This window comes from Lithobates pipiens, unplaced genomic scaffold (assembly GCF_037356315.1).
Source record: "Lithobates pipiens isolate NorthernLeopardFrog02 unplaced genomic scaffold, aLitPip1_a1.2 Scaffold_30, whole genome shotgun sequence".
NCBI lineage: Eukaryota > Metazoa > Chordata > Amphibia > Anura > Ranidae > Lithobates > Lithobates pipiens.
Window position 1 is genome coordinate 21,120,054 of NW_027507791.1, and position 144,179 is coordinate 21,264,232.

The window sequence follows — 144,179 nt, forward strand, 5'->3', positions numbered from 1 at the left end:
TCCTAACACTGGCCCTCCCTGTAATCCTAACACTAACTTTCCCTGTAACCCCAACACTAGCTCTCCCCAAAACCCTAATACTACCATTCCCTGTAATCCTAACACTGATCCTCCCTATAATCATAATATTAACCCTTCCTGTATTCCTAACACTGACCCTTCCTGTAACCCTAATGCCGCGTGCACACGACCGGACTTACCGGCAGAAAGGGTCAGACGGTCTTCCTGAGTTACGATGGAACGGACTTGCCCACACACAAATGGACTAAAGTTCGTTCGAAAGTCCATTTGTTTTGAATGTGATGACGTACAATGGGACTAGAAAAGGAAGTTCAATAGCCAGTAGCCAATAGCTGCCCTTGTGTCGTATTTGGTCCGTTGGACCAGCATACAGACGAACGTTTTTTCCGATAGGAATTGAGTCTGTCAGACAGAATTGAATCATGTTCTATTTCTAGGTCCATCGGAATTATTTAAAGAAAAACGATCGGTGTATGCGGCATTACACTAACCTTCCTTGTGGCCATACAGTGTGAATGCTCTGTGATTGAAGTGTCTACGGATGAGTCCAACACCCACCTGTTCAGTTCGCATCCAGAACATGCGAACAGGCAAAAATTTGTTCCAACACGCGAACACCGTTAAAGTCTATGGGACACAAACATGAAAAATCAAAAGTGCTAATTTTAAAGGCTTATGTGCATGGTATTGTCATAAAAAGTGTTTGGGGACCCGGGTCCTGCCCCAGGGGACATGTATCAATGCAAAAAAAATGTTTTACAACAGACGTTTTTTCGGGAGCAGTGATTTTAATAATGATTAAAGTGAAACAGCCAATGTTCGAGTCAAACTCATGTTCGACTCGAACATAAAGCCCATCCCTAGAATTGTCCATGTAATGTGAATGCTCTGTGAGTGTAGTGTGCATGTAATGTGAATGCTCTGTGAGTGTAGTGTCCATGCAATGTGAATGCTCTGTGAGTGTAGTGTCCATGCAATGTGAATGCTCTGTGAGTGTAGTGTCCATGCAATGTGAATGCTCTGTGAGTGTAGTGTCCATGTAATGTGAATGCTCTGTGAGTGAAGTGTCCATGCAATGTGAATGCTCTGTGAGTAAAGTGCCCATGCAATGTTAATGCTCTGTGAGTGCAGTATCCATGCAATGCGAATGCTCTGTGAGTGCGGTATCCATGCAATGTGAATGCTCTGGGAGTGAAGTGTCCATGCAATGCGAATGCTCTGTGAGTGCAGTATCCATGCAATGCGAATGCTCTGTGAGTGCGGTATCCATGCAATGTGAATGCTCTGTGAGTGCAGTATCCATGCAATGTAAATGCTCTGTGAGGGAAGTGTCCATGTAATGTGAATGCAGTATCCATATAATGGGAATGCTCTGTGTGGGAAGTGTCCATCTAATGAGAATGCTCTGTGAGGGAAGTGTCCATGTAATGTGAATGCTCTGTGAGTGCAGTATCCATGTAATGGGAATGCTCTGTGAGGGAAGTGTCCATGTAATGTGAATGCTCTGTGAGTGAAGTGTCCATGTAATGTGAATGTGAATGTTCTGGGAGTGCAGTATCCATGTAATGTGAATGTGAATGTTCTGGGAGTGCAGTATCCATGTAATGTGAATGCTCTGTGAGTATATTGTCCATGTAATGTGAATGCTCTGTGAGTAAAGTGTCCATGCAATGTGAATGCTCTGTGAGGGAAGTGTCCATGTAATGTGAATGCTCTGTGAGTGAAGTGTCCATGAAATGTGAATGCTCTGTGAGGGAAGTGTCCATGAAATGTGAATGCTCTGTGAGGGAAGTGTCCATGAAATTTGAATGCTCTGTGAGGGAAGTGTCCATGAAATGTGAATGCTCTGTGAGTGAAGTGTCCATGAAATGTGAATGCTCTGTGAGGGAAGTGTCCATTAAATGTGAATGCTCTGTGAGGGAAGTGTCCATGTAATGTGAATGCTCTGTGAGGGAAGTGTCCATATAATGTGAATGCTCTGTGAGGGAAGTGTCCATGTAATGTGAATGTTCTTGGAGTGCCGAATCCATGTAATGTGAATGCTCTGTGAGTGAAGTGTCCATGCAATGTGAATGCTCTGGGAGTGAAGTGTCCATGAAATGTGAATGCTCTGTGAGTGAAGTGTCCATGAAATGTGAATGCTCTGTGAGGGAAGCGCCCATGCAATGTGAATGCTCTGGGAGTGAAGTGTCCATGCAATGTGAATGCTCTGTGAGTGAAGTGTCCATGCAATGTGAATGCTCTGTGAGTGAAGTGTCCATGAAATGTGAATGCTCTGTGAGGGAAGTGTCCATGCAATGTGAATGCTCTGGGAGTGTAGTGTCCATGCAATGTGAATGCTCTGTGAGTGCAGTGTCCATGCAATGTGAATGCTCTGTGAGTGCAGTGTCCATGCAATGTGAATGCTCTGTGAGTGCAGTGTCCATGCATTTATGCTCTGTGAAGTTAAGCAAGCTCTGGGAGGCAGTGGAGGACAGAAAAACCTGGTGCGCTGTGGTTCATGATGTCATGAAGAGTTGGACACGACTGAACAACATCAACAATGCATGCAGTGGTCATGAATGCCGATGTTGCTTGTGTTGCACCTGTACCGATTTGCATTCTCTACCAGAAGAAGTGCTCTTCCAGCTTGTCACACACAGTCAAGTGCCAAGAAGCTGCTTAATTTGGCCTCCAGTAATTGAAGCATAATGACAAAACGATGTCACCCTCACATTAAGATAACACTTTAATTAGTTAGCAAGCACGAGTCCAGGCACAAGACGGCTGACGCCGCTTATAGGGACAGGAAGCTGTGGGATCTGAGCGTTCTCCAGCAGCAGAAATAATTACAGGATTAGTCAGGATAGTTGTGTAAAGCTGAATGTTTAATACAACACATCTATCAAACAGATCTGAGCGCTCATTATAGGGCTCCTCTCTAGTCGGTGAAGATAGTAATACTGCACAGTGCAGGCTGACATACCCCGACAGTGCAGTATGAGGCCTCATCAGTGTGACTGTTCTGGAACACCTTACATGCAGGGGTGTAACTAGAAATCACAGGACCCCATAGCAAAATGTTGTATGGGGCCCTCTCACCCACACCCAGGGGCGGATCCAGAGTCTAGTCTCGGGAGGGGCACTGCCAGAAAATACGTTTTTTTTTGGGGTCAATTTATCAGGGCAATGGCTGATGTTGGCGCTTCAGTCATCACGGCACCATGGTTGTTATGGTGTCAGGATGATTGAAACACATTATTTCTATTATTACATTGTTATAGAAAATGAAATAGTTCAACTCACCACAATGCAGAATCAGTGGGAGCCCCGAGTGTGTCACTTGCCACTGTCGCCTGCCACCAGATGCAGATTATCACCTGCCACACGTTGCAAATTGTCCACTATCACCTGCCACACATTGCGGATTGTCCACTTGCCACGTCACCTGCCACAAGTTGCGGACTGTCACTTGCCAAATGTTGCAAATTGTCTACTTGCCACGTCACCTGCCACCCATTGCGGATTGTCCACTTGCCACGTCACCTGCCACCCGTTGCAGATTGTCCACTTGCTACATCACCTGTCACAAGTTGCGGATTGTCACTTTTCACAAGTTGCAAATTGTCCACTTGCCACATCACCTGTCACACAATGAGGATTGTCCACTTGCCACTTCACCTGCCACACGTTGCAAATTGTCCACTATCACCTGTCACACATTGCAGATTGTCCACTTGCCACGTCACCTGCCACACATTGCAAATTGTCCACTATCACCTGCCACATATTGTGGATTGTCCACTTGCCACGTCACCTGCCACAAGTTGCAGATTATCACTTGCCAGACATTGCAAATTGTCCACTTGCCATGTCACCTACCGCTCTGCGGATTGTCCACTTGCCACGTCACCTGCCACAAATTGCAGATTGTCCACTTGCCACGTCACCTGCCACAAGTTGCAGATTGTTCACTTGCCACATCACCTGCCACAAGTTGCAGATTGTCCACTTGCCACAAGTTGCAGATTGTCACTTGCCACGCATTGCAAATTGTCCACTTGCCACATCACCTGCCACCCGTTGTGGATTTCCACTTGCCACGTCACCTGCCACAAGTTGTGGATTGTCCACTTGCCACGTCACCTGCCACACATTGTGGATTGTCCACTTGCCACACATTTCGGATTGTCCACTTGCCACGTCACCTGCCACAAGTTGCAAACTGTCCACTTGCCACATCAACTGCCACACATTGCAGATTTTCCACTTGCCACAAGTTTCAGATTGTTACTTTCTTGCTAAGGGGAATGGGGATTGTCACTACTGTTTCCCAGTGTGACTGTACGAGCGCTGAGCGGATGGGCAGCTCGGCGGCTCACCCACCACACGCTCACTGGGCCCTCCTCGGCTACGGGTCCCATAGTGCCTGCATGGGTCGCTATGGCGGTAGTTCTGCCACTACTTACATGTCAGGGTGTCACTGTTCTTTCAACACCGGTGTCAGAGTTACATTTTGGTGCCATTGCTTTGTGGCATTTTTTTTAGGATGCCTTTGTGGGACCTCCAAGTGTCAGTGTATCATTGTTCTGGGACCTCCAAGTGTCAGTGTATCATTGTTTTAGGACCTTCAAGTGTCAGCGTGTCATTGTTTTGGGCCCTCAAAGTGTCAATGTATCTGTCATAAACTAGATGTGACCAGAGCTGTGTGACTGCGACAGAGTGAACCAGACATAAATAGGTGAAAGTAAGTTTATTAAAGTAAATGCATATAAATGTGAACACACCACCAATACAAACTGAGTGAACAAAACAAACAGTGATAATAAACTAACCAGCATATGTAGCAAAAGAGAGTACCAGAATCGTAGTCAAGCCAGGCTAGAGTCATAAACAGGAGATCAGTAGATGGGGGGCCAGGAGTACACAGACAGGGAACAAGGTGGAGGGATTAGGCTGCAGGGCATAGATCCAGGGATACAGGAGGGGTTCAGGTTCAGGATCAAGATCAGGCTAACAGATAAACAGGCTGCAGGTCAGGGCACAAGGACAATACCAGGGCAAGGTGTGTGTGCACCACACTGGTGACCCCACAATAGGCATAAAACTTTTTTGCAAAAGTGAAATTAACAAGACTCATGGCCACTCATTAAAATTAGAAGAAAAGAGGTTTAACCTTAAACTATGTAGAGGGTTCTTTACTGTAAGAGCGGCAAGATTGAGGAATTCCCTTCCACAGGCGGTGGTCTCAGCGGTGGGCATTGATAGTTTCAATAAACTATTCGATAACCACCTGAATTACCGCAACTTACAGAGATATAAAGTGTAATACTGACATATAATCACACACATAGGTTGGACTTGATGGACTTGTGTCTTTTTTTCAACCTCACCTACTATGTAACTATGGGTATTTATACTATGGCTGCTATCAGAGTCATGTTTGCAGAAGGTAATACCTGCTCCACACTGCCAGGATCCCTCCGCTGGTAAATGACAGTACTGCGGCCCAAACATGACATAATTCCAGCAGGGAAAAGCTCTTCTGACAGCTCCAAACTGCCAGGAGACACCTGCTGGTGGATCTCAGTACTGCATGCCAAATGATCGATATAACCAGCGGAGGGAACCTTTCCTGACAGTATCATTGTTCTGGGCCCTCCAAGTGTCAGCGTGTCATTGTTCTGGGCCCTCCAAGTGTCAGCGCGTCATTGTTCTGGGCCCCCCAAGTGTCAGCGTGTCATTGTTCTGGGCCCTCCAAGTGTCAGCGTGTCATTGTTCTGGGCCCTCCAAGTGTCAGCGTGTCATTGTTCTGGGCCCTCCAAGTGTCAGCGTGTCATTGTTCTGGGCCCTCCAAGTGTCAGCGTGTCATTGTTCTGGGCCCTCCAAGTGTCAGCGTGTCATTGTTCTTGGACCTCCAAGTGTCAGTGTGTCATTGTTCTAGGACCTTCAGATGCCAGTGTATCATTGTTCTAGGACCTTCAAGTGTCAGTGTATCATTGTTCTAGGACCTTCAAGTGTCAGTGTGTCATTGTTCTAGGACCTTCAGATGCCAGTGTATCATTGTTCTAGGACCTTCAAGTGTCAGTGTATCATTGTTCTAGGACCTTCAAGTGTCTGTGTATCATTGTTCTAGGACCTTCAGATGTGAGTGTGTCATTGTTCTGGACCCCCAAGAGTGAGTGGGGCATTGTTCTGGGCCCCCATGTGACAGTTTGTCATTGTTCTGGGACCTTCAAGTGTCACTGTGTCATTGTTCTTGGACCACCAAGTTTCCGTGTTTCATTGTTCTACAACCTACAAGTATCAGCGTGTCACTCTTTTGGACTCCGGCGTGTCAGTGTATCATTGTCCTTGAACCCAAAGTGTCATTGCTCTAAGCCTTCAAGCTCATATCAATATTTCATCCAGGTGGCTCAGTATGAAGTTGGCTGTCCAGCAATTCAATTTCAGTCTTTTTTGTTCTAGATAAAATCTTCACCAATCAAGGTTAAGGCTCATCCTGCTGACAATACACATCCGGCTTATTTTCCCCTAATATTCTGTACATGGCTCTCATCGAACACCTGCCTTTCATTTTCATTTGGAGTGATTCATGGATCGGTGCGTCAGAAGAAAAGATAATCTGCCATTACACAGCTAAGTGGGAACAGAGAATTACTCTTTGGGACAAATGTAATATTTTTGTGTATTTAATTAATAATTGGCTTAACTACAGTCTATCAGCTTAATGGGAGGTACAATTTGTTAGGAGAGTTTGCCTTGGCCACAGCAAGCAGTTTCCTTCTGTTATTTCTCCAGTGTTGGGGTGGCTTGAAACAGGCCTGGCTCTGTGGATGGGCAACACAGGCTAAGTCCTATGGTGGGACTATAGTTTCTGGGCAATAGATTGTCCCTTGTCTTTCCTAAAACATCTGCAAGATAATAAGGCCAAGGCCTAGGGTAAGACTATGGTTTCTGGGCAATAGATTGTCCCTTGTCTTTCCTAAAACATCAGCAAGATTATCAATAAATAAGGATCACTAGCTAGTCAGCCTATGCATTTATTAAAATAACCTACCTAGTACCTGGACCTGTCTTTATATCATCTTCCTTTATTCTCCTGCCAGGAGGAGACATACTGAAGTTGACGTGTTGAAAGCAGAAAATCATGCAAGTGTAAGGATCTGAGTGTCTTTAACAAGGGCCAAATTGTAATGGCTAGAAGACTGGGTCAGAGCAACTCCAAAACTGCAACTCGTGTGGGATATTCCCGGTCTGCAGTGGTCAGGACCGACCAAAAGTGGTCCAAGTAAGGAAAACTGGCCAACTGGCAAACAGGGTCATGGGTGGCCAAGGCTCATTGAAGTAGGTGGGGAGTGGAGGCTGGTTCATGTAGTCCGATCCAATAGAAGAAGTACTGTAGCTCAAATTCACCCAGTCAGTATTAGATGGATGGTCATATTTTATGGCTAATTGGTGTATATGTCACTTTTTCTACTGCCCAGAGTTCCACTTTAATTTACTGACTCTGCACATTTCAGAGACAACAAAGCCTCGTACACACGATCGGATTGTTGGTCAACAAAACCCTGGACTTTTGTCCAAAGGGTGTTGACCCAAACTTGTCTTGCATACACATGTCCACACAATTGTTGGCCAACAATCACAAACGTAGTGACGTACTACGTGGTTTTTCAGCTCTTTAGCCTTTGGGCTCCTCCTGCTAATTTTGTGTTAGTAGAAAATTGGTGAGTGTCGATTCGCCCTTTTCTTTTTGCGTTTTTCATTTAGCGCTTTTCAGTTCACTTTTTTCAGTTTGTTTCTGAACGGCCATTCGTCAACCAGACATGTTGCGCAATCAGAGGAGATAATGTGTTATTTATTATTGGCCTTGGAGTTATTGCTTTTACATAATTTTTCTGATTGAATAATGATTTGATTTGGTATATTTTCTATATTTTTGGATGCATAGAATGCACTTTTTGGTTAAGTTCTATTGGCAGATAGCATGTCTAATTTTATTTGTTTTTTTAATACACAATAAAAAAATTGTGTAGAATAATACTTGGCTATGTGTTTTACTTCAAATGACAGTTTGGGAGTAGGCAGTTACATTAAAAAAAAAAAAAAAAAATGGAAAATAAACAAGGGACACCAATGTAGTTGTATCTTTTGATCTTAAAAACTACGGGATAATGGTGTTGTGGTAACTTGCACAAATAAAAAATAAAAAAACAACAAGCATAATAATATTATTCTTGATATCTAGAAAAAAAAGCCTTTGAAAATTAGTTTGCAATAACTCCATCAGTATCACCAGCAAAGCAGCTTCATTATTATTCCATTAAAGAAGAAGAGAATTGTGCGCTGCATTTCCAGATTTCATAGTTTGCCGCGTCACAAATGTTAATTCTCCATTATGAACGCTAGTTTACAAGACCGACCGCTGCCGGCTCATCCTTGCTCATTAGCATGCGTGTTTGTACTTTGGACTTTTGTCCGACGGACTTGTGTACACGCACTCAGAAAGTTTCGACACCACACTTTTGTCCGCGGATAATTTGAAAAACCTGCTAGTCAACATTTGTTGGTGGAAAATCTGTCAACAATTTTCCAATGGAGCATACACACGGTCAGATTTTCCGCCAAGAGCCTGTTATCACACAATTCCAGTCGGAAAGTCAGATCGTGTGTACAGGGCTTAAGAGTTTTCTAGTTGGTGTACATGCCTCTATTAGCCTCTATTAGCCTATGGTGCAGATAGCTCACTGTAACATCTGCTATACCCCTTAACTCTAATACATATTCATTGCCCTCTCCTGCACACAATACGGGGAATATAAAGAGCTTACATCGCTATTCTCTCTTTCCAGAAACACAGCCTGTCCTGGATATATGAATGCAAATGATGTTCAGGAAACATGACTGTGTACAATAATGGGATTCAGGACTTTAGTGGAATCAAATTCAGTCTAAATAAAGAAGGAGGGCAGGAAAGGACAAGTTTCCTCCACCATGGGTCACTCGGGGTTCACTGCAACTGACGGTCATTGTAAATCCCTAAAATCATCTTTTAAAAGAAAAACAAGGCTCTCCCTCTGGGGTATATATCAGAAACATCAGTGGGGCAGATGAGCGTGAATGTAATGTATTATCACCTCTAACCTGCAGCATTTCTGAGCAGGGCTGGTGCAAGGAATTTTGACACCCTAGGCGAAACCTCATTTTGGCGCCCCCTGGCTCGACCTCCAACCCCACCCCTTTGCCCTACAGTGGCTATGGCTGGCGGCTGCAGATGGCTGTTCTGTGGGTAGGTACAACTGGTGGGTATCCCTGGTGGTTGCTCTCTCAGGAGAGGGAGGAGGAGGAGGAGAGGGGCAGGGTGGATAGGGGGAGGAGGAGAAGGAGAGGAGGAGAGGGAGGAAGAGGAGGAAACGGGAGAGGGGGGAGGAGGATGAAGAGAGGGGGGAGGAGGAGAAGATGGAGGAGGAGTGGGGAGAGGAGGAGAGGGATGAGGAGTGTGGGGGAGGAGGAGGGAAGAGGAGGAGGAGTGAGGGGTTTTAGGAGAGGAGGAGGGGAGAGAAGGAGGGGAGAGAAGAGGAGGAGGTGGAAGAGAGGGGGCAGAGGGGAGGAGAAGTGGGGGAAGACAGGAGGAGAGGGGGTAGGAGGAGAAGAGGAGGAAGGGGAATAGAGGGGAAGGGGAGAAGGAGGAGAGGGGGAGGATTGGGAGGGAGGATTGGGAGGGAGGAGGAGTGTGGGGGAGGAGAGGTGCTAGAAGAGGAAGGGGAGAGGGGGAGGAGGAGGAGAGGGGGGGGATTGGGAGGGAGGAGGAGAGGGATGAGAAGTGTGGGGGAGGAGAGGTGTTAGAAGAGGGAGGAGGAGTGAGGGGGTGGGTATTAGGAGAGGAGGAGGGGAGAGAAGAGAAGGAGGAGGAAGAGAGGGGGCAGAGGGGAGGAGAGGAGAGGGGGTGGGAGTGGAAGGGGAGGAGGAGGAGAGGGATGAGGAGTGTGGGGGAGAAGGAGGGGGAGGAGAGGTACTATGAGAGGAAGGGGAAAGGATTGGGAGGGAGAAGGAGAGGGGTGAGGAGTGTGGGGGAGGAGAGGTGTTAGGAGAAGGATGAGGAGTGTGGGGGAGAGGTGAGGTGAGGGAGGAGAGGAAGGAGGAGTGTGGGGGAGAAGGAGAGGAGGAGTGTGGGGGAGGAGGAGGAGGGGGATGAGGAGTGTGGAGGAGGAGGAGGAGGCAGGAGAGGTGTTATGAGAGGATGAGGGGTGTTAGGAGAGGATGGGGGGGGGAGAGGATGAGGGGGGGAGGAGGAGGAGATGGATGGGGAGTGTGGGGGAGAGGTGAGGGAGGAGGAGTGAGAGGGAGGAGGAGGAGAGGAATGAGAAGTGTGGGGGAGGAGGAGAGGGATGAGGAGTGTGGGGGAGAGGAAAGGGAGGAGGAATGGGAGGGAGGAGGAAGAGATGGATGAGGAGAGCGGGGTGGAGGAGTGAGAGGGAAGAAGGGTTGGTGGTGGAGGAGGAGAGGGATGAGGAGTGTGGGTGAGGAGGAGAGGGGGCAGGAGAGGTGTTAGGAGGAGGGGGAGGAGGAGGAGTGTGGGGGAGGAGGGGTGTTAGGAGAAGAAGAGGGAGAGAGGAGGAGAAAGAGAGGGATGAGGAGTGTGGGAGAGGGAGAGAGGGGGAAGGAGGAGGGGTGTTAGGAGAGGAAGAGGGGGAGGAGGAGAGGGATGAGGGGTGTGGGGGAGGGGGGGAGAGGTGTTAGGAGAGGAGGAGGAGGGGAGGGATGAGGAGTGTGAGGGAGGAGGAGAGGGGGGGAGGTGTGTGGAGAGGGGGGAAAGGATGAGGAGAGGAGGGGGAGAAGAGGTGTTAGGAGAGGAGGAGGAGGAGGAGGGGGATGAGGAGAGGAGGAGGAGGAGGGGGATGAGGATGAGGAGTGTGAGGGAGGAGGAGAGGGGGGAGGTGTGTGGAGAGGGGGGAAAGGATGAGGAGAGGAAGGGGAGAAGAGGTGTTAGGAGAGGAGGAGGAGGAGGAGGAGGGGGATGAGGAGAGGAGGAGGAGGAGGAGGGGGATGAGGATAAGGAGTGTGAGGGAGGAGGAGAGGGGGGAGGTGTGTGGAGAGGGGGGAAAGGATGAGGAGAGGAGGGGGAGAAGAGGTGTTAGGAGAGCAGGAGGAGGAGAGGGATGAGGAGTGTGAGGGAGGAGGAGATGGGGGAGGTGTGTGGAGAGGGGGAAAGGATGAGGAGAGGAGGGGGAGAAGAGGTGTTAGGAGAGGAGGAGGAGAGGGACGAGGAGTGTGAGGGGGGAGGTGTGTGGAGAGGGGGGAAAGCATGAGGAGAGGAGGGGGAGAAGAGGTGTTAGGAGAGGAGGTGTTAGGAGAGGAGGAGGAGGAGAGGGATGAGGAGTGTGAGGGGGGAGGAGAGGGGGGAGGTGTGTGGAGAGGGAGGAAAGGATGAGGAGAGAAGGGGGAGAAGAGGTGTTAGGAGAGGAGGAGGAGAGGGACGAGGAGTGTGAGGGGGGAGGTGTGTGGAGAGGGGGGAAAGGATGAGGAGAGGAGGGGGAGAAGAGGTGTTAGGAGAGGAGGTGTTAGGAGAGGAGGAGGAGGAGAGGGATAAGGAGTGTGAGGGAGGAGGAGATGGGGGAGGTGTGTGGAGAGGGGGGGAAAGGATGAGGAGAGGAGGGGGAGAAGAGGTGTTAGGAGAGCAGGAGGAGGAGAGGGATGAGGAGTGTGAGGGAGGAGGAGAGGGGGGAGGAGAGGGGGGAAAGGATGAGAAGAGGAGGGGGAGAAGAGGTGTTAGGAGAGCAGGAGGAGGAGAGGGATGAGGAGTGTGAGGGAGGAGGAGAGGGGGGAAAGGATGAGGAGAGGAGGGGGAGAAGAGGTGTTAGGAGAGCAGGAGGAGGAGAGGGATGAGGAGTGTGAGGGAGGAGGAGAGGGGGGAAAGGATGAGGAGAGGAGGGGGAGAAGAGGTGTTAGGAGAGCAGGAGGAGGAGAGGGATGAGGAGTGTGAGGGGGGAGGAGAGGGGGGAAAGGATGAGGAGAGGAGGGGGAGAAGAGGTGTTAGGAGAGCAGGAGGAGGAGAGGGATGAGGAGTGTGAGGGAGGAGGAGAGGGATGAGGAGTGTGAGGGAGGAGGAGAGGGGGGAAAGGATGAGGAGAGGAGGGGGAGAAGAGGTGTTAGGAGAGCAGGAGGAGGAGAGGGATGAGGAGTGTGAGGGAGGAGGAGAGGGGGGAGGTGTGTGGAGAGGGGGGAAAGGATGAGGAGAGAAGGGGGAGAAGAGGTGTTAGGAAAGGAGGAGGAGAGGGACTCTTACATTCAGGCCATGTGCTGGGACAATCATGACATCACACATGTGAGGAGTCTGAGGACAGATGCATACATACACACTATACAGTGTAGTTGAAGTTCACTCACTTGGGTTCTGCTCTGCAGACTGCCTCCGATGAATCTGTCCAGAACAAACCCCGCCTCCATGCCTCCAGATATCACCACTGACCAGGCACTGACTACTCCGATCGGCTGTAGTATGTCTGCATGTGAGTGACACCTTCCGCTGTATAGGAGAGGTGATAGAACATGGGGAGGGAGAGCTGGCCTCTGCAAGTGACACAGGGGTCAGGGGGTCACATGATTAGACTCGGATACAAATCTCAGTCACTGAAATTCAGTGACTGAATCATGTATAGGCAGAGCTGGCAGGACTGAAAGAGACCAGAGACACAGGTCACTGGTGTAACCATAGTGGCGCGCAGCAGCAGGGGAAATGTTTGTTTTCATTCTGTCGGCAGACTCAGGACATGTCCCCCAGTGCTGCGCTGCGCCTCTAATGATACTACAGGTGGACGGAGCGCATGCCTGAGTACATCTGACATTCTGCAGGGGCGCCGGGCAGCATCCCCTGCATTATACAGCACCGCACCTCCCCCGAACATCTACATAACACGGAGACTGGTGGGGAACAGGGATTAGAGAAACCAGCAGCCAGGCGCCCTAGGCAGCAGTGCGCCCTAGGCGATTGCCTAATTCGCCTAGTGGTAGCACCGGCCCTGTTTCTGAGTTACCTGTAAATTCCCACTGACCATATGCATGTAGCGACCTCTTGTGGCAAGTTGTCAAGTCAGTGGTGGGTCCAAAACTCCTGTATCATCGCTCCAGTTCTACACTCATGGGCCGCGCATTCACTTATGGGGCTTCTGAAATTACATCGGTTATAGGCCATGGTATATAAAGGATCGGACCAAACATCCGGACCCAAAAATCCCCATTGGACGCAGGATAAAGGTGCGTGGTGTAGCAAGACAACCCATCTCACCATCACCTGGCCATCAGTCAGGGCCTGGACCTGAATCCAGGACCTCTGCTGTGTCTGACAGTAACTTTTTTCAACAAGCCACCAGTGATGCTGGACAGCTCCCTGCCCGATTGCTTAGACACCCTTGCCTTATGTCTTGTTTCTCATGACCCTTGAACTCTATGCTACTCCCATGACTCTCCTGATTTGAGCCATGGCTCTGCATTTTGTTTTTGCCAGATTATTCACTTCAAATTTTCAGGCTTTTTCTGACACTTTTTTGTAATAATCAGTATTTTTTGCTATAAAATTACTTAGAGCCCCCAAACATTATATATAAGTTTTAAAGCAGAGGCCCTGGAGAATAAATTGTTGGGTTTTGCAATTGTTTGTCCCACGTTATTTGTGCAGCTTTTTGGGGGGAAAAAAGTAACTTTTTTTTTTAACCACTTAAAGTGGAACTTCAGTCATTTTTTCATCTTTCCATCTATTAAATCTTCTGCCCTTGTTTTTGTTTTAACTTTGGATAGTAAAACATTTTTTTTTCTGCCAATAAATCCCTTATACTTCCTCTTTCTTGTCTGGTCATTAGCCTAGGCATATGACATCATAAACAGCTCTCTCTCACTCTGGTGAGAGTTTGCCAGGAACGGAGGGGGGCATGAGTCATAAGAGGGCCAATGAGAAATGCAGAGCTGGAGGTGTGCCTCCTGTAGAGCTACACGATTCTGTCCAAAATCAAAATGAGAATCACAATTTTTTTGCTTAGAATAAAAAGATCATGATTCTCGCAGCGTAAAATCTTTAACATTATACGAAAAAAATTGGGCTAACTTTACTGGTTCGTTTTTCGTTAATTCATTAACCACTTCAGGCCCGGACCATTTGGCTGGCCAAAGACCAGAGCACTTTTTGTGGATTGGCACTGTGACGCTTTAACTGACAATTGTGCGGTTGTGCGACGTGGCTCCGTAACAAAATTGACGTCCTTTTTCCCCCACAAATAGAGCTTTCTTTTGGTGGTATTTGATCACCTCAGTTGTTTTTATTTTGCGCTATAAACAAAAAAGGGACAATTTTGAAAAAAAACGTATTATTTTTTACTTTTTGCCATAATAAATATCCCCAAAAAATAGATTAAAAATTTTTTTTTTTCCCTCAGTTTAGGCTGATACGTATGCTTCTACATATTTTTGGTAAAAAAAATAATAAGCATTTATTGATTGGTTTGCGCAAAAGTTATAGTGTCTACAAAATAGGGCATAGTTTTATGGCATTTTTCTTATTAATTTTTTTTTACTAGTAATGGCGGTGATCAGTGATTTTTATCGGGACTGCGACATTATGGCAGACACATCGAACAGTTTTGGCATGATTTTATATAATTTTTTTCCCAAAGACTGGAAACTGGAGCTCAAAATTGGTCACTTTGATCGCATTTTGCACCAAGCTGGCCAGAGATCTGTCTAGCGTGCCCGCCCCACCCTAGGGGGGGTGCCAGGGTGGGGGTCCACCCGCAACTCGACGATACACCAGTTTGGGTTTGGCGAGTTCCCCGATAATGGGAGCGCAAAGTTCCAAATTCGGTCAACCCTATCTCAAATGCTCTGGTAGCTTTCCAGGTCTGGTACCGACCAGCCATCGGTGCCCTGGGTCCCAGCTTTGGACCATAAGTAGCATAGATGTCCTCTACCATGAGCCAAAAGTTGGGACCCCTAGCCTAAATGGTTCCCGAGCTATTCGCTCCCACATTGGTCTTCTCCCCCCCATAGACTCCTATGTTAAGTCCGAATTGGTTTGGGAAGGGTCATGGCTAGGACCTGGTGACTTTGGGGACCCGGTACCGGCTGGCCATGGGTCCCCTGGACCCCGAACTTGGCACCTGAGTCCCTTGACACTAGCTGTACAACCTCCTGGTGTTGGTGTACTTTTAGGATCCATGGCACCGGAGAAATTGTTGACAGTTTTTACCAGGGTGTCAAAGATCAAATTTCTACAGTCTGGGAGGTACCCACATATGTCCTCTACAGAACCCTGAAGTTTGGTAATTTTGTGGTACATGGCCCAGGAGTACCGGTACCGTGAGGGAGGGCACCCCGTTGCTCCCGGTGGCCGCAACATGTGAGGGCTCGTCGTCCTGGATTTACCGTTACCTTGGAACAGAGGGTGAAGAATGTGTTTTTCAAACTGCGCCACAGAGGTCAGCGCCATTTTGGAAAAAATTTCACTGAGGTGCGTAAGCATGGGAGGAGTCTGTATCAAAAGCCTGCAAAAATCTACAGGAGCCAGCACCCAGTGGGAGGAGTCTGAGCTGATCTTTTCCCCGCACGAGGCACCGTTTATGTGTTTATGTGTTGCGGAAGGAAGTGGTGAGGTTGTTTCTCAGAGCTTGGAGAGAGAACCTGAAGATTTTTCAGCCTTTGCATGCACAATCAACGCCTGAACCCAGGATGCCTTCGGAGAAGAGTCCGGCGAGTGTGCAGACGCCGGGGATGGCGTATTGACGTCACCGCGTTCCACGTTGAACCCGGAAGCAACGGGCAGCGTTCACGAAGCCGGCCGGCAATATTGTTGTTTGTAACACAGCGAACTGTTTTCTCAGTTGGATGTAAGTGCAACCTTTTATTTATTTATTAAACGTAAGAATTTACTACACTATGGCGACCCTTCTTGTTTCTGTATGTGCCGGGCAATGAGTGGTGTGGCCGTAGGACCAGTCCAAACGTCTGAACAGAGCTTTATCCTCCTGGTGGTCCATGTGCAGAAGGAGTGCTTTCTTATTGTGGCCATATCTGGTCTCTGTGATGGGACCAGTCTAGCTGGTAAGCGGCAGTAATATTGGTGGTGGAGTTCTGTTTTCTGCATCTTTGAGGACACCTTTTTCCTTTACCGGTGTGGTGTGTTTCACGGTGGGAACTACAATCAAAGAGAATCTATTTTTCTATATGAAATGAACTTTTTTGTGTGTAGATGGTGATATGGAAAAAATTTTTTTGAATATTATTATTATTATTTTTTGAATATACACATTCTTTTAATTAGAGTTTGGTATATATTGTTTGATATTGTTTTTTAGTACTTTATTTTTCACAAATAATTTTTGGATCATATTTAGCGCAGCTTTCTTGAAAATTAACTGTGAAATGTTCAGCCTGGCCACAGGGGGGGCACTGTCTCTGGTGGCAGGCGTGGAACTATGGTCTAGTCAGGCGTTTGGTTACTCTCTTTCGGAGCCAGGTCAGTGGGAGTGGCCCTCCTGCTGTGCCTTCTGGGAGAGGGTATTTAAGACATGGATGTCACGTGATTCTGGGTTTCTGGTCCAGTATGAAGTGTTGAGTACTTGGTCCTGGTCCTCCTGACCAGCCCCCAGGAAGGCTATGGAGGATTTTGAGTTGGTTGGGTGCCCTCTCCGGTTCGGGAGAGACCCATTGAAATTCAAGCATTCCAGGGGAGGACTCTTTAGAAGATTACCACGAGTGAGTTTGGTTTTCTTAACGAGCCTGGAAGGGCTGAAGTAACCGAGAGAACCTGGACTTGTGGATATCGCCAAGCTGGTTGAAAGATCCAGGTATCCTACAAGTGTTCTACAGCTTAGTTTCCTATGTGTTCTGCAACAATGTCGGTGATAAGATTTTGTTCCTAAGCAAGCACCTTGTTGGCTGCTAGGCCTTGTGAGAGAGGGACTGTCCAACCTGAGTGTTCATCCAGCTGAGAATGGCTATTCTCTGGATGCAGTCAAAGTAAGCAAGTTCCTTAACGTTTTTGACTTTGACATTGAGAGTACCTGAACTTTCCTTTCCAACCCTCTGATCCCAAGTTGAAAGACTGTTCAATGGTTGAAGTTTGCAAATAAAATCCATTCAACTGGATCTATTGTCAGTCTCAAGTTAGTGGGTCATTTACCACGGGACATTCCCTAGACGTGCCATGAGAAGAAGCGGAAGGTAACGGTAAGCCCAAAGATAACCAGCAGCTCCTTCTGGGGTTAGTACTACAGTTATGTACCCTTTAACCGCATGCCGACCAGCATGGCTCGGCTGCGCGAATCGCCATTATGTTACGTTGGCTCCCGTGATCGCTCAGGGCACACAGTTTCCGGTTCTCTGAGCAGGGAACTGACAGATCGTCTGTCCATACAGAGTATGAACAGCAATCTGTTAGTTTCCCTGCACAGTCCCATCCCCCCTTCAGTTAGAACACAAAATAGGATACATATTAACCCCTACCCTGCCCTCTAGTGTTAACCCCTTCACTGCCAGTGACATTTTTACAGTAATCAATGCAATTTTAATCGCACTGATTGCTGTATTAATGCCAATGGTCCCAAAAATGTGTCAAAAGTGTCCGATGCGTCCGCCATAATGTCGTAGTCACGATAAAAATTGCTGATCGCCGCCATTACTAGTAAAAAAAATATATATTAATAAAAATGCCATATATCTATCCTCTATTTTGTAGACGCTATAACTTTTGAGCAAACCAATCAATAAACGGTTATTGTGATTTTTTATTATCAAAAATATGTAGAAGAATACTTATCAGCCTAACCTGAGGAAAAAAATATGTTTTTTATATATTTTTGGGGGATATTTATAATAGCAAAAAGTTAAAAATAATGCATTTTTTTTCAAATTTGCAAAAAATAAAAACCGCAGTTGATCAAATAACACCAAAAGAAAGCTCTATTTGTGGGGGGAAAAAAAAGACGTCAATTTTGTTTGGGAGCCACGCCGCACAACTGCGCAATTGTCAGTTAAAGCGACACACTGGCGAATCGCAAAAACTGGTCTGGTCTTTGGCCAGCCAAATGACCCGGGGCTTAAGTGGTTAAGGGGCGTGTCCTCTGCCTACATGCGTTTTCTAGTAGGTGTCCCTCATTCCCATCTCAAACTGTTGGGGGTATGCTTCTGTTACATATTCTGATGGGCAGTGGCTTTCTGACAGGACACCGGTGTTTCGTCAGATTAGGCGACCCGTCAGGATTTGTAACGGAAGTGATGTTCTCTCACCGCCATCTTGCTACACCCCGCACTCCTCCAAACTAAGGATACAGTGTGAAGGCAGCAAGCGGACATTTTGTTAAACCCACCGGAGTCTTGCATTTTACACTTATTTTTACCAGTAAACTGAGATTATATAGTGAAATACATATGTTGAATTTTAAAAGCAGTGGCAAACCTGCTGATCTCACAGACCGCTGCTTTTAAAATTAAACATCAAAACAGTCAGATGGATTTGAAAATACAGAATTTCACTATATAAACTCACTTTACTGTTAAAAATAAGTGTGAAATGCAAAACTCCAGCGGGTGTAACAGATGTCCGCTTGCCCCCTTCTCAGTATATCCTTACTGTGGATGAGTGTGGGGTGTAGCAAGATGGCAGCGACGGATCGTCACTTCCGTTACCAATGTTGATGGGTTGCCGAATCTGACGGCAGTGTTTTGTCAGAATTTGTAATCGAAGTGACGTTCCGTCGCCGCCATTTTGCTACACCCCGCACTCCTCCATAGTAAGGATAGAGTGGGAAGGGGGCAAGCAGACATCTTGTTACACCCACCGGAGTTTTGCATTTTACACTTACTTTAAACAATAATCTGAGTTTATATAGTGAAATACAGTATTTAGAACTCAGTCTGAAAGTTTATATGTTGGAATTTAAAAGTAGCAAACTTTTTGTCAGAGTAGCAGGCTTGTCGCTACTTTTAAAATTCAACATCAAACCAGTCAGACGGCGTTTTAAATGCTGTATTTCACTTTATAAACTCACTTTACTGTTAAAAATAAGTATACAATGCAAAACTCCGGTGGGTGTAACAAGATGTCCGTTTACCCCTTCCCACTCTATCCTTACAATGGAGGTATGCAGGTTGTAGCAAGATGGCGGCGACGGAACGTCACTTCCGTTACAAATTTGGTCGCCTAATCTGACGGAACAGCGGCCTCACTCATCTGCCAGAAAACTCTACAGACTGACAATGGTACCGTTCAGGCGGATATTTCCTTCCTTTTGAAGCGCGTGCCCTTTTTTTTTATTCTCCAGCTTCCCCAATCCCAACCGAATAGCCGAGTCCACGTCGTCCATCTTAGTTGAGGGCACACCAGCAGCTCAGAGCGTTAGACGGAGCAGGTACCGCTGCGGAATCTCTCTTTTTTTTAAGTTTGTTATCCCGGGCACCGGTCTTAATTTCGTTAAAGCGAGCCTAAATAGCGAATTTCCCCCAAGAGGCTGAAGCGGACTCTAACGGGGATTTTTTTTTCTCCCTAGAGCAAAATGGCGACTGCGCGATTCCCGTCGCCTTTTAGTGACATGGCTTGCTTCCGGGGGAGGATCAGGAAGAGGCGGGACTGGACGTGAGGTCACAGAAGGGGCGGGGCTGAATATGGAGTCACAGACGGGGGCGGTACTGGATGTGAGGTCACAGGCATGGGCGGCCAATCATACGAGAAGTTGGGAGGTTGAAATGGAAGGGATATGAAAACGGCGGGCGGAGCGCAGCTGGCGGGACCGGTGAGATCGGGGGGTGCGGGGTGTGTGTCGGGTACGGGGGAGGGGTGTATAGAGAGTATATATAACATTGGAGGACACGGGGCTGTGTGTTCTGTACACCTTTCTATAGGAACCCCCCATTAACCCCTTCAGGCCCATTCCTCTCATTTGTTGTTTACAAGTTACTTATTTATTTTTTATTTTAGTTTTTTTTGTAGCAGAGACCTCGGAAAATAAAATGGCGGTCGTTGCAATACTTTGTCACACCATATTTTCACAGCGGTCATACAAATGCAATTTTTAAGAAAAACATACTTTTTTTTGAGTAAAAGAATAAACTGACACGACTAAAGGAGAGCCAATCGTCTGCTCTCCTGGGGGGGTAATTAATCAGCGCAGACCCCTCCAGGAATGCCCACCCAGGACCGACAGGGAAGCCAAGCAATGCCCTATAGGGACGGCACTTGGTGCCCATCAGTGAGCGTGTATTGAAGTGGTTAAAGTGATGTGTAAAGGTTTTGATCGTCTTGCAAAACGCTCTCAAACCAAAGTTTTACCGTACCACCAAAAGAAAGCGCTATTTGTGCGAAATTATGATAAAAATGTCATATGTGTACAGTGTTGCATGACTGCGTAATTGTCATTCAAAGCGCAACAAGCTGAACATTGCCCTGGGCAGGAAGGGGGTGGCAGTGCCCGGTAGGCAAGGGATTATTCACAGCAGAAGCTGATCTGTGGGGGCGGTGAGCACTCGATGTCCGCCGACACTTGCCGAAGACTCAGAATGGAGCTGTGCCCTATGTGAGCAAGACAGATCGCCGTTCTGACAGAGAGGGAAGAAAAGGATTCTGTATTGCTGCGAAGCAGGGAATAGAATCCATGTCTTCTCCTAGTAAAAGCAGCACACAAAAACACTGGCTAGGCAGAGCTGCATGATTCTGGCTAAAATGAGACTCCCGATTTGTTTTTGTTTTTTTTCTTGAAATAAAGATGATTCTTGCAGAGTGGCATCGTTTTTCACATTGTACAAAAAAATTGGCCCAACTTTACTGTTTAGTTTTTTTTTTTTTTTTTTTTATTCATTAAAGTGTATTTTTTCCCAAAAAATTGTGCTTTGAAAGACTGCTGCGCAAATACAGTGTGACGTAAAATATTGCAACAACCAAAATTATATTCTCTAGGGTCTCTGCTTGGAAAAAAAATATATATATATATATATATATATATATATATATATATATATATATATATATATATATATATATATATATATATATATATATATATATATATATATATATATATATATATATTCTCAAATGTCAGAAAAAAGGTTTAGTCTTTAAGTGCCCTCATTTACAGACCTGAAGTTCATCCCTTTGATCTAAATGTTACAATGTTTATAGTTGTCTCCACCTAAGCAATGTTTTGATAAATTGTATATGGGCTGTACGGTATTCTACACAGCACAAGGCAGATACTGAATATGGGATGCACTGTGTTGTATCTCTTTGTTCTTTGAACATCGCACGTTTGTATCTCCTTGTTCTTTGCACTGCCGAAAGAAAAAAAAAATGCAGACAATCGTGCAGTAGAGGCAGCCGCACCGCCGGGTGCCACTCATTGCGGAGTGTGCTCCTGGTCAGGGTCCTGTCCTACCTCTTCCCTTCCCTCCTCTCATTGCAGAGCAGCGATCTCCCTGTTTCAGGGAGATGAATCGCCCAGGCCGCAGTAACAATGTGCCGCTTCCCTTGATAGACGCCACACTGATCCAATGGCAGGTCATTGAATCAGTGTGATGTGATCACAGGAGGAGGGTCATGGTTACTGCGGCCCTGGCAATTCAAATTCCATGGAGATCACTGCTCTGATCCGGACACAGGCAGGCTTCTGCATCTGATGGGCACAGGCACTGAGGAGGCTGCATGATGAGCACAGGCTGGCTGCTGCATCTGATGGGCACTGGTGAGGCTACATGATGGGCACTGGCAGGCTGCTGCATCTGATGGGCACTAGTGAGGCTGCATGACTGGCACCAGCAGGCTGCTGCATCTGATGGGCACAGGCACTGGTAAGGCTGCATGACAGGCTGCTGCATCTGATGGGCACAGGCAGGCTGCTGCATGACTGGTAGGCTGCATCTGATGGACAAGGCTGCATTGCTCTCTTGTATCATGTCTGCAGTCTCTGACAGTCTCCTGTATTATGTCTGTTAGAGGTGCACCGAGTCAAAATTTTGCAAATACTATTAGAAGTGTGTTTAAGTAAGCGATTGAAGACATGATGCAAGAGATGCTTAGAGACTGGGGACATGATACAAGAGATACTTAGAGACTGGGGACATGATACAAGAGATGCTTAGAGGGCTGGGGACATGATACAAGAGATGCTTAGAGACTGCAGACTAAATTCATATTCATTTAAACCAGGGCTTGACAAATTTGCTATCTAGGAGCCAGCTGAAAAAGTTTGGAGCCAGTTATTTAAATCCTCTGCCCAGCGCACAGAACTGCATGTCTGGGGCATCGGACAATAAGAATTGCTCATGCCTGATGCCAAGAGAAAAAGACAATATTAAACATTTTTAAAAAAAGCAACTTTTGTTTTTTTTATAAGATTTTGCAAACAAGTTTTTTTTCTCCTTCACTGATGTGCTTTGATAGGCTGCACTAATGGGCACTGATGGGGCGGCATTGAGATTGGAACTGATGGGCAGCACTGGCAGGCGGCACTAACTGGCAGGTGGCACTGGATTGCATTGGTAGGTGGCACTGCTTGGCACTGGCAGATGGCATTGGTAGGTGGCACTGGATTGCACTGACAGGTGGCACTGCCACTTGGCACTGCTTGGCACTGGCAGATGACATTGGCAGGTGGCACTAACTGGCATTGGTAGGTGGCACTGGATTGCACTGGCAGGTGGCAATGGGTGGCACAGATTGGCAGGTGGCACTGGATTGCATTAATAGGTGGCACTGGATTGAACTGGCAGGTGGCACTAACTAGCAGGTGGCACTAACTGGCATTGGCAGGTGGCACTGGATGGCAATGATTGGCACTGGCAGGTGGCACTAACTGGCAGGTAGCACTGGATTGCACTGACAGGTGGCACTGGCAGGTAGAAATGGTTGGCACTGGCAAGTGACACTGGATTGCACTGGTTGGCGCTGGCAGGTGGCACTAACTGGCACTGGCAGGTGGCACTGACAGATGTTATTGGCAGGTAGCACTGCTTGGCACGTGGCACAGGGTGGCACTGGATTGCACTAACTGGCATTGGCAGGTGGCACTGGATTGCATTGGCAGGTGGCACTGGATTGCATTGGCAGGTGGCACTGGATGGCACTGGCAGGTTTCACAGCCGATAGTGTAACTGTGAAACTGAATGCTCCCTGCAGTGCTGCACTGTGTGAAACTGTATGGAGAGAGAGAGAGAGAGGAGCTAACAAATTCAGCGTGATGTCAGAGGGGGGTGGGCGGGACCCGCAGCTATCCAGCCAATGATTGGGCTGCTTAAGAAAGAGGAAGGGCCACATACACGTATCGGCCCGCCCAGATCCCATCCCATTGGCTGGTGTTGGAAAGCTGGGTCACGCCCACCCCGACATTCAGCCTCAATTTTGACAGCTCCTCTCTACATACAGTTTCACACACTGTGGCGCTGCTCTGCCAACAGTGTGTGGAGAAGGGAGGAGGATGTTGGAGGCTGCTGAGCTACTCTCTTCCTGCTCCATCCCGACTACCAGACACAGAGCAACAGAGGCACCTGTCAGTGACAAAAACCCAGGCGCCAGTGCACAATTTCTAGTCGCAACGGCGGCCTGGCGCCTGGGATTTGTCGAGCCCTGATTTAAACTGATATTAATTAAAAAGTCAAATATAATGCAAATGTATATTATACATTTTTTTAAAAACTGTCATTTTTGGTATTGGTTTTTGGCCTAGTGCATCCTTAATTTTCGGTTTCGGCACCAAAATTTTCCTTTCGGTGCACTTCGTACCTTGTATCCCATTGTTCTTTGCACTTCGTACCTTGTATCCCGTTGTTCTTTGCACTTCGTACCCTGTATCTCATTGTTCTTTGGTACAGTTTTATTCAGAAAAGTAACCGCTTGGTGTTGTCTTGCTAGGAAGAACTGACACTGGCCCTATGAGGAGTTACAGTAAGAATTACCAAATGACAAAAGACATCGTTGTAAAAGCTTCAGGGAATAATACTGGGAAAGGCTTCAGGGAGAACCAGCATTGAGAATCTTACTGGAAAATGAATGTTATGAGAATTGTGGAAAAGCCGCACATAAAATCTCTCTCTGTCCTAGATCTTGAGACAAGTTCTGTTCCTCTGGACTCCATCCCTCAAAACACACACACTCCGCTGAAAGATCTAAGGGAACGATGGCGGCAGAGTCTATCCATTCGGGGACCCTCTAGAATAATTAGCAACACAAGCGCTCTTATCACAACTCTTCAATCAACATTGATTCCGGGCAGCGCTGGTCCACCAGACTTCTCCGATATTAGTGCCGTTTCCTTCAGGTTGGGGCAAAGTACAGAACCGGATGCAGCCAGGAAGGCCATGCCGCGTCGGAAGACCAGGAAGAGCCCCCTTAAACCTTGGAACCCCAATGGCTTTATGGGTGTCTTTTTTAAAAACCAAGAAAAAGGTGAGATGATCCATTATAGGAATAAAAAGAAGGGGGGTAGGTCGCGCTATGGAATAAAGGGATATGATATTGGTAAGAGCAGCCTCTATTAATTTCCACCCAATGGATGGAACAGTAAGACGGATAAGAGAAGGAAATAGATTTGGCGCTATACCATTTAAACAAAAAATACAAAAGAATGGAAAAGAATGTATAAATTTACCAGCGTGCTGGCAGATAATTTAAAGTAGAGATTTTTTTTTAAAAATTAATAAAAATAAAAATTTAAAGGTGAAAGAGTATAATACTCTAAAATGATATTGTTCAATCAATCTTAATAGTAAATACAAAATATAAAAAATGTATATATAGACAAATATGCTATTCCTTTACATGCAGATGCTAAAGTGCCAGTGACTGTGACAAAAACAGGTGTCTTTGTTTAAATGTACAAAACCAGAACAAATATCCAATAATGAAGTAAGTGTCCAACCATAAATTGAAAAAATGAAAAAATAAAAAAATAGTGAGACAAGTGAAGATTGGTGAAAAAATATATACGAATATAAAAAGTATAAAAATTAATGGAGATTGGGTACAAAATAAGTGAAAAATGTTGCTAAAAATTAGTAAAAAGTGAAAAAAATATGATGATAAAAAAAGACAGTGATAAAGATATGAGATATAAATATAAATATATATATATATATATATAATCAAGTGGTGAAAAAATCTTCTATGTATGAGGGAGGAGTGGAGGGGGTGACTTCAGTTTCTGTTCCCAGTGCCCGGTGACCACTTATGAATTTTGCTCTCACCAGAGGTATGACCCCATCCGGGGTGGATCAGCCTTCACAGTATGAGCCACTGTGTCGCTTCCTGGACTGCCTCTGTTGTGGTGCTGGGGGGGGTCCCTCGTTCCTCCGTGGGTATATTATACCTCATTTACATATGACAGGAAAGAGGACTATCCATAGTGTAGTATGTTTAAAAATGAATTTATTTCAATCAACATAAAACTACTCACATTTAGTAAGTTAAAAAACATGTTTTGTATTGCTGTGTGTTTAAAAGTCCCGTTTGGCTTCCTCGCCGTCTACGCTGAAGGTGTACGTTTTCTGGCCACGCCCTACGCGTTTCATCATACAGACGTCATCCGGAGCCAATATGCCAATATTTGCGCTGGGATGCCTCGGAGGGGGGTGGGACGAGCGCCACCAGATTACACAGAGCAAGGATCTCCTGTTTACTCGGCGACCTCTGTTATGAGGTCCCGCTTCCTGGACTGGCTCCCTATGATAGATGTCACATGTCCCGGCATTGGACCAGTGTTCTGTCTATCATAAGAGCCGGTCCAGATGGGCTTTATTACAGAGGCCGCTGAGTAAACGAAGAGATCCCTGCTCTGTGTAATCTGACATGGGGCTGCAGATGGCCACTAATCAAGCAGCACTGGCAAGGCTGTGTTGGGCACTGGTGAGGCTGCAATGGTGATACTGCAGATGGGCACTGAACAAGCGGCACTGTTGAGGCTGCGGATGGGCGCTGATCAAGTGGCACTAGTGAGGCTGCATCGATGGGCACTGGTAAGGCTGCAATGGTGATACTGCAGATGGGCACTGATAAGGCTGCAATGATGAGTACTGGTGAGGCTGCAGATGGGCACTGATCAAGCTGCACTGGTGAGGCTGCATTGATGGGCAGTGATGAGGCTGCAGATGGGCACTGATCAAGCTGCACTAGTGAGGCTGCATCGATGGGCACTGGTAAGGCTGCAATGGTGATACTGCAGATGGGCACTGATAAGGCTGCAATGATGAGTACTGGTGAGGCTGCAGATGGGCACTGATCAAGCTGCACTGGTGAGGCTGCGTTGATGGGCAGTGATGAGGCTGCAGATGGGCACTGATCAAGCTGCACTGGTGAGGCTGCATTGATGGGCAGTGATGAGGCTGCAGATGGGCACTGGCGAGTCTGCAATGGTGATACTGCAGATGGGCACTGATGAGGCTGCACTGGTGATACTGCAGATGGGCACTGATAAGGCTGCAATGATGAGGTTGCACTGGTGATACTGCAGATGGGCACTGATAAGGCTGCAGTGATGAGTACTGGTGAGGCTGCAGATGGGCACTGATAAAGCTGCACTGGTAAAGCTGCGTTGATGGGCAGTGATAAGGCTATTTTGATGGGCACTGCTGATACTGTACTGATGAGCCTGCAGATGGGCACTAATCAAGCTGCACTGGAGAGGATGCGTTGATGGGCACTGGTAGGGCTGTGTTGATGGGCACTGGTGATACTGCAGATGGACACTGATGAGGCTCCATTGATGAGTATTGGTGAGGCTGCAGATGGGCACTGATCAAGCTGCACTGTTGAGGCTGCGTTGATGGGCAGTGATAAGGCTATGTTGATGGGCTCTGGTGAGGCTGCGTTGATGGGCACTGACCCCTATTTTGCTTCTGAGTTCTTTATTTCAAATTTTCAAAATCCCCTCTTAAAATTAAGAAGCGTGTTATACGCCAATAAATACGGTAATTTATTTTGGTAATTCAATTCAAAAAGTGAAACTCCTATAATTCTAAATAGATGCGTTACACACAGAGTGATATATTTCAAGCATTTTTCTTTTAATTTTGATGATTAAGGCTTACAGATAGTGACACCTCAAAACTTAAAAAAATAAAAAATAAAAAATTGTAATCCAAAAATGTTGGCTTAGTAAGAAGTCTGTCCGTGTATAGTATACACTCAATGATCAGGGCTCCTTTTGCATGAATTACGGCATCAATGTGGTGTGGCATCTATCTTTAGATGCATTTTACTAAAATAAAGTTGATAGAAAAGTTTTTTTTTTTTTGTTTTTTGTTTTTTATTTTATTTATTTTTTAAACAATAGATTTTTATCCACCCTGCATTTCAGTAAGCCAACATTTATTTATTTATTTTTGTTTATTGGTCTTATGTACTATTCTCATTTTCTAACAAGGGACATGTTGATAGGAGGAGAGAGCCAAGTGACGGATATGAGCTCATTTAGTTTTCTTCTGTTCATTTCACTAGCAGCTCCAGTCTGCAGAAGGTACCAGACCTGTCATTTGTTACTGAACTGCAGCAGAGAGAAAAAATAAAATAAAATCTTAAGGACCAATTTTGCTGAAGTTGCCGGTCTCTGGGTCCATACTTCATAGAAAAGGTTCTCTGCAAGGAAGAGCTACTGATTGCTTCTGCCTCATTCAGACCTGCCCTTGGCCAAAGTTGGGGGTCTTGCAAAAACAGACGCTTGATGCAACTTGAGGTGGGCTGCTGTGTTAAACCCGTACTAAAGTAGTAAGTGTACAGCTTGTATAACAGTGTAAATTTGCTGTCCCCTCAAAATAACTCAACACACAGCCATTAATGTTTAAACCGCTGGCAACAAAAGTCAGTACACCCCTAAGTGAATTGCGAGGGCTGTACGTACTTTTGTGAGACACTGTGTGTGTATATTCACATCAGTCCCTACCCTCAAGGAGCTTTCAATCTAAGGTCCCTAACTCGCATTCATATACTAGGGCCAATTTAGACAAGATCCGATTAACCTCCCAGCACGTCTTTGGAGTGTGGGAGGAAACCGGAGTAGCTGGAGGAAACCCACGCAGGGAGAACATACAAACTCCAGGCAGGTAGTGCCGTGGTTGGGACTTGAACCAGCGACCCTTTTTACTGCTAGGTGAGAGTGCTACCCACTACCCACTACACACACACACACACTTTTTTTTTTTTGTATAATGTGAAAGATGTTACATCGAGTAAATGGATACCTACCATTTTTACACTGTCCCTTTTTAAAAAAAAAAATGTAATGTTTTATTCCTGTTACAAGAAATGTAAACATCCCTTGTAATAGGAAAAAAAAAGCATGACAGGACCTCTTTACTGTGAGATCTGGGGGTCCAAAAGACCTCACATATTTTACACATAAAAAAAAACAGAAAAACAAAAGGGCCCTTTAACCACTTGCCGACCGCCTCACGCCGATGTACGTCGGCAGAATGGCACGGGCAGGCATAAGCACGTACATGTACGTGATTTGCCTCCCGCGGGTCGGGGGCCCGATCGGGCCCCCGCCCGGTGCCTGCGGCGGTCGGTTTTCGTTCGGGAGCGATCCCGGACGAGGGGACGGCCATTCATTCATGGCCACCCCCTCGCGATCGCTCCCGACGAATGGAAATCCCCGGTGACATCACTTCCTCTCCTGTAATGTAAACACAGGAGAGGAAGTGATGTATTCTCTCCTCCGTGTCGGTATTTTTCGTTCCGACACGGAGGAGAGCGGATCAGTGAGTTGCACCAACACATCCCACACACAGTAGAACATGCCAGGCACACTCACACCCCCCCTTTACCCCCCGATCACCCCCCCAATTACCCCTGCCCCCCCAGTCACAGTGACACCAATGTCATTTTTTTTTTTTTTTTTTTTTTTTTTGCATTGGTGTCATTTGTGACTGTAATAACTGTTAGGGCAGTTAGGGTTAGCCCCCTTTAGTTCTAATGTACCCCCCTAACCCCCCCAATAAAGGTTTAACCCCGTGATCACCCCCCGTCGCCAGTGTCACTAAGGCTGGGTTCACATTGCAGCGGTTTATGAGAACGAATGTGATTCGCACCGCACTGCAGTGCAAATCACATCCGATCTCTGTGCGATTCGAGTTCAGCCATTCGCCGCACCCGCCGCACCCGCCACACCCGCCGCACCCGCCGCAAATTCGCACGGGACCCTTTTTTTGGCCCGCAGCAGAATCGGATCGCATGGGTGTTCACACCATGCGATCCGAGTTTGCAGATCGCACTGCGATATGCGAACTGATCTGGGGGTGTCAGTAACATTTCACTGACACTCCCAGCAGTTCGCATAGGGCAGTGTGAACTGCCGCCGGGAGGCATGCGATGCGGGAACCCGCCGCGGATTCGCGGCGTTTCCGCATCGCTCCAGTGTGAACCCAGCCTAATAAGCGATCATTTTTCTGATCGCCGTATTAGTGTCACAGGTGACGCTAGTTAGGCAGGTAGGTATTTAGGTTCGCCGCAGCTTTTTATAGCGCTAGGGACCCCCATATACTACCGCATAAAGCCCCCTGATTGCCCCCTAGTTAACCCTTTCACCAGTGATCACCATATAACTGTTACAGGTGACGCTGGTTGGTTAGTTATTTTTTTATAGTTTCAGGGCACCCGCCATTTATTACCTAATAAAGGTTTAACCCCCTGATCACCCGGCAGGTGTCATTTGTGACTAATAACTGTTAGGGCAGTTAGGGTTAGCCCCCTTTAGTTCTAAGGTACCCCCCTAACCCCCCCAATAAAGGTTTAACCCCGTGATCACCCCCCGTCGCCAGTGTCACTAAGGCTGGGTTCACATTGCAGCGGTTTATGAGAACGGATGTGATTCGCACCGCACTGCAGTGCAAATCACATCCGATCTCTGTGCGATTCGAGTTCAGCTATACAGATAGTATGGCTGAATTCGTGTCGCACCCGCCGCACCCGCCGCAAACTCGCACGGGACCCTTTTTTTGGTCCGCAGCAGAATCGGATCGCATGGGTGTTCACACCATGCGATCCAAGTTTGCAGATCGCACTGCGATATGCGAACTGATCTGGAGGTGTCATTAACATTTCACTGACACTCCCAGCAGTTCGCATAGGGCAGTGTGAACTGCCGCCGGGAGGCATGCGATGCGGGAACCCGCCGCGCATTCGTGGCGTTCCCGCATCGCTCCAGTGTGAACCCAGCCTAATAAGCGATCGTTTTTCTGATCGCTGTATTAGTGTCACAGGTGACGCTAGTTAGGCAGGTAGGTATTTAGGTTCGCCGCAGCTTTTTATAGCGCCAGGGACCCCCATATACTACCGCATAAAGCCCCCTGATTGCCCCCTAGTTAACCCTTTCACCAGTGATCACCATATAACTGTTACAGGTGACGCTGGTTGGTTAGTTATTTTTTTATAGTTTCAGGGCACCCGCCATTTATTACCTAGTCTCACTAGTGTACCCCTAAATTTAGGGGTGTCTACTTTCTAAAATGGGGTCATTTGGGGGGGGGGGTTTGTGCCATCTTGGCATTTTATGGCCTTCAAAACTGTAACGCCCTTAGAAAGCCTGAAGGCGGTGCTTGGTTTTTGGGGCCCCGTACGCGGCTAGGCTCCCAAAAAGTCCCACATATGTGGTATCCCCGTACTCAGGAGAAGCAGCAGAATTTATTTTGGGGTGTCATTTCACATATGCCCATGGCATGCGTGAGCAATATATCATTTAGTGACAACTTTGTGAAAAAAAAAAAAAGTTTGTAATTTTCCCGCAACTTGTGGCAAAATATAAAATATTCCATGGACTCAACATGCCTCTCAGCAAATAGCTTGGGGTGTCTACTTTCTAAAATGGGGTCATTTGTGGGGGTTTTGTGCCATCTTGGCATTTTATGGCCTTCAAAACTGTAATAGGTAGTGAGAAGTGAACTCAAAAAATTACGCCCTTAGAAAGCCTGAAGGCGGTGCTTGGTTTTCGGGGCCCCGTACGCGGCTAGGCTCCCAAAAAGTCCCACATATGTGGTATCCCCGTACTCAGGAGAAGCAGCAGAATTTATTTTGGGGTGTCATTTCACATATGCCCATGGCATGCATGAGCAATATATCATTTAGTGACAACTTTGTGAAAAAAAAAAAAAAAAAAAAAAAGTTTGTAATTTTCCCGCAACTTGTGGCAAAATATAAAATATTCCATGGACTCAACATGCCTCTCAGCAAATAGCTTGGGGTGTCTACTTTCTAAAATGGGGTCATTTGTGGGGGTTTTGTGCCATCTTGGCATTTTATGGCCTTCAAAACTGTAATAGGTAGTGAGGCGTGAAATCAAAAATTTACGCCCTTAGAAAGCCTGAAGGCGGTGCTTGGTTTTCGGGGCCCTGTACGCGGCTAGGCTCCCAAAAAGTCCCACATATGTGGTATCCCCGTACTCAGGAGAAGCAGCAGAATTTATTTTGGGGTGTCATTTCACATACGCCCATAGCATGTGTGAGCAATATATCATTTAGTGACAACTTTGTGTAAAAAAAAAAAAAAAATTTTTTTTTTGTCATTATTCAATCGCTTGAGGCAAAAAAATAAAATATTCAATGGGCTCAACATGCCTCTTATCAATTTCCTTAGGGGGTCTACTTTCCAAAATGGGGTCATTTGGGGGGGTTTTGTACTGCCCTGTCATTTTAGCACCTCAAGAAATGAGATAGGCAGTCGTAAACTAAAAGCTGCGTAAATTCCAGAAAACGTACCTTAGTTTGTAGATGTGACAACTTTTGCGCAAACCAATAAATATACAATTATTGACTTTTTTTTTACCAAAGACATGTGGCTGAATACATTTTGGCCTAAATGTATGACTAAAATTGAGTTTATTGGATTTTTCTAATAACAAAAAGTAGAAAATATCATTTTTTTTCAAAATTTGCGGTCTTTTTACGTTTATATCGCAAAAAATAAAAATCGCAGAGGCAATCAAATACCATCAAAAGAAAGCTCTATTTGTGGGAAGAAAAGGACGCAAATTTTGTTTGGGTACAACATTGCATGACCGCGCAATTACCAGTTAAAGCAGCGCAGTGCCAAAGTGTAAAAAGACCTCTGGTCATTTACCAGCAAAATGGTCCGGTCTGAAAGTGGTTAAGGCTGGAGGGCGGAAGTGTCGTATGACGTCGCTCTGGTCCTCCAAGGGCATAGAGTCGTGGTGGGTACACTCGACTTCCTGCCCATCGCTCCCACAATTTTATGTTTTTATTATTTTTTTTTTTCAAACTTTAATGAAATGTCACAAAATTAATGGCGCGTACACACGGTTGGAATTTCGGCCAGCAAAAGACAGATGACAGCTTTTCGTCGGGAAAATGCGACTGTGTGTAGGCTCCATCAGAAAATTTCGCTATCCGAATTTCCGCCAGCAAGAGATTGAAAGCATGTTCTAAATTTTTCAGACGGAAAAGGTTTCTTTCGGAAATTCCGATCATGTGTATGCAATTCCAACGCGCAAAAAACTCAAGCATGCTCAGATTCAACTACGAGACGGAAGCTATTGGCTACTGAGTATTGGACTTCCTCTTTCTAGTCCCGTGTTGTACATCGCCACGTTCTTTTGATGCTCGGAATTTGGTGTGACCGTGTGTGTGCGCAAGACTGCTTGAGCAAAATCCCATCAGAATTCTGTCAGGAAACCCATCAGAGCTTTTTCTGACCAAAATTCCAATCGTGTGTCCATTCATTAGTTTACCTCAATCCTAATGGCTGCAGTGGATGTTGCACCGCACTGTTGAAAAAGGTGCTGCATGCTGTTTTCTCAGCGCACACCACCGCAGCACAGTGGTCTTAACTGAGCTGATAGTAAACCAGGAAAATTGTCTTCCTTTGGGACCGTGCTGAGCAAGACGGCCCGGCACAGTCCTCTGATGTCCCCAGTGTGAACGGACTCTAATGCTCAAGAAAGAATTGTAAATGGTGGGACTCCTCTGGGATCAGCATTGCACAAAATATCTTTTATTCATTAAACTTGTTCATTTATAACCACAACATTATGGGGTCATCCACAGGTGTTCCTATTTCAAAACTTCTTAATTTCAAGCCACTGCCAAGCAGCGCCATCTTTAATGCCCCCCGTGGAGCGAGCGAACAAGGAACCAGTAAGTTATTTATGAAGGTGCCGACCTTCCAACACAGAGCGCTTCTGTGTGCTGACCTCCTCATTCCTCTCCATAATCCATTGCTTTTGTGTGTTTGCACGGACGCTTCCTTCCCTTCGTATGCCTATTGGTGGATTGTACCCTCCATTTACCTAGCGCATGCTTGACGTGGACCTGTCCTATAATGCCATTTGATATCACCACCTTTCTTGTAACCTAACGGTTTGTTTTTCTGCTTCAGCTGCATGCTCTGTAGTGAACAGTTATTAATGTGCATGAACTTCCTTCAGTGTGATGATGTTGTGTATGATGTGGCAGCTGCAGGTGTTTAACTAGACGTCCTCCCGGCAAAGTAGGTCCGCGCTGTAGCCATCATTCGGCTATAGCGTGGATCTGAAGAAGTTTAAGCACAATTTGGCAGTAAACTTAATGCTGTAATGGAGCGGTGGGGATGTAGGGGAGAAGTACAGGGGGTGGACAAATACCAGGAGCCAATTTGTGTGTGCAATGCAAATAGATCGCAGGTTTCCCCTGCCATGTTCTAGTGTGAACCCAACTTTAAAAGATGAGGTTGCATCGAGTAAATTGATGCTAAGCATGTTAAAGCGATTAGTGAACCTTATCATTTAACCACTTTAAGACGGGGCCTTTTTCTGACATTTGTTGCTTACAAGTTAAAATTGGTATTCTTGGCTAGAAAATTACTTAGAACCCCCCCCCCCAAAATAAAATATGTATGATTTTTTTTTTTTTTCTTTAATGAGTTTCACAAAACCACAACGTTAGCCCAGTTATTTTGCAAGGGCAAAAAAAACTGTGGTGCTTATAATTTTCCATAGGTGACACTTTAAAAGCCAGATTATCAATTTAGAGATGACCCTAGAATTATTTCTCTCACTCTGACATTTGCGGTGACACTTCACGTGTGGAGCAAATCGCTGCTTACCAACATGTGTGTAATGCAAATAGATCACAGGGTTCTCCTGCCATGTTCTAGTGTGAACCCAACTTAAAAGATGAGGTTGCATCGAGATCTTCTCCTTTCTCCTTCTTCTTCTTCTCCTCCTTCTCCTCCTCCTCCTTCTTCTCCTTCTTCTCCTCCTCCTTCTTCTCCTTCTTCTCCTCCTCCTTCTTCTTCTCCTCCTCCTTCTTCTCCTCCTCCTTCTTCTCCTCCTCCTTCTTCTCCTCCTCCTTCTCCTCCTTCTTCTTCTCCTTCTGCTCCTCCTCCTTCTGCTCCTCCTCCTCCTCCTCCTCCTTTCTCCTCCTCCTCCTTTCTCCTTCTTCTTCCTCTCCTCCTTTCTCCTTCTTCTTCCTCTTCTCCTTTCTCCTTCTTCTTCCTCTTCTCCTTTCTTCTTCCTCTTCCTCTTCTCCTTTCTTCTTCCTCTTCTCCTTTCTCCTTTCTTCTTCCTCTTCTCCTTTCTCCTTTCTTCTTCCTCTTCTCCTTTCTCCTTCTTCTTCCTCTTCGTACTGTAAAAGTGATCACTTTTATATGATGGCCATTGTGCTGGCTAAAGAAAAAGCAGCTGAACCTCTTGAATGCCAGGGTGGCTTCTAAAGCGATAAAAAAAAAAAAAAAACTCTTACAAAAGCTCTATTTGTGTGAATAAAATTATAAATGTCATTTGGGTACAGTGTTACATGACCGGGCCATTGTCCTTCAAAGTGCGACATCGCTGTAAGCTGAAAAGTGGCCTGGGCAGGAAAGGGGTGAATGTGCTGTGTGAAGTGGTTAAACTGCATTAAATTTTAAGAATTCCTGTGCTAAAACACGTTTTACTGGAAACGTAATTAATATTTGGATTCTTAGTGTTTCCTGCCAATACTTTCAAACTGTGGTTTCAATGCTCCTAGGTGGTTTGAAGATGATTGAACGTTTGTGTACACACCTCTGCTTGCCCGCTTGTTAGCAGTTTAGCAGAATTTACCAACTGACAGGTTTACTTTAGGATTATCTTCTTTTTTTTTTTTTTTTCCTTCTATGTTTTTAGCTTTAGGTCGAAAGCACATGCAGAACTTAAAGGACAAGTTATCTGCTGTTGATGACTCCTTGAGGCGCACCAGTAGTCTGAGTGTTTTTAAGGATGGTGTTCCTCATGTAAGGGAGGAAATACCCCAAGAGATTCAAAGAATTGCTTCAGATGCTCAAGTCACCGGTCCAAAGTTGGCCAAGCAGAGGGTTCCTGGAGCAGACCAGGCAAGGAGAAAAAGGAGAACCAGCCGTGATCCTCTTGATGATCTCTATGAACTTGCGCTTACTTCACCGAAAATACACATCCCCCGAAAAAAGAAAGCTTCTGAAGCAACCTTGAAGAAAGATGACCGCCCGAAAAAGGATAACCACCCTAAGAAGGATAACCACCTGAAGAAGGATAACCACTCGAAACAACCGGTACGGACTCTTTCGTTTATAATTACTGCTGTGCTACTTTGCATATAATAATTTTCACTATTGGTGCATCTTCTAATATGCAGAAGTATTGTGTTTGCCCAGCATGTTGCCACATTTCCATTTAACCTCTTTGCGCCCCGCGATATAGCTGAAAGGCGGCTCCAGCATAGGCCTATTTTGGCAGGAGGGCCTCCATGTACGTCCTCCCATGCATGTGCTGCCTGCAAGCAAACGGATTACCAGCTTGTGTAAATGAGACATTGGTCCCTCACATTCAACATTAACTGCTGCTAAGCAGTGCCACCTATCATTGTAGCCTCATCAGTGCCCACCAGAAAGAGAGAAAGGTTGGTCGGCAGGACTTTGTAGAAGCCAATCACTTTATAGCGTAAGCATGTGGGATATAAAACACAGTATTGCTTTTATGGGTTACAACAAAAAGGGGGGGGGGGGGGGGGGTTGGGGACTTTAAATGAGAGATGTATACCAAAGAGCAGTCTTGACGAAGAACATTTTATTATACCTTGTGAAATCATGTACAGCATACTGAAAGGCATACACAAGATTAGAGGTCGACCGATATGGGTTTTTCTCTGGCCGATGCCGATATTTAGAAATCATGGCGGCCGATAGCCGATATATGATGCCGATTTTTTTGGGCCGATATGTTAGGCCGATTTTTATTTTATTTATTTTTTCCTTTTTTATTTATTATTATTCTTTTTTAAATCCCCCTTGATCTAACACACCTTTCCCATTGGTGCGTTTTTCAGGCGCTTTTGGGCTAAAAATAGCGCCTGTAAAGTGCCTGCAAAATGGCTCCCCTGCAGTCTGTGTGAAAGACAGAGTGCTTTCACACTGAGGCGATGCGCTGGCAGGATCTTAAAAAAAAAAAAAGTCCTGCAAGCAGCACGTTTGGAGTGGTATATACCGCTCCTCCACCACTCCTGCCCGTTGATATGAATGGGCACCACTGCCGAAGCGCATGCAATGCGATGGGTGCATTTAACCTCTTCCTTGGCCGCTAGCTGGGTTATATATGTGCCCCACTAGCAGCCAAATAGCACCGCTAAAATGATAGTAAAGAGCCGCTAAAACTTGCGTTTTACCATCAACGCTCCAGTGTGAAAGCAGTCTTCATAAGTGATACAGAAAATTTCTTACATTTAAACATTTATTAAACAAAACAAACCTCCAATCAGTTTACTTGTATGTATGATTTAGATAAAAAAAAAAAAACCTATCTATTAAATAAAAACAGGTAGTCAAAACTTTTGGCCGAAAAAAAAAAATGGGCTAACTTTACTGTTTATATTTTATTTTTAAATAGTGTATTTTTTTTCCCCAAAAAAAATGCATTTGAAAGACCTCTGTGCAAATGCCGTGTGACATAAAATATTGCAACAACCGCTATTTTATTCCCTAGGATCTCTGCTAAAAATATATATATAATTTTTGGGGGGTCTAAGTGATTTTCTGGCAGAAAATACAGGATTTTTACTTGTAAGCAACAAGTGTCAGAAAAGATTTAGTCTTTAAATGGTTAAACTGAGAACTTCTACACACAGAGATGACTTCATTCATTCAAGTGTAAACATTGTATCATTTAGTTCTTTTCTTGGCAGTCTGCCCAGAGAGGAGGAAAGTGTTGCTATGACGACTCAGACAACTCACACTGACTTCTATACAGAAGTCATTTCAAAGTCCCTCTGTAGTTATAAATCGGCTTTTTATCAGCAAAATCGTCCAATGGCGATTATTAAAAAAACGGCAAATATCGGCCGATATATCGGTCGACCTCTACACAAGATCGCATAGACGCATGGCATGCTAAAAACCACACATAAACATTGATGCCATGGTACTTAGCATATCATGGGGTAAAGAGAAGTCTTGCACTACATGGGCCACTGGAAGGGCTGAATGGTGTTGGAAAATCTAGAGTAAAACAATATGAGACATAAAATAATCTGTATGGACATCATCCATCTATGTAAGCCCGACGCGTTTCCTTGGGGTATACCAACTCTTCAGGGGCGAATTCAATGGTGATCTATAAAGAAACATAACCATATGGTTTAATACTGTAGCTGAATTCTAGGAATAGGGCTCCTTTCACACTGGGGCGGTGGGTCTGTTGGCGGTAAAGCGTTGCTATTTTCAGCTGCGCTTTACCGTCGTATTTGCAGGGGTATTCGGCTGCTAGCGGGGCGCTTTTAACCCCTGCTAGTGGCCAAAAAAAGGGTTAAAACCACATGCAAAGCACTGCTACAGCAGCGCTATGCCAGTGCTATAGCCACGCTGCCCATTCATTTCAATAGGCAGGAGCGGTATACACACCGCTCCAAAGATGCTGCTAGCAGGACTTCTTCTTTTTTTTTTTTTTTTTTTCTGTCCTGCCAGCGCACCGCTCCAGTGTGAAAGCCCTCGGGGGTTTTCACACTGGAGACACAGAAGCCACTCCTTCAGGGTGCTTTGCAGACGCTATTTTTAGCGCTTTAGGACCTGCAAAGCACCCCAGTGTGAAAGGGGTGTAAGGGACAGGATGGACATCCCTATAAAAACTCACGTCATCTGCATAGATGTGAACAGGATCAGAGCTGTGAGAAAGCAGGGAGCACTGTAGATTCCCCAATGTCAATGTGCAAATGTAGGTGACCGTGAGCCAACGCTTCTGTGGATTGAGATCAGTAGGATATATTGAATGTATAATGGGTGGCTTTACCATCTGAGAAGATAAAGAGCCTCATCCACAAATACCACAAAAGACTTCAAGCTGTTTTTGATGGTAAAGGGGGCATTACATTAAGTATTAGGAACTAGGGTATGTAAACTTTTGATCAGGTTCATTTGGGTAGTTTCTGTTGTGATTCTGATTTAAAACGAGTAAACACAGTTGATTGATAATAAATGGCTTCAGCCAAACACTAACCATGGGTGAAAGAAAAGTTTTTCCTGTTATCATTCATATTCCCTGAAAAATGGCCAAGAAATCATAAATTCTGCCAGGGTATGTAAACTTATGAGCACAACTGTGTGTGTGTGTATATATGTGTATATATGTATATATATGTGTATATGTGTGTATATATATATATATATATATATATATATATATATATAATGCTTTGGGGGGGGGGGGGGTCTTAGTAATTTTCTAGCAAAAAAATACACAGATTTTTACATATATGAGAGAAATGTCAGAATTGGCCCGGTAAGTGGTGAAAATGGAAATTGGTGCATATGTCATCGATGGTGAAAAATTGTGTTAGTCTTCACAGGGTTGTAGTTATTCTGAAATGATTTATGATCATTTTTAGATAATAATCTTAGAGGATTTATGCTTAATTCCTGTTTCCAAATTGCAATCTACCTATACACCAATTCAGCGTTCTACATGAAATGTCCTTCTCTGGCTCAAACTATTTTTTTTTTTTTCCCCCCAGGATAAGTTTGTACTGAGTGAGTGGTTTGTGAAAGGCATTGAGAACAAAGGAGTATGTGTAGAAGGAAAGCGAGTGTAAGTATGATTTATTTTATTTTTTTCTGTATCGAATGTACTATCTTTGTCTCTTGGATTTGTCCCCTCCTTTCCCTACAGCCTATTGGGACACATCACAGGTCCCAAGAGACTGCAGGACCATTCAAAAGGCTTGTGCATGTGCAGAAGGCAAGCTGGCTGTAAAGGCACAAGCAGTCAGCTGCCCAAGGTTATGATGTCGGCGCAGAGGACCAAAGAGCAGTGATGAAACCTAGTCGAGTGAGCACCGCGCTGGATCCCTAGACAGCTGAGTAGCTGTTTTGTAACCACTTCCCACCTTTGATGTCCTCTGGGTAAAGTGGTTATACTGGGAGGAGAGCTGCACCAGCAGGCCGAAGTGCCCGCTTGTGCGGGTGGCGGACAGGGTTCCCATTGCAGAGACTGGGAGCGGTGCAACCAGAGAGAAGGGAACCAACTTTGTTCCTCCCTCACTCTATTACCCTGGAAACCAGAAGCTATGGCATTTATCACCAGTAACGGCCAGAGAAGCAGCCGATAAGACCGATCTGCGTCTTACAGTGCTGTGTTTTTCGCCTAGGCCCAAAAAAGCCACCCCCCACATGTGGGGGGAAAAAAGAAAGCACCCGCACCCTCCTCCTGCACGCAGGGCCACCATCAGAGTACAGCTGAATTCCAGGGCCACAACAGGTTCCAGCACTGAGCTCCGGTAACTGGCCAGACGGGGCTGCGCTAGCGTGGGCACCTGGGACATCTGCCACCTTTCCATAGCAGCCAACACCGCTCTCCTGACTGACAGCCGCACACACTCCTCGGCTCCAATGCAATGTTCTAGTGTACATAGCCAGGGGGAGGAGCCACAGAGGAGGGACACTGCTTCAGTGCAAGAGCCACGCTGCTGGTCTGAGGTCTGTGTATAGATTACAATGGAGGGGGACACCATAAACGTGAAGGGGGGTTGGGCAGATAACAGACACACATGGAGTGAGGGATGTAGGGGGTAAGGGGATATGTGCTGGGAGTGCTTTTGGAGAGGATATCTGCTAGTGAAGTCGACTGATTCCACCCCCCCCCCCCCCCCCCAGCACATGTCCTCTACCCTCCCAACGCACCCCCAGCACATATCCCCTTACCCCCCCTAGGATATGTGCTAGTGGAGTCATCTCCGCACATATCCTACGGGGGTAAGTGGGGTCAGGCGACTCCACTAGCACATATCCTCTCCCAAAGCACCCCCAGCACATATCCCCTTACCGCCCATCCCTCACTCCACGTGTGCATCTGTTATCTATAAAACCACCCCCCTCCCTTAACGGTTACTGTGTCCCCCTCCATTGTAAACTATACTCAGACCAGCAGCGCAGCTCTTGCTCTTAAGCAGTGTCCCTCCTCTGTGGCTCCTCCCCCTGGCTTTGTACACTAGTCATCTGATTTCCCCCCCCCCACTAGCACATGTCCTTTACCCTCCCAAAGCACCCCCAGCACATATCCCCTTACTCCCCCCAAATTATAGGATGCCTCCCCTCTCTGTGGCCCTCGTCCCGCGGCCTCCCCTCTCTGTGGCCCTCGTCCCGCGGCCTCCCCTCTCTGTGGCCCTCGTCCCGCGGCCTCCCCTCTCTGTGGCCCTCGTCCCGCGGCCTCCCCTCTCTGTGGCACTCGTCCCGCGGCCCCCCCTCTCTGTCCTCTTTCCCGCAGCATCGGGCAGCACAAAACCTAAATACACCACTGGTGTCTCATTGGAGTCCAGAGGAGAGATTTGTGAAAGTAATAAAGTTGATTTAAAAAAAAAAAAAAAAAATGTAAGAAAATAAATAATAAAAAAATAAATAATAAAAAACATTTTAGGTTCTGTAGTTTGGCGCTGTTCCATGGGCATACACCATTTTAAATTGTGACATGTTGGGTTTCTGTTTACTCAGCGTAACATCATATTTTATATTTAAACAAAAAAATGGGTATTATATAATATTTGTATGCAAAATTCACTGCAACATTCATTAAGTTTTCTAAAAACTGCTGCGCAAATGCAGTTTGACATTAACAAATTGCAGCACCCACCATTTTTATTCTCTAGGGTCTCTGCTAAAAAAAAAAAAAAAAAAAAAAGTTGGGGGTTCTGAGTAATTTTCTAGCATAAAAAATAATATATATATATTCTTTTTTTTTTTTTTTTACACGTTTCCGAGAAATGTCAGAATTGACTTGGGTGGGAACTGGTCAAGTCAGCAGCTACAAAAACTAGCTGCTGACTTTTAATTTTCTTGCAGGGGACTAAAGAACAACTTTTAATTTCCTATATATCATTGATCTTTTATTTAATTTTTTTTTATTACGCAGAGACTGTGAGGACCTGTACTGGCACAGCAATATTATTGTGCATCGCATTGAACCCTACAAGGTGAAGTCTCTGACGGGCCGGGTGTATGAGCTGCAGGGCCATCTAGACAAGGCCTGCATGTTGCAAGCTGGTAGGTTAGTCTAGCAATCAGTTTTTGAACCTCTGAGATATCCGAGACCTTCATATATGCTGTTTATCTTTTCAGGCTGTCCATCCTGGCTGGTAGGAAAGTTTAAACACGGTTTTCCCGACAACTGGAAAAGCTATGTCAACGCCTTCCTAAAAAGGTTACTTTACAAATTTGTGTATTTGTGTAGATGGTTTGGAAGTTTTGCCTCATGACAACACGTGTGCGATGCCCAGGAAGTGGACTTTAAACCTGGGTGGCACATCTATTTGTGTTTGTGCCAGGTGTGTGTTGAACAGCGCATTCCTAGCACAGAGACCTGGCTCTAACCAACCAATCAGGACCCTGGATGCCCGGTTCCTGGTCGCCGGATCATTGTGGTAGCCTCTAATTGGCTATCAAAGTGATCAGCCACTGTGCAGCCCACCCATGTGTTTTTCTTTCTCCCCTGCAAGGAGAGAGAGATACATTACATATGTCTCCCCATGCAAGGGGAGAGCGATACAATGTATCTTTCGCTCCTTTCAAGGGAGAAATATGTAAACAAAAAAAAGTGTTTAACCACTTCAGCCCCGGACGGATTTACCCCCTTCCTGACCGGAGCACTTTTTGCGATTCTGCACTGCGACGCTTTAACTGACAATTGCGCGGTCGTGCGGGGTTGTACCCAAACAAAATTGACGTCCTTTTTTTTCCCACAAATAGAGCTTTACTTTGGTATTTGATCACCTCTGCTGTTTTTTAGTTTTTGCGCTATGGATAAAAAAAGCATACTTTTTGCAATAATAAATATCCCCGGAAAATATATATACAAAAAAAATGTTTTCCCTCAGTTTAAGCCAATATGTAATCTCAATAAGCGCTTATTGATTTGTGCAAAAGTTAGTTTCTACAAAAGATAGTTTTATGGCATTTTTATTTTATTTTATTTTTTACTAATGGCGGCGATCAGTGATTTTTATCGTAACTGTGACCTTATGGCGGACACATCGGACAATTTTGACACATTTTTGGGACCATTGTCATTTATACTGCAATCAGTACTATAAAAATGCATTGATTACTGTAAAAATGTCACTGGCAGTGAAGGGGTTAACCACTAGGGGGCGGGGAGGGGTTAAGTGTGCCTGGGGAGTGTTTCTAACTGGGGGATGGGCTAGCAGTGACACGACATTGATCGCTGCTCCCGGTGACAGGGAGCAGACCATCAGTGTCCTATCACTAAGCAGAATGGGGAGATGCTGTGTTTACATCCGCATCTCCCCGTTCTTCTGCTCCGTGACACGATCGCGATTATCCCCCGCGGACATCGAGTCTGCGGGCACGGAGCTCACGGCAGGTGCGCGCATGCACGGTGGGAAATTCAAAGTAACATACGGGTACGTTACTTTGCCCAGCTGTGCCATACTTATATCTACAGGAGCCGGACGGCATGTGGTTAAAAAAAGAGAAAAAGCTAGATCAAGATTTGATTTGGGTGTTGGCATCAAAGGTAAAGATCAGTATATTTTAGGTAGGATTTAAAAAAAAAAAAAAAAAGGCATTCTTTTAACCACTTCAATATCGGGCACTTTCACCCCCCTGCCTTTTTGTAAGGGCCTGCCTGATTAGATACAAAGTGATTGACAGTGATCGATAGGTGTTTCCTGTTATTCTATAAATTTGGTAAATCTAAAGGAGATTGTACAATCAGATTGTATAGTGTAAGGCCATTTTTATACACCTAAATTACTAGTTGCGCTTTCAGTACCATTAATTAACGGCACACCAAAAACACAAAAGCAAACACACATTTTGCCATGAGAAAAAACAAGGGGCAAATGCTGCAAAACGCACCGTAAAAAAACACAACCCACAAAACGCCAAAATGTCCCATTAACCACATCTAGTGCAGCCAGTTGAAATCAACAGGTTGTCCTATGTGTGTCACAAGAAAAAAAGACAAACGTTCACTCCCACTATGCTAGATGTGAATGGGGCCTGAAAGTGGGATAACACAAGAACAATGCGGCTCCATTAACATCTCGTTTCCTCGCATTTCAGAAATGCGCTGCACCAAAAATTGCCGTAAAAAACGCACCAAAGGTGCACTAAATAAAAAGTTCTGAAGCTTCTTTGGGGCGATTTCTGTGGGTGGGCTGTCCTATGTGTGATGAGTGAAAATGCTCCAAAACACCCCCCCCCCCCCCCACACTAAAAAAAAAAAAAAAAAAAAAAAAAAAAAAAGGCATGTGGGAATGCGAGTTCCCGCTATGCAGAGATGTGAACGGGGCTTGACAGCTGAGTGTTTCTATCCACTCCCTCCTATGTACTTGTATAAAGATGGCCATACAATATGCAGTCTGATTGTATATTTAGTGTGAAGGGTGACTGATTGCATTGTATTTAAAAAATGTGCCCCTGGGAATGGGAGGGTGAATGGTGCAGGGTGTGTCCTAATGAGGTCAGCTGGTCAACTCCTTCCTGTGTCATGACCTCTAGTCTGATCAGGAAGTAAGACATTACTGATGGATACATCTGGAAACATGGATGGGGACAAGTAAATGAATGTCGAATTAATGGAAAGCGTTGATATTTTTGCAATCAGAAAATACATGAATGCTATATTGATACATAGGGGAGCTGGAGCTTTAGAAAAAAATAAATGAACAAAGGTGACCTTTTGCTTTTAAGTTTGTTAAAACTTTTAACCACTTCCATGCCATAGGACATCATATGACATCCTGGACTTGAAGTAGTGATACCTGAAACAGCTACATCATTCAGATATCTTTTTTATTTTTTATTTTTCTGCTGGTGTTTCCCTGCAATGTAAAAACAATCATAGCGGCTGATTGTTTGTTTGTATTTGCAGGTGGCGGAAGGGGAGTGCCCCCCCCCCCCCCCGCCCTCCAGTGCTTCTACCAGCTCACCTGTACAATCTGTGAGCAAGAGAATGAATCGGCCAGAGATAGCTGTTTACCATAGGGCCGACTGAGGACCAGATAGTTCCTGGCCATCTCTATGACCTGCGGAGGCGGGGTACAACGTTATGTCAACTTCCAGCACTAGGAAGTTGAGCTCGTGTGTGTGTGTGTGTGTGTGTGTGTGTGTGTGTGTGTGTGTGTGTGTGTGTGTGTGTTTGTTTTTTTTTTTTTTTTTTCCTTATCTCCAGCCTAGAGGAGAAATGTGGCGACTTATAGACTCCAGATCTTACTGTAAAGAGGATCTGTCATGCCATATTCAAAGGGATGTTTACATTCCGTGTAATGGGGATAAAAGTGATCAAAAAAATTTAAAGGGAAAGTGTAAAAATCGAACAATTTATTTTTTAAAGCGTCCTCTTGTGCTCGCACGCAGAAGCGAATGCATATGTAGGTCGCATCCACACACGTGAGGCATTGCTGCGAATGTTAGAGCGAGAGAGCAGTAATTCTAGCGCTAGACCTATTCTGGAACTCTAAACTGGTAACCTGTACAAATGTTTAGAGTGTCGTCTATGGAGATTTTTAAGTACCGAAGTTTAGCTCCATTCCACGAGTGTGCGCTATTTTAACTGCAGTCGGCCGCCACACATCGATGTACGTCGGGCAGAATGGCACATGCAGGCAAATGGGTGTTCCTGTACATCCCTTTAAATTTGCTGCCTGTCGGGCACCGCGGGAGCAGGTACCGGGAACGCGATGGTCATCGACGGCCCGCGATTGCAGCGAGGAGATGCAGAATGGGGAGATGTAAACAAGCCATTTCCCTGTTCTGCCTAGCAACATGACAGAGATCTACTGCTCCCTGTCATCGGGAACATGATCGCTGTCATGTCAGTGGTAGCCCCCCCCCCCCCCCCCCAGTTAGAATCACTCCCTAGGACACGCTTAACCCCTTCATTGCCCACTAGTGTTTAACCCCTTCCGTGCCATTTGTACAGTAATCAGAGCATTTTTATGGCACTGATCGCTGTATAACAATGGTCCCAAAATAGTGTCTGATGTTAACGCCATAATGTTGCAGTCACGATAAAATCGCAGATCGCTGCCATTACTAATGGAAAAATAATAAAAATGCCATAAATCTATGCCCTATTTTGTAGACGCTATAACGTTTGCGCAAACCAATCAATATACGCTTATTGCGTTATTTTTGGTTAAAAAAAAATGTAGAAGAATATATAGCGGCCTAAACTGAAACAGAAATGTGTTTTTTTTTATTTTTATATATATTTTTGGGGGATATTTATTATAGCAAACAGTAAAAAATATATTTTTTTTTTCTAAAATTTACAGTGTTTTTTTGTTTATAGCGCAAAAAAAACAAAATACACAGGGGCGATCAAATACCACCTAAAGAAAGCTCTATTTGTGGGGAAAAAGGAACGTCAATTTTGTTTGGGTACAACATCGCACGACCGCTCAATTTTCAGCTAAAGCGATGCAGTGCCAAATCGCAAAAAGTGCTCTGGTCATGAAGGGGGGTAAAATCTTCCGGGAATTGGCCCGTAATAGAAGCGGTTAATAAAAAAAAAAAAAAAGTGTTGAAAGTGAAAATAGAGAGATTTGTGTGTTAAGCATCTTTTTTTTTCTCCTCTTGGCTCTTCTCCTTTGCAGCTATAAGGTGATTGTGCGGGTGTATATTGTAGTTTTAATAATTTTTTTTATTTATTTTTTTTATTGATTTTAGTGTTGTAAAGCCTAACCAGCCCAAGGATCCTCCAAGCAAAGATAATGTAACAAAGAATGTAAAAAAGGCAACTTTGGCTTCCTGTCCAAATACAAAGAGCAAACAGCCCAGCAATTCCATCAAGAAGACACATAAGATTTCAAGTAGAGAATTGAAGCTCCTCGGAATGGAGGATCCTGAACATCCAGTTGCAGAGCATGGATCCGAGGACAGACCATCACGTGGCAGTAAGTGCTTCATGAGTGATTTGGTAATTAAAGGAGTATTGGTGTTTCTAGACCCACAACACAACAAGTAGAATCTGTATTTGCAATAAAGCATGCTTGTTATACTCACTGTGGAACTTAAGGGGTTAATCTTTTGCATTATGTAAAAGTGAGAGTCCATGTGTGATCAGCACAGGTCAAACAGCGGGTCAGGGGTCCTGCAGCCCTTATAGGTCAGTCAGAGGAGAATGAAAAACTCCTCCTACAAGCTTTAACCAGACACTGACAGAAGTCACAAGACTGCTATATACTGCTGATGAGAAAAGGTATTTGGCAGTTTTTAGATTTTGCTAAACTAATTGCATTTCCATGTTCTGTGGTAGAGCAGACCTGGTGAATGCAGAGTCCTGGGTCTCGAAACACTTTAACCAATTCCCGCCCAACGATGTCATATGGCGTTGTCGACTTTGAGTGTGGATATCTGAATGATGGGTGCAGCTACAGACATCATTCAAATATCTTCTCTTAGGCTGGGTTCACACCGCTGCGGGTGAGAGATCCGGATGTGATTCGCACTGCAGTGCAAATCACATCCAATCTGTCTGTGAGATGCGAGTTCAGCCATACAGATAGTATGGCTGAATTCGCATCGCACCCGCTGCAAACTCGCACAGGACCCTTTTTTTGGTCCGCAGCAGAATCGGATCGCATGGGTGTTCACACCATGCGATCCGATTCCTGTCCGAGTTTGCAGATCGCACTGCGATATGCGGACTGATCTGGGGGTGTCATTAAGATTTCATTGACACTCCCAGCAGTCCGCATAGGGCAGTGTGAACTGCCGGCGGGAGGCATGCGATGCGGGAAAACGCTGCGGATTCGCGGCGTTCCCGCATCGCTATGGTGTGAACCTAGCCTTAGAGCCGGCAATTCCCTGCACTGTAAGAACAGTCATAGTGGCTGACTGCCCCTCCACCCTCCGGTGCTTCTCCCGTCTCGCCCGTAACGATTGGTGAGAAGGTTGATTTGGTTAAATGATCTCCTCCTCTGACTCAGAGAAAAAAAAAGTCCTCCAAGCAGCATCTTTAGGGCAATGTAGGAGGGCTGTATACAGCGCCACAACACGGGTGGTTTTAACCCTTTATTCGGCCACTAGTGGAGGTTAAAATCACCCTGCTAGTGACCAAAAAGCACTGCTGAAACAACGGTAACGCTTTACCGCTAACGGCCCTGCCCGCCCCAGTGTCAAAGCAGCCCAAATCTTAATACTGTATTTCGAAGAAAAGTGTCTGCAGTAAGATTTCTATACGAAAAAGGTTTAACTCTTCTGTAATGTTTGACATTTTATAGCTCTTTCCACCCAGTGTGGTACTACTCGCAGTGGGCGCCTGGTCAAGCCTATTCTGAAGTATTGGTGTGGAGAGAGAATATCGGTCGACTTCGGGTTGAACACCAAGATTATCAGAGCAGACAGGGATACTCTAACAGATTCTATTGTGAGTATCTCATCTTTTTCAATGGTGCATTAGGGTATAGTAATGGTCCAACCTTCAAAGAGGAAGGGCCTTAAACCTTTGAACCCCCAAGGGTGCAAGGCTCCTGGCAAGGAGGGACTCCCTAAGAGGGACCCCTGCAGGTTGGGGGGGGGGATTTCCCTAAGAGGGACCCCTGCAGGTTGGGGGGAGGGTTCCCTAAGAGGGGCCCCTGCAGGTTGGGGGGGGGGGTTCCCTAAGAGGGACCCCTGCAGGTTGAGGGGGGAGGTTTCCCTAAGAGCGACCCCTGCAAGTTGGGGGGGGGGGGGGCCTTGGACTCCTTCAGGATAGGGGGGTTCCCTAAGAGGAGAGCCCCTGCAGGCTGGGCAGAGGAATGAATAAGGCCTGAAGGCTACATACAGCGAGTAAGATAAGTATTGAACACGTCACCATTTTTCTAGGTAAATGTATTTCTAAAGGTGTTGCTGACATGAAATTTTCACCACATGTCGGAAACAACCCAAGCAATCCATACATACAAAGACACCAAAACAAATATGCTCATAAATTAGGTTTAATTTATGAACCAAACAAAAAAGAAATGAAGTTCTGTGTAATAAATTGGCATTACACAGGGAAAAGGTATTGAACTTATGAAGAAAGGGAGGTGCAAAAAGGCATGAAAAGGTAAAACACCAACTGAAATCTATCAGTAATTAGAAATCAATCCTGCCCCTTGTCAGTGCAAATTAACCTCCCTGGTGGTCTGGCTCGGGGGTTAAATTTCAGTACCATTAGCGGTAACCCCGAGCCACAGTTGGGATTGCATTGCAGGATCCTGGTGCACCTTGCGTACCTTGTCCCCAGGATCCTGCGGTGTCCCCCCGCTGTGACCGTGGGCTCTGTCCTCCGCCCGAAGCCTCTGTGTGCCGGCTCCGTTCCCTGCGAGTCGCGAAGCATGGCGGCAAATTCGAAAAATTCATAATACATACAGTACACTGTAATCTTACATATTACATTACTGTATGAAATTATTTCACAAACCTTTTGTCCCTACTGGTTTGTCCAATGCGCTGCATGCAGATATATATATATATATATATATATATATATAATATAATTTATCTTTCTGCCTGGAAACAAAAATTTGTCCATAGCAACCAAAAAGTTTCCCTTTACATCAAAAGTGGTTTTAGACCAGCTAGAAAACAGCGATGATAAATTAGAACACATGCAGAATTGAGCAATGGTAAATTGTGGGGAAATTAATTTTTTTTTATATTTATTAAAGTTTGAAACACAAAATCATAAATTTATAATATAATAAATATTATTACACCCGGGATGTCTACTCTTGTATGGACAGATTTAAGTGTGTTATTGCTAAGAATTACAAGCCTTTGATATAAAACGCCAAATTTCTATACAAAACAATTGTACTGCTTTTGAGACACAAAAATCTGACATAATCATACCGCTAGGGAGGTTAATATCGGCTGGTTTAGTCTCACCTGATGACCTGTCTCATTACCAAGGTGTCACACAAGAAAGATCTCATGATGGGTAAAAGCAAAGAGCTCTCTCAAGACCTTTGCAACCTTGTTGTTGCAAAACATACTGATGGCGCTGGTTACAGAAGGATTTCTAAAATTCTGAGTGTTCCAGTGAACACTGTTAGGGCCATAACCTAGAAGTGCAAAAGAACATCATTTAACCATAAACCGACTACGACTAGGTGCTCCTCGCAAGATTTCTGACAGAGGAGTGAAAAGAATTATCAGAAGAGTTGTCCAAGGACCACTTGTGGAGAGCTTCAGAAAGACCTGGAATTAGCAGGTACACAATGAGTAATGCACTCACCCGCCATGGCCTGTATGCACGCTCTCCACACAACACTCCATTGCTGAAGAAAAAGCATGTTGAAGCTTGTTTAAAGTTTGCTGCACAACATTTAGACAAGCCTGTGATATAAGGGGGAGAATATAGTCTGGTCAGAGGAGACCAAAACTGATCTCTGGATGCCACAATACACACCATGTTTGGAGGTCAAATGGCACATCACCCCAAAAACACCCCCCCATACCAATAGTGAGGTTTGGAGGTGGGAACATCATGGTCTGGACGGGGCTGTTTTTCAGCAAACTTGAAATCATTGAAGGAAGGATGAATGGAAAAATGTACCAAGACATTCTTGATAAAAAAATCTGCTGCCATCTACCAGGATGATGGAGATGAAATGAGGGATGACATCTCAGGAGAAGGAGAAAAATTACCTTTTTGCAAAATTAACAAACTATAAATGTTTTTGTTGGTGAGCTGTTTATCTAGCCCTGGACAGCTAAAATCAGTGCACATACTTTATCTGAACAACAAAATGGTATCCCCTAAATAGACTTTTAAGGCACTGAAATGGTTTATAGAAGACATATTTTATTAAACATAATAATGATAAAATATTTTGGAATGGTTACTGTGTACAAAGTACAAAATCACCACTCTGACAGGAAGTTTCTCGTAATTCACCCAACGCGTCTCGGAGTATCTATGTCTCCTTCTTCAGCGCTATCTATAACAAGGTCCATCATATATCTACAATGTAGTGATAAAGCAGAGTTGAGCAGAAGATATATGGTGATTTATAGGAGTCTAAGCAGCATATATGTTACTATCAAGGGAATATTGTGTACACTCACATATTTTGTAGAGATGTCATAAATGGAGCATTCCGATAGACTTTAGTAAAAACAAGAAAAAGAAATAGCGTGTGTTCCCTATAGAGAGACCCCTTTGTTCGCTTGTTGAACGCTTTACGGATACCAGCAGAAAATCTCTCGGGTGTGTACCGGGCCTTGCACAGAAGTAGTATTGCTCCACCTAGAGACCTGCAGGACATCTTTTTATTGTGGCGACATGGCTTCTTTCTGATGTTTTGCTTTTTTGCTAATTTTTAAGGATCGTGTGCGCGGCTCGTTTTCAGGGAGGAGCAATGAAAAGGGAAGCTCACCAAAGTCGTCATCTTCTAAAACAAAAATGCTGAATAAAGAAGGTAAATGTATGCATATTCCTAACAGGGGCGATAAAAAGTGGAGGGTGAGTTTCCTGTAATATCCAGAGAACTTGCATTTCATGTGGAAGTAGGACAACTGAATGTTAGAAGGATTTTTTGCAGCTGGGATGACAGGTGTACGTGACCAGTGGTGGCTGTACAGCGTAATGACAGGCTAAGAGGAGCCATTGCGGTTTGCTAACTGGATGATAGAGCTGCACGATTACCGTATTTATCGGCATATAACACGCACCCCAAGTTTAGGAGGGAAATTTAAGGAAAACAAAATTGCATCAAAAAAATCCCCATCAATTCAGCCTTCCCCAGTGTCCATCTGCAGCCTTCCCCAAAGTTGCAGGTTTTAAATTTAGCTCCGCCGAGATATCCGGCTGCCTCCGACATACACTGAGCCAAGCACAGTGTGAGTACTGTGTACTCGGCTCCACTCGCAGTCACTCCCCCATCCCGCCCCTTGACCCGGTTCCTATGATGGACACAACACCGGTCCAGCAGTGGGATGTAAAAGCTAGGAGGCAGCACTGGGAGTGACTGCGAGTGGAGCCGAGTACACAGTACACTTGGCTCGGCTTGGTAAATGTCAGCGGCCCTCACAGACGGCGGAGATCGGCATATAACGCGCACTCACGATTTTCCACAGATTTTAAGGGGGAAAAAGTGCGTGTTATACGCCGATTAAATACAGTAGTCCTTAAGAATTGAGATTACGTTTCTTTCCCCCTCGCGGTCTTAACAAAGCAATTTCCTGATTCTATGCAGAGTACTCTGCTGAAGCCCACAGCTGTAAAAAAAAAAAAAAAAGTCTGCCAAGTTTCACAACATTCCTCAGCCTGCTGAGCTACCTATAAACATTGTAATGTTTCATTCTTTAGATCAAAGGAATGAACTTCGGTCTGAGGAAGTTTAACCACTTAAAGACTAAACCATTTCCTGACACTTGTTGGTTTCGAGTTAAAATCATACTTTTTTTTTTTTTTTTTTTTTTTGCTCGAAAGTTACTTAGAACTCCATTTTTTATTATTATTTTTTTTTTTTGCAGAGACCCTAGAGAGTAAAATGGTGATTGTTGCAATATTTTATGTCACGCTGTATTTGCGCAGTGGTCTTTCAAATGCAAATTTTTTGGAAAAAAAATACACTTGGTCAATAAAAAACAAAACAAAAACTAAACCGTAAAGTTGGCCCAATTATATAATGTGAAAGATATTACGCTGCGAGAATCGTGATCTTTATTATGAAAAATATAAAACAATAATGGCGCTCTGTGAGCATAAGAACATATAATAAACAGCTGCCCCTTTTAACAGTGAACAAATCACAAGACTGTAAATATTGAAATAAAGAATAAGGCGTTATAGGTGTTCAGTGAAAGGCTGTGGGGGGGCAGATATATGCAATAATAACATCCAACATAAATATGTGACACAGATGAAATAAATTGCAATTAAAGCAAGCTAAAAGTCCATGTATGATGAATCCCAACACCTGATCGAAATGCTCCGAGATATAACTTCTAGTTCTTCCACCACGAGTGCTCAATGGAAAGGTCAATGGAACTCGCCAGAGACTTTTTTGACCCCTTTTTACAGGCTGGTCAAAAAGCGCTTTCGGAATACCAGATTGATTCCACTAATGGCACAATTCCACTCCAGTGGCCGCTCGCGATGGAACTAGGATGTAAAAAATGACTCCGCAGGAGACACTGATAAGTCTCGTAGTGCAATAATTAGAGCTGCATGATTAACCGTTAAGAATTTTTATCACGATTCCCGCCCCCCTTGCGCAGTCTGCCAAGAATCACAACATTCTTTAGCAGTGAAACTTAAGTATAAACATTGCAACTATTTGTCCTTTAGAACAAAGGAATACACTTTGGTATGTAAATGAGGGAAGTTTAACCACTTAAACACAACCTTTTTATGACATTTGTTCGTTTCAAGTTAAAAATGAATTTTTCCAAAGCGTCTTTCAGGACAGCACCTGAGAGATCAGGGCTCCTCCTCCCACAGGAAATACCTCATCATTCAAGTCTTTAAAGGAAGGCCTCCGCGTAGTTTCCATCAGTTTTTTTGTGTTTCCTCCAGCTGGGAGCCATGATCTCTCAGGGCTATCCTGGGAGACACAGGTTCTCACCTCACCTTTTGAGTCTTTTAAGGAGATTGATCCTCCCACAGTCCTGTACGGTCCCTTGGGCTCCCCCTCCCTCTTCTGTGCTCGGGGAGAGCACATACGACTGGCAGTACCGTTTCTCACTTTTTTTGCGCAGACAGCGGAGTTTGTTTTTCCCACCGACGATGTATCGCCTGATCGAGCGATAGCAGCCGCCATTGTTCTGGTGGCCAATTATCATATGGCTAAAAACATGGCCAGGGGATGCTGCATCTAAGAATAGATTATGTAGTATTCCCTTTGCGGGAGATCTTTTGTTCGGCTCAGAGCTAAAGTCTATTCCTGACCATACGGTGGACAAAAATAAATCGTTTCAGGTCAAGAAGCATGTGCAAACACGTAGGCGTTTTTTTTTTTTTTTCGGCCCCAAAATGGGCAACAAGAAGGAAAAATGCAGAACAAAAGAAAGCCTTGGTCTTCACAGAAACCCAAAAGTAGGATTGGAGTGCTCTTCAATCCTCCTACGACCACCGGAAAAACAAAATGACTCTCCCCTTCAGGTCGGGGGAAGACTCCAGGAGTTTCTTCCTCAGTGGAGAGCTATCAATCCAAACCAGTTTATTGTGAATATGCTCTCCCAGGGATATGTAATAGAGTTTACGGAAGAACCTCCAAAAAGATTTTTGATGACAAACGTCCCAAGGAATCCGGTCAAAGCTTTCGCCATGAAGTCCCCAATTCAGGAACTGAAAACTCAGAGAGTCATTGTTCCGGACCCGACAGGGGAGTTATTCCAGGGATTTTACTCGCATGTTTTCCTGGTTCAGAAACCTTCAGGAAAGTTCCGCCTCATTCTAAATCTCAAAGTGCTGAACAAGTCGGTACAGTACATCAGGTTTCAGATGAATTTCATCTTTTCTGTAAGAAACCTCCTAAGTCAAGGGTGCTACATGGCATCAATAGATCTGCAAGAGGCCTATCTCCACGTTCTCATTTCCACCAGATCTGAGAAATACCTGAAGTTAGCACTGAAAGAGGGGAACAAGCTGGTACATTTTACAATTCAAGGCACTCCCAATCGGCCTGTCTTCTTCCCCAAGAGTGTTCACGAAAATTATTGGCCAAAGCATTGGCGCACCTACGCCTAGAGGGAATATCGGTGATTCCTTATCTGGATGACTTGCTATTTTTTGCTCAAACCAAAGAAGGTCTGCAAGAAGACTTGATCAGTGCCTCTATTCACCTAGATTTAATAGGGTGGATCCTAAATCTTCAAAAAATCTAATCTGATCGCCTCACAGGAAGTGTTATTCCTGGCTTTCCGTATCAACTCTCCTTTTTTTTTTTTTTTTTTTGCCAGAAGGAAAACAGGAAAAGTTGATACAATTGGTGTCTCGGCTACAGTCCAATCAGATGTTGTCCATCAGGATAATCAAGTCAGTATTAGGAACACTGACCTCTTCCATACCGGCAGTCCAGTGGGCAAAGCTCCATTTCAGGCCTCTGCAAAGCTTTCTGTTGGAAACCTGGGATCGCCAGCAGAATTCATTGGATTCTTTTGTGAAGATCCCCACCACGGTAAAAACAAGTCTCTGGTGGTGGAGGAACCGGGCAGTGTTGTCAGAGGGTCTGTTATGGTCCTTCCCAATCCAGGTACAGTTGGCAACCAATGCCAGCTCCTGGGGTTGGGGGTGCTCACATGAACAAGGGTTCGTGGTCCACAAAAAAAGCACTGAGGTCCTCAAATTGGCGGGAGCTAAAAGCGATAGAAATGGCCTTACTAGCTTTGCAGAAGTAGTCCAGGGACAACATATTCAAATGCTGTCAGACAACGCCACGGTGGTGGCCTACATAAAAAGACAAGGGGGAACCAGAAGCAGAGTACTGCAGGATCTGGTAAGAGGCATTTTGAGTTGGGCAGAGCTTCATACGATATCCTTGTCCGTGGTCCATCTAAAGGGGACTCTAAACAGAATAGCGGACTTCCTCAGTAGGAACCAGGTATTTGAAGCAGAGTGGCAATTGAGTCCAGAGGTTTTCCATTAGATCGTGAAAAAATGGGGGCAGCCATGAGTGGATCTCTTTGCGACTCATGGAAATTCCCAAGTACCTCGCTTCTTCTCCCTGAACAGGCACAAGTCATCACTAGGAGTGGATGCCCTGGCGCATAGTGGGAAGTTTCATCTGTTACGCATTCCCCCTGTTTCAGCTGATACTTCGGCTCATAAACAAAATCAGGAAAGAGGATACGGTGGTAATTCTCATCACTCCTTTCTGGCCCAAAAGGCCGTGGTTCTCATCCCTTCTGCAGATGCAACTAAAACCATATTGGCACCTTCCGTTAAGATAAGACCTCCTGTTGCAGGATCCTCTGCTTCACCAGGAAGTACCAAAACTAAAGCTCAAGGCTTGGTGTCTGAGGAGCAGCTCTTGAAGAGAAAGGGTTTCTCAGATAGGTTGGTAGTTACCCTAATATCTAGTAGAAAGAAGGTCATAAAAGCAATCTATTCCTGGAAAGTCTTTAACTCCTGAAGCACAGCATCCGCCAGATCACCAAAACAAATTTCTTGCAAGAAGGAGCAGGAAAGGACTTGGCGATCAGCACCCTCAAGGTTCAAGTGGCTGCGCTAGGGGTATTCTTGGAAAGATCTATTTTATCTAAACCCTTAGTGATTCGATTTTTTTTTTTTTTAAAGCCTAGAAGTCTAGACCAGTGGTGACTAAAATTTGCCCAGTATGGGACTTGTCAATTGTTCTACAGGCCCTGACCAGGGAACCTTTTGAACCCATTAATTTAGCCTCCCTGAAATTAGTTACGTTAAAAACAGTCTTTTTAGTGGCCATTACAACAGCTCGGAGAGTCGGTAAGCTGCAAGCTTTATCAATCAGGGAGCCATTTTTTTTTCTCAGACCGGATTGTTCTGAGAACAGATCCAAATTTTTTACCAAAAGTTGCTTTGGTCCAGAATCGAATACAGGAGATGGTTCCTATGTTTTGCTCTAATCCGTCGGGTAAGAAAGAAGAATTCCATACCCTGGATGTTAAAAGAGCAGCCCTAAGTTACTTGGAAGCCACTAAAGTCTTTAGATGTGCAGATGTACAATGTATTTTATTTTCAGGCAATAAGAAAGAAAGACATGCTTCTAGAGTAACCATAGCGAGATGGTTAAGAATGGCTATCTCGGTAGCCTATTCCCTTAAAGGCCAAGAGAGTCCAGTAAGTATCCGGGCTCATTCTACAAGGGCTTCGGTGGGGAGTTGGGCAGAAAAAGCTGGTGCCACACCCGAACAGATCTGTAGGGCAGCTACTTGGACAAGTCTGACGACCTTTGCCCGTCATTATAGATTAGACCTCATGACGGCTTGGGATCAGGCTTTTGGAAGAAAAGGCTGTTGTCCCACCCTAATTGGAGTAAGTCTCGATAATCCTCTCGAAAGACGTTTTGGAAAATTGCAAGTTACAATTACCGGTAACTTGTTTTCCAATAGGCTTTCAGGACAGCAGTAACCCGCCCTATTTATGCTGTTGCTGTAATACTCTGTCGCTTATGTGTTGCAACTGGGGCTGGAGGTTCTCTACAAACAACTGATGGAAACTACGTGGAGGCCTCCCTTTAAAGACTTGAATGATGAGGTGTTTTTTTTTTTTTTAATAGAAAATACTTAGAACCCCCAAATATATAAATACATATATCATTTTTAGAGACCCTAGAGAATAAAATGGTGGTTGTTGCAATATTTTGTTGCACTGTATTTGTGCAGCAGTTCAAATGCATTTTTTTGGGGGGGAAAAAATGACACTTTAACCACTTGCCGACCGCCTCACGCCGATGTACGTCATCAGAATGGCACGGGCAGGCATAAGCACATATATGTACGTCCTTTGCCTCCCGCGGGTCGGGGGCCCGATCGGGCCCCCGCCCGGTGCCTGCGGCGGTCGGTTTTCGTTCGGGAGCGATCCCGGACGAGGGGACGGCCATTCATTCATGGCCACCCCCTCGCGATCGCTCCCGACGAATGGAAATCCCCGGTGACATCACTTCCTCTCCTGTAATGTAAACACAGGAGAGGAAGTGATGTATTCTCTCCTCCGTGTCGGTATTTTTCGTTCCGACACGGAGGAGAGCGGATCAGTGAGTTGCACCAACACATCCCACACACAGTAGAACATGCCAGGCACACTCACACCCCCCCTTTACCCCCCGATCACCCCCCCAATTACCCCTGCCCCCCAGTCACAGTGACACCAATGTCATTTTTTTTTTTTTTTTTTTTTTTTTTTGCATTGGTGTCATTTGTGACTGTAATAACTGTTAGGGCAGTTAGGGTTAGCCCCCTTTAGTTCTAATGTACCCCCCTAACCCCCCCAATAAAGGTTTAACCCCGTGATCACCCCCCGTCGCCAGTGTCACTAAGGCTGGGTTCACATTGCAGCGGTTTATGAGAACGAATGTGATTCGCACCGCACTGCAGTGCAAATCACATCCGATCTCTGTGCGATTCGAGTTCAGCCATTCGCCGCACCCGCCGCACCCGCCACACCCGCCGCACCCGCCGCAAATTCGCACGGGACCCTTTTTTTGGCCCGCAGCAGAATCGGATCGCATGGGTGTTCACACCATGCGATCCGAGTTTGCAGATCGCACTGCGATATGCGAACTGATCTGGGGGTGTCAGTAACATTTCACTGACACTCCCAGCAGTTCGCATAGGGCAGTGTGAACTGCCGCCGGGAGGCATGCGATGCGGGAACCCGCCGCGGATTCGCGGCGTTTCCGCATCGCTCCAGTGTGAACCCAGCCTAATAAGCGATCATTTTTCTGATCGCCGTATTAGTGTCACAGGTGACGCTAGTTAGGCAGGTAGGTATTTAGGTTCGCCGCAGCTTTTTATAGCGCTAGGGACCCCCATATACTACCGCATAAAGCCCCCTGATTGCCCCCTAGTTAACCCTTTCACCAGTGATCACCATATAACTGTTACAGGTGACGCTGGTTGGTTAGTTATTTTTTTATAGTTTCAGGGCACCCGCCATTTATTACCTAATAAAGGTTTAACCCCCTGATCACCCGGCAGGTGTCATTTGTGACTAATAACTGTTAGGGCAGTTAGGGTTAGCCCCCTTTAGTTCTAAGGTACCCCCCTAACCCCCCCAATAAAGGTTTAACCCCGTGATCACCCCCCGTCGCCAGTGTCACTAAGGCTGGGTTCACATTGCAGCGGTTTATGAGAACGGATGTGATTCGCACCGCACTGCAGTGCAAATCACATCCGATCTCTGTGCGATTCGAGTTCAGCTATACAGATAGTATGGCTGAATTCGTGTCGCACCCGCCGCAAACTCGCACGGGACCCTTTTTTTGGTCCGCAGCAGAATCGGATCGCATGGGTGTTCACACCATGCGATCCAAGTTTGCAGATCGCACTGCGATATGCGAACTGATCTGGGGGTGTCATTAACATTTCACTGACACTCCCAGCAGTTCGCATAGGGCAGTGTGAACTGCCGCCGGGAGGCATGCGATGCGGGAACCCGCCGCGCATTCGTGGCGTTCCCGCATCGCTCCAGTGTGAACCCAGCCTAATAAGCGATCGTTTTTCTGATCGCTGTATTAGTGTCACAGGTGACGCTAGTTAGGCAGGTAGGTATTTAGGTTCGCCGCAGCTTTTTATAGCGCCAGGGACCCCCATATACTACCGCATAAAGCCCCCTGATTGCCCCCTAGTTAACCCTTTCACCAGTGATCACCATATAACTGTTACAGGTGACGCTGGTTGGTTAGTTATTTTTTTATAGTTTCAGGGCACCCGCCATTTATTACCTAGTCTCACTAGTGTACCCCTAAATTTAGGGGTGTCTACTTTCTAAAATGGGGTCATTTGGGGGGGGGGGGGTTTGTGCCATCTTGGCATTTTATGGCCTTCAAAACTGTAACGCCCTTAGAAAGCCTGAAGGCGGTGCTTGGTTTTTGGGGCCCCGTACGCGGCTAGGCTCCCAAAAAGTCCCACATATGTGGTATCCCCGTACTCAGGAGAAGCAGCAGAATTTATTTTGGGGTGTCATTTCACATATGCCCATGGCATGCGTGAGCAATATATCATTTAGTGACAACTTTGTGAAAAAAAAAAAAAGTTTGTAATTTTCCCGCAACTTGTGGCAAAATATAAAATATTCCATGGACTCAACATGCCTCTCAGCAAATAGCTTGGGGTGTCTACTTTCTAAAATGGGGTCATTTGTGGGGGTTTTGTGCCATCTTGGCATTTTATGGCCTTCAAAACTGTAATAGGTAGTGAGAAGTGAACTCAAAAAATTACGCCCTTAGAAAGCCTGAAGGCGGTGCTTGGTTTTCGGGGCCCCGTACGCGGCTAGGCTCCCAAAAAGTCCCACATATGTGGTATCCCCGTACTCAGGAGAAGCAGCAGAATTTATTTTGGGGTGTCATTTCACATATGCCCATGGCATGCATGAGCAATATATCATTTAGTGACAACTTTGTGAAAAAAAAAAAAAAAAAAAAAAGTTTGTAATTTTCCCGCAACTTGTGGCAAAATATAAAATATTCCATGGACTCAACATGCCTCTCAGCAAATAGCTTGGGGTGTCTACTTTCTAAAATGGGGTCATTTGTGGGGGTTTTGTGCCATCTTGGCATTTTATGGCCTTCAAAACTGTAATAGGTAGTGAGGCGTGAAATCAAAAATTGACGCCCTTAGAAAGCCTGAAGGCGGTGCTTGGTTTTCGGGGCCCTGTACGCGGCTAGGCTCCCAAAAAGTCCCACATATGTGGTATCCCCGTACTCAGGAGAAGCAGCAGAATTTATTTTGGGGTGTCATTTCACATACGCCCATAGCATGTGTGAGCAATATATCATTTAGTGACAACTTTGTGTAAAAAAAAAAAAAAAAATTTTTTTTTTGTCATTATTCAATCGCTTGAGGCAAAAAAATAAAATATTCAATGGGCTCAACATGCCTCTTATCAATTTCCTTAGGGGGTCTACTTTCCAAAATGGGGTCATTTGGGGGGGTTTTGTACTGCCCTGTCATTTTAGCACCTCAAGAAATGAGATAGGCAGTCGTAAACTAAAAGCTGCGTAAATTCCAGAAAACGTACCTTAGTTTGTAGATGTGACAACTTTTGCGCAAACCAATAAATATACAATTATTGACTTTTTTTTTACCAAAGACATGTGGCTGAATACATTTTGTCCTAAATGTATGACTAAAATTGAGTTTATTGGATTTTTCTAATAACAAAAAGTAGAAAATATCATTTTTTTTCAAAATTTGCGGTCTTTTTACGTTTATATCGCAAAAAATAAAAATCGCAGAGGCAATCAAATACCATCAAAAGAAAGCTCTATTTGTGGGAAGAAAAGGACGCAAATTTTGTTTGGGTACAACATTGCATGACCGCGCAATTACCAGTTAAAGCAGCGCAGTGCCAAAGTGTAAAAAGACCTCTGGTCATTTACCAGCAAAATGGTCCGGTCTGAAAGTGGTTAATGAATAAAAAAAAAAAAACAACCAATAAAGCTGGCTCAATTTTTTTTTTGTGTAAAAGATTTTATGCTGCGAGAATCATGATGTGTTTTTTTTTTCTTTTTTTTTTTTTATTGTAAGCAAAAAAAAATAATCTTGTGATTCTCATTTTGACCAGAATCGTGCAGCTCTAGTAGTAATTTTTAATAAGTAGGATAAAAACAGCAGCAGCAATAGCAGTTACCCTCACATGTCGGAGTGCCTGGCCTGGAACTAGGTGTAATCAGCATGTGCAAGTCGGCTAATCCCTTGAGGGTGGCGTGCGTCCCACATCTCGCGCCGTGTGGGATGTCAAGTTAGGACCCGGAAGTAGGAGGATCCGCTATAACTTTTGTGCAAACCAATCAATATACACTTATTGGGATTTTGTTTACCAAAAATATGTAGAAGAATATATATTGGCCTAAATTGATGAAGTAATTTTTTTTTTTTTTAGATGTGTTTTATAGCAGAAAGTACAAGTGTGTGTGTGTGTGTGTGTGTGTGTGTGTGTGTGTTTGTTTATAGCACAAAAAATAAAACCTTAGAGGTGATCAAATATCACCAAAAGAAAGCTCTATTGGGAAAAAAGGACGTCTATTTTGTTTGGGTGCAGCGTCGCACGACTTCACAATTGTCAGTTAAAGCAACGCAGTGCCGTATTGCAAAACAATGACCTGATCCTGAAAGAGGTAAAACCTTTCCGGGGCTAAAGTGGTTAAAGTCTATCTGCAGGCCCAATCTAATCCGACACTGGGGCAATAATGGTGCATCTCCTGCTGAATGCACATGTTTCACACAATATATAGGCTGCCCATTCCTGTTATTTTCGACTCTATATTGGAAGAAAAGTGTGATGGGTGCCACCTCACGGGTTAATAGCGAGCAGAAAAATCAGTTTTTTGCTTTAATTCAAACTGGGGATTTTCCAAAAAGAATCAAAATGGGCATGCTGAGACTTGGTGTTTTGTCTTAAAGTGGTTCTAAAGCCTAAACATTATTTTTTTTTACCTTCATACATTCCTTGCATTAAGGTAAAAAATGTTTAGGCATTGCTTAGGCAAGATACATCCCTGGGAATTACAGACCAGTTAGCCTAACATCAATAGTATGTAAACTCTTGAAGGGAATGATAAGGGACTATATATACAAGATTTTAGTAAAGAGAACGGTATCATTAGCAGTAATCAGCATGGATTCATGAAGAATCGTTCTTGCCAAACCAATCTACTAACCTTCTATGAGGAGGTGATTTGCCATCTAGATAAAGGAAGGTCCGTAGATGTGGTGTATCTGGATTTTGAAAAAGCATTTGACACAGTTCCCCATAAATGTTTACTGTACAAAATAAGCTCGGTTGGCATGGACCATAGGGTGAGTACGTGGATTGAAAACTGGCTACAAGGGCAGGTTCAAAGGGTGGTGATAAATGGGGAGTACTCGGAATGGTCAGGGGTGGGTAGTGGGTTCCCCAGGGTTCTGTGCTGGGACCAATCCTATTTAATTTGTTCATAAACGACCTGAAGGATGGGGTATTTGCGGATGATACTAAGCTAAGCAGGGCAATAACTTCTCCTTGCAAAAAGATCTGAACAAATTAATGGGGTGGGCAACTACATCACAAATGAGGTTTAATGTGCAAAAATGTAAAATAATGCATTTGGGTGGCAAAAATATGAATGCAATATATAGACTGGGGGGAGGACCTGGGGGTCCTAGTAGATGATAGGCTCAGCAATGGCATGCAATGCCAAGCTGCTGCTAACAAAGCAAACAGAATATTGGCATGCATTAAAAAGGGGATCAACTCCAGAGATGAAACGATAATTCTCCCGATCTACAAGACTCTGGTCCGGCCGCACCTGGAGTATGCTGTCCAGTTCTGGGCACCAGTCCTCAGGAAGGTTGTACTGGAAATGGGGCGAGTACAAAGAAGGGCAACAAAGCTAATAAAGGAAATGGAGGATATTATTTATGAGGAAAGGTTACGAGCACTGAAATTTTTCTCTCTGGAGAAGAGACGCTGAGAGGGGATATGATTTCAATTTCTAAATACCGTACTGGTGACCCCACAATAGGGAGAAAACTTTTCAGTGAAAGGTAATTTAATAAGACACGTGGCCATTTACTAAAATTATAAGAAAATCGGTTTAATCTTAAACTGCATAGAGGGCTCTTTAAGTTTCAGAGCGGCAAGGATGTGGAATTCTCTTCCACAGGTGGTGGTCTCAGCGGGGGGCATCAATTTCCAAAAACTTGATAAGCACCTGAATGACCACAACATACAGGGATATTCAAGGTAATACTGACATAAAATCACACACATAGGTTGGACTTGTGTCATTTTTTTAACCTCATCTACTATGTAACTGTTTTTGGCCCCTCGCACCCCCTGAGCCCTCATTCGATCCAGTGCTGTACATCTGCAGCTCTTCTCACCCCTCACTGCTGTGACTCGCTGGCTGTGTCGGGCATTGGTCAATCTTTGATGTCAATCAAAGCCAGTAACAACAGAATGGGGGGTGGGGCCAAGTCGGGAGCGAGCAAGCAGAAGTGCCCCCCACGGGATGCTGCTTCCCTTGGGGGCACTGGGCAGAGAGGAGGAACCAGGAGCACCGGCAGGGGGACCCAAGGAGAGGAGGTTTGCACCTGCTCTGTACAATTTTCATTGCACAGAGCAGGTAAGTGTAAAGAGGTTTTTGTTTTGTTTTTGTTTTTTTTCTTTTATAATCACTTTAAATTCCTTTTTCTGATAGTCTACTGTTTTTACTAAAGCCGTTTTGTCACTTCTTTATAATTAGAACTACCGGTCAAGAAGACCAACTCTAAAAGTCAAACTTTGAGAAATAAACAACGAGATTGCAAGAGGTGTCCGCTGAAACCCATAAGCGTATTGCTCACCCCCTTGAACACCAGAAAACAGATGAAAAAAAGGTGTTTGCAACATCAGGTTCGGTGCCGCAGCTTGAGCAGTTCCAATAGTAGTCCCTCCAATGTTTCCTTGGGGAAGACCGATGTGGGGTATAAAAAATCGAAAGTGGAGAAAACTGGGAAAAACAAAGCCACAAGACACAGTTTTCCACAAGACACAGAAGATTGTGAGAATAGCTCTTTGGCCGAAAACAGTAAAGCTGAAAGTAGGTCCTCTAGTGATGTTATCATAATCAGTGAGGATGAAAGTGAGTCCTCTGGTGATGATTACGTACCTTTCGCTATAAAAAAAGGGAATAAGTATAAAAAAGCTTCAGAAATAAAACCAAAGAGTTTTAAAACAAGTATGCAACAAACTATCCATCCTACAGGACCTCAAAATTGTGTGCGGGCCTCCGAAAGGTTGAAACGTAAAACCAGCTGGAGTAAGGACCATGTGAAAGAAATGCAGAAGGAAACATTTTGTGATCAATTTCCAAGCAGGAAACCACTATCTGCTTCTCCAGTGTTATTGACTAATATAACAGAAGTTTCTGAAGAAGGAAGCCTTACCGGGTCCAAGAGCCCACCACACCTTCAGAAGATGGTAAATTCTGATCCTTCTGACAGAAGTGGAACACAGACCTTGGGGACTGAGCAGCCAATAACTGATTCTGAGAAACCTTCCAATTTGGAGAAGGTAGCCGATTTATGCGAAAACACCAGCAAACAGACTGTAAGGAAAAATAATGAAGCCATTTTACACAAGTCAAACAAGCAGAAGGCGGAACCTATTGAACCTCATTCATCAAAACCACAAAGTTATTTAACAGAATCTCAGGACTCTGAAGAAGAAGCAGAAGCAAGGGTCTGCAGGCAAGTGCCGGACAGTCAGAAGAAGTCAACCCTTTCCAAACCCACTCAGAAAAGGAATCCTGTAGAGAAACCCTCCCAGTCTGAAGAAGTGCCTAGTCAGTTGAATAGTGTGCAGGGGAAAGGAAGACCTCTCGGTTCCAAGCAAGATAACAAGCAAGCTTCTCATTCTACTCAACCTTTGGATGACCTTGAGAAAGCAAGCCCTCAAGATAATGAGGCATTAGCAGAGCCTTGTGACAAAGTAGCTGTTCCTTCTGGAAAATCCCAAAGCAGTTCAGATTTTGAAGAGTCTGAATTAGAGACTATTTCTAGAAAGGATTTGTCTGAAACCGTGAAGTCCAAAAATAAAAGACTTCTTTCTACACCTGGCCCACAGAAAAGACAAAATACTAATTCACAGAAATCTCAAAGACAGGCCATAGAGCAGGAGAAAACTGAGAAGCACTTTACAAAAAAAAAAATTGAAACCAAGCGGTCACATCCTAGAGCATGTCAAAGGAAAACCAATCTGTCTGAAGAAACTTCAGAGTCTGAATTAGACATTGCAGAAGATGATGATGACGAAGAAGACTATGAGTCTGAGAGGGAAGCCAAGAAGAAAGCTAAAGGAAAGGCTACCAAAGCAAGTGAGCGATTGCAGAATTTTCAGAAACATCAGCAAATCTTGAGAGGCAGCAGTGCATCAAAAAGGCTTGACAGGCAAGTATTAAGGTAATTTTTTGGTTAAAGGTTAGCAGCTACAAAAACTGTAGCTGCTGACTTTTAATAAACACACTCACCTGTCCCACGATCACACAAGCTGCCTTTTCCCACGGCCTTCCCTCCGCATCCGTCTTTTACACTGTGGGCACCCGGCTGTGATAGATTGCCGCTTCACAGCCGGGTGCCCACTGCACATGTGCGAGTCGCGCTGCGCCTTGTGAATGGTCCTGCAGTCTTCTGGGACCTGACCAGAGAAGACTGCAGGGCGAGAGGAGAATTTCCGCTTGCATTGCCTAGGCATTCCGAGTGGAAGTAAGGGTCAAAACCAGGTATCGCAAAAAAAAAACTAAAGTGGGCGCAAAGGAAAAAGGATCACCAGTATAGAATTCAAACCACAACCAGGCAGCTCACAAACTCTGGGGTCGAATGAGGACAATTGACTCTAAAACGTGGCGTGCCTATGTTGTGAATTAAACAGTGGTGGGAGGCTTGAGTATAGCAAGAATAAAAACAATCCGTAGTTTAGCATATTAAAGTGGAGCTCCACCCTCCCCCTCCTCTCCTACAGTGGAAATGTCAGAAAGCTAGAAGCTGCCAGATCTCGACAGAGCGGTTCACCATTGCTGGAACGCAGGGAGCACACACCACAAGCCGGGAGTGCCGTGACTTTTGGGTTGTGGTCCCTTTTGAGGGGGATAGGTTGGTGTACTCGGGTGCCCGTAAAAGGTGAGGGATTCTGGGACAGTTGAGTAGAAGAGAGGACTGACTGGCAGGCCACTCGGCATTAGTAGTGGCTTATTTGGACCGCCATTTTGGAGGTTCCGAGTGACATTCGGATGGGAAAAGGGCCTCCACTCCTGACATCAGGGACTCCGCTCCCTACAGGGTTAAGCAGCCTACTGGACGTCTCACATTGGGCAGGAAACTCCTAGTGTTGGGGGGGTGGAGTAGGAATTGAGAGGAGACCTGGCTCTGTGCTGCATGTTTGCTACAAAGGTCTAAAGCTGCTAACCCCGGAGTGAAAATCCTTATTTGACTTTTGCTTTATTTAACAAGTTTGATTTGTGCTGAAGATAAGTGGACCTTTTTGTGTTGCATTCTCAGAAGTTTTGCTGCTGGAAGCTCTTTTGTTTTTGACCTCATGTGCACTGCTGATGGTAAACAGACATTTGCCATTCAGCAGTTGGGAAAAAAATGCCCAACTGTTCCTGAACACTCGTGTTATCTTTATCACTACACATACACGGGGTCATTTACAGTCATTTCTAGGCAGTTGAGTTTAGAGGCTTTTTTCTTTTCTTTTTTTTTTTTTTTTTTAACGCTAAAAAATCGTCTCAAAAGCTGAGTTTAGAGGCATTTCAAGGGCCAAACATGGCTAAACGTGGTAGCTCGCATTCTGCAGCGTTTCGTTTACAGGCGTTATTCACCTTTTGGCTATATTGAAAAAAAATAAACACAAACGCGGCTTGTAAACGTGGCTTGGGTTACTATCTGTCAAGTTAAATCGTTCAGGAGAGTTTGTACAAATGTCCCATGTACATGAAGCCTAAAGGAAAATAAAGACTTGTGTTTTAAAGTGTAAGTTCACCTTTACAGAAAATCTGTAAGGTGAACTTACACAGATCTTCCCGCTGACCTGGAGTCCGGCAATCGCCCATTCTGACAGATCGTAAAACCGCTTTACTGGCCCAAAGATTTTGAAATCCCCTCTTTCTCTCCTCTTCGCCTGTGGTGACAGGGCGGGCTACGCAGGTTCTGATTGACCAATTTAGAATAACTCCAATTAGAATTCCTTCTAAGCTGTGGGGGATTTCTGACCCCTGGGCCGGTAAAGCCGTGACCCCCGTTGTCAGTGTCGGGTGATCACAGGACTCCAGGTCAGCAGAACCTGGGTGAGGGGGCTCGTATGAGTTCACCTTACATTCTATGCGTTAGAGCAGGGTTCCGCTTAAAGTGGTTGTATACTCCTTTTTTTTTTTTTCTTTACTTTTACCTACAGGTAAGCCTATAATATCTCCTAAACCTGTACTGTTTAGGAGATATTCCCCTCAGTATGCGCTGCTGACTGCAGCGGCGCATGCGCACAAGGGGATTCTCGGCTGAAAATCCGGCAGTGGCCGACCGGCCGGGATGAAATCTCCCGCGCGCATGCGCAGGAGTGACAATATCGCGACTCCGGCCACTCACAGCACCGGAGCCGCGATACCCGGAAGAAACGCTGAGGGAGCATGTCGGCTCCCTCGGCGTGGATCGGGCCAGATGTCGGGGGCCTCGTTCTAAGGTAAGTATTTCATAATGAGCTAGTATGCGGTGCATACTAGCTCATTATGCCTTTTGCTTTGCAGGTGGTAAAAAAAAAGTTTACTACCGCTTTAAAAAAAAATAAAAAAAATTGAAAGTCAGCAGCTACAAATACTACTACACCTGCTGACTTTTTAAATAATCGGACACTTACCTGTGCATGCGACGTGTCCCAGATGATTGTCGAGAGGGGGAGGGGTGATCTCCTCCCTTCCAGACTCTTGCAACAGAAGGAAGTGGGAGCTGGGACCCTCAAAAAAGTTACATTTTTGGGTGGAACTCTGCTTTAAGGTGAAAAACCTCCTGTGATGAAGGAGCGCCCCCCTTTAATTTACCTGAACCCGGTCTTTCCAGCGAGGGAGGGGCCAGGTGGGGGGGGGGGATCGGAGAAGGGGATGATCTGGGCTGTTCTGTGCAAAACCAGCAGAGGAGGCAAATAAAACTTGTTCAAAAAATAAAATAAAATTGTTAACACCACTTTAAGCTTTGTAACAAAGTACCTGCTCTTTCTAGAAAATCCCAAACTGATGATTTGGATTCAGAGTCTGAAGTGAAAATGGTTCCTGGAAAGGATTTGCGCCCAACTGCCAAGTCAGAAAATAAACTCTTGGTTTCTACTCCTGGAATACAGAAAAGACAAAACACTCGTTCCCAGAGATCTCGAAGAGGGGCCATAGAGCCAGAGAACACAGAGAAGGACTTTACAGAAGTAAATGATACAAGCAAGCGGTCAAATCCCAGTTCACGTAAAAAGAAAAGCAGTCGGAGCAAAACTTCACCGTCTGAATTAGAAGTTGCAGGTGAAGAAGAAGAAGAAGAAAAAAGTGACGAGGACTATAAGCCTAAGAGGAAAGCCAAGACAAAAGTCAGCAGGAAGGCTACCAAACCAAGTCCGTTGCAGGATCTTCAAAAACCTCAACAAAACCTAAGAGACGACAATGCATCAAGACCATCTAGGCGCTCCAATGCAGAACGCCAACTGCCCAAGAACCCATTCGCAGTTCATCAAGATGACTGGACAGAGAAAGAAGTAAAAAGACTTCACAGGCAAGTATTCTACTTTAATGTTGTGTTACCTGTAGCAGTTGGGGGGGGGGGGGGGGTTGGGAGGAGGATTAGTATCTCTGTCATGTTTTATTGCTGCCTGTGATGTCCCCATTGCACCTGTGAGGCCAGGAATATAAATGAGTGTATGGTGGTCGTTGGGTCAGTAAGTCATAGATGGCAAAAAGAAACCTTAGAGGTTCTGATGTTCTGCACTAAACATGGGTTCCTTTCTCTGTCCTTTTTGGAGGTAGTTATCGTTTTGGCTTCCTGTCACTGGAACAGGTAAACCAAAATCCCAAACAGCAGTTCAAACCTAAAAATTAAAGTGAGTGCCTAATAAAGAGGGAAAACCATGTTCCACACACTCCACACCTAGGGGGCACCGGCCCGATATACAGTGTATTGACAAAGTATTCCTACCCCTTGACATTTTGTCACATTACAACCAAAAACGTAAATGTATTTTATTGGGATGTTATGAGATAGACCAGTGATGGCGAACCTTGGCACCCCAGATGTTTTGGAACTACATTTCCCATGATGCTCCTGCACTCTGCAGTGTAGGTGAGCATCATGGGAAATGTAGTTCCAAAACATCTGGGGTGCCAAGGTTCACCATCACTGCGATAGACCAACACAAAGTGGCACATAATTGTGAAGTGGAAGGAAAACGATTAAAATGCTTTTCATATATATTTTTTTTTTTTACAAATATTTGAAAAGTGTGGGGGGCATTTGTATTCAGCCCCCTTTACACTGATAACCCTAACTAAAATGTAGTGGAACCGATGGCCTTCAGGAGTCACCTAATTAGTAGAGTCCACCTGTGTGTAATTTAATCTCAGTATAAATGCAGCTGTTCTGTGAAGCCCTCAGATGTTTGTTAGAGAACCTTAGTAAACAAACAGCATCATGAAGGCCAAGGAACACACCAGACAGGTCAGGGATAAAGTTGTGGAGAAGTATAAAGCAGGGTTACGATATAAAAAAAAAAATCTTCCAAGTGTTGAACATCTCACGGAGCTCTGTTCAATTCATCATCAGAAAATGGAAAGAGTGACACAACTGCAAACCTACCAAGACATGGCTGTCCACCTAAACTGACCGGCCGGGCAAGGAGAACATTCATCAGAGAAAAAGCCAAGAGGTCCATGGTAACTCTGAAGGAGCTACAGAGATCCACAGCTCAGGTGGGAGAATCTGTCCACAGGACAACTATTAGTCGTGCTCTCCACAAATCTGCCCTTTATGGAAGAGTGACAAGAAGAAAGACATTGGTGAAAGAAAGTCATAAGAAGTCCTGTTTGCAGTTTGCGAGAAGCCATGTGGGGGACACAGCAAACGTGGAAGAAGGTGCTCTGGTCAGATGAGGCCAAAATTGAACTTTTTGGCCTAAAAGAAAAACGCTATGTGTGGCGGAAAACTTACACTGCACATCACCCCGAACACAGCATCCCCACCGTGAAACATGGTGGTGGCAGCATCATGTGGTGGTAATGCTTTTCTTCAGCAGGGACAGGGAAGCTGATTAGAGTTGATGGGAAGATGGATGGTGCCAAATACAGGACAATCTTAGAAAAAAAACCTGTAAGCCCTTGTACACACGGTCGGACATTCTGACGGAAAATGTCTGATCGGGCCGCGTTGTCGGATAAACCGACCATGTGTGTGCTACATCGGACTGTTTCTGTCGGAATATCCGACCGACAAAGTTTTAGAGGTGGGCTATAAAATTTTCCGACAACATGAACCGATCTGACTTTTTCCGATCATTTGTAGAGAATTCCAATCAGACAAAGTGCCACCCATGCTCAGGTCAAATTCCTAGACCAAAGCTATTGGCTACTAGCCTGAACGTAGTCCCGTCGTAACAAAATAACGTCATCACATTATGAACAATCCTATTTTCCGACAACTTTGTCCGACCGTGTGTATGCAACACCAGTTTCAAACAAAATCCGTCAAGCAAAATCTGACGGATTATGTTGTCGGAATGTCCGACCATGTGTACAAGGACTTGGAGTCTGCAAAAGACTTGAGACTGGGGTGGAGGTTCACCTTCCAGCAGGACAACGACCCTAAACATACAGCCAGAGCTACAATGGAATGGAATGGTTTAGATCAAAGCATATTCATGTGTTAGAATGGCCCAGTCCAAGTCCAGACCTAAATCCAATTGAGAATCTGTGGCAAGACTTGAAAATTGCTGATCACAGACGCTCTCCATCCAATCTGACAGAGCTTTAGATCTTTTACAAGGCTAGATGTGCAAAGTTGGTAGAGACATCCCCAAAAAGACCTGCAGCTGTAATTGCAGAGAAAGAGGGTTCTAAGTATTGACTCAGGGGGGCGCCATACAAATGTACCCCACACTTTTCACATATTTATTTGTATAATTATTTTGAAAACCATTTCTTTTTCCTGCCACCTCACAATTATGTGCCGCTTTGTGTTGGTCTATTACATAAAATCCCAAGAAAATACATTTAAGTTTTTGGTTGTAACATGACAAAATGTGGAAAATTTCATGAGTTATGAATTCTTTCTCAAGGCACTGTATATATTAGAAAAATAAGTATTGTAGAAGATGGGCTTTCAAATGGTAATCCCTGTGATTCAGGTAAAATATATAATCAGTCATTATTAGAAAGACAAAGTTTATTAATACATATATTCATAAAACGGAGGAAAAGAGAGTAAGTGAAGCCTTCTTTGTGTAGAAAGCACATTACACAAAATATCAAATATGAATTGTATGGGATCTGCCAACATGTTTCGTGGTTGTTTTCTGCTTCTTCAACACTTAAAGCGGTAGTAAACCCGCATTTTTTTTTTTTTTTTTTTTAAAACCTGCAAAGCAAAAGGCATAATGAGCTAGTATGCACCGCATACTAGCTCATTATGAAATACTTACCTTAGAACGAGGCCCCGACATCTCGCCCGATCCACGCCGAGGAAGCCGACATGCTCCCTCGGCGTCTCTTCCGGGTATCGCGGCTCCGGCGCTGTGAGTGGCCGGAGCCGCGATATCGTCACTCCCGCGCATGCGCGCGGGAGATTTAAATCCGGCCGGACGAGCGCTGCCGGATTTTCGCGGAGAGAACCCCCTTGTGCGCATGCGCCGCTGCAGTCAGCGGCGCATACCGAGGGGAATATCTCCTAAACCGTACAGGTTTAGGAGATATTTTTTTTACCTACAGGTAAGCCTTATTATAGGCTTTCCTGTAGGTAAAAGTTAAAAAAGTGGGTTTACTTCCACTTTAATCCTCTGTGTACATCACAAAATATCTAGTGTATATATACTAACAAGATGTAGTTAGGCATTTCATATTTGCATACAGTCAAACATATTTACAGTAAACTGTCCCGAAATGGAAGAGGGAAAAGGGAGGGGGGGGTTTGAGGCGCAAAAACCCGACCATCCCACACATACATAAAACACACACACACCACGTCACAAAAACATACCTTTAACTTTGAATGTGTTCAGGATAAGGGGAGGCTAAACAAGGGAAAAGACACTTCACCTCACTGATATGGAGCATATGTGAAACTTGGTCACCATGTATGGTGTGGGTTATAGTGAAGGACACACCTAATGGGAATAGATAAAGCACACATAAGTAATAGACCAGGGTTTCCGTTGCGCTTGCCATGTTGACAACACATAAGATGGTCAAGACAGCATGAATGCTACTGTACTAACCTGTATAGAGAGGTGACGGGAACACATACATTTAAACCCTAGTAGAAGAAACCCGAGCTAGAGGTTTGCATCTAGGTATAACATGCACCTATAAACCGCATCAAAGAGCGAGAGGAACAGATAAATATACTCTCATCAAGTAAACCATGCAGACAGTCGACATTAGGCAAGACAAACGATGCACATCTCACCCCAAAGCCATGAACATTCCATTGGATGTCCGGTCCATCATGTGTTAGAGAGTCTGCACCAGCACCCAAGACATCAAAAAAGGGGTCCAACAGAGTATGTGTCTCTGGGTCCCCCGAGAGCTGACTGATCCAGCAAAGCAACACCCTCACAGACCTGCCCTTAAGGCAATCAAAAGGGGGATGGTCACTGGCGAACAGGGTGGGAGTTGGCCAGTAAAAAAACACAAATGCATAATGAGGCACCCAAATACACCTGCATAGGTGTTTATGTGGACTGTGTCCATGCGGTCAGGCCCAGTGCTATGTTTGTCTTGACCCTAAAAGCGGAAATGATGTCAGAGCTTGGTGGGTCAGGTCCATCTCCACATCAAGATGTAATGGAGGACATCACCCTCTAGTGGTCGGTTGGGTAATGGCATGCACAAATGGGCTGCAACCCAGCCTGGGAGACAAAGCCCACAGCACATAATAGACCGTCCCACAGCACGTTGGGACTGGCAAACACAACGTGAGAAAACTAAGGGCAAAACGGCCATCCACATCAACCAACCACCCCCTGTGGCCTCCAACATTAGGCAGACTACAACAATTGAAATAAAATCCAAATGAACATATACATCAAGGCCAAATGAGACCTATTGCGAACACATCCTGAGGGCAAACTCCCTACTGAACAACGTCCAAGAATAAGTTTTTTTTTTTTTTTTTTGTGGATTATGCTACATCCAGTGCTGTTGGTTTTACTTTGATGGTCATAGAGTAACCAATATTGTTTAAACCTGCAAGAGGACATATATTATTTTCTTATTGGCTGCCTGGAATGATCTTCCCCATCTTCCGTATGTTGACCTACGAATGCCACAACAGAAAGGGGAAAAAAAAGTGGGGGTGGGGGAGGAGGGAAAAGTGGCACAATAAAGAAACCAATGGATACCCAGGGGCGCACAATCTATCAATAATATAAGATAAAGAACAAAAGCTAAAATATCGATGGAAAAGGGAAACCTAGGATGGATAAGAACCTTGAAATCCCTATGAAAGAAAGGAAGGGCCATAGCTGACAAATACGTTCAACCCTGGAGGGTGGTCAGCTCTAAGGGTAAAAATCTTTCGATTCAGAGCACAAAATGAAATCAAACCCAATCCCCTTTGGTTTGGGGTTCCTAGCCATTGATAGAATACACCCCAAGTTGTCCAGATTGCATGACTGACAGTTCTCAAAGTGTCAGTGGGACTCTTGGGGTCCTTTCAAACAGGGCGGATCAGTGCTGATCCGCCCCGTGGATATCCGCTTGCTCAACGGGGATCGCCGGAGTGATCTCCGCCGAGCAGGAAGATGACAGGTCCATCTCTGCACACTGCGCAGGGACGGACCTGTCACAGCACCGCTCTTCCTTATGGGAGATCGGATGACGACGGACTGCAGTGTCCATCACCCGATCCGATGACGGATGGAAAAATAGCTTTTTCCTCCGTCACACTTTTTCGGATCGGAGCGGGTCGGATGTCAGCGGACTTGTCATCGCTGACATCCGACGCTCCATAGACCTCTATGGAGCGTCTGTGAAAGGGGCCTTAGGGATTCTGTCATTGATATCCTTCACATGTTCTTTAACCCGTTGCCACAACATGCATTTAGTTTTGCCAACATAAATGGCATTGTTTCCCCCCACACCTGTGGGTACCTACAGGTCATGTCCCACAAGGATCAGAGCCCCCGGTTATGTCAAAGTGACTAGATGTGAGAATGTCTTTGAGCGGCATCTTCTAAAGGTGACACGTGGACAGGGGTCAACAAAGCGCTTAATAGTTTTCTCCTCCGTCAACAAGTGCCAATGCTCCCCTAGGACACCCATTATCTCATCTTTACCTCCTCTGGGAAATGATCCCCCTTGAAGAGAAGCAATTCCCGCGGGCTCTCTAATGCCCTATTGTAGGCTCGTTTCAGGGTCCTATGGCTATAGCCCCTTTTCAATAATCTTTTCTTTAGTGCTTGAGCTAGCATTTTAAAGTCGCTTGTATTAGCCTACAGGTATACCCTTAATGAGATGGTGGGGGTCCTTAATAATGAGTATGTTCACAAACTCCCAAAGCACATCCCTGGGGCCATTCTAGAAGATGAGGATGTCGGTGAGTGTACCTCCACCACAGAGATATGTGGCAGAAGTACATCGACAATTCCTCAGATCCAAAGATAGTCTGTTCTCTCCCCAGCCCCATCCCCCAGATAGAGGGTGGCATAGGATGGGGCACATGTGGTACCCATAGCCACCCCCTGCATCTGGAGGTAGTTGGAAAGGTCAAAGGTGAACGCATTGTGCGTCAAGAACAATTCCAGTAGTTTCAAAATAAATGGATTATATTCCCGATAGATACTGCTCCTCTCAACCAAGAAGGATCTCACTACTGATATCCCAAGATGATTTGGAATGCTGGAGTAAAGGGCTTTGACATTAATAGACACCAGTAAAGTGTTGGTGTCTACGTGAACTCCATCGAGTATATTCACTAAGTGTATAGTATCCTTGAGGTAAGTGGACAGACTTTTTAACATGTGGTCGTAAGTAATCATCCACAACAATGCTCGCTCTGGAGGTAATATTCCCTATCCCGGACACAATAGGGTTAGACAGAATTTTTTCACACATCAGAGTCCTGAGTTAGATTACCATCCTTGTCAGAGGGCTTGATGACTATATTACGATGTTCCTGAAGTCTACTCAAGGCCTCTCTGTTCTTTCTCTAGGTTAGATTTAATTCATTATTCCAAGAGTTAAGCTTGTCCACATCCCTTATTACTAGTTTAAGAAATGGATTTACTCTGGGGTTGGTGTTGGTGAGAAAGCGTGTTTACTTGGATAGAGTATATTCATCTGTTCCTCTCTCTTTGATGTGGTTTATAGGAGCATCAACTCTGATGATGTACCCTAGATGCCAAACTTCTAGCTGGGTTTTTTCTTCTACTAGAGTTTGAATTTCTGTGTTCCTGTTACCTCTCTATACAGTATAATGCAGTAGCATTCGTGCCGTCTGACCATCTTATGTGTTTTCAAGATGTCAAGTGCAATGGGAACCCTGGTCTATTACTTATGTGTGCTTTATCTATTCCCATTAGGTGTGTACTTTACTATAACCCACACAATACATGGTTTCACATATACTCCATATCAGTGAGGTGGAGTGTTTTTTCTCTTTTTTGGTCTCCCCTTAGCCTGAACCCATCCAAATGTTAAAGGTACATTTTGGTGACCTGGTGTTTTTTTTATTTTTTTTATTCCATTTGGGGACATATTTGATATTTTGTGTAATGTGCTTTCTACACACCTTTGGGATTTGGTTGCCCTCTTTGCCTGTGTGTGTGTGTATATGTGTGTGTGTGTGTGTGTGTGTGTGTATATATATATATATATATATATATATATATATATATATATGTATATATATATGTATGTATATATATATATATATATATATATGTATATATATATATATATATATATATATATTACACACACACACACAGTGACATTTTTACAGTGATCTAGGGCTGAAACAACTAATTGTTTTATGAAATTAATCGATTACTATTTTCATAATCAATTAATCGGCCAGTAACATAATGAGGTTAAAAAAACTTAAATGAGCCCTTTATAGTACAAAAATAGCAAATCAATGGAGAAACTGCAGAAAAGCATGTAATGGGTTTTGCAGCAAATTGTGTTTTTTAATCTGCCCAACAACAAACTGGCCAAAAAAAATGCAAAAACTCAAATCGCAGCAAAATCACATGTGCAAAAATCAAAATGCACAGCAAAAAGCACTGCAGAAACAGATCAAAAGCAAACTGCATACTGAGGCATATGCTGGCCACACGGATCAATTTTCAGACGAAAAATCTTTGTACATTCGCTGAAAGAAGGTTGTTTTGAAATTCACTTGTTTTTAACCTTCTGTTTTTAAAATGAATGTAATTTCTGAACGAAAACTACATACACTGACTGAAAATTCCTTTCACCAAGCAGTTTTCCAATTCAAAATTTTCCTGCCACTGTGGTTGAAAATGAACATCGATTTGACCCCCACTAACGATTAGAAAATCGAACAAACGTTCTACAAATCCTCTAATAGTATATACAGTATATCTCTTCTGTCTGTTGTTCTCAGAGTGGATTAGAGATTTTTCTCTCTAACCAAATAGTTGGTTATTTATATTTACCACTGCATAGAGATATTTAAGAATAAATAGCTTTTTTTTTCTTTTTTTTTTTTTTTAAGGTTACCAACCAATTAATCAATTAATCGAAACAATAATCGGCCAACTAATCGATTATGACAATAATCGTTAGTTGCAGCCCTACGGTGATCAATACATTTTTTTTTTTTTTAGCATTGATCACTGTATTAATGCCAATGGGCCCAAAAATGTCAAAACTGTCGGTGTCCGCTATAATGTCGCAGTCACCATGAAAATCGCTTTTTAAAAAAAAAAAATCTATAAAAATGCCATAAAACTATCCCCTATTTTGTAGACGCTATAGCTTTTGCGCAATCCAATCAATAAACGCTTATTGAGATTTTACCAAAAATATGTAGAATACGTATCGGCCTAAACTGAGGGGAAAAAAAATGTTGTTTAAATATTTTTTGGGGATATTAATTAACCACTTCAGCTCCGGACCAATAAATACCTTAAGGACCAGAGGTCTTTTTGCAATTTCGCACTGCGCTGCTTTAACTGGTAATTGCGCGGTCATGCAATATTGCACCCAAACGAAATTTGCGTCCTTTTCTTCCCACAAATAGAGCTTTCTTTTGATGGTATTTGATTGCCTCTGCGATTTTTTTTTTTTTTTTGCGATATAAATGGAAAAAGAGCGAAAATTTTGAAAAAAAAAGATATTTTCTTCTTTTTGTTATAAAAAAAATCGAATAAACTAAATTTTAGTCATACATTGAGGGCAAAATTTATTCAGCCACATGTCTTTTAGTAAAAAAAATGTCAATAAGCGTATATTTTTTGGTTTGCGCAAAAGTTATAGCGTCTACAAACTAGAGTACATTTTCTGGAATTTACACAGCTTTTAATTTATGACTGCCGATCTCATTTCTTGAGGTGCTAAAATGGCAGGGCAGTACAAATCCCCCCCAAATGACCCAATTTTGGAAAGTAGACACCCCAAGGAAATTGCTGATGGGTATGTTGAGCCCATTGAATATTTATTTTTTTTGTCCTAAGGGATTGAATAATGACAAAAAAAAAAAAAAAAAATTTTTTTTACAAAAAGTTGTCACTAAATGATATATTGCTCACACATGCCATGGTTATATGTGGAATTGCACCCCAAAATATATTCCGCTACTTCTCCCGAGTATGGGGATACCACATGTGTGGGACTTTTTGGGAGTCTAGTCGCGCACGGCACCCCGAAAACCAATCACCACCTTCAGGATTTCTAAGGGTGCAAATTTTTGATTTAACTCCTCACTACCTATCACAGTTTCGAAGGCCATAAAATGCCAAAATAGCACAAAACCCCCCAAAATGACCCCATTTTGGAAAGTAGACACCCCAAGCTATTTACTGAGAGGCATGTTGAGTCCATGGAATATTTTATATTTTGCCACAAGTTGCGGGAATATTACAAACTTTTTTTTTTTTTGCACCAAGTTGTCACTAAATGATATATTGCTCACACATGCTATGGGCATATGTGAAATGACACCCCAAAATACATTCTGCTGCTTCTCCTGAGTACGGGGATACCACATGTGTGGGACTTTTTGGGAGTCTAGTCGCGCACGGCACCCCGAAAACCAATCACCACCTTCAGGATTTCTAAGGGTGCAAATTTTTGATTTAACTCCTCACTACCTATCACAGTTTCGAAGTCCATAAAATGCCAAAATAGCACAAAACCCCCCCAAATGACCCCATTTTGGAAAGTAGACACCCCAAGCTATTTACTGAGAGGCATGTTGAGTCCATGGAATATTTTATATTTTGCCAAAAGTTGCGGGAATATTACAAACTTTTTTTTTTTTTGCACAAAGTTGTCACTAAATGATATATTGCTCACACATGCTATGGGCAGAAGTCAAATTACACCCCAAAATAAATTCTGCTGCTTCTCCCGAGTACGGGGATACCACATGTGGGGGACTTTTTGGGAGCCTAGCCACGTACGGGACCCCGAAAACCAAGCACTGCCTTCCGGATTTGAATATAAAATGCTACCAAAAAACCTGTTAGCGATGGCAGGGATCAGGCCTGACTCTGCGATCGCTGCAGTTATGTGTTTAGTGTTTTGTAAGTGACAGTGATCGATACTGCACTTGGGTGGGCTGGGCAGAGGGGCAAAACGCAGGTGCCAGCAGGTATTTGGGCTGATCCCGCTAACAATGCGTTTTTTTGGAACCCTAAACTGCTGGGGACGCTAGTATTGATCTGTTCAGATTCTATACCACTACGGGAGGTGTATGCTTTGTGTGTGGGTGTTAGCGGTACTGGCACTAACCTAGCGCTGCCTGGGGCGACGCAGACCCTGACCCTAAAACCTAATTGATATCACCCGCCGGGTGATCAGGGGGTTAAACCTTTATTGGGTAATAAATGGTGGGTGCCCTGATGCTATAAAAAACAAACTAACCAGAGTCACCCGTAACACTTATACGGTGATCAGTGGTGAAAGGGTTAACTAGGAGCAATCAGGGGGTTCAAATTTTTATTAGGTAGTATATGGGGGTCCCTGGCGCTATATAAAAACCTGACGGGGAACCTAAATAACTAACTGGCTAACCAGCGTCACCAGTGACACTTATACTGTGATCGCTGGTGAAAGGGGGTGAAAGGGTTAACTAGCAGCAATCAGGGGGTTAAAACCATTATTGGGTAGTATATCGGGGTACCTAGCGCTATAAAAACCTGGCGGTGAACCTAAAAAAATAACTAGCTACCTAGCGACACTGATGCAGCGTTCAGAAAAATTATCGCTTAGTGACACTGGCAAAAGGGGGTGAAAGGGTTAACTAGCGGAAATCAGGGGGTTAAAACCATTATTGGGTAGTATATCGGGGTACCTAGCGATATAAAAACCTGGCGGTGAACCTAAAAAAATAACTAGCTACCTAGCGACACATGCAGCGATCAGAAAAATGATCGCTTAGTGACACTGGCAAAAGGGGGTGAAAGGGTTAACTCTAGGGGCAATCAGGGGGTTAAATCTTTATTGGGGGGTGATAGGGGGCTACCCTGGACCTAACACTAACTGTCCTGACAGTTTTTACTGTCACAACTGACACTGAATGCATTGATCAGTAAAGAAATGATCAATGCAATCAGTGACACTGTGACTGGGGGGGGGAGGGGGATCGGGGGGGGGGGTTTGTGTGTAAACAATACACAGGGGAGGAAGCTTCTCATTGGCCAGGAGCGATCCAGAGGGGGTGGCCGAAAACCAACGGCCATCCCCTCATCACGGAGCGCTCCTGGACCGAATCGGACCGCCGTAACCAGCGGGAGGGGGTCCGATCGGACCCCCCACCCGCTGGAAGGCAATCACGTAGATGTACGTGATTGTGCCTGCCTGTGCCATTGTGCTGACGTACATTGGCAATACGGCGGTCCTGAAGTGGTTAAAGCAAAAAGTAAAAAATAATGCTTTTTTTTTTTTTCAAAATTTACGCTATTTTTTTTGTTTTATAGTGCAAAAAAAAAAACCCCAGAGGCGATCAAATACCACCAAAAGAAAGCTCTATTTGTGGGGGAAAAAGGACGTCAATTTTGTCTGAGAGACACGTTGCACGGCCACACAATTGTCAGTTAAAGCGACGCAGTGCCGAATTGCAAAATGTTCCCTGGTCAGGAAGGGGGTAAATTTTTCTGGGGAGGAAGTGGTTAAAGTGTGTTTTGTGTGTTTTTTTTTTTTTTTCACTTTTTGCATCCAAATTGGGATAACATCAAATTTGTATTTGTTACACATTAGCATATCATAACTAGATATGTGCAATTCGTTTTAGTTCCAAATTTGTTTTTTTAAAGAAATAACAAAAACCGTTTAACAAATTTGTTGAAAATTCAGAAAGTTGAAAATTTGAAAATCTGAAATAACGAACTAATAATACCTTTAACTATTATGAACTATTAAATTATAGGTATTGGAATTTCCATTCAAGCGTGGCTGTTAGTGAATGTAACGAATACAAATTTATCTAAAGTTATGAAATAACGAATGCTGTATCTCAACGAATGGAACGTAACAAATTATTATAAATAACAATAATAATGAAACCTTTTTATTATTAATTTGTTCCGTTCCATTTGTTTAGCTGCAGCATTCATTATTTTGGATAATTAATGACTTCATATAAATTCCTATTCATTGCGCTCGCTAACAGTCAAATTTGAAAGGAGATTCCAATACCTATAATTTAATAGTTATTCTTTCCAATTTATGAATTTACGAATTGCGATCAAAACAAATGACCCACAAAAACATAAAAAAAGAATGAAATGAAAACAATTTTTTTAGACAGTGCACAGGTCTAACCATATTGCACGTTGCATGAGACACTCGGCCATTGGCTCCCATTGCTGTCAATCAAAGTCGGTGACCTAATGAGAGAAAGGGGCGGGGAAGCGGCTCCCTGCCTGAATGGACACTGGGAGCTGCGACACAACTCGGGTGCCCCCCCCCCCAATGCTGCTTGCTGTGGGGGCACTCAACAGGAGGGAGGGGCCAGGATCACTGAAAAGGGACCAGAGAAGAGGAGGATCGGGACTGCTTTGTTCAAAACCATTACGCAGAGCAGGTAAGTATAACATATCTGGTCATCCACAGGGATAAGGTGGTGTTGCATCCGCAACCGTCCTTTCTGCCAAAGGTGCTTTTCATATCAACGAGGACATCGTATTACCATCGTTGTGTCTTAAGCCGAAGCACCCCACGGAGGTGGCTCTTCACGCGGTCGATGTGGTTAGAGCTCTGAAGGTGTACTTGTCTGCCATGGCTCCCTTTCGAAGGTCAGACTCACTGTTTGTTTTGGTGGCTGGTCCTAAGAAAGGCATGGCGGACTCGTAGGCCACCATTTCCAGGTGGATCAGACAGATTGTAGTCCAAGCCTACGCCTTGAAGGGGCAGGTGCCCCCCTTTCCAGTCACAGCCCACTCTATAAGAGCAATTGTAAGGTCTTGGGCCTTCCGACACCAAGCGTACTACCGGCAAAGCAGGTGTAGCCATCATCCGGCTATAGCGCAGATCTGAACCAGTTAAAGAATAAGTTCCCCTTTCTAAAAAATAGATGCACGTTTTTTTTTTTGTAGGTTAAAGAAATATGCTTCTTTATTTGAAGCCTGTAAAGCATTGGGGATTGCCGGTGCAATCTTAGGCTCCTCCAGACTGTCAGTGCATTTGTCTGCTTGTACCTCGTACGGACGGGAAGACTCGAGTGCTCGCTAGTGCCTCCCCTCTACCCGGCGGCACCCGCTATGCCGGTGCCAGGCCTGCCAGCGGGATATGTGGGGGGGGGGGGGGGCCTTTGCTGGGTGTGTGGAGAATTTGGGCGCAAGCCCAGGGTCCAGGACATTTCTTGTCACCCTGGGGCCTGGGGTGTGTTCAGCCCTGCTTTAGACCCCTTTTACAGTGAGGCTCAGAAAAGCCCTATTTGGGGCGGTTTGGGAGCACTGCATTAAGACCCCTTTCTCACTGCCAGTGTTTTGGGGCAGTGCTGCGACACCACCGGCAAAACGCCACAGGCGGATTTAACCCCTTTTTTCGGCCGCTAGCGGGGGGGTTAAAACTACCCCGCTAGTGGCCGAATAGCGCTGCTTTTACTGGCACCCCCTGTGGCTCGGTGTGAAAGCCATCTTAATGCTCCCAAAACGCCCCACCCATTGGAATGTATAGGCACGCTTCGGAAGCACTGCAACACAGAGGTTTTTAAACCCTCCTTTGGGGATTAAAGGCAATCCACTAGCGTTCAAAACTCATCGCTAAAACGAGCGTCGCTTTAGCGCTGCCGCGGCCCCAGTGTGAAAGGGGTCTTAATGCTTTTTCTGCATGAAGGTAAAATGTATAATTTGTCAAGCAGGATCTTGCCCATCCCCCCATACTTATCTGAGCCCATTCTCGATTCAGTACTGTGACGGGGTGCAGGGCCATGCCATGTTGTTTGTGTCTATAGACGCAGGCAGCACGGCTTGGCGGTGGTGAGCCTGCAGGTGTGTCACAATAGGAAGTGGCTTGCTATGGCGGCAGGCCAATAAGAGGAAGAGCCAGGAGTGGCGACGGGGGTTCCGAGAAGAGGAGGCTCAGGGCTGCTCTTCTTTTTTTTTCAATTCTATTGCACAAAGCAGGGACATATAACATGTTTGTTATTTTAAAAAGTTTGTCTCTTTTTGGCAAGACAGACAAGAAAAATCTACAGGAATAAAAAAAAAAAGTTTACTACTGTATTACTAAACACAAATATAGAAAAAAAATCTTTAGAAGTTACTGAGCCAAACTAAGCAATATATTAATGCGAGGTATCCTAGTGAACACTATAAGCAGCTTTTTTTTTTAGATCTGTGTATGAATATAGTAATCAAAATATGGGACAGCAAGCATATAAAGTGCAAGTCCAAAAGACTTGCAGGTAGATGTCGATGTAATGAAGACGGTCTGGTCACTAAACTTGTTTCTTTTTAGATCTCAGTACTTTCTTATGGATGTAAAGAATCTAAACTTTAATCTATTCTGTGCCCTTTAAAGTGCAATTTCTACACTACCAAAGTACAAACGCGGGTTCTGGAGTGATGTCGCCATGGCAGTTGGATCCCGCTCGTCAGAGGAATGCCAGGAAAAATACATGGAAATCCAGCAGCTCGAGGGATTCAAATCCAAACCCAAAAAAAAAAAAAGTTCCTCGAAGAAAAAAAAAGAGAGTAAGTAACAGAATTCTGAATTAAATTGTATGTACAGGTTTTTTGTTTTTTGTTGTCCGAGTGGCAACGGTTCCCCTTAAGTGTCTTTTGTCATCTGTGTCCCTGCTGGGCAGATTTACCCCCCTCTATTAGTCTCTGGGGACCATTGTCACTGAGACAAAGCAGGGGGAATCCAGAAGTTGTCACCAGAGGAAGTGGTGAGGGGAAATCTTCCATGAGGACACTGCATAAAATATACTGACTGATTTTAACTAGAGTTGCAACCCCAACCCCCCCCCCCCCCCCCCCAACATTCTCTATTGCAGAGTTTGCTGATTCTTTCATATAACAAGTGGAGAGACTTATCTTCTCACTCAGCTGTCAAAAGAAAACATCTGGGCAGTCTGCCAAGTTTTTAACGTGAAACATTGTAACTAACTCTTCCTTCTTTGATCAAAGGGATAAACTTCTGTATGTAAAGAAAAAATCCAGATAGTCTGCCAAGTTTTTAAAAGTGTAAAATGCAGAAAGTTTAACTTTAAGTCTAAATCTTTTCTGACACTTGTTGCTTAAAGTGGAGGGCCACCCTAAAATAAAAAATTACATTAATGTTTTAAAAAAAATAACATTTTTTTTTAACTCGCCTGAACCGCTGTTGCTTAGGCAGTCTTCTTTATCTGCCTCTTCCTATTCCATGGCGCTTCCTCCTCTTCGGCGAGCAGCCCCGTTGCCTTCTGGGACGTGTGTGTCCCAGAAAACAACGGGGCCGTTCACAAAGCACCGCGCGACTCACGCATGCGCAGTAGGAAACGTTTCCCTTAGTTAAGATGGAGACGCCGGCAGCCAATCCGATGGACAGATCGGCCTCAGGGGACCGACCATCGCGGGCTCGCTGGACAGGTGAGTGTCCTTATTAAAAGTCCGCAGCTAAAGTGTTTGTAGCGGGTGACCTTTAAAAAAAAAAAAATTTTTTAAAATCGCAGAACATGGTTTTAAGGTAAAATCAATATTTTTTGCTAGAAAATTACTTGGGACCCCCAAACATATATATTTTAGCAGAGATCCTAGGGCAGTGATAGCGAACCTAGGCACTCCAGATGTTTTTGAACTACATTTCCCATGATGCTGTAGAGTGCATAAGCATCATGGGAAATGTAGTTCCAAAACATCTGGAGGGCCAAGGTTCACCATCACTGCCCTAGGGAATAAAATGTCAATTGCGGCAATATTTTATGTCACACTGTATTTGCCCAGCGGTCTTTCAAACACAATTTTTTGGGAAAAAAATACACTTCAATGAATGGAAAAAAAAAAAGCTGCTGTCTGTTCACCTCCTGGATTTACACAGCCACACCGCAGCAGCCCTGCAGCTCTCATTGGCCTGTTTTTTTCCCGTTTTTTAATATGACCTACATGATAATGATTATATAATTATATTGATTATAATATGATTTAATTTGACTTTGCTTCAACGAGTTGTTCAGCAGAAGTTGGCCATGAGTACCAGCAAGGGCCAGGTGTCCGCCTTGGCAGTCCTCTTTCAGCGACCTCCTGGCCGCGCGCATTCATTGGTGCATACTTTAATTTAACCACTTGCTGGCCGGCTCCTGTACATATACGTTGGCACTTTGAAGATGGATATCTCGGTAATGGCAGCAGCTGCTGGCACAACCAAGGTATCCATCTCTTCAGGAGCCGGTCATGTTTACGATAATGGTGGTCTCTGCAGAGGATTCACTGTGAGATCATAGTTATCGGCGGCAGGAGAGGTGCCACCTCCTCTCCCGCCGCTTACCAGAGCCGTCGGCGGAGGCGATCGCGGACCTTTCCATGGCCGGATATGGAGACGAGTGAGGGGAAGATGGTCTCCACCCGTCTGGGAAAGAGCCCCTCAGCCAGCAGCAGTAAGGAGGGTGGGACTGTCACTGTCCCAAGTTCCCTTCGGGTGGCAGATAGGGTAGGGTCAGCATGGCTTCAGAAACTGGTGTTTCTTCCCCCAAAGACCAGGCAATTGCGACTGGTTCGCCTGCGGAATGAGCAGTGCCCTTGGACGCCTTGTCGGCGGCCCTCAATTTGTCGCCAAGATGGAGGCGGTGCGTGGGCGCAAGGTGCTAAAAAGCGGCCCCTACAACCCCCCCCCGCATGCTCCGGGTCCCACATATGACCGGGCTACTGATGTCTGCGTCACAGTATGCCGGGCCAGCAGCTACCCTGTACTGATCAGTGAGTAGTTCAGCAAAGGAATGTCTCCTAGCTCTTCAGGACTGGTAAGTACAGCTCTCCCTGCATTGGTGGGGCTGAGCGGCTGGGCATTCCCTGGGAGGTCGATTTGGGGGTCCCCCACCTCCCTCTCTTCTCTCTCCTGTCCCTTATCTCCCCCCCCCCCCTCCCTGGGGGGATGCTGCATGTGGCTGCTGAGTGGTGCATGTGTGCATATACAGGGGATTGTCAGATGACACTGACCAGGACCATTGGAGCACTTATCCCAGCTGAAGATTCAGGAGCCAGCAGATCCCTCTGCTGATGTAGAGGTCCCTTTTGGGTCCCGTAAGCCAGCCATTCACCTAAGGTGTTCCCGTATCTGACTTATTTTGACAAGTTAATTTACAAGGAATGGGGTCGACCGCAATGGACCATTCGACCCCAAGTACATGGTGGTGCGTTCCCCCTTTGAGGAGAGCCTTGCCAAAAAGTGGTCGGCTCCTCCGGTCGTGGACCCCCCAGTATCCAGGTTAAACAAAGTAACCACGATCCCGGTAGAGGGGACTCCTGCATTTAAGGATCCCACGGACAGGAAGGCTGAGGCAGTGGCTCGTTCCTTGTTTATGGTTGTGGGGGTCAGCCATGCGACCAGCACTGGCAACCCCTACTTGTGTCGCAGACACTAAGTGCTGGTTCACACAGGAGCGACTTGTCAGGCCACTTAGCCGCCTGACAAGTTGCGCTCCGTTCTGTACTATGGAACCATTCTAATAGGAGCGACTCAAGTCGCTCCGACTTAAAAAATCAGTTCCTGTACTATTTTTGGGGCGACTTAAGGCGACTTGCATTGACTTCTATACAGAAGTCGTTTTGCAAGTCGCTGCTGAAGTCGTGTGCAGGTCGCATCTGTGAGTCGCGCTGCAGGTCGTGCCGCCCCTGTGTGAACCGAGCCTAAGTGGGCAAAACTGTTGCAACGTAAATTGAGAAAACAGCAGGCTTCTCCTGTCTGCGTGGAACTAGCAGACCAACTAGTGCAAGGCCTTAAGTACGTTTGTGACGTGGCTCTGGATACTATCCACGGCTTCAGTGTCAGCAGTGGTGCTGAGGCACCTGATTTGGTTGAAATGCTGGTCTGCTGAACAGGCGTCCAAAAAAGCCCCAGACGGATCTTCCCTTCCTTGGCCACCGGCTCTTTGGAGCCTCTTTGGATGACATTATTAAGAATGCCACAGGTGGTAAGAGTACTCTACTTTCACAGTCCAGGAAGGCTAAGGAGCCACGCCATAGGCAAGGGCCCTCTTTTTCCACTCGCAAATGGCTTTTTTGTCCGCCTGGAGCTTCGGCTAAACGTCCCCAGCCTGACAGGACAACCACGGAAGGGCAGAAATGTCCCTGGAACCACAAGCCTGTGAACAAAAGTGCTACCGCATGAAGCTTTGCCCCCACCCATGACTCGGGTGGGGGGGTCGCCTTCGGGAGTTTGCAGCCTGGTGGTCCTCTCGACTGTCCAACCAATGGGTCTGCGATCTGATTTCCTACGGCTACAAGATAGATTTCCTCTCTTGACCGCAAAACAGTTTCTCCACCCCCACCCCCCAGCATACCCAGGGGTATATCTTGGGGGCAGTAGGTGACCTGCTGAATCACGGGGTGATTGTACCTGTTCTGGAATCGGAACGTTTCCAGGGGTTTTACTCAAACCTGTTTGTAGTTCTCAAGAAGGAAAGGGGTACATCCAATCTTGGATCTAAAAGCCCTCAATCACTTTATGAAAGTGCAGAGGTTCAGAATGGCATCAGTTCGCTCAGTAGTTGCTGCACTCTGTCAAGGGGACTCCCTGGCGTCCTTAGACATCCAGGTTGCGTACCTGTACATACCCATATGCCTACGGCATCAAAAGTTTCTGTGATTTGGAGCCGGGGAAGCCCAATACCAGTTTGTGGCTCTCCCTTTTGGTTTGGTATCAGCCCCCCGAGTCATTACCAGATATTGGCTCCTGTTTTGGCGTTGCTATGGCAACGCGGGATCGCGATAGTGGCTTACCTAGACAATCTCCTCCTGAGAGCTTCTTCTGCCTCAGAATTAGAAGAGGATGTGGCAATAACTATGCAGACCCTGCAAGAATTTGGGGGGCTGTTGAACCTAAAAAAAATAAATAAAAAAAAAGTCGGTGATAGCATTTGGAGTACCTAGGCTTGCTGCTGGACTCCAGGGAAGCCAGAGTGTTTCTCCCTTCACAGAAGCTCCAGACTCTCATAGCAACGGTAAAACTGCTGATCAACTGCAAGTGGTCGTTGATGCGCTTCTGCATGCGAGTCCTGGGACTCATGGTGGCCTCCTTCGAGGCAGTACCATATGCCCAGTTTCACACCAAAGTCCTGCAGAAGGAGATCTTGACAAAGTGGGACAGATCTCCATTGTCCCTGGATCGCCATATCCAGGTGAGCCCGTTAGCCAGGGGTTCCCTGATCTGGTGGCTGAGGTCCCCGGTGCTTCAGTCCGGGAAGTCATTCCTACCTCCTGAAATGGACGGTGATGGCAACGGACGCCAGCCTATTCGGTGGAGTGATGGGAGTTCAGTCGACTCAGGGCCTCTGGTCGACGGAGGAATCCAAGTTGCCGATCAATCTGCTCGAACTGAGAGCGATCAGGCTATGCCTCTCCACATGGTCAATGAGACCGCAAGGATCCAGTCGGACAACGCCACTGCTGTGGCATACCTCAATCACCAAGGAGGAACAAGAAGCTTGGCCGCCGCACTGGAGGTTGCTTACATACTTCGATGCTTACATACTTCGATGGGCAGAGCGACATGTACCAGCCCTGTCGGCCATACATCCCGGGTGTGGAGAACTGGCAGGCTGGCTATCTAAGTCGTTGGATGCTGGACCCAGGAGAATGGGCATTGCAGGTATTCAGGCTACTGTACTTGTGGTGAGGAACACCAGACGTGGATCTTCTGGCCTCCCGTCTCAATCGGAAGGTGCCCAGATTCGTGTCCAGGACAAGAGATCTGTGGGAAGATGCGTCAGACGCGCTGGTGCCACCGTGGGATCAGTACCAGCTGATCTACGCCTTTCCTCCACTGAAACTGTTACCATGTCTGCTTCGCAAAGTGGAAGCCGAGGGAATCCCAGTAATACTGGTTGCCCCAGATTGGCTTCAGCATCCTTGGTACACAGATCTAGTGCACCTGGTGGCAGACGCTCCCTGGCGACTGCCGTTGTGAGAGGACCTTCTGTCTCAAGGTCCGATTCTCTATTCTGCTTTAGCATTGCTGGCTTTAACGGCATGGCTATTGAGAGCCAGGTGTTGAACAGGGGTCTGTCAGACTCGGTGATTCCAACTATCTTCATACCTGGAAGGCCTGCATCTCCATGTGTGAGGAGAAAGGATGGTATCCGTGCTCCTTTTCTATATCCAGGATCCTGCTGTTTCTTCAGCAAGGGGTGGACCAGAAATTGCCGATAAGCACCATTAAAGGACAAATATCAGCTTTGGCTGTCCTTTCAGCGACCCCTGGCATCTCACTCCTATAGTGAGTACTTTTGCTCAAGGGCTCTGACATGTAGTCCCTCCGGTGCGTCCACCTTTACCCCCGTGGGATCTGAACCTAGTATTATCGGAGCTTCAGAAACTGCCATTTGAAAATATCAGAGAGTTTCCCCTGTTGACACTTTCCCAGAAAGTGGTCTTTCTAGTGGCCATCACATCGGCCAGGAGGGTTTCGGAACTGGCGGCATTTTCCTGCAAGTCGCTCTTTCTGGTTATCCACAAGGATAAGGTAGTGTTTCGTCCGCAACCGTCTTTTCTGTCTAAGTTAGTCTCGGCGTTTCGCATCAATGAGGACATGGTGTTGCCATCTCTGTGTCCTAAGCCGACACAGCCTAAGGAGGTGGTCCTTCATGCTCTGGACGTGTTTCGAGCTCTGAAGGTGTATTTGTCTGCCACGGTTCCCTTACGGAAGTCAGACTCGCTGTTTGTTTCGGTGGCTGGTCCAAAGAAAGGCATAACAGTCTCACGGCCACCATTTCCAGGTGGATCAGACAGATTGTAGTACAAGCCTAAGCCTTGAAGTGGCAGGTGCCCCCCTTTCTGGTAACAGCCCACTCCACGAGGGCAATCGGAATGTCTCGGGCCTTCCGACATCAAGCGTCTCATTCACGTGTGTAAGCGGCGACCGGTCTTCTGTCCACACGTTTACAAAGTTCTACAAGGTAGATTTCAGTGCAGGTGATGCCTGTTTTGGCCACAAAGAGGTTTTGCAGGCAGCTGTATAGTTGCAATTGCATATGCAATCTTTTCCTTTTTTCACTGTTTTTTTGGGTAAAAACTCAGTGCCTTTAAGTTAATGCACTGTTGCATTCGTTAGTGGAGTTTTTGGTGCAGTTTGAGGGTAGTGCTTCTCCGTTGAGGAGCACCCTGTTTTTTTGTGGTGGTTTTTCCACACACTGTAGTTTTTTTTTGTGGGTAAAGTTTGTAGGATTTTTTGTACTCGCCGTAAAAAATCCTTTTCTCTGTAATTCACTGACTGACATAGCACCCACCCCTCATATTTTTCTTTACGTTATACTGCTTGTTGACATACTGAGGCTGCAGGAGCAGGCTGAGGGGTTGTTACCTAAGGGACCGCCCCTTGGGCGGAACTATAAAGTTCTAGTTTTATTATCACATGTTAACGTGTAATGCCTAGTCTTCTGAAGGTGGCATAACAACCCAGTGGTCTAAAGAGAGAAGTTGAGTCAGTCAGTGAATTACAGAAAAAAGGATTTTACGGTGAGTACAAAAAAACATATTTTTTTCAAATGACAACATATTGTAATTTTTTTATTTTATTTTTTTATTGCATTTTAGTCCAAATATGAGATCTGAGGACTTTTTGGCCCCAGATCTCATATTTAAGAGGTCCAGCCATGCTTTTTTCTATTACAAGGGATGTTTACATTTCTTGATATAGAAATATAAGTGACCCAGATATTATTAAAAAAATAAAATATATATATATATATATATATATATATATATATATATATATATATATATATATATATATATATATATATATATATATACACATATACATTTTATTTTTATTTTTTTTAAAGCACCCCATACCCGACGAGCTCGCGCGCAGAAGCGACCGTGAGTAGGGCCCGCATATGAAAACAGTGGTAAAACTATGTGAGGTATCACCATGATAGGTTGAGAGAGAGCAATAATTCTAGCACTAGACCTCCTCTGTAACTCAAAACGTGGAACCTGTAGAATTGTTTAAATGTCACCTATGGAGATTTTTAAGGGTAAAAATGTTGCCGCCATTCCACAAGCAGGCGCAATTTTGAAGCGTGACATGTTGGGTATTAATTCACTTGGCGTAACATTATCTTTCACAATATGAAAAAAATGGGCTAACTTTACTGTTGTCTTATTTATTTTATTCAATAAAGTGAATTTTTTCCAAAAAAAGTGTTTTTTTTTTCTTCGAAAAAAAGTGCGCTTGTAAGACCGCTGCGCAAATACAGTGTGAAAAAAGTATTGCAGTGACCACCATTTTATTCTCTGGGGTGTTAGTAAAAAAAAAACAATATATAATGTTTGGGGGTTTTAAGTAATTTTCTAGCAAAAAAAAAAAAACTGTCTTAAACACCAAAATCTCAAAACGGTCCTTAAGTGATTAAGGGGTTTGACTCCTGACTCCACCAGACCGGTCTCCTTTACCGCTGTGGGATTTGAGCTTTTTGCTCTGTTCCTTTTTTTTTTTTTTTTTTTTTGGTGGCCTCTGCTCGCAGGATGTTAGAAGTAATGGCGTTATCTTGTGGTACCCTTAAACCCTTTGCCCATTCTATAGAAAAACAAATTGAGTGCATTTCCACTATATAAGAGACTCATCTCCTTTTTTTTTTTTTTTTTTTTTTTTTTTAAATAACGTGTGTGTTGTTTGTGCCTAATAGGTAAAGGAAAGGAGCCGGCACAAATCACAGCAAAAGTGGGAACCTTGAAAAGAAAGCAGCAGATGCGGGAGTTCTTGGATTTCATGCAGAAAGATGATCACGATGACGTATTCAGGTCCACTCCATTCAGGAATAAGAGAGTGAGGGTAGGGTGATGCTCTTCTGTTGTACAAAATGTCTATATACATTGTGTGTGTGTGTGTGTGTGTGTGTGTGTGTGTTTTTTTTTATATAGTACAAGAACAATCCTGGTTATTTATCCATGACTGTTCTTTTCTTTTTTTTTTTTTTTTTTTTTTTTTCCCTCATCTTCTTGCTAGCTTTATTCCCCCTAATATTAGAGAGATTTCATGAAACCACTTCCAGTTAACCTGTTGCCGACCGCCGATATACATCCTCACTTTTAGGGCGGATATCGTTGTTATGGCAGCATCTATCTGCCTTAACCCCGATTATTCTCGTGTTCGGCTACAAGATAAAAGTGGTCTCTGCAGCGGATTCGCTGCAAGATCACTTTTATTGGCGGCGGGAGAGTGCCCCCTCCGCCGCTTACCAGAGCCATCGACGATCCGGTCCTCTTGGTGGCTGTGCATGGAGACAAGATGGGCATAGCTCTTAGCCACCGCACTATATTCTATTACATATTGTGATAACTGCAGCCTGTTCTTTTTTTTGTCTTTTTATACACATAGCTACCATCAATGATGCACAACACGGAGGATGACGACTTCCACCTGGATGCACCATCTCCATCATCTTCTTCTGGTATCTTTCCTCTGGCTTATACCCCCGAGTCTAATCATATCTCTCCTGGAATGCTGGGCACAATCGATAGGTGAAGATACAATCCTCTCTATGTATATAGGACTTGGCAAGGATGTGTGTAGCACATTGAATGTTTTCTTTATCCCCTTTCATGCCTAAGCCTATTTCTGACGTTTGTTGCTTACAGGTTAAGATCCGTATTTTTTTTGATCGAAAATTACTTTACGCCTACGCCACCTAGTTTACACTTCAAAACAAGGCTTCAGATATGTTAAACCTCTCTGAACGCCAGTCAAGGCTCCTGTCACTAAATAAAATGGTTGGCTTACACCTTGCTTCGCTTCAAAAATGATACCCCATGTCACTTTAGTGGTGTTTCAAAGCACTACCAGTAACTTTTTTTCCAGAAATTCTCTATGGCAGCACAACCTCGGGTTGTGTCCCAGTTTCCCAGATAACAAGCAATTGAGCTGCAAGTTTGAAAATGATTTTCTAAGCTACACAAGTTTGTTGCACAATTGCAGCAAGTCCCCATTTGCTATGACTCCAGATCAAAACTTTCTGGTTCAGTTATGTTGTGCGATAGTCATCCCACCACAGGGAGTCACTGTGGCTGAATTGTCATGCTGCAGACTTGCAGAGCTCTTGCTATAGACTCACCACTGCAACTTTTCTTTTCTTACATCAGGGTACACAGAGCCATAGTATCAACTATGTGGGTGATATCGGCATATCAGGTGCTGGACACTGGCACGCCCCTTAAGGCGTGTACTTCCCCCATATAACCCCTCCCATTACTGGGAGTCCTCAGTTTTTTCGCCAGTGTCTAAGGTGTTGGGCACGTGTAAGGATCTGTGTACTGAGCTCCACGGGCAGTAATCCTTTGATGAGCCAGCCAGCCTGACCGAATCCGTTCTGATGTCTCTGTAATGGACTAAATGAACGGTACCTGGGCCTCATCATCCGAAGACACAAGGTTTTGCTTGCGAATGCTTTTAAGCTGGGCCCTGGGATCCAGTACTTTTTGATAGTAAGGCCAATAAAAGTTTACTGGCAGGGTCTTCTCGCAGGTCCAGGATTGTGGGATTACCTGAGTGTACCCCGGTTCCTGAAAGTTTCCTTTCAAGGTCTTGGAGCCTACTGTGAAGGGCGAAGATTGTTTGTTTTTGTTTTTTTATCTCTGGCAAACCCTGTTGCAAGGAAAGGTAGGGGAGATAATCTCTCCTTCCATGTATTGTGTTGTCATGTCTTTGTCACCACTGGAGGCTGTATTGAGCACTCGCCATTCTGACGCTGGAAACAGCAGAAGCTCCACTCTCCTCTCCGTTCAAGCCAGCTCGTGTATGAAGGGGGGTCTGATCACTTCCTCGGCCCCCATATTGGCAGTTTTATCTATTTGAATGCCAGCCAGCTGTCTCTTTTTCCTTAAAAAAAAAAGGAAAAACGTTTTTTTGGGCAAGTCGCGGACGCTTGTCAAGCGGAGGATTTACCCCCCTAATCCCCAACCCAAATATCTGATCGTTCCTCAGATCAGAGTCACGGATCTGATAATTTTTCGGATCAGCAAATAATAATTGAATTTGCAAAAACCTGTGAAAATTCCACCGCCATCTAGTCCCCACTGTAATATCCACAATCTCCCCCACTGTAATATTGGCTGAGCATGGCTGGGTATGACTGAGCAAGGTATGGCTGGGTATTGGCAGAGTATTGGCAGGGTATGGCAGAGTAGGCTGTCAAAGAGCAGCGCTGTGGGCACTACAGATGCAGCCCACTGCGCTGCATCCATCCGATCTCTCCCCCTCCACTGTACAGATCAGTACAGAGAGGGGAGAGAGGAACCGGCGTCATGACATGGCGCTGGTTTGTTTACAAGTGATCGCTCCATCATTTGACGGAGTGATCACATTGTAAACTGCCTGGGTGTAGAAAGATGGCCTCCGCTTCGGAGCTAGGCCGAAGCCACGACTTTTCCTAAGGCCGTGACCGCGGCGTGTGCCGATCTGAGCGGGGTGACCCATTCGGATCACGGATTGGTGATTATCCGTTGCACCCCTATAGCCTAGCAAGCGAAACATTGTTTTACTGGTACTGCCTCTGCTTTGTACTGTAAACTATGAGTGACGAAGGGACCAGGAACCCCTCTAAGGGGTTAATGCTATACAACAAACTAAAAACCCTTCCAAAAGAATGTCTTCCTCGCCCGAGAGGTAAAAAGGAAAAATACGGCCAGTCAGATGAAGCTGTCAAGGGTTAGGGTTAGAACACTTCGGTCCCTGTGTATTTCATACAAACAGGTTTTTCTTCTACCATTTAAAAGATTATTGCTATGATGCCTCTCCATAGTAGGACTAAACATAGCAGATTCCCATCTAGTCCTCTGGGCCCATTTGTTGAGGTGCAGGAGGCTGGGGATCAGGTAGATCTTCCCAAATATTGGAAGATACTTATTTTTCCACTTCAGAGAATCCTAGCAGGGAGGGAGTAGCTGCACAAGTCAGGTGTTTGTCTACTCCCATAACCCTTTTGCCTGCCACAGGCTTTTGAGGTATCTACCTCTAATAGGGTTTATTTGAAACTCTCCCACCTGGGGGATGCTTTTTCCTATTCATGCATAACTTATATATTCTGAATGGCAAAATTTCTATGAAAGAAGTGGGAGGTTCCAGCTATCAATGCTGCAATCGCCTCAGTGAGCAGAGTCTCACATGTCCAGTGGATAATACACTGATGTTAAAGGATCCAGCAAGTTAAGGTTGGATTTTCCTTTTAAAGACAAGATGTCTTTTGCAGTTCTGGCTGCAATGGGAGTAGCTCAGTCCATTAACCCTTTAACGTCCACTATTGTGGAGCACATTTTGAGTCACGCCAATGCATTGGAATGTGGACTCCAAGGGTTTAAGGAACAGGTGTGAGATACCTGAAAGTTCTGCCTGATCAGCAGGCCCGGTAAGGGGCTGGTGTATTTGACGCACTGTCTCACAGATGCTATGAAGTACTTGCTCCTTTAAGCCATATGGGTTATACTTGGACTAGTGCATTTTTGCAGAGGTGACTGAGATATTGATCAGCTGAAGCACCCTTCCTGGGGTACGACTATTTAGAGTGGATAAGTACATCCAAAAGGGGTAAAGCTCTCTTTACCAATAAAGGAGGTTCAAACCGTTCTCCTTTAATCATGCAGCCTCTCCTAATGCCTGGGATATCTGCCTTTAGGTGGCCTCGACAGGGGCATCACCAGGATTATGGGGCAGAAAGCCCATGAAGCAGAATGCTAAGGCCTTCTCATGAAGGAGCACCCCCCTCTTTTGAGTGAGGGGAAAGGTCCTGCAATTCTCAAAGTCTGCCAGGAACAATGTTAAGAGCAGAGTGATTTCTGCAATTTTTTTTTCCCCCTCCTAGGTTACATCTAGAGTTTCAAAAGCCCGGATGGCCCAGTCGGCTTTCGATCTGAGGGTCCGGGGTTGGGGTCCTGTTTGGATGCTGCCTGTGGGGTTCTTGGTGCTGCTGATGCGGCAGTCTTTATGCAAGAGTGTCAGTCTCCTCAAAGAATGCTCCTAAGGTTCCAGAGAAGAAGAGAGAAAAGACAAGAGAAGTGTCTCTTTCTGGTCTCTGGATCAGCTGTTATCCCAGTCGGTGATATCGGAGTGGAACAGGGTTTTTTGGCTCAAACCTTTTTATGGTCCCAGAGCCAAGCAGAGAGGAAAGACCCACTCTAGATCTCGGAGATCCGAATCGGCACTTAAACATCCGATCCTTTCATAATTCGATCGGCTGTGTCCATCCTGCAAGGAGGGGAGTTGCATATCTCCATGTGCCAAAGTTTCCCGCTTACCAGAAATCTCTGCGGTTTGAAATATAAGATGATTTTTATAGATCGTGGCACTGCCATCCGGCTTAGCCACAGCACTACCAGTGTTCTGAAAGTTTCTGGCACCTCCTTTAGCCAGGTTGAAGGCTCAAGGCATAGCGGTCCTAGCCTATTAGAAGATCTACTTTGAATAAATCATTCAGTCTCAGGTCTTAAGCCAGAGTCTGATTACCGCTGTAGATAGCTGAAATCTCTAGGTTGGATTCTCAGCCTAGGAAGATTCTCCTTTAAAACCATCCATCAGGGAGGTTACTTGGGGGCTGGTTATAGATGCCATACAGAAGAAGGTATTCTTACCCCAGACATGAATCAGTTCCATTGTAGGATTGTAGGACTAATTCAACTTATCAGTAAAGGAAAATTCCTTCATTTTGGCTGCAGGAGATTTTTTAGGGGAAATGGTGTCCTCCTTCAAGGCCATCCCTTACGCGCAGTTTTATTCAAAGACTGCTTCAAGACACCATCCTGTCGTTCTGGAATAAAGAAGATTCAGGCCTTGTTAGTTTTCAATATGCTTGGCTCCCGACATAGGTCAGAGCCTAAATTGGTGGTTGTTATCCAGCAGGAGGGAAAATCTTTATCCTGCAAGGTGTTAACAGATGCCAGCCTTCTAGGCTGGGAAGCAGCCCTGGAAGAAGATTCTGTCCAGGGGTGATAGACCTTGCCTATCAACTTTGTTGGAAGTTTTCAGGCACTACAGCTGGCCATAGAATCTTGGTGGTCAGATTATGGGACGGTCCTGACAGGATTCAGTCTGACAGAGCCACAGCGGTGGCTTACGTCAATCACCAGGGGAGGAACGGGAAGTCGTGCAACCCAAAAAAAGAGGTAAATGATGTTCTAGCTTTGGCAGAACATAACACTCCTTGCCGAGCGGCAATTTTAATATTTCAGGCGTACTACTTGAGAGGCCAACAATTGTTTTCGGGAGAATGATCTCTTCACCCCGACATCTTCCTAGCAATATGTCAGATGGGGTACTCCGGACATGGACCTATTCGTGTCCAGATTCATTAAGAAGGTCGACAACTGTATGTCAAACAAGGGGTCCGCTAGCAGGCAGAACAGACTCATTAGTCTTCCCAGGGGATCAGTTCTCACTGATCTCTGCATTTCCTCCAGCTCTGCTACTTCCGCGCCTTCTCCGCAGGATTAAGCAGGAACAGAAGGAGGTGATTCTGGTGGCTCCAGCAGGTCCCAGAAGATCTTAATTTATCGAGATCATAAAGAGGGCAGTTACAGCCAGACCTTCTTGCACAAGGTCCGGTATTTCATCCTACTTTACGGACAAGGAGTTTAACAGGTTTGACTGTTGAATTCGACTCTATAAAAGATTGTGGGTGATCTCCTTCAGTAGTGTCTAGTTTAATGCCAGCAAGCTGGCTTCCAGAGTCACTTACTACAGAAACTGGAAGGCATAGGTTTCTTGGTATGGATCCAGGGGTTGGCACCCCAGGAAGTATGTCAATAGGCAGGATTCCTGCATATGGGATCTGAAATGAAGCTGGCCTTGACTTTTATCAAGACCCAGATCCAGGCCATGTTGATGTCTTTTCCTACGGCCTCTTGCTTCCCACTCTTGGTGCGTAGCTTATTCAGGGGTTACGCAGTTTATTCCCCCTATCAAGGCACCTCTAAATCCTTAGGATTTAAAATGTGGTCTTGTCGGCTTTGTTAAATAAGCATTTTGAACTGTACGAGAAATTCTGTTGGTTCTTTGACAAGAAAGATGAGCTTTTTTGCTTGCCAGCTCTTCTGCTAGAGGAGTATTGGAACTAACGGCTCTGTCTTGTAAGAGCCATATTTCATCATGCAAAAGGATGAGGTGGTTTGATGTCCTCATCCTGAATTCTTACCAAAGGTTGTAACAGGTTTTCATTTAAACCAAGATATTATTCTTCCTTGTTTCTCCCCAGAAGCCTTAATCTGGGGAAGAGAAAGCACTACAGTCTCTTGATAGTAAGAGCGATCAATCTATTTAAGGGCGACCGCTCAGCTTCGCAAAACACAGGTTTTGTTTCTACTGCCAGAGGAACCAAGATATGTACAGGCAGCGTCAAGATCCACCATTTTCCAAATGGATTTGTCATGTGATTAAGTGATTGATCAAGCTTCAGCTTAAAGAAAAAATTCTTCCTTCTCATATTAAGAGCACATTCATCCAGGGCGATTAGTGCCTCTTGGGTGGTGCATCATCAGGCCTCTAGGGCTCAGATCTGTAAGACCGCAACATTGTTTTTTTTTTATTTATTTATTTTTTTTAAATCGTTATTAAAGGTCATGAGGTAATTGCCTTTGGGCACAGCATACACTGCAGGCTGCAGTACGAGTCCTATTGTTTTCTTGATTCTGTCTCCCCCCCCCCCCCCTTTCAGTTGCCATTGCTATGGGACATCCCACATAGTTATTACTATGTCTTTGCGTCTCCCTGATGTAAGAAAAGAAAATAGGATTTTTAAAACAGCTTACCTGTAAAATCCTTTTCTTTGATGTACGTCAGGGGACACAGAGGTCCCTCCCTTCTTCTTATACACTTTGATTGCTTGGCTACAAAACTGAGGACTCCCAGTAATGAGAGGGGTTATATGGGGGAAGTTCACGCCTTAAGGGGCGTGCCAGTGTCCAGCACCTGATATGTCAATATAACCCACTTAGTTATTACTATGGCTCTGTGTCCCCTGATGTACATCAAAGAAAAGGATTTTACAGGTAAGCTGTTGTAAAAATGCTAATTTTGCACTTGCTAGAGGCATGCGATGCAAATTTGCTACAAATTTGGAAAAGTCTCAACTAGAACTTGTGCTGCAAGTAGAGATGGGCTCGTGTGTGTTCGGGATCCTAGAACCCACCTGCCCAATCCCACCAAAGCCAACAATGCACACTGCTAAGACAGGGAGACATTTCCCGATCTGTGTAGTTGTGGACCGGAAAATATCTCGCTGCCTGTGATTAGCGGTGTGCAGTGTTTGGCTTCCTGGTCTTCAAAGCCTCCATAAAAGTCTATGACAAAGCTGGCTTGAAGCACCTGCGGCTTTAATTCAGCTTCGTTTTGTTCTGGAAAAATTGCAGGTGTGAGATATCAACAGACACACAGGGCATCTGCCAAGCTTCAAAAGAGCACTACCGAAACCCCACCAAAGCCTCAAAAACACATCATAAAAGCTTATTGAAGCAGTAGGTGCTTTAATGTGCTTTGAAGCCGAAGCAAGTGTAAAGGAGCCCTAAGGGCTCATTTGGGGCTGGTTTACACTTTGCTTCAAAACAAGGCTTCGGACAGGCTTTGTTAAAGCTCTCTGAACGCCAGTCAAAGCTCCTGTCACTAAATAAAAGGGTTGGCTTACAGTCTTATTTACACCTTGCTTTTGCTTTGCTTTGGCTTTGCTTCAAAAATTATACCCCTTGTAGCTTTAGAGGTGCTTCAAAGCATCTTAAAAGCCCCCATAGAAGTCTGACAGCTCGCTTGTAGCCCCACCAAAGGCTCAGCAAAGCCCCACCAAAGGCTCATCGAAGCAAAAGCTAGGTGTAAACAGGACTGTAAGCTAACCATTTTATTTAGAGACAGGAGCTTTGACTGGCATTCAGAGAGCTTTAACAAAGCCTAGCCGTTAAAGTGATGGAGTGGCTGTGTAGCTGCTTGGATCCCTTTTACATGAAAGCTCATCGCTTGCTCAAAAACTAAATATATGTATTTTGATGATTGTTGCAGAGATGCGTGAGCTATCGTTGCTCCGGTGGATGTGAAGCGGTTAAACAATAAACTATTAATAAGCGTGTTTAGGACTCTGGAGATTTGGGGACTTGTGTGTTCAGAAGCAGTTTTGTATTTTTGTGTCAACGATGTGTTTTTATTATTCCAGATCTGGCAATGAAAAGTATGTCTACAGACTCCAGAAAAGCTTAAAGCATCCACAGTTTAGGGTCTTCATAAACAAGAAAGCGGTATGTATCTCTTATAGCCAGGGGTCTCCAAACTTTCTAAACAAAGGGCCAGTTTATTGTCCTTCAGAAAATTATTTTATTTTTAGTTTTCATAATTTTTTTTTTAGATTTTTTTTTTTTTTTTTTGATTTTTGGGTCATTGCTTTTTTGATCTAAATTCGTTATTTTGAATAAATTTGTAATTTTGTAAACATTTTAATTTATTGCGTTTCATTTGTTTAGATGTGGTATTCGTTATTCTGATTCATAAAATTTGAAAATTAGAACGAAAAATTCAAAAATCTGAAATGACTAACAAACTAATAATAACTAACTTAATTTATAGGTATTGGAATTTCCTTTCAAATTTGGCTGTTAGTGAACTAATATGAATTTATCCAAAATAATGAATGCCGCATCCTAAACGAATGGAACAAAACAAATTAATAATAATAAACTGTTTTCTATTATTTTGTTTCATTCCATTTGTTTAGATGCGGCATTCCTTATTTTGGATAAATTTGTATTTGTTACATTCACTAACAGCCAAATTTTGAAAGTAAATTCCAATGCCTATAATTTAATAGTTAGTAATGGTTATTGTTTTGGATTTTCCTTTGTTTAGAATTTTTGGAATTTTCGTTTCTATTGAATTTTGGGATTTTCGTTTCTTTTGAATTTTCGGATATTTGTTGTTCTTTTTGGACTTTTGAATTTCAGATTTTCATTCTTTTGAATCTTTGGATTTTCGGTCTTTTGGATTTTTGGCTTTCGTTCATTCGGACGTTCGTTCATTCAGACGTTCGGTCTTCGGATCAGCGACTGCTGCTGGCACTGGCATCTCCACTAAGGGAGCCTCCATCTCCACTTACCTACTGCGCGTGCACGGAACGTGCTGCACTTTGCAATTGGACCGGCGTTGGAGGAAGGGGGGCAATCTTCAGGGGGACGGTGCCGTCTCCCAGAAGTGGGGACATGGACCTGTCCAAAAGCATGCCCCCCTCCCTCCCCCCTGAAAGGTACCAAATGCGGCTCCTGAGGTGGGAAGAAGCAAATAAACGGGTGGAAATTTGCTTTTAAGTGGAGGTCCGCCCACCGCTGCAAAAATTAAAAACCAGCATCTACACATACTGCAGCTGCTGACTTTATTAAATAATTGGACATTTACCTGTCCTGGAGTCCAGCTATGTCGGTTTCCATCAGCTGTTGGGTGCATGCCACCTCCATTGCGGGTAAGGGAACCTGGCAGTGTAGCCTTGTGGCTTTACGCTGGGAACCCTGCTGCTCATGCGCAAGGCTCCTCTGTACTACAAAGAAAATTTTGCAAGATGTTATAATACAGTGCCTTGCGAAAGTATTCGGCCCCCTTGAACTTTTCAACCTTTTGCCACATTTCAGGCTTCAACCATAAAGATCTAAAATTTAAATTTTTTTGTGAAGAATCACCAACAAGTGGGACACAATTGTGAAGTGGAACGAAATCTATTGGATAATTTAAACTTTTTTAGCAAATAAAAAACTAAAAAGTGGTGCGTGCAAAATTATTCGGCCCCTTTACTTTCAGTGCAGCAAACTCACTCCAGAAGTTCAGCGAGGATCTCTGAATGATCCAATGTTGTCCTAAATGACTGATGGTGATAAATAGAATCCACCTGTGTGTAATCAAGTCTCTGTATAAATGCACCTGCTCTGTGATAGTCTCAGGGTTCTGTTGAAAGCGCAGAGAGCATCATGAAGACCAAGGAACACACCAGGCAGGTCCGTAATACTGTCGTGGAGAAGTTTAAAGCCGGATTTGGATACAAAAAGATTTCCCAAGCTTTAAACATCCCAAGGAGCACTGTGCAAGCGATCATTTTGAAATGGAAGGAGTATCAGACCACTGCAAATCTACCAAGACCTGGCCATCCCTCTAAACTTTCAGCTCAGACAAGGAGAAGACTGATCAGAGATGCAGCCAAGAGGCCCATGATCACTCTGGATGAACTGCAGAGAACTACAGCTGAGGTGGGAGAGTCTGTCCATAGGACAACAATCAGTCGTACACTGCACAAATCTGGCCTTTATGGAAGAGTGGCAAGAAGAAGGCCATTTCTCAAAGATATCCATAAAAAGTCTTGTCTAAAGTTTGCCACAAGCCACCTGGGAGACACACCAAACATGTGGAAGAAGGTGCTCTGGTCAGATGAAACCAAAATCGAACTTTTTGCCCACAATGCAAAACGATATGTTTGGAGTAAAAGCAACACAGCTCATCACCCTCAACACACCATCCCCACTGTCAAACATGGTGGTGGCTGCATCATGGTTTGGGCCTGCTTTTCTTCAGCAGGGACAGGGAAGATGGTTAAAATTGAGGGGAAGATGGATGCAGCCAAATACAGGACCATTCTGGATGAAAACCTGTTGGAGTCTGCAAAAGACCTGAAACTGGGACGGAGATTTATCTTCCAACAAGACAATGTTCCCAAACATACAGCAAAATCTACAAAGGAATGGTTCACAAATAAACGTATCCAGGTGTTAGAATGGCCAAGTCAAAGTCCAGACCTGAATCCAATCGAGAATCTGTGGAAAGAGCTGAAAACTGCTGTTCACAAACGCTCTGCATCCAACCTCACTGAGCTCGAGCTGTTTTGCAAGGAAGAATGGGCAAGAATTTCAGTCTCTCGATGTGCAAAACTGATAGAGACCCCAAGCGACTTGCAGCTGTAATGGCAGCAAAAGGTGGCTCTACAAAGTATTAACGCAAGGGGGCCGAATAATTTTGCACGCCCCACTTTTCATTTTTTTATTAGTTAAAAAAGTTTCAAAAATCCAATAGATTTCGTTCCACTTCACAATTGAGTCCCACTTGTTGGTGATTCTTCACAAAAAATAAAAATTTTATATCTTTATGTTTGAAGCCTGAAATGTGGCAAAAGGTTGAAAAGTTCAAGGGGGCCGAATACTTTCGCAAGGCACTCTATATTATATGATGTCATATATTATATAATATTGTCATTTTATTTCTTGTTAGGGACCCAAGATCCAAGCAACACCAACTTCTCGAAGGCTGACATCCTTGGGACAAGGTAATTATTGCTATAAACGTGAAGTTGGCTGTGCCAGATTTTTTCATGTTTGTTTTTTAACACTTTTTTAATGTTTTTAAAGTGAACTTGTCAGCCATTTGGCAAATTTTTTTTGTAAGTTAAAACGTTTCACATGTAAATACCACATAATGTCTCGCTCTCCTTTTACTAGCCAGAAAATAATTTAGGGCCACCGTTCTGCTTTTACTTTTGAGTATAGGGTTGTCCATCTAGAAGCCTGCTGTTCAGTGCAAACACTCTTATTGGCTATTGGCACGCTTTGATGTTTAACAGATTTAACCCTGGAGCTAGGTCCTGCCTACACATTGAAGTTCCATCTGTGTGGGAAAAAAACAATGTATCCTAAACACCCATTTCTTCATCATACATCACAGGACACCGAGGGCTTCATTCATGAATACTTGGGTTAGGCCACCACCTTCACGTGAACGAACACTGGCCAAATATAACTCCTCTCAGCTTAGTTAGCCTCAGTTTTTTTTTGTTTTGTTTTTTAAGCTCGTGTACTTAGGTGATGGATGTACCTACTGCTTTCAAGGGCTTGGTTCCAGATTTTATGGCCTATTCCTAACACCCCTGCTTGGGTAGTGGAGGGCTTCATCCGGATTGGTCACTACAGCCTGGTGGGGGGTGATTTCAGGTAGTTTTTTCTATGTGAAGCCACATATGGCAGTGGTGGAGCTCAGAAGAGGAGATCCATCATCATCCGCATCTGCTTTTTTTTTCTCAGTCATGAAATTTTTAGCTCCTGGTATTCCTGTCATAGGCTGGTCCCTCCCTTCTGGGTTTTACAGGCCTATTAACCCTCAGCAGGCCATAGCCTTGTGCAGGCAGAGAGGTTGGGAGATGAACAGTTGGATGGGTTCCCAAATCCCTCTTTCAGTTATGGAGGACCCTTTCCACAGTTCGACCTGCAAACGCTCCCCGAGTCAGATTAATTCTGAATCCCGGTGTTCGGCTGAGAAAGTTCCCCCCGCCGGGTAACGTCCCCCCCCCCCTGTACTACTCAGGCGCAGCACTTGCGCACTACAAAGCACAACGGAGCCGCCAAAAATAGCCGAAGCGGAACACCTGTGAGTCAGCTGTACATGGCGCCTTTGTAACAGGGCCCTTGTGGGCTAGCTTCACTCGCCATGCTTCGGGCACAGCCTTGCATCGCTCGGCATATTTATATTCTAACTCTATGTCCACCTGGATGGTGGGGCTTGAACCTGGACTCGGGGGTAGAATGTAGTGCGCAGGTGCCGTGTAGAACTGATGATCAGCTGTTCATCTTTGGAGACTTTAGGCGGCTCCATAGTCATTCGTACTGAGCAAGCGCATTGCTTGCGCAGAACAGGGGGGGTCCTTATCCACCGGGGGAACTTTCTCGGCAAGACACCAACCCTGCCTTGTGGGGACAAGGGAAGAATTTTCTTCAGCCGTGTCTAGCCACTTAAGGACCGAGCCTCTCTTTGAGTTTTGTTTACACGTTAAGTTTTTGCTAGAAAATTACTTGGACCCCCCAAACATTATACATTTTTTTTTCTAACACCCTAGAGAATAAAATGGCATTCGTTGCAATACTTTGTCACACCGTATTTACGCAGCGGTCTTACAAGCGCACTTTTTTTGGAAAAAAAAGACACTTTTACAAATACAAAAATAAGACAGTAAAGTTAGCCTATTTTTATATATATATGTATGTATGTGTGTATGTATGTATATGTATATGTAATTGTATATGTAATATATATACTGTGAAAGATAATGTTACGCCGATTAAATTGATACCCAACATGTCACTCTTTAAAATTGCGCCCGCTCGTGGAATGGCTACAAACGTTTACCCTTAAAAATCTCCATAGAGGAGGTCAAGGGCTAGAATTATTTCTCTCGCTCTACCGATCGCGGCAATACCTCACGTGTGGTTTGAACACCGTTTTCATATGCAGGCTTTACGTTCGCTTCTGCACGAGAGCTCGGCGGGACGGGCGCATTTAAAAACATTTTTAATTTTCTTATTTATTTTACCTTTTTATTTTTACATTGTTCTTTAAAAAAAAAAAGTCACTTTTATTCCTATTACAAGGAATGTAAACATCCCTTGTAATAGAAAAAAAAAAGCATGACAGGACCTCTTAAATATGAGATCTGGGGTCAAAAAAACACAGATCTCATATTTACACTAAAATGCAATAAAAAATAGACCCTTTAAGAGCTATGGGTGGTAGTGACATTTTGACGTCTCTCCCGCCCTGCAATGGTATGGAGACAGGTGGGGGCCATCTTCCCCTCACTCTTCTCCATGCCACTGACGTGAGAGGATCCGATCGCTTCCTGCCGATGGCTCCGGTAAGCAGCGGAGGGCACCAGAGCACGGCGGGAGTGGGGCACCTCACCGGCCGCTGTTAAAAGTGATCTCACAGTGAATCTGTCGCAGAGACCACTATTATTGGAAACTGGACCGCCGCCCAAAAAGGAGGATACCGGGGTTATGGCAGCTACCTGCTGCCATAACAACGATATTCTTCAAAGTTAGGATGTATAACGGTGTGCGGCGGTCCGGAAATGGCTAGATTGCATAATCAGCTCTCAGAGGTTCTCACTGGTTTGGAACACCTGGGATGCAAATGTAGGTGCTCTTCTTCCCTTCCTACCCTTATTTAGGGATGATGAAGCATTGGAGGAAAATACTCATGAAGAGAAGGAAGCTTTACGGGATCAGGAATCCTCTGTAGAGGAACCCTTCCACTGGGAATCTCAAAGTTTTGGGCTGTCAGACACATTGCGCACCGCATCTGCCAAGAAGCTAACTGTGGTCTTCTAACATGGAGTTACTGCTTTAGGAATCCTTTTTCCCTAAAATAATTTGGTTTTGGGTCCTGGCGGCTGCCAAAAAGTTCCAAGTCTTTTTCAGTGCGCACTCATTTGCAAAAAGGTATTTATGCCTATTGGACTTACCCGGAGAAGGTGTTTTCACTGCAAATGTTTTGCTCATCATTATCCTGTGGAGGGAGAAATTTATAAGAAATTGGGTTTTTCAGCTGTTGACTTAGCTATTTCATGTATGAGTAAGACCCTGGTGCATGAGGTCTCGGTCTTTTTAAGATATTAATAAGATTAGAGGCCCTCTTTAAGGCATCCGCCTCTCAGGAGCAGCTTTGCAGCTTCAGGGTGAATGCTTGTTTGGACCATCCTTGGATACCTTCATCCAGAATGTGACACTGGATAGAAGCACTCTTACCCCTAAAGAAGAAAGCAAAGATGACAGGTCAGAAAACCGGAATTCAAATGGAATTCCTTTCTTAAGCAACAAGCCTTGGGGTTCCATGCCAAACTTGCATCCCAGTTCCTTGACAAAGACTGGACCTTCAAGTCCTCTGGTCCTGGCAAATCCTCGCAGTAAAGGGGTGCCACTACTTGTGCATTTTGGAAGATGTCTGTTGGCCTTCACGGCCATCTGGACTCAGTAAGTCAGAGGACTGGGTCTGCAGCATAGTGTCCAAAGGCTACCAACAGGAGTTTCATTGCTTCCCCCTCCCTGCTTTATCCATGGATTCACAAAGAAGAGCAGTTTTCTTTGTGGCCCTGGAAAGACTGGTTTGCTCCTTGCACCTACACCGGAGAGGGGAGCGGTCTCTTGGTTTGTATTCCAACCATTTCACAGTTCACTAACCGAGACGTGCTCAATGATCTCTTGGTATCCTGGTGATTGCTGCCCAGCACCGAACAACATTACAGGCCATCTCTGTTCTTGCATAGCAGAGTTTGAATACTGGACCCCAGGGCGATGGGTGACTGATTCAGATAAAGCAGTTTCCTTCCAAAGCAGGGCTGTACAGGACAGGCAGTAAAAAAACAGGACTAATGCTCACAGGGAGGGATCTTCAGAGATACTTCAGACGCATACATCTCCTAAGGACACAGGTTTAGCAGAGCTGGGGAGGGGAAATATCTGGGTGGTGATCTGTTTTTATTTATATTTATATATATATATATATATATATATATATATATATATATATATATATATATATATATATATGTATGTTTGGCCAGTGTCCATTCACCTGAAGGTAGCAGCATAATCTAAGTAGTCATGAATATGAAGATGCAATGTTCCTCCTGAATATTAATATTGAGAATCCAGTTTCTATGCCAAATCCAGTGAGGAAGACTGTTTAAATTGACACTGTTTTCTCTCCTAAACAATTCCCAAAGCTGTAATAGGCTCTTATTTAATACCTCTCTAGTGGTTTGTGCCCTCTACCCCTCCCCCTCTGTTCAAGGGCTACAGCCTCCATCAGACTATTTTGCACCTTTACCTTTATCACACAAGTTTCTGCCCACTTGGAACTGCTTTCTCATCTGCTGTATGGCTGCTGTTTGTAGAGGACTAGTACTGTATACTGAAATTTGTTTGATTCATTGCTGGCAGTTTGCATTTCCAATCATATGCAGCAGATTTCATTTCATTCATTGACGGACACAACCTCTTGTCTTTACATTCATGACTGATCAGGTTTTATAGCGCCACTTACCAGGAGTAGTACTTCATATTGGACACCACGTTTGTTGATCCATGGTGTGCTGGCAAATATCTGTTTTGTTACTTACAAGGAGTAGGATGCTAGGCAGGAAAAAAGCTCAGCACCTCCTATGGGCAGTCATCTGTAAAACCTTCTCTGCATATGCCAAAAGCTGTTCTGCTTGGTGTTCAGGAATAAGGACCCAGTTGCCTGTTGGGACCATTGGCAGTGTTTGGCGTGTCTGTATGCGTTGGTTCTCTTAGCTGTGGATAAGGTCGTCCCCTACTTGTAGTGTTGCCCCACCCGTCTCTGGAGTGGGGGGGGGTTGCCTGTGCTGGTTTACAGGTTTTCTGGGGAGCTGGTCCACAATCTGGTGACGTCCGTTTACAAGGTCAGATTTCTTTCCATTCCACCAATTCCCGTGCCTTTGGGCTCTGTATTAGGCGCAGTGAGACCTGTTGCATCATGGGCAAGGTGGTTCCGGTATCAGACAGGACATGGTACCAGGGTTTTTTTTGTTTCGTTTTTTAACTCCAAACCTATTTCTGGTTTTGGGACCTCCAAGGCCTTGTAATGCCTTTTTGTGGGTTCCAAAGTTCAAGATGGAATTTACTTGCCCGTGGTTGCCTCGCCTAATCAGGGTTTTTTTTTTTCCTGGCCTCTGTAGATATCCGGGAGATATACCTGTACATCCCCATCTGTAGGAGGACACCTGTGTTTTTCTGGTCTTTGCAACTGGGGACGTGCATTGCCAGCTTGTGGCGCTCGCCTCTGCTCCAGGGTATTCAGCACCGTTCTGGACCCTGGTCCTTGTCTTGCTGGGACAATGGGGGATTGCTGTGCTCAGGTGCCTTGCTGATTTTTTTTTCTCCTGAGCAGAGACTCTTGTGACCTTACTGAACAGCCCCCAGGTCACCTAGTATTCCCATTAGGATTTTGGATCGATTTTGAACCTCAAGAAGTCTGCCTTTTCTCCGACCATGCATCTGGACTATCTGGGTCTGCTTCTTGATGCGGAGCAGGTTAAGAAGTTTCTTTCACCAGATAACCTCCGGAAGCTTTCAGACTGTGGGCAGCCTGTTTTGGTCCATCAGTGGTCTACCCTGGCTTCTTGCATGAGGGGTCTGGGTCTAATGGTATCCACCTTCAAGTTGGTCCCATATGCACAGTTTCATACTAGGTCTCTGCGGCAACAGATTCTGTTGATATAAGGCAGATCTAGGTGGGTCAATGAGGGCCTTCTGCCTCTAGTGACCACAATCATTGGTCTGGGAGGTCTTTTCTCCCTCTCCATGGGGTGGTAGTCAGTTGTTGGACTCCGGAGGGACTGTCCATTTTATGTTTTCTAGAGCTGCAAGTCGTAATATTCCTGTCACCATGGGCCTTTGCATTTGGTTCTCCAGAAGCTTCCTTTGGAGAGCTTTAAGCTATTTCCTTGTCTATTCTCTCTGAGCAAGGATCTTCCTGGTTGCCATTACTACCCAAGCTGGTAGCCCTGTCCTGTAGGCTACCCTATCTTGTACACCAAGACAGGTGGCTCTTTGTCCACCTTCTTCCTTTCTTCCCTTGATGGAAAGGTTTTATGTATGCTTGTGAACATGGTCTTTCTTTTCTTGTATCCTTAGTCGTTACATCCTATGATGATGGCATTTCATTTCTTGGAGTTGGCCTGGAAGATTTGAGTATGTTTATCTGCTACGGCCTCCTTTTGGAGATTCATCTTTCTTTTGGCCACCATAACCCGTGGGTTCGGCTAACGATTTTGGCGGTCTGCCATTGGGAGGCGGATGCGTCTTCTAGGTAGCAGCGCACTACGCCAGGGCAGTTTGTTTCTTGGGCATTCTGACATTGTGCGCCTGTGCCTCAGGTTTGTGCTGTGGTGACCTGGTTGTCTGTGTGTTTTTGTGAAATTTTGTACACCATTATGTTGGCTTCTTTGAATGCTAGTTTTGGCCACAAGTTTTGTAGCCTGCGGTTTGGGGTTGTTGTAGACCCCTTTTTGGGGTGATGCTGGGTGTTGGCTGGTTTGCCTGGTGGTTTTTGTTTGGTGTACCCGCCTCTCATAACAAACTTTTGGCCTATGCAGTGAGACAGGGTTTTATGCACAAATGATTGTCCTTGGGAGATGCAAAGGTTTTCCTGCCTAGTGTCCTACTGGTAGGTGGCACTATAAAACATGTCAATCAGTGTCATGAATTTGAAGAGAAGAGAGGTTGTGTCCATCAATTAACTCTGAGGGATTTTACAGTGAGTACAAAAAAATCCAGTTTTTATTACTACATTGCTCTTATTTTTTATAAAGACTCTGGTATTGCACTTTGTTTTATCTCTGTATAATAAAAATGTTTTGGGGGGGGGGTCACAGGTTGTGTATTCTGCGTCTCACCTAATCTCACAACTGTCCTTGGTCCTCTTCCCTATTGTGCCACATTTAGGCTCCAGAGACACATCGGTGATCGCAAAACTCTTCAAAGCAGATGAGTCGAACAACTCGGACGAGGAAGAAAAAGATTATTATTTTTCAAACTCATTTTCTGATGAGAGCTAGAACCTCGGAGTGTCCTGTTTTTATAAATTATTTATATACTGAACATGCAGACCTTTTTATTTCTCGGCATGGGCAGGCCAGGCTACATCCATGGTATGCACCACTTACAGCGGACCTTCAGTAATTTTTCAACTTTCCATCTATTAAATCTTCTGCCCTTGTTGTTTTAACTTTGAAAAGTAAAACTTTTTTTTTTATTGTCAGTAAATACCTTATACAGCCCACTTCCTGTTTCTTGTCTGGTCATTAGCCTAGGCTTATGACATCATGCACAGCTCTCTCTAACTCTCCTGAGAGTTTGCAGGAAGGGAGAGAGGATGAGTCATAAGAGGGCCAATGAGCGCTGCAGAGCTGGAGGTGTGTGTCTGTGTAAATCCAGGAAGTGAACAGGCAGCAGCTTCAGTTGCCCGAAGTTAAAATGGATGCAGCCAGACTCTGTGGAAGGAGATTTCTGCAGCATATTTGGGAAGTACAGAATCACAGTATATATAAAATAATATGCAAAGTGGTTGGAGGGAAGCTTCAGAATGTTAAAGATGTTTTTATTACAAATTTATGTGAACAGACTGCAGTTCCTCTTTAATGAAATAGACTTAAAGGAGAAGTCCAGCCTGAGCTTGTTTGGCTGGGCTTCCCCTATGGGTCACAGGAGTGCAATTCGTTTTGCACTCCTGTGACCTCCTGAAGTCCGCTGTCTGCCGACGTCGCAGGAATCGGTCGACAATAGAAGTCGGGATCCGCCAGGTGCCTGGACCAACACCCGTCTCAGCGAGCCGCTCCCCGCCCCTCCACGGCCCAGCGCTCCAATGAGCATGGAGGAGCGGAGAAGGAGAGATGCTGATTGACAGTCAGCAGCCCTCTGCTCGGGAAGGGGAGAGAACTGAGCCATCCATGGTGTTCGATCGCTCGGCTCTCAGTGTACAGGGGCGGGTGGACAAATGCAGCATCGGTCCACCTAGGTAAGTATGATGAGGGGGGGGGGGGGCAAAACCCCAAAACTCATACTTCTTTTTTAACCCCTCATTAAAGCATCTTCCAAAATGACGTGAAATGTTTTTTTAACTTATTTTATTAAATTGATAAAGTGTAAAGCTCAGTTTTTTAATAGATAAAATCATACTTGCCGATTTGTAAATAAAGCCTTTTAAAGAGCTCTAGAAATCAAGTGAGTTCCTACTCTCTCTTCACATATAGGCACTACCTTTGTTTGCAGATAAGAGACACAGCTTGTAAATTCAACTCTGAAGAGCTGTGTACAATCTCAGCTGGTTCCAGCTTGCTTTCTTCAACCCTCCAACTCCAGTTTAGCGATGGCAACACACCAGCAGCTTTCTTTATGTGGTTGTAAACCCTTACAGACCAATTTTACCTACAGGTAAGCGTAGATTAAGGCTTACCTGTAGGTGCAAGAAATATCTCATAAACCTACACGGTTTAGGAGATATTTGCAAAAGAGGCAGGCACCGATGTCTACGGCGCATGCGCTGTAGACAACGGCACGCAGGCGCGCTGATTGTGCCGTTTTTAACGACGATTGTGCCGTTAGTGGCAGCTCCGGCCAGTCACAGCGCCGGAACCGCGATACCCGGAAGTCACTCCGGGAGATATGGCAGCGATGGAGGAGGGGGATGAAGACCGATGCAGGCGCTTCAATCTCAGATAGGTGATTTATAATGAGCTAGTATGCTATGCATACTAGCTCATTATGCCTCTGTCTTGCAGGGTGTTTATTTTTTACAGATGGTTTACTTCCTCTTTAACTCTGGAGGAAAGCAAAGGTCGGAGCAACTACCTGCTGGGCAACCTTCCATTAAGCCGGCCAGTAGTTAGATTAGATTACCTTAGATTGTAAATTAGGGACCTTAGATTGTAAGCTCCTTGAGGGCAGGGGCCGATGTGAATGTACAATGTATATGTAAAGTGCTGTGTAAATTGACAGCGCTATATAAGTACCATAAATAATATTAGTAATAATAGTTGGATCGAAATTTAACAGGTTCAGAAGAAACTGGACTAAATTCAGTCTGTCTATGGGCAGGCTGGTTGTACCAAAGTCAATCGAATTCAGTACAACGACCTTATGGATTTTTTTTTTTTTTTCTGCTATAGCCGCCAGCCATGATCACATGGCCCTGTGGGGGGGGGGGGGGGGGGATTCTCCCATCAACAGACTGTAGAATATCCTTCGGAAAGCTCAGCCAGATCTTGGGAGGGTAGCTTTCATGTGGGCTTGAGCCTTGATTTGGATTCATAGCAGAAGGAGAAACATTGGAAATGGAAAGGTAGATCACCGTAAGAGAAATATTTCCCATCTAGGCTTCAATACTTGAGGCACAACGACTCCAGATACAGGCTTAAAGTGATTGTAAAGACTCATTAAAACAAAAAAAAGAAAAGTTATACTTACCCTTTTCTGTTGCGGTTGGTTTTGCACAGAGCAGCCCCAATCATCCTCTTCTTGGGTCCCTCTTCGCTACTCCTGGCCCCTCACTCCTGACAAGGGCCCCCAAGCAATCGGCTCACTATGGGGGTACCCGAGCCGGCTCACAGCTCCATTTGTCCATTCAGACATGAAGCCCCAACCTGGCCCCGCTCCCTCTCTCCCCTGATTGGCTAACTGACAGCCACAGGTGCCAATGATGCTGCTGCTGTATCTCAGCCAATCAGGAGAGTGGCGGGCAGCTAAGACATTAGTGGGCATCGCCGGAGAGATTGGGCTCATGTAAGTATTCAGGGGGCTTCTGCACACAGAAGGTTTTTTTATCTTAATGCATAGAATGCACCTTCTGTCTGTACAAGCAGTTTAAATGCTTGCCGGCCAGAATGGCACAGTTAGGCGAAACGGCGTTACCTTGCGTTGCTTCACCTTTTTTGGCCACTAGCAGCGTGTGCCTGGAGCCGATGCGAGTGCCCGGTGGGTGCGATGACCACCGGGCACCCGCGATCGCTTGCGACAGAGTGAGAACCAGAATTTGTGTGTGTTTACAACACACAAATCCCGGTTCTTTCAGGGGAGAGGAGACAGATTGTGTGTTCCTACTAAGTATGCACACAGATCTCTCTCCTCCTAGACAGTCCCATCCCCCTATACAGTTAAACACATCCAGGGAACACATTTAACCTCATTGATCGCCCCTAGTGTTAACCCCTTCCCTGCCAATTACATTTATACAGTAATCGGTGCATTTTAGCGCTGATCGTTGTATAATTGCCAATATCGCAGCCCCGATAAAAATCGCAGATCGTCGCCATTACTAGTGAAAAAAATAATAATAAAAATGCCATAAATCTATCCCTTATTTTGTAGACGCTATAACTTTTGTGCAAACCAATCAATATATGCTTATTGCAATTTCTTGTTTTTTCTTTTTTCTTTTTTTTTTTACCAAAAAGATGTAGAAGAATACATATCGGCCTAAATTGAGGAATAAAAAAAATTGTTTATTATAGCAAAAAGTAAGATATTGTGTTTTTGTTTAGTTTTTTTCAAAATTGTCGCTATTTTTTTTGGTTTATAGTTAAAAAAATAAAAACCGCAGAGGTGATCAAATACCACTTAAAGCAAGTTCTATTTGTGGGAAAAAAAGGACGTCAATTTTGTTTGGGTGCAGCGTCGCACGCAATTGTCAGTTAAATAGACGCACTGCCAAATCGCAAAAAATGGCCTGGTCATTTAGCAGCCAAATCTTCTGGGGCTGAAGTGGTTAAGGTGTACATAAGAAACTGGTCTGCTATGAACATATCAGTTTTGTAATTAGAATTTCATATCTGTGTAAATATGTCTTGGATCTGTGATCACCTTCCTGCGGGGTGCACAAAAAAAAAGCAGCACACCAGAAATGTTGGTCCTGCTGCACTTTTCTAAAGAAGTAGTCATAACCACCCCCACCAGCATTGGTGTCTGTATTAGTGAGTGTGATAATGACACCCAGCATCAGTGTCAGTAGATGCAATAATTACCACCAGCACTGGCGGTTGCACTATTAATTTCCCTCCATTGGTTGTCATGGCATTAAAAGTTAAAGGGGCTGTAAAGGCAGAAGGTGCATTTTATTCATTAAGATAAAAAGCCATCTGTGTGCAGCAGACCCCCCTAATACTTACCTGAGGCCCCCCTCTGTCCATGAATGTCTCAGCCACCCAAGACTCTCCTTCCTTATTGGCTGAGACACAGCAGTGCCACCATTGGCTCCTGCTGCTGTCAATCAAAGTCAGCTAGCCAATCGGGAGAGAGAGGGTGGGCTGGGATCCGTGTCTGAATGGACACAGGGAGCTGGGGCTCGGCTCGGTGCCCCCATAGCAAGCTGCTTGCTGGGGTGGCACTGAACAGGAGGGAAGGGCCAGGATCATAAAAGAGGCACCTGAGGAGGATCCGGGTATAACTTGAAAAAAAAAAAAGTATTTACAATCACTTTAACACTCCATCCCCGGGTTGGTTATCGTGTTAACCACCCTCTTGTTGATCACTTACTCATAATGCACCTCTTTCTTTCCCCCAACCCAGGATGAGGCTTGTATTGGAGCCGGAGATCATTCCACCCACAGTACAATCTCTTTTCATGCCAGGTGCTGGGACACAGATGGAGTTCCTGCTCCTAGCTGACAATATGGTGCCCTAGCCCGTGGGCCATTTGTTGGGCACAAGACCTGTAATTCACACTGCCTGCACTTTGGGTTTTATGTCTAAAATGTGTCCATCTACATCCAGGCTATCTCAGTGGTTCTCAACCTCAGTCCTCAAGTACCCTCAACAGGCCATGTTTGCAGGTTTTCCTTTTATCTTGCACATGTGCTTTAAATCTGAGTCAGTGGCTTGGTATTTTAGACAGCTATTTTATCTAAGAGAACTTCCCAAAACATGACCTGTTGGAGGTACTTGAGGACTGAGGTTGAGACCCGCTGGGCTATCTGATCCGTCACTTTTAGGGCTGATAAAATAGAAAAGGAACCAGTCCTTTCCAAATTATTATTGGGAATTATTTTGCACCTAGAGGTAGGTGGACTCTGAACTCCCTAGACCTACATGGAGCTTTCATTCAAGTCTGCATGAAAAACTAACAGGCGGACCTAATTGGAAAGCTTGGGTGAAAGGTTCTTAAAGGGCAGTGGTTTTAGAGGTGTTAAAAATGTACCTAATGCACAGTCCTAACACATTCGGCACCCAACAACCAACCGCCCATAGAGCACCCGCTATGCTCAACATGATGGTCCTAAGCACAGGGTCTGGGGACTGCACCTTCCAGAGTAGCCTGTGTGGTGTGCAGGGGACTTCTAGTACCGCCACCTCTGTGATCAGTCCCTCCCTTGGGCGGCACTTATTGAGAGAGGGACTTCACAATATAATACATCCGCCAGGGAAGGCATACGGTAGGATAGCCAGATATAATCTGTACCGGGTGCACTGGTGCAGAGCAGCATGCGGCACTGAATACTGTGCCTGTGCCTGAAAATGGAGAAAAAGTCCCCCCTCTGCTCTCACCTTCTGGGCCCCTCTGACATGAGGCGGCCCAGAAAATGACTATGCACCCTGGTAATTAAGTGGGGTGTGGGTTAATAAAGCCATTTTTTTTCCTAGAAATTAACTGTAAAACTAGCACTGTTCAGTTTATGGGGCCCGGGCCCCATGAACTCAACCGGGGAGCCCAGGCCCCATGAACTCAACAGGGGCAGCTTTACAGTTAATTTCTAGGAAAAAAAATGGCTGTACTGCCTGGCGTACCATTATTGCCAGACACTGGTGTATACTGCCTCAATGGTGACGTGGCCCCGCGTGAACTGGATGTCGTGGAGAGGAGGATTCCTTAGGAAAATGGCAAATCGGATGCTTTTAATTTAAAAATTACCTGCATAGGGTGGTGGTCTCACTTTAGATATTCTGATATGGGGGGGGTCCTAATTACCTTCATGATGTGGCTCAGAAGACTTTTGGCTCTACCCCCTTGCTTTTTACTATATTGTCTCTCCTTTTTCTTTCCATTTGTAAGCCCTTCTGATTACTAATGGTGTTTTTACATATGCTTTCCAGTCTATCCCCACCTCCAGCTCTTTGACGGTTCTTCCTGATTTGTGTTATTTATTAATTGTTGGTTTGATGTACATTCCTCATAACAATATATATAATATACATACATGTCTCATTTCCTGTTAACATTTTATGGATTTATCAAGATGAGCTCTGCTTTCTAACACTTGCTCTTTACCATGCTAGGAAGGGTACTGCCTTTCCTCCAATCAGGTGTAAAATATCTGTGACATCGATGATTTTATAACTTTTGACCTATTTTTTTTATTTTATTTTCTGTATTCTTTGAAAATCGAATAAAAGAGATTAAAACAAATGTTGCCTCTACCCTGCTCCCCTACTCTTATTTTCTGCTTATATTGCAATGGATATACCTTTTTTTATTTTTTTATTTATTTTGTTACTTGCACTGATAAGTGTCTGCCTGTAGAGGGGCAACAGTGCTGAAGTCTTAGGCTAACCACACACATTACAATCTGATGGCAGATATACAGTATCTCACAAAAATAACAATTTCTGAAGTACATTATAATTCAACTAGTGTTTTTCTTTGTATTAAAATAAATAAAATATAGATTTTATATATAATTTTCTTTTTTAATAATATAAAATTATATAAAAATTTTTTTTATATAAAAGTATAAAAATACTTATTTTTATTTTATCTTTTCATGTGACAACACTGAAGTAATGACATTTTGCTACAATGTAAAGTAGTGAGTGTACAGCTTGTATAACAGTATACATTTGCTGTCCCCTCAAAATAACAACACACAGCCATTAATGTCTAAACCGCTGGCAACAAAAGTGAGTACACACCTGAGTGAAAATGTCCAGGTGTGTTAAATTGGTGTTTTCGCTCTCACTCCCTCATACTGGTCACTGGAAGTTCAACATGGCACCTCATGGCAAAGAACTCTCTGAGGATCTATAAAAAAAAAAAATAGTTGCTCTACATAAAGATGGCCTAGACTATAAGAAGATTGCCAAGACCCTGAAACTGAGCTGCAGCACAGTGGCCAAGACCACACAGCAGACAGGTTCCACTCAGAACAGGCCCTGCCATGGTTGACCAAAGAAGTTGAGTGCACGTGCTCAGCGTTTTATCCAGAGGTTGTCTTTGGGAAATAGATGTATGAGTGCTGCATCACAAGCAGACTAAGGACATGGATTACATGATGAGACCAAGATAAACTTATTTGGTTCAGATGGTGACAAGTGTGTGTGGTGACAACCAGGTGAGGAGTACAAAGACAATTGTCTTGCCCACAGTCAAGCATGGTGGTGGTAGTGTTATGGTCTGGGGCTGCATGAGTGCTGCCGGTGTTTTGGCATATTCAGTCCTGCCATCATATAGCGTCCGCCCTCTTAGTTTTGCCCAGGGGGGCGGTGCCTTAGGCTACAATCCCCCACACTCTGCACTAGCAGCCTCCGTTTTATTTTGCCTAGTGAAGGAGATAGACCTAGGATCCCTGCGGGCCCATAGGCCTGCGTTTTTGATGCAGAAGCTTGGCTTTTTGCGCAAGATGAATTATCCTGTGATCTTCTATCAACAGCCGGCTGGGTGACGGGCTGGTTCACTTATCCTTGTAGTCTCCCCAGTCCGGCCATCGAGCGTGTGCAGGTCGTAGGTACGGCTCAGCTGGCCACGACATACCTCAGCTCCAGAGGTGGTCGGTGAGCTTTTACGCTCCGGGGCATACATATGACCGGGCTACTGATGTCTGCGTCACAGTATGCCGAGCCAGTAACCTTCCCTGTACTGATCAGGAGTTGGCTACAATGGAATGTCTCCCAGCTTTACAGGACTGGTAAGTACAGCTCTCCCGGTCTCGGCAGGGTCGAGCAGTTGGGCATTCCCTGGGAGGTCAATTCGGGGGCCCCCTCTTCTCTCCCCTGTCCTTATCTCCCCTCCTTCCCCCCCTCACAGGGGGGGGGGGGCTGTGCATGGATACTGAGCAGTGTTTGTGTGACCCTGGGCTCTCACCTGGGTTCTGGCTGACTGGAGGTGCCTGGATCCTGAGTGCTTAAACTCCCAGGAGGTGCCTGTGAGGTTTGCCCCTGTCGGTGCAGTGCTGTGTCTGCCACATGTTTTTTTTTTCTGTCTTTCATGGCGCTGGCTGGTGGCCATTTTCAGTGTGGGCAAAGGACAGCATGCTTCTGGGCTTCAAGCGGGCATTTTCCCAGTGATTCCCTATAAGGACACTGGCTGCCATTTTCTTGAAGTCGGACCACGTTTTTTGTGCTCTAGCAGCAGCTTCATGTGCCCTCAGCTTCCTGTTTGTCATTACAGAGCACTGGACAGCCTTCTATCTAGTCTGAGCAAGTTTTTCAGATTGCTCAGCGATCGTTCTGAAGGACTGCCACCGACGCAGCTTTGGTTCTTCTGCATCAGGGAGCGCTAGGGGTCCACAGGCACTGCTGTAAAACTGCGCAGAACTCCTCAGGGCAGTGAGTCCGGCGGGTTAGAACCCCTCAGCCAGCGGCAGCACGGAAGGTGGGACTGTCGCTGTCCTAAGTCCCCTTCGGGTGGCAGACAGGGTAGGGTCAGCATGGCTTCGGAAACTGGTGTTTCTTCCCCCGAAATCCGGGCAATTGCAACCGGGTCACCTGCGGATGGCGCAGTCCCCATGGACACCCTTACAGCGGTCCTCAATTCGTTTGTTGCCAAGATGGAGAGGGTGCGTGGGAAGAAAGGTGCTAAAAAGCGGCCCCTGACCCCCCCCCCCGGTCCTCTGGGGAGAGCTCTGACGCAGACTCGGGTCCTGCTGAGGCTGGTGACCCCTGCTCTGTCTTCTCAGGTCCCCATGGACACCCTTACGGCGGTCCTCAATACGTTAACTGCCAAGATGGAGGGGGGTGCGTGTTAGGTTCAACAGGTGGCTATTGAACCTAAAAAAGTCGGTGCTCATGCCAACCCAGCGTCTGGAGTACCTAGGTTTGCTGTTGGACTCCAGGGAAGCGGGAGTTTATCTCCCTTCAGACAAATTGCAGACTCTCAGATCCGCTGTCAAACTACTGATGAACCGCAAGTGGTCGTCGCTCCGGTTTTGCATGCGAGTACTGGGACTCATGGTAGCCTCCTTCGAGGCAGTACCTTACGCCCAGTTCCACAACCGAGTTCTGCAGAAGGAGATCTTGTCAAAATGGGACAAATCTCAGTTGTCCTTGGATCGACAGATCCAGGTGAGCCAGTCAGTCAGGGACTCACTGATCTGGTGGTTGAGGTCCCCGGTGATTCAGTCCGGAAAATCGTTCCTTCCTCTGAAATGGACGGTGATCACAATGGACGCCAGTCTATCCGACTGGGGGGGAGTGATGGGGGTTCAGTCGGCTCAGGGCCTCTGGTCGACGGAAGAATCTGAGTTGCCGATCAATCTGCTCGAACTGAGAGCGATCAGGCTGTGTCTCCACACATGGTCGATGAGACTTCAAGGGCATCCAATCAGGATACAGTCAGACAACGCTACGACTGTGGCATACGTAAATCACCAAGTGGGAACAAGAAGCTCAGCCGCTGCACGAGAGGTCGCTCACATCCTTCGGTGGGCAGAGCGACACGTACCGGCCCTGTCGGCCATTTACATCCTGGGAGTGGAGAACTGGCAGGCGGACTATCTGAGTCGACAGATGCTGGACCCAGGAGAAAGGGCATTGCATCCAGAGATGTTCAGGCTGCTGTGCCTGAAGTGGGGCACACCAGATGTGGATCTATTGGCCTCCTGTCTCAATCGGAAGGTGCCAAGATTCGTGTCCAGGACAAGAGATCCGTGGGCAGATGCGTCAGACACGCTGGTGGCTCCGTGGGATCAGTACCAGCTGATCTACACCTTTCCTCCACTGAAACTGTTGCCACGTCTGCTTCGCAGAGTGGAAGCCGAGGGAATCCCGATAATACTGGTTGCCCCAGATTGGCCTCAGCATCCTTGGTACGCAGAGCTGGTGCGTCTGGTGGCAGACGCTCCCTGGCGACTGCCGTTGTGAGAGGACCTGCTATCTCAAGGTCCATTACTCCATCCTGCTTTACCATCACTGGCTTTAACGGCATGGTTATTGAGAGCCAGGTGTTGAGGAACCGGGGTCTGTCGGACTCGGTGATTCCAACTATGTTGAGGGCACGGAAATCTTCTTCTCGAAAGATATACCATCCTACCTGGAAGGCCTACATATCCATGTATGAGGAGAAAGGATGGCATCCACGCTCCTTTGCCGTATCCAGGATCCTGTTGTTTCTCCAGCAAGGAGTTGACCAAAGATTGGCATTAAGCACCATCAAAGGACAAATTTCAGCCTTAGCTGTCTTTTTTCAATGACCCCTGGCATCGCACTCCTTAGTGGGTAACTTTGTCCAGGGAGTACGACAAGTAGTCTTTCTGGTGCGTCCACTGTTACCCCCCTGGGATTTGAACCTGGTGTTGTGGGCACTTCAAAGACCGCCGTTTGAAAATATCAGGGAGATTCCCTTGTTGACTCTTTCCCAGAAAGTGGTATTCCTAGTGGCCATCACTTCGGCCAGGAGGGTTTCGGAAATGGCGCCCTTATTCTGCAAGTCGCCCTATCTGGTTATCCACAGGGATAAGGTGGTGTTGCGTCCGCAACCGTCCTTTCTACCGAAAGTGGTCTCGGCTTTTCATATCAATGAGGACATTGTATTACCTTCTCTGTGTCCTAAGCTGAAGCACCCTAAGGAGGTAGCCCTTCACACTCTAGATGTGGTTAGGGCTCTGAAGGTGTATTTGTCTGCCACGGCTCCCTTTTGGAAGTCAGACTCACGGTTTGTTTCGGTGGCTGGTCCAAAGAAAGTCATGGCGGTCTCATCGGCCACCATTTCCAGGTGGATCAGACAGATTGTAGTACAAGCTTACTCCTTGAAGGGGCAGGTGCCCCCCTTTCCGGTCACGGCCCACTCCGCAAGGGCAATAGAAACGTCTTGGGCCTTCCGACACCAAGCGTCTGTCGCTCAGGTGTGTAAAGCGGCGACCTGGTCGTCTGTCCATGCGTTTACCAAGTTCTACAAGGTAGACGTCGGTGCATCGGCTGATGCCTGTTTTGGCCGCAAAGTTTTGCAGGCGGCCGTGTAGTTGTAATTGACTATGTAATTCATGTTTTTTCCTGGTTTTCGATAAAAACGCAGTACTGTTACGTTAATGCACTGTTTGCATTACTTCCGCATTCGCTGCGGTCTTGGGGAATCACTCCTGTTGAGGGTACCCTGTTGTGCGTGGTGGTTTTTTCACGGACTGCTGTTTTTTTTTTTTGTGTGTGTGGGTATAGTTTCACTAGTTCCTACTTGCCATGGTGGATGAAGTTTTATGTTGTTTTTTCCCACCCCTCGTTTGGCACTGCTTGGGGACGTCCCATTTTGTTACAGAGAGGAGCTGTGTCAGTCGGTGAATATAAGAGAAAATAGGATTTTTTGTACTTGCCGTAAAATCCTTTTCTCTGTAATTCACCGACCGACACAGCACCCGCCCCTCCTTTTTCTCTTTACATTATACTGCTTGTTGATGTACTAAGGCTGCTAGTGCAGCGTGTGGGGTATTGCAGCCTAAGGGACCGCCCCCCTGGGCAGAAGAGTTCTGAAGTGTTGTATTACAACTTTGCCTAGTATCTCCTAGTGATAGGGCTAACAGCCCATTTTGTTACAGAGAGGAGCTGTGTCGGTCGGTGAATTACAGAGAAAAGGATTTTACGGTGAGTACAAAAAAATCCTATTTTTCTGAAAGCTCAGACAAGCTTTATAATTCTGTACTTTAAACAGACGTAGAGAAGACTGTAGATTAGCCGTTCTCAACCAAGGTTCTGTGGAACTCTAGGGTTCCTTTAGAGGTGGCTAGGGATTCCTTGAGCTGTGGCTGATTTACCTCCTCTTTGATGGTGCCTACATAGATCTGAGCAAATGCCACTTGGAGGAGTCAGTGGTATGACACCAATGATCTTTATAACTCTCTGTAAGGGGGCTATTCTTACCACCACTATAAAAAAGGCCATTCTTCTCACTGAACACTAAAGTAAGGGGCATTGTTCCCACTGACCCCCAATGAAATTCCCCAAGACCTGACAATTATTTTAAGGGTTCCCCTGGGGTAAAAAGGTTGAGAAAGGCTGCTGTAGATAGACAGGTACCACTTACAGTGGTGTGAAAAAGTGTTTGCCCCCTTCCTCATTTCCTGTTCCTTTGCATGTTTGTCACACTTAAGTGTTTCGGAACATCAAACCAATTTAAACAATAGTCAAGGACAACACAAGTAAACACAAAATGCAATTTGTAAATGAAGGTGTTTATTATTAAAGGTGAAAAAAAATCCAAACCATCATGGCCCTGTGTGAAAAAGTGATTGCCCCCCTTGTTAAAACATACTATAACTGTGGTTGTCCACACCTGAGTTCAATTTCTCTAGCCACACCCAGGCCTGATTATTGCCACACCTGTTCACAATCAAGGCATCACTTAAATAGGAGCTGCTTGACACAGTAAGGTCCACCAGAAGATCCTTAAAAGCTACACATCATGCCGAGACCCAAAGAAATTCAGGAACAATTGAGAAAGAAAGTAATTGAGATCTATCAGTCTGGAAAGGGTTATAAAGCCATTTCCAAAGCTTTGGGAATCCAGCGAACCACAGTGAGCCATTATCCACAAATGGCGAAGACATGGAACAGTGGTGAACCTTCCCAGGAGTGGCCGGCCGGCCAAAATTACCCCAAGAGCGCAGCGACGACTCATCCAAGAGGTCACAAAAGACCCCACAACAACGTCCAAGGAACTGCAGGCCTCACTTGCCTCAGTTAAGGTCAGCGTTCATGCCTCCACCATCAGGAAAAGACTGGGCAAAAATGGCCTGCATGGCAGAGTTCCAAGGAGAAAACCACTGCTGAGCAAAAAGAACATCAAAGCTCGTCTCAATTTCTCCACAACACATCTTGATGATCCCCAAGACTTTTGGGACAACATTCTGTGGACCGATGAGACAAAAGTGGAACTCTTTGGAAGGTGTGTGTCCAAGTATATCTGGCGTAGAAGGAACACTGCATTTCATAAAAAGAACATTATACCAACAGTAAAATATGGTGGTGGTAGTGTGATGGTCTGGGGCTGTTTTGCTGCTTCAGGACCTGGAAGACTTGCCGTGATAAAAGGAACTATGAATTCTGCTGTCTACCAAGAGATCCTGAAGGAGAATGTCCGACCATCTGTTCGTGTACTCAAGCTGAAACGAACTTGGGTTCTGCAGCAGGACAATGATCCTAAACACACCAGCAAGTCCACCACCGAATGGCTGAAGAAAAACAAAATGAAGACTTTGGAGTGGCCTAGCCAAAGTCCTTACCTGAATCCTATTGAGATGTTGTGGTATGACCTTAAAAAGGCCGTTCATGCTCGAAAACCCTCTAATGTAACTGAATTAGGACAATTCTGCAAAGATGAGTGGGCCAAAATTCCTCCAGGACGCTGTAAAAGCCTCATTGCACGTTATCGCAAACGCTCGGTTGCAGTTGTTGCTGCTAAGGGTGGCCCAACCAGTTATTAGGTTTAGGGGGCAATCACTTTTTCACACAGGGCCATGATGGTTTGGATTTTTTTTCACCTTTAATAATAAACACCTTCATTTACAAATTGCATTTTGTGTTTACTTGTGTTGTCCTTGACTATTGTTTAAATTGGTTTGATGTTCCGAAACACTTAAGTGTGACAAACATGCAAAGGAACAGGAAATGAGGAAGGGGGCAAACACTTTTTCACACCACTGTATGTAGGAGGATTTGTATCACCTGAGGCCAGTCACTTCACTGGGTATATGGAAGGGTTTATAACCACTCTAACCACTTAAGGTCTGCCCTATAGTAGTTTTACTGCTACGGGGGGCACCTCTATGCCGGATCACATGTAAACTATATTGCCAAACGTATTGGGATGCCTACCTTTACACGCACATGAACTTTAATCACATCCCAGTCTTAGTTTGTAGGGTTCAATATTGAGTTGGCCCACCCTTTGCAGCTATAACAGCTTCAATTCTTCTGGGAGGGCTGTCCACAAGGTTTAGGAGTGTGGCTATGGGAATCTTTGACCATTCTTCCAAAAGTATATTTGTGAGGTTAGGCACTGATGTTGGATGAGAAGGCCTGGCTCGCTGTCTCCACTCAGGACTGTGCACAACAGTCAAGTTCCTCCACTCTAAACTCGCTCATCCATGTCTTTATGGACCTTGCTTTGTGCACTGGTGTGCAGTCATGTTGGAACTGGAAGGAGCCATCCCCAAACTATTCCCACAAAGTTGGGAGCATGAAATTGTCCAACAAGTCTTGGTATGCTGACGCCGTCCCGGACGCCAGTTCCCTTCACTGAAACTAAGGGGCCAAGCCCAACCTCTGAAACACAACCCTCCACAAATTTGCACCAATGCATGCCTTTTTTTGGGGCTCTGAATAGTCACCGGACGTGCTGGCTAGTAGCTTGCGTCTCCTGGTGGGACGGTTCGCAGCTGTGGTTGTTATTAGAGGAGAGCTGACCATCTTCTCTAAAAAAAACGTTACCGGGGTGATGCCTGCAGCTGCAAACCATCCCATGACAACCACTTTAAATCAAATGACGTACCAGGTATGTGATTTGGCTGCAAGTGGTTAACCTTCTCAGAGTTTAATGAATGAAATTGATGCCCATTCGGAAAGTATGAACTAGGAAATATGCCAGACCCTCCTCCATGGTGGTTACCACAGTTTTGAACCTGTAAGTGCTCATATCTGAGTGCTTCCAGGTTCATTCAGTCTAGGGGCGATCTATGAGTCCTTTGCGTAAAGACAATGAAGACAACACAGAGTCATGTGAGATATATTTTTATTTAGGTGAACACTACACCGTGCTGTGTGGAGTATTCTAATGAGCTCCTGGTGTATGGAGTCGTTGTTGGGATGATCCTCCATCTATGGGAACTTTGCTGACACTTTGAAGCCATACTGTAAATGCAAAGAGATGATAAAGGTCTGTATTAAAGGCTAATCATTTATGAAAATAAAAATAATAAAGCCAAAGCTACTGTTAAACTCACATCTACCCTATAACAGTGAAGTATTCCATGGCTGTGGGTTGGATTTACTAAAGGCAACTAGACCGCACACTCTGCAAGTGCAGTTTCTCCAGAACTTAGTAAATGAGGGGAGCTCTGCTGACTTCCATCATCCAATCACGTGCATGCAAAAATGCTGCTTTTATTTTTTTATTTATCTTGCATGTATAGCGATTCCCTCACTTAAGAGGGCCGCAAGTTTGGTTTGGGCCCTGAGCACAGCTCCGCCAACCCCCCCGGCAATCTGCTCTACCCACTCTGGCACAGTTAGTATCTAGCAATACACATTAAATCGCTTATACTCTAAATATGTGTGTGCGTGGGTGGATAACTCAAGCTCATAGACAATCTTTGAAAGTATATAACTGACTTTACTTGTTGTTTTATAAAAGGAATAACATGAATCGAACATTTGGTTTGCAACACATAAGCAGGTCCCTGCAGTAACCAGTAATAAAGATAAACAGAGTAATCAGCATAATAAAGTATTGGTATGCAACTCTAGCGCTGCCCTTTTTCAGCTACTTCCCCGTATGGGTAAACTAACACCCAGCACTATCTACCTATGCAGTCAGGCCTGACTGATCTAGATGGAAGTCCAGTGAAACAATATTCGCTAGCAATCTTTTGGTGGTGCACTTGAAGAACAACTTTGTAATCCAAACGAATAATAAAGATAAAGTATCTGTCTTTAAACAGCTCTCACCACCCGGACAAGTCCAAGTCCGTTTCCTCCGCCGATTCGTCTAGGAACAGGAATCCACGACCTCCGAGTCTTCAATCCTTCTGGTGTACTGCAGCAAGGATGAGAAAATGTCTCTCAGGTGCAGCTAGGCTGGCAGAGGGCTCTTTGGAAAAGAGCACAAGGCCCAGGCTTCAGGCCTTGTGCCTCCAGCAGTTCAGCACAGACCTCCTCTTGCTAGGAGAGGGGGGGGGGTGTCCAAAAAAAGAGAGCGAACTAGGCCTCTCCCCCTCCTTATTTGCCCTCCCCCATGAGTCTCTGGGGCATAACTCCAAACATCCTGGGAACCAGCGGGGTTCTGGGAACAGTAGTTTTATAGTCCTTAAAGAGACCCCGCTACACATGTGATTGAGTATTCTTTGCAAAGTGAAGCTTTACCTCATTTACTAAGCTCTGGAGTAAATGCACTTGCAGAGTGCACAGTCTATTTACTAAATCAACCCCATTGTCTGCTAGATTTTTATTGCTGTGCCTGCTCTGGGTAGATTTCCCATGATTTCCTCTCCCCTTGTAGAACTTTCCACTCCCCTATTGTTCTTTCCAGGTAACTTTCTTCCCTCCACAGAGATTTCCTCATGCAGACACTTCCCAAAACTGCATGTCCTCACTAGGTAGATTTCTCATTACTCCCCTCTATCCAGAGATTCACACACATCTCCTGTCGTCACTGGTTGGTCTTATTTTTCTTTCCTCACTGGTTATTGGTTATAGCTCCCCTCCTCTCGCTTCCAGTCCTCGCTGGCCATATTATAGCTCCCCTCCTCTCACTTCCTGTTCTCATTGGTTATATCCCCCCTCCTCTGACTTCCTGTTCTCATTGGTTATATCTCCCCTCCTCTGACTTCCTGTCCTCGCTGGTTACATCTCCCCTCCTCTCACTTCCTGTCCTCATTGGTTATATCTCCCCTCCTCTCACTTCCTGTCCTCGCTAGTTATATCTCCCCTCCTCTCACTTCCTGTACTCGCTGGTTATATCTCCCCTCCTCTCACTTCCTGTCCTCACTGGTTATATTTCTCCTCCCCTCACTTCCTGTCCTCACTGGTTATATCTCCCTTCCTCTCACTTCCTGTCCTCATTGGTTATATCTCCCCTCCTCTGACTTCCTGTCCCCACTGGTTATATATCCCCTACTCTCACTTCCTGTCCTCATTGGTTATATCTCCCCTCCTCTGACTTCCTGTCCTCGCTAATTATATCTCCCCTCTTCTGACTTCCTGTCCTTGATGGTTATATCTCCCATCCTCTCACTTCCTGTCCTTGTAGGTTATATCACCCCTCCTCTCATTTCCTGTCCTCACTGGATATATTTACTCACACTTTTTTACTCATTGGGTAGATTCCCCTTCACTCCCTGCCAGACCCCTCTAGAGATTTGCCCTAACTTTCTATCCACAGTGTTTAGAGTCATTTGCCGAAAGGCATTAGCCTCTTGTACTCTTTTTCACATGTACCTATAAATACTTCATATGAATTTGGTGTTGCCAACTTTCTTACTGGAATTTACTCTCACTTTTCGTTCTCAGTGGGTAGATTCCTCTTCACTACCTGGGAACCCCCCCCCCCCCTTAGAGATTTGGCTTCACTTACTATCCTCAGTGTTTAGATTTACTTATACTTCCTGTCCCCTCACTCCCTGTCCTTGCTGGTTATATTTCCCCTCTTCTGATTTCCTGTTCTCACTGTGTAGATTTCCCCTAATTTCCTGTCTACTGGTAGAGATTCCCTTCACCTTCCTATACCTATTGGGTGGATTTGCCCTTTTTTTTCCTCAACCCCCCCCCACCCCTCCATGCAGAGATTTACCCTCGTGTTGTTCTCAGTGATTAGGTTTACACTCACTTCCTGTCCTCACTGGTTAGATATACCCTCACTTCCTGTCCCCTTGTAGAGATGTACCGTCACTTTCTGTCCTTTCTGGGGAAATTGCCCTTCCCCCTTTCATAGAGCTTTTCTCTGCTCTCACAGGGTAGCTTTGACTTCACTACCTGTCCCCCTATAGAGATTTCCACCCTCACTTCCTGTTCTCACTGTGTAGATTTCTCCTCATTTCCTGTCTCCTGTTAGAAATTTCCTTTACCTCCCTATCTTTATTGGGTGGATTTGCCCTTTGTCCCCCCCCCCTCCCCTGCAGAGATTTACCCTCATGTTCTCAATGGTTAGGCTTACCTTTATTTCCTGACCTCATTGGTTAGATTTACCCTCACTTCCTGTCCTCACTGGTTAGATTTACCCTCACTTCTTGTCCTCACAGGTTAGATTTAACTTCACTTCCTGTTCTCACTGCATAGATTTCCCCATAGTTACTTTCCTCAGAGTGAGCTTTCTTATCCCTTTTTTGGGAGATTTCCACTTGCTTAATATACCCACTGGAGACTTCCCCTTCCCCGCCCCGAAGATTTTCCTTCACATTGCCATCACCTGCCCACTTGGGAATCCCCCACATCCTGTCCCCACTTAGGAGATTTACGCTTGCTTCATGTCCCCACTGGAGATATTTCCCCTTAAATCATCTCCCAGCCCCCCAACTGGGGAGATTTCACTTCACACCCAGTCACCCCTAGGTACATTTTTACTCACTTCCTGTCCCTGAGATTTACCTTCACTTCCTGTACTTACTGGTGGCAACAAAATCAAAGACAAATCCATCATGGGGTACAGGACAGCCAATTGAGACATTTCAGCACATGGACAATTGGACATTCCCCCTACCTTATAAATAGACCCGATCTGGCGCCCATTTTACTTTCTGTCTTTTGTCAGTGTAGGGAGAGGTTGCTGTGTGGAGCAGGGACAGACTGTAGTGACACAAATCACTAGCTATTAGGTCCTTTTAAGGACTGGTATAGGTGTACAGTATATAGGGTTCTGGTGCACTGCTGCTGACTGCTGTGCTGCTTATTGCTGAGTGCACTGCTGACCGATTCTGCAGCTGTCTTTTTTTCAGTGTAGGGACAGGACGCTGTGTGGAGTAGGGACAGTCAGGTTAATCACTAGCTATTACTATTAGGTCCACGAAGGTCCTTTTAAGGACTGGTATAGGTGTACAGTATATAGGGTTCTAGACGTATAATATACTTTCTTTCAAATATAGAAAGCCTATTATACTTGACTGCTGACTTTTATCTGCAGCTGTCTTTTATCAGTGTAGGGACTGAGGGACAGTCTGTAAATCACTAACTACTAGGTCCACAAAGGCCCTTTTAAGAAATGGTATAGGTGTACTATTTGGTGTGCAGTATATAGGGGTGTAATACACGTATAAAATACTTGCACATATAGAAAGCATAGTATAGTGCATTTCCACTGTGCAGCATTGTGACTGCTGAGCGGTTCTGCAGCGATACTACAAAGAGTGACAAACGCAATTTTAAAAAAAGTATTATGGGGCGCATGTGCGGGTGCCTGAGAGAGAAGTCGCGCTTTCTTAGAGCTCCGCTCCCATGATATACACACCGGAGGATTATCAGCTACAGTGTCACTACGAACGGCTCCAAACACTGCCGCCTAACACCTGGAACCCTTAGGAAAATGAAAATGGTCCTGAGAGGACAAAAATTTTAATAAAAAACAGGCAATTCTAAAGAGGTACCGCTGCAGCCTTCGGGTAATAAGGCACTATCAGTTACCTCACAGCTCACCTCACAGCCTGCCTCAGAGCGCACATCTAAATCCCTGTCACACAGTCTGTATACACGGAACTCTGGAGGAGAATCTGATTCTGATGCTGGAAACTCACAACATATTTCTCAATCCACCATGTTTATACAAATGAAAAAATGCTAAAGAAGGCATTAAAACAAACATCAGATCACATAACAGATAAGCTTACCAGAGAAATAAGGGAATTGGGACAAAGAACAGTTTCTCAACAGCAGCAACATAGGGTGACCACATTTCCAAACTGCCATTCAGGGACATCCCCCCTTCCCAAAAAGAGATGAGAGGGTTTCTCGATTCTTTTATACTCTCTCCTCCTATTTTCTCTCTTCGTCTTTTCTTTCTCTCCTGGTGGAGGTTCTGGCTCTCGCCTCAGGTTACACTCCTTATTTAAGGATTTTTTTCTTGAATTTACTATGGCCCCCATAAACATCTTATCCTTGAATGTACAAGGCTTCAACATTCTGCAAAATCGCAACAAAGCAATGTGTTCTTTTGCCACTAAAAAGGCCCATATTCTTTGTCTCAGCCACAACCAAACAACATGGGACCCTTATAGGTTTCTATGGCTCTACGCCATTTTCTCTTACTTCAAACATTTGTGCCCCTGAGGGTAGATATATTTTAATTACAGGTGTAATTGCTGATACTACAATTACATTGGAATCTTAGGCCGCGTACACACGGGCGGATTGTCTGCCCAACTAAGTTCGGCAGACAATCCGACAGACAGTCCGTTCAAAATTTGCATGAACGGACTTGAACACACACGATGAGCAGACAGTCCGCTGAAAGCGTGCGTGATGACGTGTACAGCACGTACGACGGGACTAGAAAAACGACGTCCTATACACTGCAATGCAACCTTCGGCCGTGTAAACCCTTTCTGAGCATGCGCCATACTTAGTCCGTCCAACTTGCCTACACACGAGCGGACTGTCCGCTGGAACCAAGTTTGGACGGACAAAACCAAGTTTGAACGGACTGTCTTACGGAAATTCCGTAAGACTTTGTTCGTCAGACTGTCCGCTGAAAAAGTCCGCTGAAGCCCACACACGAGCGGATTGTCCGCTGAAACACTGTTCAGCGGACTAAGTTGGACAGACAATCCACCCGTGTGTACGCGGCCTTACTATGCTCCCAATAGACATCTGGAAGCTTTTTTTATCCCACCTTTTCCAGGTGGGGGAAGCTCATAAAATTGAAACTGTTGTGTTATGTGGAGATTCCAATACCACTATTTTTCCTTTCCTGGATAAATCCCCATCAGTCCCAAATTCAAACACCCAAAAACAAACTTTTCAACATCTGCTTACGGCACATGGTCTAGCAGACACATGGCGGGAAATTCATCCGACTAGTAAGAATTTTATACACTATTCTCATCCACACAAGTCTTTTTCTAGAATAGACCACATTCTTACCCCATTAAGCATGCTACCTGAGATTATATCTTCCAATATCATTCCTTACACATGGACAGACCATTGTGCAGTTATGACCACTCTAGCCTCTCCTATCCCCAGGTCGCATGATGTGACTTGGTGTATTAATGATACTATGCTATCTCACCCATCACATTGCTTAGAAATTGAAACAGCTCTGAAAGAATACCTCTCTTTCAATGATATTTAAGACATTTCTGCCCTTACATTGTGGGAAGCCCATAAGGCTGTATTTTGGGGTAAGTTGATACAGCAAGCGACTGCCCAAAAGAGGGAAAGTAAACTTAAATTCGCAAAGTTGGAAGCTAACTTTAATAAATGCCATGCGGACTTTCAATCTACCCCGAATGCCAGCAACAATACTAAACTAGAGAGAGCTCGATTGGATCTTGACTTCTTTTTGACTGATTCAGCAGACAAACTTTTACGCAAAAGACAACATATCCAATATCTTAAAGCTAATAAGCCAGACACTCCTATGGCACTTAAAGACTTAAAACATCCCGAGATGCATATACTAGCAATCCAAAGAAAATATTGGAAATATTTCGTTCAAAATTAGCTAAACTTTGTTCCCCTGCTTTACAGTTTGATAAGTTTAAAGCAGATACCCTATTCTCTGATATTAAACTTCCCACACTAGAACACAAATAAATTACCTTTCTCGAAAACCCCATCACTCCATTAGAAGTCCAAAATGCTATTAAATCATTGAAACCTCATAAAAGACCGGGTCCTGATGGGTTTTCGGCATCATATTTTAAACAATTTATGCCTATCTTAACACCTATATTGACTAGGGCCTTTAATTCTTTACTAGATGGACACTCCTTTAGACTTGACCTCCATTATATCTATGCTTCCTAAACCTAAATCGGATACCACCTCCTGGTCTAACTACCTGGTCTAACTACCGCCCTATATCCCTATTAAATCTGGATATTAAAATATTAGCGCAAATTCTAGCAAATAGACTAAACTCCATCATTGGTAAACTCATACACCGTGACCAAACAGGCTTCATGCCCATGCGTCAGGCAGGAGACAATATTATAAGAGCGCATTTATTAACACATTCAGCTAAAACAAGGCATATTCCGACCTGCCTCCTATCTTTAGACATAAAGAAAGCATTTGATTCGGTAACCTGGCCATATATGCAGTTTATTCTCAAAAAATGGGGTTTCGGTAATAATTTTTTATCTTGGGTCTCTTCCTTATACAGCAAACCGAGGGCATACATTAAATATATGGGTTACAAATCATGATAGAAATTAGAAGAGGGACCAGACAGGGTTGTCCCTCATTCCCTTTACTTTTTGCCCTACTTATTGAACCCTTGGCTCATTTAATTAGAAATAATGCCAATATCAAAGGAGTGGAATTAGGTGGACATCCGCATAAAATATGTCTCTTTGCAGACGATATACTTATCTTCTTAACCCATCCTCATATCTCTGCTCCTAATCTTCTAGACATTTTAGATAAATTTGCCCATATCTCAGGACTCCACATTAACCCTCATAAATCTAACACACTTAAAGGGATTGTAAAGTGAATTTTTTTTTTTTTTTAAATAACAAACATGTTATACTTACCTCCACTGTGCAGCTCGTTTTGCACAGAGTGGCCCCGAACCTGCTCTTCTGGGGTCCCTCGGCGGCTGTTTTCGGCTTCTTCCCACAGGTACCTCTCACGTTCATGCGAGCTCCCTTGCATGGTGAGAAGCATCTGCGGGCACGCTCCCGTGATACAGCCGGCGGCTATAGCCGCTCGCTGTATCACACGGCCCCGCCCCCCGGCGCTCCGCGTCAGTGGATGTGATTGACAGCAGCGTGAGCCAATGGCTGCGCTGCTTTCCATCCATCCACTCCAGCCAATCAGCGGCCAGGCTGAACGGTGGAAAGGACGTTGGGGGACGAGCGCGGGACTTTCGAGGGGTGAGGTAAGTAAAACGGGGGGACTGGGGGCGCAGGCACTGTCAGATGTTTTTTCACCTTAATGCATAGAATGCATTAAGGTGAAAAAACATTTATCTTTACAACCCCTTTAATGTTTCCCTGTCACAAGATGAACTACAGCAAGCCCAAACTTCACTATCATTTAATTGGGTAACACAATTATTTCCATACCTAGGAATACAACTCACATCCTCATTTTCAAATCTGTTTACAACAAACTATCTACAATTATTAAAATATACTACAGGCTTAATGAAACAATGGTCCTCTCTCCCCTTATCTTGGCTAGATAAGGGGAGAGAAATTTTTATACCTATTTAGGGTACTTCCTATTTCATTACCGTCCTACTTTCAAAGACTTTTACAATGCAGAGTCATGTCCTTTATATGGGGAGATGCTAAGCCATCAACACTCTTTTTGGATAAACTTAGTGGTGGATTAGGATTACCTAACTTCTCTTCATACTATTATGCAGCGCAACTATCGCAATTACCTAAATATCATACGAGCATTGAATCTCCATTATGGGTTGCTATTGAATCTATTGACATTGACCCCATTTCTGTGTCTAACCTGTTATGGTTAGCCCCCAAAGATAGAACTCATATCACCAACCCCATAACCAAGCATTCCCTTCTTATATGGGACAAATTCAGAAGTTCTCTTAAACTTCAATCCACACATAATCCCCTCCTCTCCTTCATTAAGAACCCTGTTTTCTATCCTGCCTGGAAATTTCCAAAATCATTTATAGCCTGGTCTTCAAAAAATTTGGTTCGTTTTCACGATTTGGTATTGTCAGGGCTGGCTTAGCCCTTCCTCCTCTGGGCTGGCAGCTCAGCTGTTGGCCAATTGCCAGCTCTCTTCTCTTTCCACAGTTACCAGCTGTTCCCGATGATGCACGTCTGACCTGCCTATTTAAAGCATTCCTGCTCACTTTTTCATTTGCCTTTGCGTTGGTCACATCACAGGGAACCATCTCCTGCTGTTTGTTTCAAGACTGGCTTGCTGACATCCCACCTGGCTTCTTAGGCTTCATGCACACGAGACGCAGATGAAACCTCTGTTAAAAAAAAGCTGAAACGCGCGTTTAGAAACGCGCGTTTTGCCGCGTTTGCATGTCGCGTTTAGACGCGTTTAGATGCGTTTAGACGCGTTTAGACGCGTTTGCGTTTAGACGCGTTTATAAAGATAACATCATGTAGACCCTCCCCAAGCTCTCAAAGCATTTTTTTTAACTATTTCTGCTATTTTGATCAGAGTGAGCAGCAGCAGCATAGAGAGCAGTTGTACACTTGCATTTGCCGTGTCACTTGCCACGGCACCTGCCACAAGTTGTGGATTGTCCACTTGCCACGTCACTTGCCACAAGTTGGGGATTGTCCACTTGCCACATCACCTGCCACGTCACCTGCCACAAATTGTGGATTGTCCACTTGCCACGTCACTTGCCACATCACCTGCCACGTCACTTGCCACGAGATGTGGATTGTCCACTTTCCACGTCATCTGCCATGCCACCTGCCACAAGCTGTGGATTGTCCACTTTCCACGTCACCAGCCACATCACCTGCCACAAGTTGTGGATTGTCTACTTGCCGCGTCACTTGCCACATCACCTGCCACGTCACTTGCCACGTCACCTGCCACAAGTTGTGGATTGTTCACTTGCCACGTCACCTGCCACGTCACCTGCCACAAGTTGTGGATTGTCCACTTGCCACGTCACTTGCCACAAGCTGTGGATTGTCCACTTGCCACATCACTTGCCACGTCACCTGCCACATCACTTGCCACGTCACCTGCCACAAGTTTTGGATTGTCCACTTGCCACGTCACTTGCCACGTCAGCTGCCACGTCACTTGCCACGAGATGTGGATTGTCCACTTTCCACGTCATCTGCCATGCCACCTGCCACAAGCTGTGGATTGTCCACTTGACACGTCACCAGCCACATCACCTGCCACAAGTTGTGGATTGTCCACTTGCCACGTGACTTGCCACATCACCTTCCACGTCACTTGCCACATCACCTGCCACAAGTTGTGGATTGTCTACTTGCCGCGTCACTTGCCACTTCACCTGCCACATCACTTGCCACGTCACCTGCCACAAGTTGTGGATTGTTCACTTGCCACGTCACCTGCCACGTCACCTGCCACAAGTTGTGGATTGTCCACTTGCCACGTCACTTGCCACATGCTGTGGATTGTCCACTTGCCACATCACTTGCCACGTCACTTGCCACGTCACCTGCCACAAGTTTTGGATTGTCCACTTACCACGTCAGCCGCCACGTCACTTGCCACATCACCTGCCACGTCACCTGCCACAAGTTGTGGATTGTCCACTTGCCACGTCACTTGCCACATCACCTGCCACGTCACTTGCCACGAGATGTGGATTGTCCACTTGCCATGTCACTTGCCACGTCACCTGCCACGTCACTTGCCACGTCAGCTGCCACGTCACTTGCCACAAGATGTGGATTGTCCACTTGTCACATCACCTGCCACATCACTTGCCACATCACCTGCCACAAGTTGTGGATTGTCCACTTGCCACGTCACTTGCCACATCACCTGCCACGTCACTTGCCACGAGATGTGGATTGTCCACTTGCCACGTCACCTGCCACGTCACTTGCCACGTCAGCTGCCACGTCACTTGCCACAAGATGTGGATTGTCCACTTGTCACATCACCTGCCACATCACTTGCCACATCACCTGCCACAAGTTGTGGATTGTCCACTTGCCACGTCACTTGCCACATCACCTGCCACGTCACTTGCCACAAGATGTGGATTGTCCACTTTCCACATCACCTGCCATGCCATCTGCCACAAGTTGTGGATTGTCCACTTACCACGTCACCAGCCACATCACCTGCCACAAGTTGTGGATTGTCCACTTGCCACACCACTTTCCACGTCACCTGCCACGTCACCTGCCACAAGATGTGGATTGTCCACTTGCCACGTCACCAGCCACATCACCTGCCACAAGTTGTGGATTGTCCACTTGCCACGTCCCTTGCCACGTCCCCTGCCACGTCACCTGCCACAAGTGGATTGTCCACTTGCCACATCACTTGCCACATCACCTGCCACAAGTTGTGGATTGTCCACTTGCCACGTCACCTGACACAAGTTGTGGATTGTCCACTCGCCACGTCACTTGCCACATCCCCTGCCACAAGTGGATTGTCCACTTGCCACATCACTTGCCCCATCACCTGCCACAAGTTGTGGATTGTCCACTTGCCACGTCACCTGACACAAGTTGTGGATTGTCCACTCGCCACGTCACTTGCCACATCACCTTCCACAAGTGGATTGTCCACTTGCCACGTCACTTGCCACGTCCCCTGCCACAAGTGGATTGTCCACTTGCCACGTCACTTGCCACGTCACCTGCCACAAGTTATGGATTGTCCACTTGCCACGTCACATGCCAGTCACCTGCCACAAGTTGTTGATTTTCCACTTGCCACGTCACCTGCCAAGTCACTTGCCGCGTCACCTGCCAGGTCACTTGCCACGTCACCTGCCACAAGTTGTCTATTGTCCACTTGCCACGTCACATGCCAGTCACCTGCCACAAGTTGTTGATTTTCCACTTGCCACGTCACCTGCCAAGTCACTTGCCGCGTCACCTGCCAGGTCACTTGCCACGTCACCTGCCACAAGTTGTCTAGTGTCCACTTTCCACGTCACTTGCCACTTCACCTGCCACGTCACTTGCCACAAGTTGTGGATTGTCCACTTGCCACATCACTTGCCACCTGCCATGTCACTTGCCACAAGTTGTGGATTGTCCACTTACCACGTCACTTGCCACAAGTTGTGGATTGTCCACTTGCAATTGCAATTGTTTAAAATATTTTTCTAATGGTTTTTCATCATTTGCAATCATTTTTGAGATTTTTAATGTAAAAAAAAAGGTCACCTTTAAAAACGCATATAAACGCAAACGCGGCTAAACGCGGTAGCGGCGTTTTGCCGCGTTTTACCGCGTTTTGCCGCGTTTTGCGTCTGAAACGCAGAAATTTTTGTTTCTGAACGCATTTTTTTGCTTCTGGAAAAACGAGATTAAACGCAACTGCATATAAACGGAAAGAAACGAGACTGTGTGCATGGACACATAGGATAACATTGAATGAGTTCAGGTGCAGTTGAAAAAACTGTCCAACTGCATCTGAACGCGCGTTTAACTGCGTCTCGTGTGCATGAGGCTTTATCCTGCTTGCGGTTGCTCTCCTTGGATCCCTGGCTTCTGGCCTGGCTGATTACCCGATCTGGTTAATGAACTTTGGACTGGCTGACTACCCGATCTGGCTATGCTTGACTACGCTTTTTCTATTTACCTTTTTATTTTTATTAATAAACAAGTGTGATTTGATTGTACTTCTGTCTCAGTCTGTTTCCTGGTTTCTGACAAGTATCCACAAACTCTATTCATACTTTCCCCACTTTATATGAGATTTATAAGCTCCCTAACACTAAGCTTTTCCGCTATTTACAAATCAAAAACTTTTATACACCCCTTATCAAAACGGGATCAATACTTAATCAATTATCGCAATTTGAAAGAATTTGCAAAAGTGCCCCTCATACTAGAGGACTGATTTCTTTTTTATATAAACAGCTTAAATCTATTCCTATTGATTCTCTACCTTCCTACACTATGAAATAGTCACTTGATTTGAATAGAACATTTAGTAAAGACGAATGGAACAGTATATGGTTAGCCACAAAAAACTCCTCTCTTAATTGCTACGCAATAGAAACCAATTTTAAAGTCCTAGCTCGTTGGTATTTGGTGCCAGCCAGAATAGCTAAATTTATCCCCTTTTACCCAACAACGTGTTTTCGAGGATGCTCATCATCAGGTACCCACTTTCACATTTGGTGGCAATGCCCAATTGTTCAAACCTTCTGGATAAAAAATTTTGATATGGCTTCTAAAGCCTTGGAAACTCCAATATCTCCAGACCCGACTATAGCACTTCTAAATCATAAACCTCCTGGACTCACCCAGACTCAATTTCAATTACTAGTACATCTCACAACTGCAGCTAAACAAACCATAGCTAAGGCATGGAAATCCCAGATGTTGGTTGTGGCCGAAGCTAAACATCGAATCAATAGGGCTCTTATCTTTAATAAAATGTAATCTATGGAGGATAATAATATGAAAAAATACAATAAAATCTGGCAACCATGGGTTAAGCACCTTCTATCTACAAACTTTGATCTATCATTGTTGATGCCTAATTGATACATCCTTTTACTGTTATCTTTTTTACTTCTAGGTGCTTCTGGGGCAAGGGCTGGACCAATACCAGGGGAAACTTTTCATATTTTCTCTTCTTTCACTCACTCTTTCTCTCTCCTCTTATCTTCTTCTACTCTTCTTCTTTTCTTTTTACTTACTTTTTCATATAATAGTTACGAATACGGGATCTTGATTCACTCCTTTTACTCACATATATATCTTAGAATCTCTGTCACTCATACTTGGCTGATTTCTCATTTATAATAGATTCCTTATGTTATCATATATAGGATAAATGAGAATCATATAGTCTGCTACATAACTTTCTTTTTTCCTCTTTACTTTAATTAATATACTTTTAGTCTCGATACATTTTATCTTATGTCCTAAAATACCCACACGTGTTCACAGCTTGAACCCAATTGGGGTCAACGTGTGGTTGGGAATTCAGAGATGTTTATTTAAAGTTATATTAACATTCCTTCTTTTTTGTACATTAGTTGTCAAATATTATATCTATATTTGCTAAAATGTGATTATATCTAAGAAGTTCTGATTATATTGTTCTGTATCGTATCCCATGCTTGTAGTTTATTCTCATTTCATTTTCTAGACATTATTTGTCTTTTCCTGTATAAAACTCAATAAAAAGATTGAACAAGAAAAAAAAAGTATTATAACTGGTGTGATAGACCAGTGTCCCCCAAAAACGACAGATTGAAGCGGGATGTTATATACCTTCTTCCACATACATACTGCACTTCTCGAGAGACTTTTGTCACAGGGTCACTTAAAAATGACAGGCAGAGGAAGAAGCAGGCCCTTCCGCAGTGGTGGTAGGGGTAGGGCAGGAGCAACAGACTTGAGCCAAAGTTGCAAATTGCAGAAGGTGCGTGCGATTACGTCAAAGGACACACCAGACTTGGTTGAGTGGCTCACTCAGCCTTATTCTTCTGCACCCTCCTCATCCTCTCAATCTACACCCTCTTCTTCACTCTCTGCTGTGTGCACCCCCAAAGACACTACCACCAACACCACCACCACCATATACCTTCCACTTGAGTCACAGGAATTATTTTCCGATCCATCACAAGACATTTCCGATGCACAGCCATTCTTGGCATTGGATCAGGAAGAGGAGGTAGCAACAACCGCCACTCAGCAGTCTGACGACAGTACCCAGATCAGCCCAAGGAGGAGGTTGGTCCCGCTGTTGCTGCCTACTCCGAGATCTCTAATTATAGCGGTGGGGAAGGTGACAATGATGATGATGTGTCTAGTGATGTCACATGGGTGCCCACAAGAGAGGAAGAGGAGGGGAGTTCAGAGGGAGATATGGATCAGCTCAAGCACAGGTTGGCACACGGGGACACTGGCACAGGACTGCGCTGCCCTGACTGTAGCACTGATCATCTCCTGCACCCCCTTCATAGCCTGCCCGACCTTGCCTCTCCTCCATGGCCTTCATGCGCTTCTGAATTGTCAAAATTTCACAGATAAAAAAAGAATGCTTGTCGTTGTCGATCCCAGATTTTACTTAATACTTTTGTTATGCTAGTGTCCATGTTGTGGGACTATGTGTGCACAGCTTGTAAGTATTTTGTGGCTAAAAATATGACCTGTAGGTTTTTAAGGTTCGCCTGCCATTAAAGTCAATGGGGTCCGCCGCAAACTTTGTGGTTCGCAAACTTTTGGCGGCGTTCACGAAACGTCCCATCGCAAGTTCGTCCATTACTAATTATAAATAGGCCGGGCAAAGCAAAATGATCCGAAGAGCAGATTTCCCATTGTTTTGTTATCTCTACAAACCAGTTATCTTAACTCGTGTCTTCATAAGAAAATATAAATGTTACCACAAATCTGTAAACATTCCCATGAGCTATGGGAAGTATATCCAGTAGCAGGTAAGCCCCCACATAAACTGTGGCTCTGGTAACGTCCACGCGTACGTTCCTGCAAATATGAAATGCATTATCTATAAAATGATGTATTGTATATTTTTTCCAAGTGCAATAAATTTTATTAAATAAAAATAATTAAATAAAACATTAACAATACAATACATATAACCAGGGGACGGCGCTCCCGCTAGGCGAACTAGGCAGCCGGCTAGAGTGCACTTATACCTAAGGGGCACAGCCACAGCTGCTGGCTTCCCCCACTAGCCTGGCCGGAAACATGAGGGGCTGAAAAATGCCACCCTACATAGGGCTGGTGGGTTGACGGACTCTCCAGAGGAAGCAGTAGCCGTGGAGGACATCCGTCATGGCTGCTGTGGAGGAGGTCAGCAGTAGCTCAGCTTGTGAGGAGGGCAACAGCAGGGGAGCCAGATGAGGCAGGCACGAGGACAGCTGGGGAGCCGGATGAGGCAGACATGAGGACAGCTTGGGGGCCAGATGAGGCGGCACGAGGACAGCTGGGGAGCCAGACAAGGCAGGCACAAGGACAGCGGGGGAGCCGGATGAGACAGACACGAGGACAGCTAGGGAGCCGGAATGAGGCGGGCACGAGGACAGCTTGGGAGCTGGATGAGGTGGGCACAGCTTGGGAAGTGGAGGACAGGGGGGAGGGGACGAGGAAGCTGGGGAGGCGGAGAATGACAGTGGGGAGGGGACACTGGGGAGCCAGATGAGGCGGGCACCATCAGTTCTCCGGACATAGCTGAAATTATCCTGCCCCGGATGTCTGACCATGTTACCTGTAGTAGTCACCCACGCCCAAGCGAGACTAGCGACACCCTCTCCTGCCGGGGGAGGTCAGCAGTATCTCAGCCTGTGAGGAGGACGACAGCTGGGGAGCCCAAGGAGGTGGGCACAGCTGGGGGGGACACTGGGGAGCTGGGTGAAGTGGGCACAAGGACAGCTGGGGACCTGGACGAGGCAGGAATAGCTGGGGAGGGGACACTGGGGAGCCAGAAGAGGCCAGAAGAGGCAGGCACCATCAGGTCTCCAGATGTAGGCAAAATTATTCTGCCCCGGTTAATCTGCTCTGACCCTGTTCCCTTCTGTTGTACTGGGATGAGGCGGGCACAAGGACAGCTGGGGAGCCAAGTGAGGCAGGCACAAGAACAGCTGGGGACCCGAACGAGGCAGGCACGAGGACAGCTGGGGGGCCTGGTGAGGCAGGCACAGCTGGGGAAGCAGAAGAGGACAGTAGGGAGGGGACACTGGGGAGCCAGACGAGGCGGGCATAAGGACAGTTGGGAAGCTGGACGAGGTGGGCACGAGGACAGCTAGGGAGCCAGGTGAGGCAGGCACAGCTGGAGGAGGACAGTGGATAGGGAACACTGGGGAACCGGACGAGGCACAAGGACAGCTGGGGATCCAGAGGAGGCAGGTATGAGACAGCTGGGGAGCCAGAAGAAGCAGGCACAGCTGGAGAAGCAGAAGAGGACAGTGGAGAGGAGACACTGGGGAGCCGGACGAGACAAGCACCATCAGGTCTTCGGATGTAGGCAAAATTAATCTGCCCTTTGAGTCTGCTCTGACACTGTTCACAGTTGCAGTCACCCATGCCCTAGGCAAAACTAGCGCCACAATTCTCCCCACCCCCTAGGTGGCATTGGTAGGGGGGGTTTAAGTCTTGCCTAGGAAGCAAAGCATTGGCCCTGCATATAACCCAACCACAAGCCTAGGCATCTTGCCATGTGAACTCTGTTAAATAGGTAAGAGGTTAAATTGTTGGAGTATATTCTTCAACAGGGTCACATGACTAAATGGGACATGTGAGCAGAATTGAAATTCTTTGGCCGCGTACACACGGGCGGATTGTCTGCCCAACTAAGTTCGTCAGACAATCCGACAGACAGTCCGTCCAACATTTGAATGAACGGACTTGACCACACACGATGAACAGACAGTCCGCTGAAAGCTTGCGCGATGACGTGTACAGCACGTACGACGGGACTAGAAAAACGACGTCCAATACACTGCAATGCAACCTTCGTCCGTGTAAATCCTTTCTGAGCATGCGCCATACTTAGTCCGTCCAACTTGCCTACACACGAGCGGACTGTCCGCTGAAACCAAGGTTGGACGGACAAAACCAAGTTTGGACGGATAAAATTACGGAAATTCCGAAAGACTTAGTCCGCCAGACTGTCCGCTGAAAAAGTCCGCTGAAGCCCACACACGAGCGGATTGTCCGCTGAAACACGGTTCAGCGGACTAAGTTGGGCAGACAATCCGCCCGTGTGTACGCGGCCTTTGTGTACCCATTTCAACAAGATGGTTCACATAACCTTATGATGGCTTTTCAGCTTGAATAAAGAAAGTCATTTTGTATGTTTTTTGCATTCCGTCGGATCTTCTGCCTTGTTACCTGGTCCATCCCAAGTGCCTGCATGATCTGTATACATCTACATGGATTTCAACTTACATTCAAGGATGGTTTCCCTCACCCTATGTTTATCTCTCAGTTTTTGAGCGCTCCCTGAAAGGGATTTTATTGCAGAATAAAAATATATGATGGACTGTGCAAACAACCGCAGTTGTTGGTGAGCAGCCTCCGGGACCGCATATCACATATAATGTTACACAGAGCTTTTTTATTTCAAAGAATAGCTGCAGGAACTCGCATCTTAACCGGACCCAAATATGCACAGGACCCTTTTGGAAACTGCACCGTGGCTGCCCCGGATCTGTGTGAACCGGCTCCATTGTGAGCCAGTCACATTCACATGTTGTGTGAATTGTATGCAGTTATGTGATCACATATGTGATCCTGGCCTTATACTACAAAAAGTTGTCTCTTTCCAGTAAACCTTCAGAATATCCCAGTGGCTGGGCAATAGAACGCTGGTAGGGTTTAGTCCAGGTTAGCATTGGTTCCACCATTAGAATTTTGCAGAAGATTCAGGCTTAGGTGTAATCCACATTTGTTGTCAGGAAGCGTCCATTGGGACAATTTTGGTAACAGGGGGGCAGGATTGCAGGGAAGGTCACAGGGTATTTCTGAAGAGAACCCAACAAGCTCCTTAGATAATACTAAACCTTAAATAGACTCTCTGGTGCCAACACAAGCTCATGCACATGGGCTGATGTATTGCCCTGTAGAAGTCACTTTTTGGCTCACGTCTGCATACACATGTATCTGTATATACAGAATGCTTGCTCAGTGCCAGTATTGAGCTCTTGAGGTAATTACTGTGTGGTCTTCAACTATACATTGCAATTCATAACCTTTGACTTGACCTGCAATTCTGCTCTCCTGTTACTGATCCAGCTTGCCTACTGACTTGTTTTGGATTTTCCAATTGGACCTCTGCTCTACTGACACCGGCCTGTGACACCGACTAAGCATGTGCCTGCTGATACTACATCACTAGTGATTTTTACTGATCATGTCTGTTGTGTGATGCATTTATTTAGAAAATCAACAGATACACTCTTTACCTATGTAGCGCTGGCTCCTGACGAGCATGCGCTATATGTTTTTGAAAATTAATATATTTGAAACCACAGTTGGGTTTTAGGGCTAATTTTACCAAATTATGATTTCAATACCAGACCAGCTGGGTTGCACTGGTTTCTCCTTGGCCGCAGGCGTCGCTGTCACCACCGGCAAGTGGTAGAACAAAATTTAGCTGGGTGTATTGAGTGCCACGTTTTCTCGGATACATCCCAATGGGAGTGTTCTGCTGTGCACTCTGGGAGGTGGTATTTAAGGTGCTGACATCACGTGCTACGGGGTTCCATTCCGTGCCAGAGTACTTTTCTGTCTGTTTGGTTCTGGTCCTCCTGACCAGCCCCCATGGCCCTCCTCGCCTGGGGTGTGGTTCCATGCATTTCCGAGTCTTGGGGCTGGATAGCCCAAGGCGAAGCAACTGCATGGACAGGCCTGAATGGATGTCGAGGCCTGGTGATTCAAGGGTGGTCTGGTGCCGTCTCATCTAAGGAGAGGCCCAGCAACTGGAGAAGCATCCAGGGGAGGACTCTTAAGGAGAAGGCTATGCACAAGGCTGGCTTCTCTGAAGGAGCCTGGAGGCTCAGTTGAAGGACACTTCATGGATCTACAC

At 45.2% G+C, this 144,179-nt stretch overlaps 1 protein-coding gene across 5 annotated transcripts; it reads left to right on the forward strand.

Moving 5' to 3' along the window:
* Nucleotides 1-19,668: 19,668 nt before the first annotated feature.
* LOC143942454 (uncharacterized) lies at nt 19,669-116,325 on the forward strand. 5 transcript variants are annotated; one of them, XM_077463757.1, is made up of 18 exons: nt 19,669-19,778; nt 23,892-24,421; nt 33,022-33,111; nt 35,100-35,500; nt 38,947-39,020; nt 41,337-41,467; nt 41,543-41,624; nt 46,118-46,344; nt 47,674-47,819; nt 50,748-50,841; nt 63,295-64,990; nt 67,796-68,329; nt 82,975-83,147; nt 91,280-91,425; nt 91,972-92,114; nt 99,773-99,854; nt 102,853-102,907; nt 109,875-116,325. In XM_077463757.1, the coding sequence occupies exons 2-18, from the start codon at nt 24,022-24,024 to the stop codon at nt 109,985-109,987; spliced, it is 4,587 nt and encodes a 1,528-aa protein (XP_077319883.1). In that variant the 5' UTR covers nt 19,669-19,778; nt 23,892-24,021; the 3' UTR covers nt 109,988-116,325. The 5 variants fall into 5 exon arrangements, with proteins under 5 accessions (XP_077319883.1, XP_077319886.1, XP_077319882.1 ...); XM_077463760.1 differs by having other exon boundaries at nt 19,672-19,778; nt 24,077-24,421; XM_077463756.1 differs by having other exon boundaries at nt 19,681-19,778; nt 23,888-24,421.
* Nucleotides 116,326-144,179: the final 27,854 nt, after the last annotated feature.

What these genes read in the sequence shown, in the direction of transcription:
- LOC143942454 (XM_077463757.1), top strand. Translation starts at nt 24,022, where the DNA reads ATGAATGTTATGAGAATTGTGGAAAAGCCGCACATAAAATCTCTCTCT. An exon ending in GGACAGACCATCACGTGGCA is followed by an intron (nt 46,345 to 47,673) that starts GTAAGTGCTTCA and finishes GACATTTTATAG; the next exon opens with CTCTTTCCACCCAGTGTGGT. An exon ending in AAAAATGCTGAATAAAGAAG is followed by an intron (nt 50,842 to 63,294) that starts GTAAATGTATGC and finishes CTTTATAATTAG; the next exon opens with AACTACCGGTCAAGAAGACC.